The 143801-nt window shown below is 37.7% G+C and overlaps 10 protein-coding genes and 3 pseudogenes across 14 annotated transcripts; 4 read left to right on the top strand and 9 right to left on the bottom strand.

Moving 5' to 3' along the window:
* Window positions 1-1313: 1313 nt before the first annotated feature.
* LOC149383727 (AAA-ATPase At3g28580 pseudogene) lies at window positions 1314-4820 on the bottom strand (annotated as a pseudogene).
* Window positions 4821-7252: 2432 nt separating this feature from the next.
* On the top strand, window positions 7253-9462 carry LOC149383726 (AAA-ATPase ASD, mitochondrial-like). The gene is made up of 2 exons (XM_089629017.1): window positions 7253-7647; window positions 8322-9462. The coding sequence occupies exons 1-2, from the start codon at window positions 7289-7291 to the stop codon at window positions 9379-9381; spliced, it is 1419 nt and encodes a 472-aa protein (XP_089485143.1). The 5' UTR covers window positions 7253-7288; the 3' UTR covers window positions 9382-9462.
* A 3283-nt stretch (window positions 9463-12745) lies between these two features.
* On the bottom strand, window positions 12746-14338 carry LOC149383725 (uncharacterized). The gene is made up of 4 exons (XM_089627895.1): window positions 14245-14338; window positions 14068-14172; window positions 13738-14004; window positions 12746-12796 (listed from the first exon to the last, which is right to left on the bottom strand). Exons 1-4 carry the CDS (start codon window positions 14251-14253, stop codon window positions 12746-12748), a joined length of 432 nt encoding a protein of 143 aa, XP_089484021.1. The 5' UTR covers window positions 14254-14338.
* A 17877-nt stretch (window positions 14339-32215) lies between these two features.
* On the top strand, window positions 32216-38665 carry LOC149383724 (AAA-ATPase At3g28580-like). The gene is made up of 5 exons (XM_089627894.1): window positions 32216-32897; window positions 33400-33939; window positions 34028-34494; window positions 37743-38061; window positions 38150-38665. Exons 1-5 carry the CDS (start codon window positions 32394-32396, stop codon window positions 38618-38620), a joined length of 2301 nt encoding a protein of 766 aa, XP_089484020.1. The 5' UTR covers window positions 32216-32393; the 3' UTR covers window positions 38621-38665.
* Window positions 38666-43877: 5212 nt separating this feature from the next.
* LOC149383723 (uncharacterized) lies at window positions 43878-47313 on the bottom strand. The gene is made up of 4 exons (XM_089627893.1): window positions 46767-47313; window positions 44466-44584; window positions 44052-44292; window positions 43878-43984 (listed from the first exon to the last, which is right to left on the bottom strand). Exons 1-4 carry the CDS (start codon window positions 47311-47313, stop codon window positions 43878-43880), a joined length of 1014 nt encoding a protein of 337 aa, XP_089484019.1.
* Window positions 47314-55179: 7866 nt separating this feature from the next.
* LOC149383722 (putative F-box/kelch-repeat protein At1g15680) lies at window positions 55180-56947 on the bottom strand. Of its 2 annotated transcripts, XM_089629254.1 has the most exons (4): window positions 56857-56947; window positions 56173-56480; window positions 55585-56068; window positions 55180-55471 (listed from the first exon to the last, which is right to left on the bottom strand). In XM_089629254.1, exons 2-4 carry the CDS (start codon window positions 56472-56474, stop codon window positions 55433-55435), a joined length of 825 nt encoding a protein of 274 aa, XP_089485380.1. In that variant the 5' UTR covers window positions 56475-56480; window positions 56857-56947; the 3' UTR covers window positions 55180-55432. The 2 variants fall into 2 exon arrangements, with proteins under 2 accessions (XP_089485380.1, XP_089485379.1); XM_089629253.1 differs by having other exon boundaries at window positions 55180-56068.
* A 15220-nt stretch (window positions 56948-72167) lies between these two features.
* Window positions 72168-77614, bottom strand: LOC149383721 (DDT domain superfamily). Of its 2 annotated transcripts, none has more exons than XM_089628644.1 (12): window positions 76927-77614; window positions 76715-76825; window positions 76209-76295; window positions 76070-76107; window positions 75903-75984; window positions 75664-75770; window positions 75349-75505; window positions 75064-75156; window positions 74606-74729; window positions 73941-73983; window positions 73656-73847; window positions 72168-73550 (listed from the first exon to the last, which is right to left on the bottom strand). In XM_089628644.1, exons 1-12 carry the CDS (start codon window positions 77320-77322, stop codon window positions 72722-72724), a joined length of 2259 nt encoding a protein of 752 aa, XP_089484770.1. In that variant the 5' UTR covers window positions 77323-77614; the 3' UTR covers window positions 72168-72721. The 2 variants fall into 2 exon arrangements, with proteins under 2 accessions (XP_089484770.1, XP_089484771.1); XM_089628645.1 differs by having other exon boundaries at window positions 72168-73547.
* Window positions 77615-83930: 6316 nt separating this feature from the next.
* LOC149383720 (HIPL1 protein-like) lies at window positions 83931-87818 on the bottom strand. Its single transcript, XM_089629008.1, has 7 exons — window positions 87210-87818; window positions 86918-87075; window positions 86023-86820; window positions 85687-85903; window positions 85422-85600; window positions 85084-85325; window positions 83931-84536 (listed from the first exon to the last, which is right to left on the bottom strand). Exons 1-7 carry the CDS (start codon window positions 87301-87303, stop codon window positions 84128-84130), a joined length of 2097 nt encoding a protein of 698 aa, XP_089485134.1. The 5' UTR covers window positions 87304-87818; the 3' UTR covers window positions 83931-84127.
* A 2940-nt stretch (window positions 87819-90758) lies between these two features.
* Window positions 90759-95532, bottom strand: ELF5 (proline-rich family protein). Of its 2 annotated transcripts, XM_089629219.1 has the most exons (9): window positions 95248-95532; window positions 94695-94788; window positions 93714-93799; window positions 93359-93408; window positions 93182-93248; window positions 92997-93078; window positions 92514-92884; window positions 91408-91884; window positions 90759-91225 (listed from the first exon to the last, which is right to left on the bottom strand). In XM_089629219.1, the coding sequence occupies exons 1-9, from the start codon at window positions 95326-95328 to the stop codon at window positions 91001-91003; spliced, it is 1533 nt and encodes a 510-aa protein (XP_089485345.1). In that variant the 5' UTR covers window positions 95329-95532; the 3' UTR covers window positions 90759-91000. The 2 variants fall into 2 exon arrangements, with proteins under 2 accessions (XP_089485345.1, XP_089485346.1); XM_089629220.1 differs by lacking the exons at window positions 94695-94788; window positions 95248-95532 and adding an exon at window positions 94155-94415.
* A 2814-nt stretch (window positions 95533-98346) lies between these two features.
* LOC149383718 (pentatricopeptide repeat-containing protein At4g02820, mitochondrial pseudogene) lies at window positions 98347-101058 on the top strand (annotated as a pseudogene). The gene is made up of 4 exons (XR_016301577.1): window positions 98347-98619; window positions 98881-100200; window positions 100305-100339; window positions 100859-101058. The product of XR_016301577.1 is annotated as a pentatricopeptide repeat-containing protein At4g02820, mitochondrial pseudogene (transcript).
* Window positions 101059-101333: 275 nt separating this feature from the next.
* Window positions 101334-103536, top strand: LOC149383717 (pentatricopeptide repeat-containing protein At4g02820, mitochondrial-like). The gene is made up of 2 exons (XM_089629580.1): window positions 101334-101835; window positions 102138-103536. The coding sequence occupies exons 1-2, from the start codon at window positions 101545-101547 to the stop codon at window positions 103371-103373; spliced, it is 1527 nt and encodes a 508-aa protein (XP_089485706.1). The 5' UTR covers window positions 101334-101544; the 3' UTR covers window positions 103374-103536.
* A 15028-nt stretch (window positions 103537-118564) lies between these two features.
* On the bottom strand, window positions 118565-121679 carry LOC149383716 (protein NUCLEAR FUSION DEFECTIVE 4-like). Its single transcript, XM_089629285.1, has 3 exons — window positions 121245-121679; window positions 119888-120334; window positions 118565-119332 (listed from the first exon to the last, which is right to left on the bottom strand). The coding sequence occupies exons 1-3, from the start codon at window positions 121677-121679 to the stop codon at window positions 118682-118684; spliced, it is 1533 nt and encodes a 510-aa protein (XP_089485411.1). The 3' UTR covers window positions 118565-118681.
* A 6061-nt stretch (window positions 121680-127740) lies between these two features.
* On the bottom strand, window positions 127741-132473 carry LOC149383715 (protein NUCLEAR FUSION DEFECTIVE 4-like; annotated as a pseudogene).
* Window positions 132474-143801: the final 11328 nt, after the last annotated feature.

The following is a 143801-nucleotide window of genomic DNA, read 5'->3' as shown; positions in this document are numbered from 1 at the left end:
TTCTAGCCCGTGCCACGCTTTGGCACGTCCTTACGCCTTTGTCCTCACCAAGTCGTCACAACGAGACGTGCTGTGCTCCGCGCCCCAGCCTCGACCACTCGGCCAAGCGATCACTTGGCCTTGCCTCAAGACGTCATGCCATTTCAAGACCCTCGGTGTGCCGAGATCCCCTCAGCCAAGGGCAAGCTCTCGACCAGCTTACCTCTCGATACGTCCAGATGCCAGGCCTCAACTCTCGGCCGTACGTGCCGAGGAATCGGCTACGTGGTGACCCAACTTGGCCATTTGAGAGTTCTCGGCCAACCTCGCGACCTGAACCTCTCGGCAGTCATGGCCCTGCGCCCAGAACCCTCGGCCACCATGACCTCAAGCCCACTCCTGGCCAAGTGCTCGGGCAACTACTCGGTTGTGACTCTCAACCAAGCCACTTCTCGGCCCTTGGTAAGCTCTCGGCTAGAGACACCTCCTAGCCACCTAAGGCTCTCTGATCATGCGGCCAAAAATGGCATCCATGGCCCAAAATACCACTAAAGACTCGAGGGGAAAAAAATACATACACCCCTTCACTCAGAAGTGTAAGTTTCTCTGAACTCATGAAATTTTTGCCTCTCTATCACCTCACTTTCTTTCACTATAAACATTTTCTCTCTCGACACTCAAGGCGAGACTTAGACCACTACCTCAACTAATATTGAACGTCAAAACACTTGTTCAGGGAAAATCCTCCGCACGACGAACATGATGAGTGCGAAAAAAACGATGAACACGATGAGTGCGAAGAACAAGATTAACACAAAGACTTTTGTCGAGGTGAAGAGGAACCATAACCTCATTCCGGCGAGGTAAGGACAACGAGATTGGAAGCCTTCACACCCATTTAGCCCTCGTGGGGTCATATGATCCGAGCCTAAATTGAACTACATGTGATTTCAAATGTTGATCTAAAAACAATGTAAACAGGTTTTAATGTAAATACTTAATATAATAACAACATTTATTGATTGGAATTGTATTGCTTATACCATAAATAATATTAATAAAACTCAATAATAATGAGCTTAAATATTTCACATGGGATGGTCTTACAACTTACAATTCGGTTTATGCATGTATATCGAGTACATATCGGCAAACATAGCAAGTACATATTAAAGATATATATGGGAAGGAAGCCTTCACCAAGATAAGAAATTTAATACTCTTTTCCTAGTATGCATGAATACCATAAAATCTTTTATGCGTACGTACAACAAAATAATCAGTACCATAAATTATAGAATTATAGATAGCAGCTGATAGATAGGGGTGTACTTTCACACACACTCGCTTATTTCATCAGCCATCTTCTTCTTAGCCTTCTGAAGAATCCGAACCAGGTTCGAAAGGCACCTCTTGGCTCCGTCCCGGTGGGAGCGAGGCACAAGGCACTTGCCCAAATCCGCCGGGGTGATCTCGACCTCCTTGATCAGGCCCTCGATCTCGTCAAACATGGGATGAGACTCGACTCCAAGATAGTTCTTGGCGAGAACCTTGAAGCCCTCGAAAGTGCAATACGAAAGCTCGATGTGCTTGTCCATACGCTCACTCCGAATGAGAGCTGGGTCCAACTTCTCGACATGGTTGGTGGTGAACACGATGAGCACGACGACCAAATCCCGTCGATCACGTTCAGAAGCCCCGAGAGAGTCACCCGGCTCCCCGCCCCCTTATTGGATCTCGCCGCCCTCATCGGCTCGCTGATGTCATCACCATCGTCGTCGCTCAGAGACTCTTCGACGATCGTATTCTTCTTCTTGTTGGTGCCATCATTGTTGCATTGGCCGGTGAGGTCGAGAGAGCAATCGATGTCCTCGACAACGATGATGGACTTGCTCGAGGTGTCGAGTAGGAGTTGACGAAGCTCGGTGTTGTCCCAAACCGCGGTGAGCTCGAGGTCGTAGACGTCGTAGCTGAGGAGGTTGGCCATGGCGGCGACCATGGTGGACTTCCCGGTCCCGGGTGGCCCGTGGAGGAGATAACCCCTCTTCCAAGCCCTCCCGGCCCTCTCGTAGAACTCTCGGTTCCCGGCAAAGGCCATCAGATCCTCCCTGATGTCTTCGCGGACCGCCGGCTCCAAAGCCATGTTCTCGAGCTTCGCCGGGTGCTCGAAAGCCATGTGGCTCCAGAGAGATTTCTCGGACCCCCATCCTCCGTTTCCGCCGCCGACGTTGGTGTAGAGCCTCCGGCGGCGTTTCTCCGCCTTGGCATCCTTTCCTCCGCGAATCTCAGACGTTAATTCCTTAAAAAAAACTCAAATTTTTATATTATTTCATAACTAAACAATCTTTTTAATTATCAGTTGATTTTATCGTTATTTTTAATGAATCGGTAAACTACTAAGAACAATATTGGTAACAAATTCAAATAAAAACGTAAACAACAAAAAAATTAATTTAAAAAGAAATTTATTAGCAACTAAGCCACATAAAACTTATTATTTACTAAATAATCAATGTTTGGTTAATTATAGCTAATTAATCACTGATTTTATTAACAACAATTAATTGACAGTTTTTCAAAATAACTTCCTCCTATTAATTGTCAATGGGTTAGACTTATTTGGACAAAATTGTCAATTAATTGTTGTTAGTAAAATCGGTGACTAATTAATTATAACTAACCAAATATTAGCTATTAGGCAAACTTAAGTTTCAAAATGACTTATAACTATAGAACCCTTAAAAAAAATACTATAAGAAGGATAGACTCGGAATAAAAATGAGAAATAAGTTATTTCTGAATATATGTTGTAAACGTTGGGTAATTTCCACAATACAATAAGTAGTGCAGTTTCATTCTTCTAGCCTCATTTTTCATGGTTTTTCTTCTTCTCTCTTGTATCTAGTTCAACCTTACGAAATGGCCATAAGTACTACTACTTTTCATCATTTGGACCAAAATATGGAAATCCATGTTTTGGACAAGAATAATAGTTGATCAGCTGAGGAAGTACAATTTTGCCCTTTTATAAACATACCCACACCACACACACACGTGAAAACTAATAAATTGATAATAAAAAAAAACAAATTCTCCCCAGTCTCTCTCTACATTCCCGCTCTCTCTCTCTCCTAACTTTCTGGCGAAATCGACGCTATAACCACCGCCCGAGTTCCTGCAAGTCCGGCCAAAACTCGCTCCATCGCGAGCCGTCCTCTGCCTCCGACGCACGACTCCGAGCTCGATCAGCCCAGTCCGAGCCAATCTTCGCGTGAACTCCGACCGGAAAGAGGAGAATCGCGAGCTCCGAGCCTCTCTTTTCTTCGCCGCGTGACTCGGCTGAGACAAAAGAGACGTGAGCTCCACCGACTCTAGACCAAAGAAAAGCCATCAGAGAAGCTTTTGACGAAGCTCCGACGAGCATGAGAACATCCGCCGAGCCAGAGGAGACCGCCGAACCGAGAGATCGACCGAGAAAGGATTGGAGGAACTCTGAAATTGTTTTTTTGGTATTGTCGGAGCTGACATACAAGTCTACAATTTCATTTATTGTAGACATACAAGTCTACAATTTCATTTATTGTAGACTTCTATGTCTACAATAAATGAAGTTGTAGACTTGTATGTCTACAATTTCAGACGTTGTAAACTTGTATATCAGCTATATCAGCTCCAACAATACAAAAAAAAAAAAACCATTTTTTACCAAAACACACGAACAAACCCATGAATATGAAACCCAGAAACATGAAACCCATAATTAAACACGAACGAAACACGAAATCCGTACGTCAACAACGAAACACATACAAAAAAACAAACACGAACGAAACCCACCCAGAAATTCCCAGATTTCGTTCGCCAACATGAAGTCTACAACTTCATTTACTGTAGACATAGAAGTCTACAATAAATGAAATTGTAGACTTGTATGTCTACAATAAATGAAATTGTAGACTTGTATGTCAGCTCCGACAATACAAAAAAAAAAAAACCATTTTTTACCCAAACACACGAACGAACCCATAAATATGAAACTAAAAAACACGAATGAAACCCATAAACATGAAACCTAGAAATAAACACAAACGAAACACGAAACCCGTACGTCAACAACGAAACTCATACAAAAAAACAAACACGAACGAAACCCACCCAGAAATTCCTAGATTTCGTTCGCCGACATGAAGAGATAAAGTTTACCTCTTCGGCGACGACGACGGCGGACAAACCACTGGCGACGACAAACAGAAAAAGACAAGCTTTTTTTTTTACCTTAAATGAACGAGAGAAGAAAAAATAGGAGAAAGAGAGAGCTTTGAAACAATGAACAAGGAGAGAAAGAGAGAGAGAGCTAAGAGCACGTTTAATGGAAATGAACAAAATAAAAAACCAAAGGGCACTTAAGACTTTTCTTATATGGTTAGGTAGTATTTTTGTCCAAAAACAATGACCACAATATTTTGGTCAAAAGTATAAAAAAGACTACTTAGAAGGCCATTTCCCACCCTTTTAGTCATCCCTTTTTCTTATGTTGTGTCCTTTGTTCCAGTTCAACCCCTTTTCTTTGTTCTTTTTATGTTCATTTTGTCATCTCCCCTGATGTGTTCGAAGTAATCGTCTTGTCTTGATTTGTAAATATTTTTACACATGATACTAATTGCTCCTTCTTACCTAATGATAGGCTTTTAAACTCTTTTCATATTTTTCTCATAATAGTAACTCGCAGTTATATACAATTTAACACTAAAAAAAATGTCGATTTGAGAACGAACATGAAACTGGCCATTCTCGCTAAATTGGACAACTATATCCCAATCCCGTATGAATATTCTCGCCATCATTTTAACTCCAGGATAATTGTCGTTCACATTTTCCTCGCCATTTAGAAAATGGTGTGCGTTTCTGCATTCTACGATGGTCTTACTATATATATATATATAATATATTCCCCATTCTGTTTGGTCGAAAAATTAAAACAAAATCGGATTATATGTCCTTTGTTTTGTGTCTCCTTTGGTATCCAAATCAAAATATGTAATGTCATCATTTAAAGAAATATATAGTAATAGAATAAATCAGCTTAATTTTTCAAGAGAGTGTCTCTAATTTCTTTTAGTAAAGAATTTCTAATTTGCTAAATGGAAATTACCAATTGGATACTTGTCATCAATGTAAAAAGAAGATTCAGAAATGTTGTGACACTAACAATGAGGGTTTGAATATATGAAATGGAATGTACTTTTTGATTTGCTAATGGTCGTGGAATTCTGAGTCATAGAAACAGATTGCAGTTTTCGTGTTATATTTTGCTCTTTGATTCCCACTTTTTGGTGATTTGTCTTTCAGGGAAGCAATATACATTGGATGTCTAGTCACAAAAACTATAAGTGGTAAAAAAAGGTAGAAATACAATCAAAGCCTAAATACACTTAAAAAAACCCCTATGATTCTTTCATTCAAGGTTCATTTACTTTATTTGAAGCTTTTCTCCGAGAAGATGGACAATGACCTTAAAAGAAATTCATATGCCCTTTAACTCATATCTTAGAACTTAAAGGCAAGATACAAAGTACAACTAAAATAATATTATTAGATTTATATCTTGGAGCATCTTAAATTTAATAATAAATTTGCACCAAGTCTATAGCTAGTTACGTTTTTTTTCATAAGATGTTACTTTTTCTACTATGCATAAGTAATGAATTTTAGATTAAAAAAAGAATCATACTAAATAATCTCTCAGCACATCAACTCACCTAATTTTACGAAATATGAGTGTCGCTTAGAATAAAAATTGCAAAACTAAATATTACTAGAGAAATTGTCATATCTACCACCATTTCAATAACATTTTCCAATAATCCACTAAAACATAATTTTGGCCAAAAATACTACTTGAATTTGCGTGGAAAACTCAAAATATCATTCACTTTAATATTCCTTATATTTTGACCAAAATCCAAAACAATTAATATTTATCTTTATTTTGAAAAATCGGTGAGGGTGAGATTTTGAATAAACTCGGTTAGGGAGAGAGAAAAAGAAATAAAATCAATTAAATGAAAAAATAATTAATAAAGATAAATATTAATTGAGTTTTGGTTTTTGATCAAAATGTAAGGAATATTAAAGCGAAGGATATTTTGGGTTTTTCACACAAAGTCAAGCAGTATTTTTTGCCAAAATTAGTTTTTAGTGGATTATTCGAAAATGTTATTGAAATGGTAATAGATGTATAATGAATTAAACTGATAGTGCAGCCTTTAATTAGCTTCTATAACTAACAAAACTATCATAATTATTAGATATGAATATGATAGCCTCAATTGTCAACCCCACGTGTTTAGTAGATAGTGCTAATTATCTAGCCTTTAATTTGCTAGTATAAATTAACAAAACTTTCATAATTATTAAATATCCCTTTAATTTTTATAATTTATTATTTCATACGTAACTACTGATGAATCCTATATATTGGGATTATAATATCCAATTTTAGACTCTTTCATCAAACATAGTAGTTGTAATTGCTTGTTTAGGACCGTAATTTTCTTTAAAAGGAAAAAGAAGAAGACGAAACCGGGATTCTTCAATTTTTTGTGTTGGGATAGTCATGCTGAAACAATATGTCCAGGCAATTTCTTCTCATCTTAAATTATTTTGGCCCACTTTCACTTCCATTCAACCTGAAGAACAATAGTACATAATGCACACATATAGTATGTATATAAATATATGAAGTTTTTAATTCACTTTTGAAATGAAAAGTTGTCACTATAACTTATATATTACTCGTACTTTTAGATTAGTGGTTAATATTCTTTACTGAAAAATAAAATTATAAAAAATCTTTTGACGTGCTAAACCTCACAGGATAATTCCACCAGAAAGCTGTACGTGCAGGGGAAAAAAATAGCTCTATATTATTTAAGCTGTCGAATGCACAAGTGTTTCTTTTATTATTTTCCGTAATCGTGTGTTTCTGACCTAGCAAACAACAACGCATGCATGCCTGAAAAAGTATTATTCTCTAAACATGTAACATTAATATAATTATCATCTAGTTTTATCAGCAGCATTCACAATCAAACGCATCAAGCACTACATATATATGGAAAGAAAAAAAAAACGTATTAGCAAATGACTTTCTATCTAAATGTAAACCAAAAGTAATTATTCCAATCAAAATAATCTTCCATTCAATACCAACCTAATTAATATCTGCGTTTTCCCCCTATAAAGCTTCAAACTTTATAACCCACACACAAAAACAAAAACTGCTTTGATCTAAAACCAAACAATAATAATGGCGGATCTGTGGACAACAGTGGGTCCCACACTAGCAAGCCTGATGTTCATCTCCGCCGTGCTCCGGCAATACTTGCCGGACGAGCTCCGCCGCGTCATCGACTCCATCGTCCGCCGAATAGCCGCCGGGTTCAACCCTCAAGTCCACGTCACCGTCCACGAGTTCTCCGGCGATCGGCTCAGCCGCAGCGACGCCTTCCTCAACGTCGAGGCCTATCTCGCCTCCGCCGCTTCCTCTTCCTCCGCCGCCCGACTCCGCCTCTCCGATCTCAACAACAATCACGTCCTCACTGCCGATGAGTCTGAGCTCGTCTCCGACGAGTATCGCGATGCAGACCTCTCGTGGGTCCTCTCCAGGTCAAGGGGTGGAAACTTCACATTATGTATTCGCACTATTTTTTTTTTCTTTTCTTTTTTACATTTTAGATTTTAATTTTTATGTTTCTATGATTATAAATTTTTTATCACCTAGTAGTCTCTCTTATATTATTATTACATACTCTAATAGTCTTATTCTTTTATCTAATAAAATTACAAATTGAACCCTTTATATATCTTTAAAAATTAAAAATCAGACTAGAATTTTATATAAAAAAATAATATTTATTGATTTTTTTTTTCATGAATTGTTGATTCAATTAATTTCAGATAAGTCTCATTTCGTTCAAACCGATAATTAGTTATAGACATATAAGTCATAAATAGCTTAAAACAAAATTTCTTCTTTTTATACATATGTTTGGAAAGCCCTTGCTTAGATTTTTTTTTTTTTTTTTTTTTTCAAGGCCAGCCCTTGCTTAGATTTAGATTTTGAAAAGAAAAGATAAGAAGATAAATATTTTCATTTTTGTCATTATATTTACAGGGAGATTAATTCCTTTTTATCAATGAACTGACTTGAGTCCACCCCCCTCGGTTTTTAAAGATTTTAAGTACAGTTTCTTGCCATCTCTAATCATTATGTTTTTATTTCCTAAAATTTTACTCTTGACACGTGGCGCTTCCTAAATGTAGTTTCTGGCCCTGTCTAGGTCGCCGCCGCCGGCCTCATCCCGGGCTATGTCGCCGTACCTCCCGGAGCAAGACCGGCGATTTTTCCGGCTGAGTTTCCACAAGAAGCACCGCGACCTCGTCGCAGAGTCGTACCTAGGGTTCGTCCTCAACCAAGGGAAAGAAATCCGGGTTCGGAACAGACAGAGAAAGCTCTACACCAACAGCTCCGGCTACAGACACGCCACGTGGTCCCACGTGGCGTTCGAACACCCCGCCACGTTCGACACCATGGCTCTCGAGTCCGACAAGAAGCGGGACATCGTCGAGGATCTCCTGACTTTCAGCCGGAGCAGAGACTTCTACGGCAGGATCGGCAAGGCATGGAAAAGAGGGTATTTGCTGTTTGGTCCTCCCGGGACCGGAAAGTCAACTCTGGTCGCCGCGATGGCTAACCTGTTGGGGTACGACGTGTACGACCTAGAGTTGACCGCCGTGAAGGACAACACCGAGCTGAGGAAGCTCTTGATCGAGACCACGTGTAAGTCGGTGATCGTGATAGAGGATATTGACTGTTCTCTTGATTTGACCGGTCAACGGAAGGGCAACAAAAAGAGTGATCAGTGTACGGAAGAGCAAAAAGATCTGGAGATACATAATGACCATAATAATAGTAATAATAATAATGACAGTAATAGTAAGGTGACACTTTCTGGGCTATTGAATTTCATAGATGGGCTGTGGTCAGCTTGTGGTGGTGAGAGGTTGATAGTGTTCACAACAAACTACGTGGAGAAATTAGACCCTGCATTGATTAGAAGGGGTAGAATGGACAAATACATTGAGCTCTCGTATTGTAGTTTTGAAGGGTTCAAAGTGCTTGCCAATAACTACTTGGGGCTTGAGAGCCATGAGATTTTTGGTGAAATTGAGGACTTGATTGGGGAAGTTAAGATTACCCCAGCCGATGTGGCGGAGAATTTAATGCCAAAATCGTCCCTTGACGGCCCCGGGGAGTGTCTTTCGAACTTGGTCCGGGCTCTCAGAGAGGCCAAGGTTAAGATTGCAGAGCAGGTAGTAGTGTTAAAGGATGAGGAATAGAATGGCCATTTTTTTTTGGAGTTATAGTGATACATCTCTAAATGTTAATGTTGGGTGTGTTGATTTCTTTCCGTTTTGACCTCTAGTTTTCGAGCAATAAGTGCTCCGATTTGCATAACTCAAACCTTGATTCTTGATTAAGTAAATCACAGGAAATCAATCTATATATGGTCCATATATTGCTGATTAATATCCACGAATATTTGAGTGAATCAGCAATTAATTCACGTCCATCTACAGTCACGATTCAAGGGATTTTATGATGGGAAAAATTCCTATAAATTGAACGTCTTCAGTATTTTGGGTCACTAAGCCTTCTCCTCTATTTAGAAACATAGCACCATCGAGTTTGAGGGAGCCAATGCATAGAAAACCGAAATACTTGTCCTAAACACGCTCCCTGAAGCTTGAGTGTGGTTTTCTCCTTTTGCAATGGCTGGAGGTAATATTTATCTTTCACTTCCGTTTTTGTGGTTTAAATAACTAGGTTAAATGTTTAAATCACGTTTGAGTTTCTAACATTTGGTATCAGAGCACGTTTATGCCTCTGCCTTGCGTTTTGTCCATGCTCTGTTTTATGCTCAAATTTTGTATCTTTCAAACATACTTACATAGTCATATACGATTGGTTATATTGTTTGAAATAGTTTAGTTATTTATTCAGAGCATCTATATATTCTCAATAGCCTGTTTTGGTTGCCTTTTTTTTTTTTTTTTTTTTTTTTTTTTTTTTTCTGATTTCATTTATCTGGAAAATGTGGCGTTGTTCATACGGTTGAATATCCTGTTTTTGATATGGATTATAAAACCACCTTTGATATTGATAATGCTTTTTCGACTCATTGCGTGTTTTTCCAGAAATTTTAAAGAATTGAAATCTGCTATATAATTCCCTTTTGTTTTTATTTTTTATTTTTTTTTTAGGGTTATATGTATTACTTTTATTGTTTTACATGTATCATTTAGCATTATAATTGTTTACACGGTAAAATAAATGAATATTATTATATTGTTTACAACCTAAAAATATTTACTAGGTTAAGTGATCTATATGATCTTAAATTAATTAAAGAATAGCCACAGCATCTTTAGTTAATTAAGATTGTATATTTAGAATTAAGATCACATAAGACAATAGTTGTGGTTAATCATATGATATATTATGAAATCAAATCTACCCACATGAATTTTTTGTAATATTTGTCTGATTAATTAGGATAAAGTATCAAATTATATTTCCTAATCAACCCACAGGTATTAGGAAAAGGAACATAGTTTGATAGTTTTTTCATGATCGTGTGAATCTAATCGATTAGAACTTTAGTCCACGTGCAAGTTTTATGTCTCTAGATTCATTGAGTAACATGTTTTTACATTGGTAAAACATGATATAGTTATTTTATTCAAAATAAAATTTTAATAAGTATGTTTAATTCCTGTACATTACAGCTAGTCAAACTGAAGGTTACTCTGATGCTAAATGTGATGTTCCTGAACTCAAAGGGGATAATTTTAAGGTCGGGAAATAGAGAGTTCTAGGATGGATGGATATTGACTATGACATAAAGAAGCTTGAACCTCCCTCAATTACTGAGGATAGTACCCTAGATCAGGTTGATCTTTATGAAAAATGGGAGCGATCTAATAGCCTCTGCGTTATGTTCATAAAGACCAAAGTATCTGGTGGGATTATGGGTTCTATTGAGCAATATGACAATGTTCGTCACTTAATGAAAGCAATAGACGATCAATTTGTCACTTCGGATAAGGCTTTGGCAAGTACTCTTATCATGCAGTTCTCATCCATTAAGCTCACTGGAGTAGGAAGTATGCATAATTATATCATGCGCATGAGGGATATTGCGGCTCAGTTAAAGACATTGAAAGTTGACATGTTAGAAACCTTTCTGGTTCACTTCATTCTGTGCACTCTGCCCCAGCAATATGGCCCATTTAAGATTTCTTATAACACACATAAAGATAAATGGTCAATTAATGAATTTATGACCATGTGTGTTCAAGAAGAACATAGGCTGGCTATGGAAGAGGGTGAGAAAGTGAATCTGACTTTCTCTGAAAGGAAGAAGAAAGATCGTGTCAACGACAAAGGCAAGATCCGTGTCAAACCGGATATAAAGAAAGAGTCAAAGTGTTTCTTTTGCAAGAAGAAAGGACACATGAAGAAAGAATGCTTTAAGTTCAAAAATTGGCTTGACAAGAAAGGTGTTCAGCTTTCGTTTGTATGTTATGAATCACATCTAACTGATGTTGGTCATAATACTTAGTGGATTGACTCTGGTTCTTCAATCCATGTTTCAAATACCTTGCAGGGTATGCAAAACCTACGAAAGCCAGTGGGAAATGAGCACTACATCCTTTCAGGAAGCATGATGAGCTCGCATGTGGAGGCTGTCGGTTCTTGCGATTTGGTGTTAAGTAGTGGCTTTATTTTGCGTTTAGAAAAGACCGTTTATGTTCCTAGTTTTTCAAGGAATTTAATTTCAGTTTCAAGACTTGTGCCTCTTGGTTTTTACTTTAACTTTTCGGATAATGGTTTTACATTATTAAATAAATCCGAAATAGTTGGTTATGGTACACTGTCTGGTGGTCTTTATTCAATTACACTGTAAAATGATGTTGCTAATAGCTCTTTGAACGTTACTGTTGGGTTGAAGTGTTGTATTATGAATGAAAATTCTTCTCTATTGTGGCATCGGAGATTGAGACATATCTCCATTTTGAGAATTAAAAAGGTTAGTGAATGAGGGAGTACTTAGTGCTCTTGATTTTACCGACTTTGAGACCTGTGTGGATTGCATTAAGGGAAAGCAAACCAACAAGTCTAAAAATGGTGCAAAGAGAAGTACTGAATTGTTAGAAATCATACATACAGACATTTGTTGTCCTGACATGGATGCAAGTAGTCCAAAATAGTTTATCACTTTCATAGATGATTTCTCACGATATATGTATCCCTATTTACTTCGTTCTAAGGATGAAGCTTTAGATGCCTTTAAAGTTTTCAAGGTTGAAGTAGAGAAACAATGTGGTAAACAAATTAAGATTGTGAGATCAGATAGAGGTGGTGTGTATTAAGGTAGATACACTGAGAATGGACAAGCACTTGGGCCATTTGCGAAGATTCTTCAAGAACATGGGATTGTTGCCCAATACACTATGCTTGGTACTCCGAATCAGAATGGTGTTTCAGAAAGAAGAAACCGAACTTTAATGGACATGGTGAGAAGTATGAGGAGTAAAACAAAACTTCCTCAATTCTTGTGAACTGAAGCACTTAAGATGGCTGTGTATATATTAAACCGAGTTCCAACCAAGGCTATTTTTAAAACGCCATTTGAGTTTTTCAAAGGTTGAAAACCCAGTTTGCGACATATACGCGTTTGGAGATGCCCGTCTGAAGTGAGAATTTATAATCCACAAAAAAAGAAACTAGACCCTAGGACTATAAGTGGGTATTTCATTGGATATGCCGAGAAGTCTAAAGGTTATAGATTCACTACAACAAATACAACAATTACCAACGATTTTTTTCGTCGGTAATAACCCTATAATCGTCGCTAAATCTATTTAGCGACGATTATTATCGTCGCTAAATGTCCATGCCTAAATATATTTAGCGACGATTTATTCGTCGCTAAATAGTTACCGACGATATTAGCGACGATAATGTCGTCCCTAAATGTCGTGACGAGAAGTTTTTTTCCATTTTGAAACAGGTAATTAGCGACGACTTTGTCGTCGCTAATTCACGGGCGAAAATTTCCCGCGTGAATTAGCGACGACAGTCGTCGCTAATTACTTCTGTGTAATAATATTTAGCGACGACTTTGTCGTCGCTAATTATTATTATTATTTTTTTTTCGTCGTTAATTATTTATTTTTTATGGTTTTTTGTTTATGAAATTCTAAAATGAAAAATCAAATAAAAACTAAATTATATTATCCAAATCAAGAAATATATAAAATCCAGTTACGTACGTTTTCGGTTATCAAGAAATATGTAAATAATAATCTACTATACACAAAATATCTAATAAAACACTAGTCGCGACGTTTGCTTTGTCGTCCCGCCGCTCGTTTTCCCCCTCCTCGACGTGAAACGCTCTTTTGCTGGCGCTGAAGTTCTGCAGGCTGCGGCGTCGGAGTAGACTGACTTGGTCCGCCGGGCGTCGTCTGCTGGCTAGCGTCGGGAGTCCTCTGCTGGCCGCCCGTCGGAGTGTGGACGCTGGCCGTCGGAGTCTGCTGGCTGTGGGATGACGGAGCGTGCTGCGAACTTTGCGGAAATTGAGGCATAAACGAGCTCAGGTTGAGGCCGGGCACCTGACTCTGTATTGCCTCGGCGAACGCGGCGAGAGTCGATGTCAACACATCCTGCGAGATATATCCTGGTTGCGACGTCCCAGCCTCCGAACCGTAGACTTCGGCGACTTCAGCCGCCATCCGTGCTCCCTGTGGCACCAAACGTCCGACGCCGGTCAAGTGATCAGTCCGCGAACCCATAATATCGCGGATCGCCTGCTGCTCTAGGACGGAAATATCAACGTCCGCTCCTTGGTGCTCAGCCTCCGCTCGCAACGTGTTGAACCTATCGACCAGTCGATCCTGATATAATTAACTAGTTAGTATATATTAATCGAAAAATAAGAAAAATAAAAGTAAACTTACATAACGTGCGGAGGCTTCAGGAGTCAGCCATTCGGACTTGTCGGACTGATGTTGGCGCTTGTAGTTCGCAAACAAGCTCTCGAAAGCGCCTGTCTCGGCGCTCTTCTGCATGTAAACAAAACTTCAAGTGTTAGATAATTTTAACGATTTGATGTATCATATAAACATAAAACTTACGTTCTTCATGCGGTGGGTCGAGAACCCAATCGTCCCCTGTCGAGTCTTCGTCTTCTTCTTCGCGCGATTCGCCTTGTTCTTCGCTTGAATGGCCTGTAATATAAGTAAACGTACACGTAAATAACAAATCGTTTAATAAAAGGGTAAACACATATTTAACGTAAATGATTTGATTACCTTAAACTCATCCCTCGTATATCGTTGTATCAACGTCTCCCATTCGGTGTCGAGCTTAACGGTCCTCGGTTTCAGCGACCGCGCCACCTGTACGCTGCTCTTGCAGTCGATGTCGAACCATGACCGCAAGGTATGCCTCCAATCGCGAAGACGAGTCTTCGCGTCTCGAATGATTGCCGCATCGACAATCGCCTTCTTCTTCCCGGTTGCATCACCATCGACTCGAATGTCGTACTTGTCTCGAATTGCTGCTCGGATCTCGGCCTCCTTCGCCGGCCCCACGTTTGCATTCGTCCACCTTGGGACCGTAGGCGAGATCTTGTCTCGGACGACCAACCCGAGCGTGTTCGCGAACGTCGCGAGATCCGGATCCATCTCGCGCTCTGGCTGCAAGAACGACTGAAACTCCTCGTTATAAATAACGACTTCCTTCACCCCGGGGCGCCGTGCACGCTCAGATCGAAGCCCGACCGTCGGCCCACGCACGGCCTGTTCGATATCCTTGTCTTCTTCTTCGACGCCATCACGTACGGGCGCCGACTGGCAATAATTCGGGAGACGGGCTAAGAAGTCATCCCCACCTCCGTTGCCTCCAGCTCCTGTAGCCGCAGCCATCTGAAATTCAAAACAAAATTTATTTAGTTATGTATTCGTAATGATTTAAATCAGTTAATCAGTTAAGTAAATGAAAAACATTATATACTATCAATCATCGTCGTCTGACAAATCATCTTCTTCCATCAATTCTTCGTCCTCAGTTTCTTCGTCATCGATAAACTCTTCTTCTTCAATATTTTCCAACAAGTTCACTGCGTCGTTGCTCACGGGCTTTGGTATCGCAGACTGATGACGCGTCGACAGTGAATCTAAATCTGACGGTTCTACTGACAACTGAACTGAAGACGACGATTGACCAAGAATGAGGTCAATATCAGGAAGATCCCACACATTTCGATGATTACACTCTTCGACGATTCGCCAATCAGGACCATTCAAGTTATCTTCCAAGTAGAAAACTTGTTTCGCTTGAGTTGCCAAAATAAATGGCTCGTCTTTGTACCATTCTTTTGCCACATATACGCTTGTCAAGTTATTGTCGTTACGTGTCCTTTTCCTCGGATCTTGGTCACCGAACCAACGACATTGAAATAAGACGACACGACAATTGTTCTGATACGTCAAGACAATGACGTTTTCTACTTGACCGTAGAAGTCGTGACCTCCTTCACTTGGTACACATACCCCGCTATTCTGAGTCGTTCTTCTGCTATCACGTTGACGAGAGATAAATTTAACTCCGTTCACTACACAACACGGATACGTCTGTGGTGCGAAATGTGGTCCCAATGCCAATGCATATAATTCGGAGGATACGGATAATCCGTCTTTACTCATGCGAAATACCTACATACAACCATTAACGAGTCGGTTAGTGTCGAAGCGAGTTTAATCATATTCTTTGAGTTAATTAGTCAAATACCTTTTCCCAAAACCATTTTGGGTACTCAAGTCGATGCGCTTCTTCAACATCTGGCCGACCTTCTAATTCCATGAGATCTATGTGTTCACTGAAATAAAATTCATGTTCATTTAATACATCATTTCGTATAAATAATTCAAGTTCATTTATTTCACTCATTTACCTCATGAAATCGTCAATTTCGGGACAATTTCGTAAAATGTACCACTCAGCGAGCAAACGTATATTCTCATCTAAGCGTATCGTGGTCATCTTCCCGTAAGGCCGACAACTTGATGACTGAAACATCGATAACTCCCGTTCGACACCTTCAAAGTTAGACGCGACGTATGTTCGTTGGGGCATGTTGAAACGATTCTCAACGCCTTCTAGATACCTTGAGCAGAATGTCAATGCTTCGTCTACAACATAGGCTTCGGCAATTGAACCCTCTGGTCTAGCTCGATTATGCACAAAGTTCTTGAGCGTTCCGTTAATTGCCTCCTCCGGTAGATGCATTACCAAATGAACCATGATTGTGAAGAAATCAGGCGGGAAAATTCGTTCCAGCTTACACAATATAAGCTTCACATCCTCTTGCGCCTTCTCAATGTCTGAAATTACCAGCGTTCTAGAGCAAATAAGTCTGAAGAAGTTGCAGAGATCTATTATGGCATCTCGAATTGTTCGATCCAGAAAATGACGAATAGCAGGAGCCAATAGGCGCTGCATAATCACGTGACAATCGTGAGACTTCAAACCCGTCAACCTCCCATCCGCGGTAACATTCTTCTTCAAAACCATCGGGAAATCTGACAGATCTCAAGAACTCAGTAAACCGCTTCCATTCTGAAGGTGTCAGAGTGTATGATGAAGGCGGTTTCATCCATCTATCTCCTTCTTGGTACAAATGAAGCTCGTGCCTTATGTTCCAGTCCGCCAAAGTCAACCGCGCCTTATCTGTGTCTTTCGTCTTCCCCTCGATGTTCAGCAAGGTACCCAGAAGATTGTCACATACATTCTTTTCTATATGCATTACATCGAGGTTATGCTTCAGCGTAAGACTCGACCAATACGGCAACTCGAAGAAAATACTTTTCTTTGTCCAATTCAGCTCACTCGCATCGCGCTTTCGTTTCTTCCCGCCGAAGTCAGGGTGCTTCCCCGGGGTTGCATCTCCCACTAATCGCAATTGTCGAAGTATGTCGCTCGCTGATTTTCTCACTGGTGGTGGTCGTTTCTCATTTCGTACCTTGTACAGTTTGCTCTTCCTCATCGGGTGTAACAACGGCAAGAATCGACGATGATCGCAGTAAACAATCTTGTTTCGAGCCTTGAAAGATGGTGTGTCGTTGTTACAGGTCAGACAAGCAAGGTACCCTTGACCACTCCATCCCGACAAACTGCTTCTCGCTGGAAAATCATTCACCGTCCATAGAAGTACGGAAAACAACCTGAATAGCTCACCGGTCGAACCATCTCTCAACACAACACCGGTTTCCCACAATTCCTTCAGCTCATCAATCAGCGGTCGTAAGAAAACATCCATGTCTTTTCCCGGCGCACTACGACCTGGTATAAGCAATGTTAACATCAAGTACGATGTTTTCATGCACAACCACGGCGGTAAATTGTACGCAGTCAAGACTACCGGCCACATACTGTACGATAAACTCATGTCACCAAATGGGTTGAAACCATCGGCGGCAAGTCCAAGCCGGACCTCCTCGGTTCTGCCGCAAACATGGGATATTTTTGGTCGATCTCCTTTCACGTTGCTCCGTCTGCAGGATGTCGCAGTACACCATCCTCCTTAATGTGTTCATTCTCGTGCCACTGCATCTCTAGAGCTGTGTGCCGACTCGCGTACAGTCGCGTAAGTCGATCTTTCAGTGGAAAGTAGCGCAACACTTTATGCGCTACTTTTTTTCCACCGTCTTTCTTCAGCCACCGGCTCTCATTACAAACTGGACACTCGTCTAGATTGGCGTTGTCCTTCCAAAACAACGCGCAATCGTGTTTGCAGACGTGAATCGACTCGTAACCCATACCAAATCGACGCAATTTCGCCTTTGCTTCATAGTGTGACTCTGGAATGGTGTTGCCGATCGGATGAGACTTTTTCAGTACTTTCAGTAGCTGATTAAACGACTTATTCGTCCACTTGTTCATCACTTTCAAATGCATCAACGTGACAACAAATGAGAATGACGAATACTCCTTACAACCCGGCCATAATTCTGTGTTCAGGTCGCTGAAAAGGTCATCGAACTGTCCACTCTGGTATTCTGCATTCGGGTCAATACTGTCATCGTCACCGTCTACGTCGTTGTGATCTAAGATATCGTGTACAGCATCAAACATCCCTCCTCCTCTGTAATCCGTCTGATACTGCATTACGTCATCTTCTTCCTCCCCGTGAAAGTTCTACCTTGTGTAATTCCTCTTAAATCCTCTGATAAAGAGATGATTCTCTATATCAGGAATTTTTTGCATCAACACGTTGTTACACCTCTTGCATGGACACTTAACTCGTCCTTCGACATTTACATGAACTCTGTCATGCCAGCCGCAAACTCAACGCTTAAACGTTGGTCCTCTATTATCCAATTCCTATTTGGATAACTCATTTTACCTATAGATTGAACATTTCAAAATTTAGTAGTTTTCGGATTTTATTTTATAATTTCACGATCCTACCGAAATTTCGGCAGAACCTCCCCTATAAACTTAACAACCCGACATCAAGCCTTTAACTTTAAAACCTGCATAGAAACATCCTAAAACTAACAATAAATCCAACCTCAGTGGTTCGATTATTAAAATTCATAATCCAAATCAACTAATTAATTTCACATTTTTAATCATTTCTAACAAGAATTAAATACAATTCCATTTAATTTACATAAACTAACTAATTGTTTTTACATGTTTTTACATAATTTTACCTAATATAATTACTTATAACTAATTTTAATATTTATACCTAATATTAAAATTTATAACGAATTTAAATATTTGTGTAAACAAAACTAATTTAAATATTTATAAAATTTATAACAAATATATAACTCATTTATAACTAATTAATTCATTTATAATTTATAAAATTTATAACAAATATATAATTCAATAAATATAAATTATGTAAATATAACTAATTAAATCATTTACATTTATAACTAATTAATTCATTACCATTTATAACTAATATATAAATAAAGTTATATATATATATATATATATAAATAACTAATATATATAACTAATATATTAATTCTATAAATAATTAATATATATAAAGTTATAAAAAAAAACTTACCGATGTCTGTGGGGAGCGGGGAAGCGGGGAGCGCGCGAGAAGGCGTCGGCGGGGAAGCAGCTACGGCGTCGGCGGCGGAGCGGCGGATTAGTGGCGGAGCGGCGGAGGAGCTGCAACGGGAGCGAGATAGAGGTAAGGAGAGAGATGTGAGAGAGAGAGAGAGAAGTGAGGAGAGAGAGACTTACCGGGGAGGTAGAGATCGGCGTCGACTGCGTTGGCGGCACACGGCGGAGGAGGCGCACGGCGGAGGAGAGGAGAAACCAGAGAAAAATGGGGATTTTAGGGTTTGGGAGCGAATGAGGGAACCAGGTCACGATATGATATTTAAAGACATTTAGCGACGATAACATCGTCGCTAATTGATTAATAATCGTCGCTAAATGAACTTAATTGAACCAGGCATTTAGCGACGACTTATTCGTCGCTAATAGTAAATTTCACATCTTTAGCGACGACCAAATCGTCGCTAAATTATTTCATTTTAATTAAATGGGAGGGATTTTTCCCTCTTTAAAATTCGTCAAAATTCGAAAACATTTAGCGACGATTATTTCGTCGCTAATTGTATAGCGACGATAAAAAAAATAATTAGCGACGATAAAATCGTCGCTAAAGGTTTTCGTCTTAATTAAATTTGAGGGATTTTTCTCTCTTTAAAATTTGAAATTAATTCAACATTATTAGTGACGATATTATCGTCGCGAAATGAATTCAAAAATCATTAGCGACGAATTTATCGTCGCTAATTATTTTCCCGCGAACTTAGCGACGACAAAAAAGAATTAGCGACGATAAAGTCGTCGCTAATTATCTATGCCGCCAAACTTTAATATTTTTCGCCCCAAAAAATTAGCGACGATAATATCGTCGCTAAAAGGGTGATTAGCGACGATTAAGTCGTCGCTAATAGTTTCGTCGCTAAATGTGGTATTTCTTGTAGTGATTCTACTGTCCATCTCACAATACCAGGATTGTGTAATCAAGAAACGCAAAATTTCTTGAGAATGACATGATTAGTGGAAGTGACAAATTAAATGACTCAGTGTCTGCATTAGATCACAATGAAGCTGAACCTTCTAGTTCAAGTGATAGACTGATTATCGGACACACTTCTCAAGCTCAATCGTGTGTAAGACAACCAGCTATTGAAATTCCACAAGTTAATAATGCTGATCCTTTAGATCAAGTTGATGATCAAGATCATGTTGAAAAATCAATCGAACAACTGATTGAACAACAAGATCCTCAAGAGAATACTGAAGCAATATTAAGAAGATCTGCTAGAGTTAGAAGATCATCAATGCCTAGTGATTATGAAGTGTATCTGCAAGAGATGGACTGCAACATTGGAGCCGAGAATAATCCTAAAATGTTTTCACAAGCTGTAAGTTCTAAAGAATCTAACTTATGGCACAAAGCTATGATTAAGGAGATGAACTCTATGTCAATTAATCAAGTCTGGGATCTCGTCGAACTGCCTGATGGTTTAAAAGCCATTGGATGCAAATGAGTCTTTAAAACAAAGAAAGACTCACAAGACAACATCGAGAGACATAAAGCAAGACTTGTAGCCAAAGGGTTCACTCAAAGAGAAGGAATCGATTACACGGATACATTTTCTCCTGTTTCAAAGAAAGATTCCCTTCGGACAATTATGGTATTAGTAGCCTATTTTGATTTTGAGTTACATCAAATGGATGTGAAAACAGCATTCCTTAACGGAGATCTAGAGGAAAAGGTTTACATGAAACAACCTGAAAGATTCTCTTCTAGTGATGGTGAACATTTAGTCTGCAAGCTTAATAAATCCATTTATGGTTTGAAACAAGCCTCCCGCCAATGGTATTTAAAGTTTCATGATGTCATCACTTCATTCGGCTTTGAAGAGAACGTCATGGATCAATGTATATACCAAAAGGTTAGTAGGAGTAAGATATGTTTTCTTGTTTAAATGTGGATGATATTCTGCTAGCGACTAATGATAATGGAATGTTGTATGAGGTGAAACAATTTCTTTCAAAGAACTTTGAAATGAAAGATATGGGTGAGGCATCTTATGTTATTGGCATTAAGATCCATAGGGAAAGATCACGAGGTATTTTGGGTTTGTCTCAAGAGACCTATATCAACAAAGTTCTTGAGAGATTTCGGATGAAAGATTGTTAACCAAGTGTAGCACCCATTGTAAAGGGTGATAAATTCAGTTTGGACCTGTTGTCAATGGTGCCCACAAGAAGAGTTGTAGTGTGTATTTATGTACATATGATGTCATATAGTCTTACGAAGACTCTTGTTTGTAACTGCTTATTTATTAATAAAAGTTGAAACGTTCATTCAATCTTCCTTGTCTGAAGCTTTATGATAAAACATTAGTCTTTAGTCCATAAACAAACTAAACAACTTACGAAGAGACAAATGTAGATTTGCATGAACAAACTCTTCGTAGTTTGCTTAAAACGATATATTCGCAATCTAAGGGTCAAATGACTATTGACCTCAGTATGATTGTTAGGAGAATCTATGATGTCTGGTTATGAGGCATTGAGAGTTGGAGACTCTATAGTTCTTCTAGGTATCTTCCGAAGGTACTGAATTGACCAGTGCACTTCTAGAGACAAGATAAGAACAAACCATTTAACCTCTTATGTCTCGAAGTCACTACGTATGAATTGCATCGTGCTTACCTTAATCCTGAAATGAGACATGCCATTTCACACCTTACGTATTCTCATTTGAGAAAGTCAGAGTTCGGACTCACTATGTGATTCCGAACAAGGGCTATTGGTGAAGTACTAAGTTGTGAGAATGTCATGAGTAACTTTGTGAAGTTCTCATAGATATGGAATTCATGTACAAGATTGCTGAAATGCAATGTATATCACCTCATGCTTTGTTCCTTGGAGTGTGAATAAATGAACTGGCCAGTGTCCAAATTGAGTCTTGACTCTTTTGGATGAAACAATGTGACTTGTTAGCTCCTCGTCAATACATTGTTTCTAACTTATTCACAAGCGACAAAGGAGTTGAGGAAATAACAGCTAGACGGGTAAAATGGTAATTTTGTAAATCCCGACTAGCTGATGATATTCATGAAGGGTAAACACTGATAATATTCTGTGGATCCACTCATTACAATTAGGTTAAATTCTTGAGTAGAAAATAAATTCATTTGAACCGAGAGATTTTCAGTGTCAACTCTTTAGTGGAGTCAGTTGACATTAAGCTAAATTTGGAAAAGGTTTGTGAACTTTTGAGTCCAAGTATTTTAGCTCAAGCTTTGTTCATTTGGATCCATGAGGTCACTGTCACGAATCACATCGATTAGGAATAGTTAAACTGGAAGCTAAGTCAAAACAAAAACGAAAATTGTCAAAAGGGTATTTTTGTCTTTTGAGACATAGCATGAAATGAATGTCAATAAATTTTTTGACATTGTCATATGATGACAAATGAAGTTAAAACCTCACGGCCAAGTTAAAGAATTTGGGCCTTGAAGATTAATTTCATTTCATGGAATTTTATGTGAAAAATTCTTAATGGGTTTTTCTTATTTTGTCATGAACAAATAAAGAAACAACTAGAAGCATGTTCTAGACTCAAAATTTCGTGCATACCATAGAGAGAAAGAGGAAATTATTTTGTGCATTGATGTATGAAGATACTTGCCAAAAGAAAAAGAGGAAACAAATTTCATATGCATGGTAATGGGAATTTCGGCCAAGTAAGGAAGGGAACAAAAGCGGAAACAAATCCAAGGGCTTCTAGAAGCCTATTTGGCCGAGTGACTCTAAGGGAAGGAGAGCAATATTTGCTCATGAATATGTGATATTCAATGAAAGAGGAAACTACCTTATTGAAGGTAAAACCTCCCCTATAAATAGAGGCATCATTCCCTTTATTTCATTCATTCCACATAAGTTAGAGATTCAGAGCCTCTCTCTCTAGAACTTGTGGTTGCCGATCCTCTCTCTCTCTCTCTCTCTCTCTCTCTCTCTCTCTCTCTCTCTTCAATTTCGTTTTATTGTTTTGGCACCTAGGTCATCATTTGACCTAGAGTTTAGCTCTGCGACTTTAAGACTCGTTCTTAAGTCGTAGTGTTTAAAAGTGCCCACTCACTGATTCCTTTTATTTCGAGTGATTTAGTGATAGAAACCATCGTGGTTGCTCGAGTTGCCGAGGAAAGAAAGAGAGACGTGCTGCGAGGAGACGAGCGTTGCAAACTTTCCAAAAGCTTCTCAAAGTTCAAGCTTCAAGAAAGGTTAGTAAACTTCTATGCTCATTTTAGTTTTTATTTATATGTACTTGCTCTTTGTCTAGGTTAGTAAAAACCGTTTTTACTTGAAAATAAAATTTTTAAAATTTCGCCGCTTAACGAAGCGTTAAACTTTTTCTTAAACCCTAGATCAATTCCAACAGGACCAACGTCCGAAAAATGACCTTGAGAGGGAACAAATGAAGAATATTCCATACGCTTCCGCTGTAGGAAGCCTTATGTATGCTCAGGTTTATACCAGACCTGACATTGCTATGTTGTTGGAGTATTGGGTAAATATCAGAGTAATCCAGGTCTTGACCATTGGAAAGCTACAAAGAAGGTTATGAGATACCTTCAAGGAACAAAGGACTACACGCTTATGTTCAGACGGACCGATGAATTGGAGGTGGTTGACTACTCTAACGCTGACTACGCTGGCTGCATGGATTCGAGAAAATCCACTTCAGAATACGTTTTTATGCTAGTTGGCGGAGCCGTGTCTTGGAGAAGCAAAAAGCAGACATTGACTGCTACTTTCACTATGGAGGCTGAGTCGTATCTTTTTTTGAAGCTACATCACACGGTGTTTGGTTGAAGAGTTTCATATCTGGGCTTAAAGTTGTCAACTCTATTTCTAGGCCACTAAAGTTATACTGTGACAATTCAGCTGCTGTTTTTATGGCTAAGAATAAAAAAAGTGGAAGTCGAAGCAAACACATCGACATTAAGTATCTAGTCATTAGAGAACGTGTTAAAGATGATAAAGTGGTCATCCAACACATTAGCACTGATTTGATGATTGGCGATCCTTTAACTAAAGGCATGCCACCAAAGAAATTTAAGGATCATGTTGAAAGCATGGGACTTGGTTCCATGATATAATTTTTATTTTGTAAGGTACTTTTATTTCTAATAAACTCTTATTCAGTTTGATATTTCTCATATAGTTGTGCACATTCATTTAATTTAATGAGAAATATCATTTGCATGGACCCAAAGTAAACATATGGTTTATTCACTAAAGAATAAAGGGCTATTAAGTTGAGAGATTCGATATATCGTAATACATGGAAGAAAATACTTGCTCATAGAGGACCTTTCGCCATGATTCATATATTTTGTTTCTTGATTCGGGTGGATATTAAATGTATAGACCAAGTGGGAGAATGTTGATTTCTTTCCGTTTTGACCTCTGATTTTCAAGCAATAAGTGCTCCGATTTGCACAAGTCAAACCTTGATTCTTGATTAAGTAAACCACGGGAAATCAATCTATATATGATCCATATATTATTGATTAATATCCACGAATATTTGAGTGAATCAGCAATTAATTCACGTCCATCTACAACCACGATTCAAGGGATTTTGTAATGGGAAAAATTCTTATAAATTGCACGTCTTCAGTATTTTGGGTCACTAAGCCTTCTCCTCTATTTAGAAACACAGCACCATCGAGTTTGAGGGAGACAAGGCATAGAAAACCAAAATACTTGTCCTAAACACGCTCCTCCCTAAAGCTTGAGTGTGGTTTTCTCCTTTTGCAATGGCTGGAGGTAACATTTATCTTTCACTTCCATTTTTGTAGTTTAAATAACTAGGTTAAATGTTTAAATCACGTTTGAGTTTCTAACAGGGTATGTTATTTTGCATATAATCTTTGTGTCAATCATTCATTACATACTAGCTATCCAAGCAAGGCTCTCTATATAAATCAAGGAACTAAATGCCGGAGAAATTCCCGGAAATTCGGCTGGAATTTCCATTTCCACGGGTCAACGGCCGACGAAGAGCAAGTATTTCGTTTCGTCGTCGTTTTTCGCCGAATTTCGTCGTTTTTCGTTTTGTGTCGTTTTTCGCCGAATATCGTCGTTTGCTGCTTATGTCGTTTTTAACTTAAAAATTAAAGCTGGACCTGAGATTCGAACTCCAGTCACACGCCTGGGACGGTTTGGATATACCAATGTGCTGAGCATCGACTTGGTTATATTATGGACATGTTTAATATAAGATTTGTACATAAAAACCATCAACTTAATATAAAACATAATTAAAATATAAATTAATTATTGATAAATTTATATAACATTGTAAATTAAATTATAAAAAATATATCACATAAAAACTTAAAAATCTCATCTTGATTTAAGAAATAATATTTATATATATAAATAATACATAGATATATCCATATATATGTGTGTGTATAAATTTGTGTATTGGGTATAAATATGTTATGTGAGATTCAAATTAACAAGTTGTGCGTATTGAAATATTATATATTAGATTGGTGTATAAATAATTACGTATTAAGATTATAAAATATAGTTTCCAATGGATTGGTGAAATTAACGAGTTGTTGGTATTATATATTATATTGGTGCAAAAACAATTAGTTATTGAAGATTATAAAATGTAGTCGACATAAATTTCAAGTTTAAAAATTGAAAGATATATATAACATATTATGTCACATTATTTCCGTTCGGTTTTCCGTCGGCACGTCGAATTTCCATGGAAATCGGCATTTGAAAACGGCATTTTACTTGCCCATTTCCACAATTTTTCCGTTCGAAATTCCATCGGCATGACGAATTTCCGTAAATCAGGAGGCTCGAAACGGCAACGAAATCGGCATTTTTTTTCCTTGATATAAATAAGCTATAATGCTTGAAGTCTAATGTCTTTTTTCTAGGATAAGTATTAACCTTAAACTCGTCACCAGCTTTGAAATTTTTTTGAATTAATATCTCTAGTTATACAATTGAGTCAACTTGATTTTATCATCTAACTTAAGTAATTAAATTAGGGCAATTGGCGGCATAAATAACTTAACTTTACGAGTTGATACACTTTAATACCACATCTTTTTTTTTCGCGGCTAAAATACCAGACGTTGGTTATTAGCACCATCATTAAACTGAAAACGTTAACTGCCGACGTGGACTCTGAAAAATGAATTTAAAGTTGAAAATGATGTAAACTCCTTGAAGGCGTCGAGCAGAGCCGTCTCGAAGAACTCATGGTCCTCGAAGCGTTTCTCAACGTACACCTTGTACCGCTTCTGAATCTCGATCAGCCTCGCGATCGTCGCCGTCGACGAATCTCCCCGGATGGCCTCCGCGCCTTCCTCCTCCACGAGCCGCCGGAAAAGCTCCGCCAACCGCCGGAGCTCCTCCGGAATCTCCATGTATACACAGCCCGTAAGGCGTCGACGAATCTCCCCGGACGGCCTCCGCGCCTTCCTCCTCCACGAGCCGCCGGAAAAGCTCCGCCAACCGCCGGAGCTCCTCCGGAATCTCCATGTAAAGGCCGTACCCAGCCCGTAAGGCGTCGACGAATCTCCCCGAACGGCCTCCGCGCCTTCCTCCTCCACGAGCCGCCGGAAAAGCTCCGCCAACCGCCGGACTCCTCCGGAATCTCCACGTAAAGGCCGTACACAGCCCGTAAGGCGTCCACGTCATCGGCGCGGACGAGAGCCGAGAACCCGAACCGCTCGTCGTGGAATATCCTCTCGACCGGAGCTACCAGGAGCTCTCGGCGGACGACCTCGACGATCTTAGGCCGGGTGGCCGGGTGAAGATACCTCGCCACCCTGGCGGCCTCCGCCTCGAGAGCCTGGGCGGCCATAGCCAGGTAGGCGGGGACGGGAATCTCGGCCTTGTCGGAGGTCCAGCTGGCGGCCACGCGGGAGTAGAAGGCGGCGGCGGAGTCGAGGAGAGGGGCCTCGAGGTCGGACTCGTAGACGGAGAAGAAACAATTTGAAGTTTTTAATTTATGGGTTTTATTTTATTTTGATTTATTTTACATCATTTTCAACTGTAAATTCATTTTTCAGAGTCCACGTCGGCAGTTAACGTTTTCAGCTTAACGATGGTGCTAATAAGCAACGTCTGGTATTTTAGCCGCGAAAAAAAAAAGATGTGGTATTAAAGTGTATCAATTCGTAAAGTTAAGGTATTTATGCCGCCAATTGCCCATTAAATTATATTAAGACCCTGAGTCCACTAGATATGTATACAAAAACAAAAAGTACACAATTTTGTATATTGAAATTTAGCTTTCTATAATGATATTTTTCAAAACTAAATTGTTTATTGAATTTTGTAAATATATTTTAAGTTGTTTAGGTATTGAATTCGTTTTTTTTTTTTTTTTTTTTTTTTTAAATAACACAAATGGTTCAAAATCAATAGTTTGATGATTGTGTTACTCCAAAAAATAGTTTAGAGATCAAAATATGCCACTCCATTAATAGCGAGACTTTTACGCGAAAAAGTATATTCTTTTACTAATTCTGGTTGTGGTGCACCTTTTTTTTTTTAAATAATAAATAAAGTGGTGTACTTCCTAGTGTAAAAAAGTAACATCATTATTACCCTATATCGTAAATCAATTCAAAATGGCAATAATTTCGTAATTAGTGTTCCGTATCTGAAATGAAGGGAAAAAATTTCAGAGGGGACTTGATTGTAAAAAATTTATAAAAATTGGGCCAAAAATATAAATTTTCTAGGGAAAAAATGTAAAATGAGCAAAAAATACAAAAAAAAAAAAAAAAAAAATTTGAGGGGGGGCTTAAGCCCCTGACTCCGTCACTGGAAGCACCCATGGATATAATTATAAAATGACATTTTTTTTCTGGCTTTGTTCGACTCGTTGATGCCAACCAGAGGCGGTCAGATGATATAATTATAAAATGGAAGCATAAAGGATGGTCAGATGATATTACTAATTCATGGTCCTAGTTTATGGTAATGTTGCCGACCAGAGGCTTTTTTGCACAAAAGATTTTTGAGCTTGTATGGGGGGAGGGGTAAGGCATCCTCAGCCCACCACCCGGGTCCGTCACTATTGCCGACAATAGCAGCCCCAATGCCGAGGAGGATATTTTGTTAACCTTGGGCTGCCGCTCGTCGCTTGACATACGGTCTCTGAATCCGCATCTCTCTCTTTGTCTCTGTGTTTATCTCTCCCCACACCCACATCTCTTCTTCTTCCAATGATCCCATCTCTACTCCTGATTTTGATGTTTTAAAGAAGAACACCGTTGGGGAGAAAAAGAGAACGTGTGTGGAATATCCATACGATATGCCTCCAGAAGGTCGCAGTGTAATTTATTTCATTGCGACGACGAAAAATATGTCTTCACGTCGCGGAATGTCCATACTATTTTACTACAATTCGTCGCGACGAAACTATTTACATCACGATCAAATAACACTTTCTATGACAAAAAAATAACCGTTGTTTGTACTTTCATCGCGACGACAATTAGTTCTGTTACGACGTAACAGGTTCTCGTTGCAACTAAATTCGATCTCGTCGCGGAGAAAATACCATTTTTTTTATCATTTTTCATGATGGAACACATTATGTCATAGAGAGTATTAGCATAGTATATTTGTAATTATTATATTTATGTATGGTTATTTAAGTCTTTTATTTACTTGGTTGTATTAGGGTTATATATACCTATATTATTGTATTTTCTTTTACGCAATTCATTATACAGATTATCTCTTTTCTCTGAATCCATAAATCTCCAGAGAGTTCATTAGCGCAACATTTCAAGATGATTTTGGGGATGTCAATTTTAGATTTCCACGATGGAACAAAACCGCCATGAAAAAACCTAACCATGATTGTCTTCTTTCCGTCGTAGAAACTTACCACAACTGAACAAGACCGTCATGGAAACGTATCACGACAGTTATTACCCGTCGTGGAATCCACTTTATGTATTAGTGACATATCCTCTTCTTCCAATGATCACATATCTCTACGTACCCACCTTTTTGACGTTTTGAAGAAGAAGAATAGGATTGGGAAAAGAAGAGAATGTACGTAGACACACACACACACACACACACACACACACACACACACACACACACACACACACACACACACACACACACACACACACAGAGAGAGAGAGAGAGAGAGAGAGAAATTAGATGTGTTTATCAAAATGTTAAATAAAATGCTAAAAATTCTCGAATTTATTAAAAAAATTTAACTTCCAATTATTAACAAAGGATAAATTTGGAGTTTTCTAAAAAAAAAGCCACATATTTGAAAATTAGTTATAAATTTATGATCCCTGAAATAAGTGATAGTATCGAAAAATGGATCAACACTTATAACCAAGCGTGAATTGATCTATGGTCGGACATATGATCTCACGAGGGTCAAACGGTGTTGAATTTTTCAAATTGCCACCTTAGTTTCGTTGAAAACAAAGCAAACACGTGTACATGATCTAATAGATGGAGAGCTTGGAAGCCGACCAATGTGGCCTGGCTTCACCAGAGAAATCGTGTGCCGGCCTCCTCTCTGGCAGCACGGAGGCCGGAGGAGGCCGGATTTTCTCATTTTGTTGAGTGTCTTTTCGTGAGATCTTTTGTATATCGGTCCATTAATTTATTTTGGGCCGGACTCTTACATTTTTTTTTTAATATTTGAGGATTTTCATTGGCAATGTCAAGTATCTTGTCATCTAAAAATCTAATATGGCTTCATTTGTTTATTTTTCTAATACAAATGGAATTCCAATATATAGGATAAGACCATAGACATTTGTGATAGCATAAAGACTAAAGTCAGATTCCTTAAAAGACTCGTGGTTTCTTTCACCTACCATATTTTAAAGAAATTACTTGGTGGGTTTCTGACGGCCATACAAAGAGACAAACATGTTTCAAAAACACCTTGACTTTCAATTAAGTATATAGCATCATGAACAAGCTAAAAGGAAAAAAAAAATAGTCTTTAAAATATTGAATATCTCTTACAAAAAGTTTACTTTCTAGATGACTCGGCTAGGTAATTACCTATCAAAATTCATGTATTTGCTTTTTTATTTATTTAAAACCCAATTTATGCAATTAATTAAGAGCTGACACAATGTAATTTTCTATCGATAATTTGGATCGATTATTTTTGTCTCTAGTCTCTACTCTCTAGCAACATTCTTCCTCCTACAGATCAAAGACAGAAGCCAAGTGTTACTAGTGTGATTTGCAGAGTCAGAAAAAGTATTCGAACGGTCCGACATCAGAAGATATCCAGCACCGAGTTCAAGTCAAATAGGTCCGAAAACTTTTGAAGGTTAAGAAACGATCCATTCATAAGTCAATAACGAACCCTATCAAGCAAAATTTCGAAAAGAACAGAAGATAGTAAGTTATACATATACATAATCTAAAATTATAGCAAAACACTCACTTCGACGGTTATGTCGAGCACACGAGGAACAACTACCCAGTACACACGTTCTGGGAGCGGTTGTTTGATAAATGTCAAGGATGTGGGACTAATCACCTCATGTACTAAACTCAAAACGTCTATAAATAGAAGATGAGCTCGTTGGAGAAAAACTTCACTTTTCACACACAAAGCAGAGGCCAAAAGCTTCACATATCGTTCAACACTCTCGTGTTTTTACTCTCTTCTAGTAGATTAATCTGTACTTAGAGAAAGTCTTGCCTAGTTACTTGGAGTTCTCGGGACTGCATTCTCAGTACCAAGTTGTACGTCGTGAGAATTGTTGTACTCATTTTACTTGTCAACAACAAGTATATTAAAAATGTAGTTTGAAAAGAATGCATTTTATAATATTCAATTCGGAGGGTATTCTAATTATTGTGGCATGGAATTTCCTTATTCATATACATATGCGTATCCACGTATCCCTAATCTATTTTATTTTTTTAATTAATTGCGTACCTTCCGCAATCTATTGTCTAATGAATCAAATTTAGTTAATAATCATAATTATATATATATCGCAACCATCTTATAATTATATGACATATATTTCATAGATTTTAAAAAATTAACATTTAACATCGCAGAATTTAGGGTGGTGTATTGAGAGAGAGAGACCGTTGCGTTTCGAAACTTGTTCTTACAAACCATTTTATTACTTGAGCGATATATACACTTCCACCTACGAAAAAAAGTGCAACAAAGTTTTTGACTCCCTTATCGATAACTAATTTTTGTTACTCACGATTGAAATAGTTGGTTTCAATTCACTCTTTGTAATTTTATTTTTTTTTCTTTATAAAAGTGCAAGGAGACGGAGAAAATTCTAATGGAGGCAATTGGCTACGTAATGGCCGGAGGATACGTACCAATCGGTTATTAAAAATCAAGTGGTTATGGAGAATCAATGTTTTGAGATCAAAACGGATACCAATTCAAATTCTACAATGTTTGTACCAACGTCACCCATCTCAGGCTATTTTCGTTCTCGTTGTGAGACCGTGGACTTCAATCCCTCTCCCACTGACTCCATCACCTCAATATGCTCACCCCATTATGATTAACCTATGAAATTATTGATATATATTTTTGGTTAATTTCTGTTCAAGCTAAAATTAACCGGACTGCTTAAAATAAAATCAACATGGTTTTTCAAACAGAAATTTTCATCTGGTAATGTTAAAAAGGCCGTACACTAGTAGGATAGACACCTACTGCTACTAGTGTGGTGTGTTTCTGGCTCAGTGAAATACACGCAATATATTTATGAATTTAGTTTTCAATTATTTGCAGGTTCAGAAGCTGTTTCGAAAGAGCATGAATGACCTTTCCAAAATTGAAAAAAGTGAAGACCCGAATGACGTGTTTCTTCAGCTAATACATACAAAAAGTCTGAGTCAGTAACTTCATGGAAAATTGCTTTCCAAGCCAAAATAAAAAATAAAAAATAAATCCAAAGACATAGTCATTTTCCAACTATCACTTTTCCTCACCAAGCATTTTTAGCCTCCACCGACTCCATGATCACCAATACAATACTTTACAAAAATAACCCCAAAAAATTATTAAAAAAAAATAAGGGAACCCACCACAGCACAATATAAATACAGAGAAACTAAACACGTTCATTTCCGGATTAAAAAAAGAAAAAGAAAAAAAAGCACCATGGACTTTTCATCGCTCTCTCTTTTCCAAGCCTTTCAAAGCCGTCTCAAAGACAGAAAACCCACCACTGGTAGTGGTAACACTCAAGAGATCAGCAATCTGGTCTCGTCGGAGACATGGGCGACGATGAGCTCCACGGTGGCGAGCCTGATGTTTGCGTGGGCGATAGTGTGTCAGTACAGCCCGTACGAGGTCCGAGGCCTCGTGGACAAGCTCAAGCTCGCCCTCAGGGACTACCTGGACCGCCACGTCACCATCAGGTTCCACGAGTCCTCCGGCGAGCGGATGAAGCGCGGCGGGGCTTACTTGCTCGTCGAGGCCTACCTCGCCTCGAAAGCCACCCACGACTCGAAGCGGCTCGTAGCCGAGATCGAGTCCGACGGCTCGGGGCTACTCCTGAGCATGGACGACTACCAGGAAGTCACCGACGTCTTTCGCGGCGCCAAGTTCGTCTGGAGCCTCCGGAGAGTCCCGGAGTCCCGGCGAGCTCCGTACTACGAGCAGGCAATTGATCAACCCTAAATTCATTTTCTTAACCCCTTGAAAAAAAAAAAATCAGTCATTGACTTTGACTCCGCGCGCAATTGATGAATTATATTATTTTCTCATTAAAAAAAATATCGTAAAGTATTTAGTTGAACTTTAAACTAACTAATTAGTGAAATAATCAATGCTTTAAATTTTTACCAAAAGAGAGAGAGAGAGAGAAAAAAAAAATAGCATTTAAGCAAAATATGTACACTTTGATATCATCCAAATTTTTCTGACTGTTAATTTAAAAAAAAAATGTTGGTAAGGTATCTATTCTTTTGTGTTTTAAATTTTTACTGATTGGGTTAAAAAAAAAATTGTTGATACTTAATAATCATGTAAATTTTAGCTGCCCAACTAATTTAGACAATCCTCAGTCATTTTGCAAATTTATTAGCTTCCAAACTAATTAGCTAGATGAAACTTTCTCATGTGACCCTAACTGTCTTATCTTGGGCGATTGGCAATCATACAGGGAAGGAGATACTACGAGGTGGTCTTCAACCGCCGCCACCGAGCCATGGCGACCGGAGAGTATCTGGAGCACGTGATGCGCGGAGGGAGGGACGCCAAGGCTGAGAAGCGCCGCCGGAGGCTCTACACCAACATCGGCGGCAGAAGGGTATCCGAGGGCGCGATGTGGAGCCACGTGGCTTTTGAGCACCCGGCGAAGCTCGAGAACATGGCTCTGGAGCCGGCGGTCCGCGAAGACATCAGGGAGGATCTGATGGCCTTTGCCGGGAACCGAGAGTTCTACGAGAGGGCCGGGAGGGCTTGGAAGAGGGGTTACCTCCTCCACGGGCCCCCCGGGACCGGGAAATCAACCATGGTCGCCGCCATGGCCAACCTCTTGAACTATGACGTCTATGATCTCGAGCTCACCGCGGTCCGAGACAACACCGAGCTCCGGCGGCTCCTCATCGACACCTCGAGCAAGTCGATCATCGTTGTCGAGGATATTGATTGCTCTCTTGATCTCACCGGCCAACGCAACAACGGCAAGCAGGAGATAAAGGTGGGCATTTTAACCGTTCTAAAAAATCACGGTTAAATGTCAAAAATTGTTAAAAGTTTGACCGGTTAACCGTTTTGGCCATCTTTAGCAGAGGATCGACGAAGAAGAGTCTCAGAGGGATGGTGGAAAACCGAATAAAGTGAGGGAGGGCTCGGAGGAGGCGAGCCGGGTGACTCTCTCGGGGCTTCTGAACGTGATCGACGGGATTTGGTCGTCGTGCGGGAGTGAGAGGCTCATCGTGTTCACCACCAACCATGTCGAGAAGTTGGACCCGGCTCTCATTCGGAGCGGGCGTATGGACAAGCACGTCGAGCTTTCATATTGCACTTTCGAGGGCTTCAAGGTTCTCGCAAAGAACTACCTCGGTGTAGAATCTCACCCTATGTTCGATGAGATCGAGGGGCTGATTGGAGAGGTCGAGATCACTCCCGCGGATTTGGCCGAGAGCCTCGTGCCTCGCTCCCACCGGGACGGGGCCGAGAGGTGTCTTTCGAACTTGGTCCGGGTTCTTCAGAAGGCTAAGAAGAAGAGGGCTGATGAAACAGGGGAGAGCGTGTGAAAACTGCTTAACGATATTGATGCTATAATCAAGAGCGAGTAGTGTTGAGTTGCTTGTTTTGTTTGCCGATATGTACTTCAAACTTTAAAAGTAGTAAACATAATTTTGGGTTTGATGTTGTAACACAACCAAAATGAGCTTAAGGGACTTCCGATGATCAATTAGCAGAATAGTGACAATCAAATCATCAATAACAAAGGAAATCATAACATCAGGGCTTTTGTTAAAGCAGGAAAATCTTATAACTCATTCTAGCTATAGACCACCTTGTCCTCAAGGTGGCACGGTGGTGCTAAATAAAAATTAATACCATATCTTGAAAGTACGGGATGGTAAGACCAAGGATTCAAATATCGTTATCAAAATTTTGATTTTTTTTTTTATATATCGACTATCGATGGATATATCGATGAGTATTATATAGCAATTTTAATACCAACTACAGATGATATATCGACTACCGACGGAAATTCTATAACAAAATATAATTAGAAAAACCCAAAATATATGTCTCCAAATCTTATAATTAATTTATGATATAATTAACAAAAATATTTTAGAAATTGTTACAAATTAAAATTATGGTATACAAAAAGATTTGTTTTTTTTTTTTACAAATATATATGATATAATTGTAATAAATATGTACATATAAATAGATATAGGTATTGTCATATATATCTAAGTTCTAGTATAAATAAGAAAATATTGATAATAAATAAAAATAAGTAATAGAAAAAAAAATGAAAAGTACAACATACATGAGACATCATACTTTTAGAATGAGTTTATCATGATCTAAAAGTGTTTTGAGGGTAATAGAGAAACTTTGAGATAATTTGAAGATTTTTCGGACGAGTTAGAGTTAATTAAGAAACATGGCGTCTTCTTCTGCATGATTTGAGATTCTGAAAAAACGATTTTGGATAAATTCTTTCTACCATTGGATAGAGCTCTCTCTTAGCTTTCCGACGCATATTTTTATTTTCGAAAATCGGACAAGAAAATACGGCCGATACAAAAACAGTGCGCACGTCCAGAAGCATCCACACGCCACGCGGAAAATGTGCGTGCCGCACTGCTCTCCAGACCACCAGCGTGCGCCATGAGTCCTTGACATGCGCGCAGCGCGTTTCTTCGGGTTTTGACGAACTTTCTTTCCGTTTTTTATGTTTTGGGGCCTTTTGAACCCTTCCAAAGGCCTAGTATGCTCTTAAAATCACTCATTGACCTATATATTCGACTTTAAGCTGTCAAAAACACATATTTCCTTTTGTTTGAGTTTTTCTTTTATTGTTCTGTTGTTTTTTAGAGCTTTTGAAAGAGGAAAAAACGTTTTTCGACGAAATTGACAATCCGACGAGTTCTCATTCTCCGAATTCATTCGTTCTTCTTTCTTCTCTTTTTTTTGTTTATTATTGCTCTAAATTATTGTTGAACATCAATTTTATTTAATACGAATTCTCTTTTGCTTTTAATATTGTTTTAGCTACTCAAGAGAGAGTAAATGATCGTGCTTTTGTTCATGTCTGAAAATAGATTAATAGAAAATCTAGGCAATTTATGTAATCGTTTGAACTCTTGTCGTATTGTGTGTAGTTTTTTTAATAGGATTAGAGGCCGAGAGGATAAAAATATGTCAACTACATAGGTTTGCTAGAACACTCGAGAGAGGCTAATGAATAATTTTGATAGAGTGAGATTAGCATCCATAGGAGTAGATTTTGTTGTTCAAAACCAAAACCCCCGACCTAGTTAGTTCTGGTAAAATCGTGACCCCTACTTTCTTTTATTCGAAAAGCTCATTTTAAAATTATTTGCTCTTTCCATGTCTCATTCACATTGAAATCAATTCGCGTCAAGCTAAGGAAGTCACTAAAATAACTAGTTCTCGCGGGATCGATACTCGTACTTCATGTACACTATATTACTTGGGTGACACGTACGCTTGTGTGCGCGGAGTATTCACAACAGTGATGCTAAAAAAATTATTACCTTATCTTGACAGTCCGGGGGTTTGTAAGACCAATGATCCAAATATCGATATCGATACCAAAATTTTGATTTTCCTGATATATCGACTATCGATGGATATATCGACGAGTACTATATAGCGATTTTAATACCAACTACCGATGATATATCGACTACCGACGGATATATCGACGAAAATTCTATAACAAAGTATAATTAAAAAAACCCAAAATGTATATGTCTCCAAATCTTATAATTAATGGAAAAATTGTACAAAAATAGCCATTTGAAACTTATTTATTAGCAAAATAGCCAAGGTTTCAACTTTTCAGCAAAGTAGTCAATTTTATGTTTTCAAATTTTTTTTTACAGAAAAGATTTAATTTTTTTGACGATTATTATAAGCAATTTATTACTTTCAACAAAATTAATCTTGGGTTCAATTTTTTTTTAAACCAACTTACTGGACATTTTGGCAATTTCACTAAATTAAAACAAACCTTAACTATTTTACGAATTCATAATTTTAAATTGGCTATTTAGCTACATCACCTTTAATTTATGATATAATTTACAAAAATATTTTAGATATTATTACAATTTAAAATTATGATATATAAAAAGATTTGTTGTTTTTACAAATATATATGATATAATTGTAATAAATATGTACATATAAAATATAGGTATTGTCATATATGTGTGTGTGCGTGTGTGTGTTTTCTAAGTTCTAATTATGAATAAGAAAATATTGATAATAAATAAAATAAGTAAAAGAAATATAAAAAAGGAATGAAAAGTACAACATACATGATACATCATACTTTTAGGAATGTACAACAAGGGATGGCAAGAAAGTTAATGTACAGCTTTGCAATTTCAACTCTTGCAAAAAGTCCCACATCCCATATGGATGAAAAAAATACATGATAAACACATATAAAACTACGAAACCAATGTTCAAGTTATCAAAGCGTTAAAGCCATATACAATAACCTTCGTTGCAATTAGGGCCAGTTTTCTTATAGGTCGAATCCAATTTTGGATGATATTTATCCGATTTTGGTCGATATTTAGTTTTTATGTAGCAAAATATCGTCGATATATCATCTATATATTGGGTAAGACCGACCGAGTTCAACGATACTTCCACGTATTAGCCAAACACAATTCTTCAATTCGATACCTAAACACTGGACGTAAAAAAACGCTCACCGGAGCCTAACATTTAACTTTTATTTACGAGACTACCCTAAGATCATATTAGTAGATCAGTCCATCTCAAATCTGCTGCTCAGCAGCTCTCATCCTCATCTCAACGAGAGTTCTACGAGAGGGCTGGGCGGGCTTGGAAGAGGGGTTACCTCCTCCGCGGGCCCCCCGGGACCGGGAAATCAACCATGGTCGCCGCTATGGCCAACCTCTTGAACTACGACGTCTATGATCTCGAGCTCACCGCGGTCCGAGACAACACCGAGCTCCGGCGGCTCCTCATCGACACCTCGAGCAAGTCGATCATCGTTGTCGAGGACATTGATTGCTCTCTTGATCTCACCGGCCAACGCAACAACGGCAAGCAGGAGATAAAGGTGGGCATTTTAACCGTTCTAAAAAATCACGGTTAAATGTCTAAAATTGTTAAAAGTTTGACCGGTTAACCGTTTTGGCCATCTTTAGCAGAGGATCGATGAAGAAGAGTCTCAGAGGGATGGCGGAAAACCGAATAAAGTGAGGGAGGGCTCGGAGGAGGCAAGCCGGGTGACTCTCTCGGGGCTTCTGAACGTGATCGACGGGATTTGGTCGTCGTGCGGGAGTGAGAGGCTCATCGTGTTCACCACCAACCATGTCGAGAAGTTGGACCCGGCTTTCATTCGGAGCGGGCGTATGGACAAGCACGTCGATCTTTCGTATTGCACTTTCGAGGGCTTCAAGGTTCTCGCAAAGAACTACCTTGATGTAGAGTCTCACCCTATGTTCGATGAGATCGAGGGGCTGATTGGAGAGGTCGAGATCACTCCCGCGGATTTGGCCGAGAGCCTCGTGCCTCGCTCCCACCGGGACGGGGCCGAGAGGTGTCTTTCGAACTTGGTTCGTGTTCTTCAGAAGGCTAAGAAGAAGAGAGCTGATGAAACAGGGGAGAGCGTGTGAAAACTGCTTAACGATATTGATGCTATAATCAAGAGTGAGTAGTGTTGAGTTGCTTGTACTGTTTGCCGATAACTACTTCAAATTTTTAAAGTAGTAAACATAATATTGGGTTTTATGTTGTAACACAACCAAAATGAGCTTAAGGGACTTCCGATGAATTAACAGAATAGTGACAATCAGATCATCAATAACAAAGGATATCATAACATCAGGGCTTTTGCTAAAGCAGGAAAATCTTATAACTCATTCTTGCTATAGACCACCTTGTCCTCAAGGTGGCACGGTGGTGCTAAATAAAAATTATTACATTATCTTGAAAGTCAGGGGGTTTGTAAGACCAATGATCCAAAAATCGATATCGATACCAAAATTTTGATTTTTTTTTTTATATATCGAGTATCGATAGATATATCGATGGGTATTATATAGCAATTTCAATACCAACTACCGATGATATCGATGATATATCGACTACCGACGGAAATTCTGTAACAAAATATAATTAGAAAAACCCAAAATATGTCTCCAAATCTTATAATTAATTTAAGATATAATTAACAACAATATTTTAGAAATTGTTACAAATTAAAATTATGATATATAAAAAGATTTTTTTTTTACAAATATATATGATATAATTGTAATAAATATGTACATATAAATATATATATGTACATATAAATATATATATATATATATAGGTATTGTCATATATATCGAAGTTCTAAGTATAAATAAGAAAATATTGATAATAAATAAAAATAAGTAATAGAAAAAAATTAAAAGTACAACATACATGATACATCATACTTTTAGAACGAGTTTATCATGATCTAATAGTGTTTTGAGGGCAATAGAGTAACTTTGAGATGATTTAAAGATTTTTCGGACGAGTTAGAGTTAATTAAGAAACATGGCGTCTTCTTCTGCATGATTTGAGATTCTGAAAAAACAATTCCGGATAAATTCGTTCTACTATTGGATAGAGCTCTCTCTTAGCTTTCCGACGCATATTTTTATTTTTGAAAATCGGACAACAGAGCAAGAAAATACGACCGATACACAAACAGTGCGTGCGTCCAGAAGCATCCACGCGCCACTCGGAAAAATGTGCGTGCCGCGCTGCTCTCTAGACCACCAGCGCGCGCCAAGAGTCCTTGACATGCGCGCCGCGCGTTTCTTCGGGTTTTGACGAACTTTCTTTCCGTTTTTGATGTTTTGGGGCCTTTTGAACCCTTCCAAAGGCCTAGTATGCTCTTAAAATCACTCATTGACCTATATATTCGACTTTAAGCTGTCAAAAACACATATTTCCTTTTGTTTGAGTTTTTCTTTTATTGTTCTGTTGTTTTTTAGAGCTTTTGAAAGAGGAAAAAACGTTTTTCGACGAAATTGACAATCCGACGAGTTCTCATTCTCCGAATTCATTCGCTCTTCTTTCTTCTCTTTTTTTGTTTATTATTGCTCTAAATTATTGTTGAACATCAATTTTATTTAATACGAATTCTCTTTTGCTTCAATATTTGTTTTAGCTACTCGAGAGAGTGTAAATAATAGTGATTTTGTTCATGTCTTCATAGTTGATCCTAGGTTAGTAGAAAATCTAGGCAATTTATGTAATCGTTTGAACTCTTGTCGTATTGCGTGTAGTTGTTTTAATAGGATTAGAGGCCGAGATGATAATAATCCGTCAACTACATAGGTTTGCTAGAACACTCGAGAGAGGCTAATGAATAATTTTGATAGAGTGAGATTAGCATCCACAGGAGTAGATTTTGTTATTCAAACCCGAAACCCTCGACATAGTTAGTTCCGATAAAATCGTGACCCCTATTTTCTTTTATTCGAAAAGATCGTTTTAAAATTCTTTTCTCTTTATTTTATTTGTTTTAATTAATGCTTCATTAGTTGTTTAAATCCATGTCTCATTCACATTGAAATCAATTCGCGTCAAGCTAAGAAAGTCGCTAAAATAACTAGTCCTCGTGAGATCGATACTCGTACTTCATGTACACTATACTACTTGGGTGACACGTACGCTTGCGTGCGCGGATTCTTCGCAACAGTGCTGCTGAAAAAATTATTACCTTATCTTGAAGGTATGGGGGGTTTGTAAGACCAATGATCCAAATATCGATATCGATACCAAAATTTTGATTTTCCTGATATATCGACTATCGATGCATATATCGACGAATATTATTTGGCAATTTCGACTATCGATGGATATATCGACGAGTATTATATAGCAATTTTAATACCAACTACCGATGATATATCGACTACCAATGTACATATCGACAAAAATTCTATAACAAAATATTTAAAAAAACCCAAAATATATACAAATCTCCAAATCTTATAATTAATGGAAAAACTGTACAAAAATATCCATTTGAAACTTATTAATTAACAAAATTGCCAAGGTTTCAACTTTTCAGCAAAGTAGCCAACTTTATGTTTTCAAAAAAATTTTGACAGTCAAGATTAAGTTTTTTGACGATTATTATAAGCAATTTATCACTTTCAAAAAAATTAATCTTTGGTTCAAAAAGTTTTTTTGAAACCAACTTACTGGACATTTTGGCAATTTCACTAAATTAAAACAAACTTTATCTATTTTGCAAATTTATAACTTTAAATTGGCTATTTAACTACATCACCCTTAGTTTATGATATAATTTACAAAAATATTTTAGAAATTATTACAAATTAAAATTATGATATATAAAAAGATTTGTTTTTTTTTTTACAAATATATATGATATAATTGTAATAAATATGTACATATAAAATATAGGTATTGTCATATGTGTGTGTGTGTGTGTGTGTGTGTGTGTTTTCTAAGTTCTAATTATGAATAAGAAAATATTGATAATAAATAAAATAAGTAAAAGAAATATAAAAAAAGTAATGAAAAGTACAACATACATGATACACCATACTTTTAGGAATGTACAACAAGGGATGGCAAGAAAGTTAATGTACAGCTTTGCAATTTCAACTCTTGCAAAAGTCCCACATCACTTATGGATGAAAAAAATACATGTTAAACACATATAAATCAAAGCGTTAAAGCCCTATACAATAACCTGCGTTGCATTTAGGTCCAATTTTCTTATAGGTCCAATCAAATTTTGGATGATATTTATCCGATTTTTGTCGATATTTAGTTGTTATGTAGCGAAATATCGTTGATATATCATCTATATATTGGGTAAGACCGACCGAGTTCAACGATACTTCCACGTATTAGCCAACATTTCGATACCTAAGCAATGAATGTAAAAAAACGCTCATCGGAGCCTAACATTTAACTATTATTTACGAGACTACCCTAAGATCGTATCAGTAGCTCAATCTCAAATCTGCTGGTCAGCAGCTCTCATCCTCATCTCAACGAGATTTCCAAAGATCGAGCGCGAGCAGCCACGGGAAGATTGGTGAATATTTGTCATTAAATCTCCAAACAAAATAAGAGTTGGTTTGAAAATTTAATGACAAATTCTATTATTTTTTTTCTTCAAAGAAATCCAAATAGTGTCTAAAGATTAAGTGACACGTTCACTAAATCAAAAATAGGCCGAATTAGCGACAAACTTATCACTAAATCTACAAAATAAGGGACAAACATATATATTCAACGACTTGCATACTACATTATCAAGTTCTTGAAGGTCAACCATAAAGTTATGCTTCAATTCATGATAACTAATAATCATCAATATTGTTGGATCCTCTGTGACATAAGATTTAGTTTGACAAAAAAATTATAACAATTGTTCAAGTTTAATCTTCAAAAAGTTGTTGAAGAGAGTTAAAGATTCGGAGTACTTAAGTCTTTTTCCTCCCGTGCGAAAAAAGAAGCTACACAACCTGTTTAGTTTCGATTTTATGGACGAATAAGATCGGATTTGTTAAGAGAATCTGACTTACTAGCTTTTGCGAGATATTGGGTAGTGAATCATATAAAACCCTCAGAGGGTTGGTTTTGATCACTGACTTTTCTGTGTGATTAATTCATGCAACCATATCTTTGTGTTGGTCTCTCTACTCGATCGATCATCATCGACAATGAACTCAAAGAACCTTGCGACTTTTGTACCATTGTAAAAAGTGTGCGAGAGTGTGTTTTTGCATTAACCGCTTGTCAATCTTTGAGATAGAATTGGGTGAAAGGGAGAGGGAGTCTCAAATCTAAGGGTAGCTTAGATTGCAGAATCCATTGAAATAGGCCAAAGATGAAGGTTTTGCAAAAGGGAGTCGTCAAACTTAATATTCATGTACATTTGACTATTTGAGTTAGTGGATTGCTTTTCACCCCGGACATATCAATCCCCCTGAGTAGGTGCTTTATCACCGAACGGCTACCAATGTGTCTTTTACTGCTTTTAGTTTATAGTTTGATTAAGCGTGGATTTAATTAATCTTGCTAAAATCAATCCGTTGTTCAACAAATATTAGTCACAGCAACATAGTTCAACAACTATCTCACATCACGTTAAGTAATTTCAAGTATAAATTTCATCAATACAAATATCACCTTCTAGTATTTAAGACTCATTTCAACAAGATTTATGGTATTTAGTTACAAATTTGTAACTAAACACTATACACTTAGTTGACAACAAGATGTTACTAAACTCGTAAACTTTTGCAGTCAACTTTTGTCGTATTTAAGACTCATTTCTATAATAATTATGGTACTTAGTTACAAATTTGTCACAATATCAAAGAATTAGTTATTGCATTGTCAATACGTTACTCAATTTAGTGACATTCAAAAAGTTGAATATACATTGTCCTCATAATCTAGAGTAGAAAGATGAATACGATTATTTATGTACATTCAATAGATTAGGAACAACTTTGTCACTAAAACAAGTTAAGTAGTGATCACAATGTCACATATTTAAGTGAATTAGTGACGATTTGTCAGATAAACTAGCTAAGTAGTGACAACTTTGTCATACCAGTTTGTAACGGGAATTTATTACAAATTTGTAACTAATATTTTTGAAATTAGTTTAAATTTTGTCACTAAAATCAGTGAAGTTGTAACTAATTTTTTGAAATTAGTTTCAATTTTGTCACTAAAATCAGTGAAGTAGTGACAACTTTATCATTAGTATAGTGGTTTAGTGACAATATTATCATTAACTTCAGTAATTTTGTGACAACACTATCACTAATTTAAGTGATTTAGTGACAATATTATCACTATTTTTTTTTCTTTTTTTAAAGAAACTCTAATCTTTTATTGATAAAATCGGCTTAGTCGAAAGAAAACCATTACAGACCTGAAAAACTCGGAAAGAAAAGACTGACCCCTGCGCATAGCGTTATAGTACACAAGCCCAGTCCCTAACAAGATCAGAGAGGGAAAAATACTTAAAATTTTTACATTTCGAAAAAAGCCATAAGGCTATACAATGATTAATATTGTCAATCAATCCCTCTGTGTTCCTTGCTTCCTCATTGAAAATCCGATTATTCCTCATGGTCCATAGGCACCACAAAGACGAAAGGACTCCGACCTTAGCAGCTACAACCCATTTAGAGTTAAACCCTTGTGACTCGTGGATGCGAAGCAGCCTTTCAATGGTGTCGGGTACAAAGAACATGCCCAGCTTGTGAAAGAGCCACTTCCAAGCCGCCTCCACCACAGGACACTTGGGGAAGAGATGATCAGTGTCCTCACACGCTTTTACATGGAGGGGACATAGGCTAGCATCAAAGAGATGTGAGGGTTGATTTTTTGAATGCGATCTGTCGTATTAACTCTCTTAAGCGCCAGTTTCCATGCAAAAACTTGGACCTTGTTCGGGACCGAGGACTTCCATACCTTGTCGAAGAAAAGGACAGGATCCGGGGCCGCCTCGGTGGAGAGATCTGTCACCAACGGCTTCATTGAGAAGCCTTTCTCGTCGCCTAGCCACAACTGGTGATCTTGTTGGAATCGATCTAGGGTTTGAGAAAAAGTTTAACGCTTCGTTAAGCGGCGGAATTTTAAAAATTTTCTTTTAAAGTAAAACTAGTTTTTACTAACCTAGACAAGAGCATGTACATGTAAATAAAAACTAATATGAGCTATTAAAGTTACTAACCTTTCTTGAAGCTTGAACCTTGTAGAAGCTTTTGGAAAGTTGCAACGCTCGTCTCCCCTTGCAGCACGTCTCTCTTTCTTTCCTCGGCACCTCGAGCAACCACGAAAGTTTCTATCACTAAATCACTCGAAAAGAAGGAATTAGTGAGTGGGCACTTTTAAACACTACGACTTAAGAACGAGTCTCGAAGTCGCAGAGCTAAACACTAGGTCGAGTGAGGACCTAGGTGCCAAGACAAGAAAAAATCGAAAATAAACTAGAGAGAGAGAGAGAGGATTTTCGGCCACCACAAGGTCTAGAGAGAGAAGCTCTCAATCTCTAACTTAGATGAATGAATTGTGAGGAAATGAGGCTCCTATTTATAGGAGAGGTCTCACCTTCAATAAGGTAGTTTCCTCTTCTATAGAATATCACATATTCATGAGCAAAATAACCCTTATTTCCCATTCCTCTTAGGCACCCAAGGCAGCCTTCTAGAAGGCTAGGATTTGTTTCCTTTTTTGTTCCTTGGCTTGCCTATTAGTCTCTTGGCCGAAATTCCCCATGCTTGTGTGGGAAATTTGTTTCCTCTTTTTCTTTTGGCAAGTATCTAAATACATTTATGCACAAAATAAACTCTCTTTCCTTAGGTATGTTGGGCGCCCAACATGTCTCTAGAAGGAGCTTCTAGAAGCTTCTTCATTTATTCATGAGAACATGAAAAAGGCCCATTAATAATTTTCAATAAAATTCTTATGAAATGAAATTAATTCACAAGGCCCAATGATCAAGTCATGGCCGAGTGAAACATGTCACAAAATGACCTTGTCAAAAAATTTATTGACATTCATTTCATCCTTTGTCTCAAAAGACAAAAATACCCTTTTAACTATTTTCGTTCTTGTTTTGGCTTAGCTTCCAGTTTAACTATTCCTATCGATGTGATTCGTGACAGTGACCTCATGGACCCAAATGAACAAAGCTTTAGCTAAACACTTGGACTCAAAAGTTCACAAACCTTTTCCAAGTTTAGCTTAATGCCAACTGACTCCACTAAAGAGCTGACACTGAAAATCTCTCGGTTCAAATGAATTTATTTTCTACTCAAGAATTCGACCTAATTATGATGAGCGGATCCACTGAATATTATCTATGTTTACCCTTCATGAATGTCATCAGCTAGTCGGGATTTACTAAAATTACCATTTTACCCTTCTAGCTGTTATTTCCCCAACTCCTTTGTCGCTTGTGAATAAGTTAGAAACAATGTATTGACGAGGAGCTAACAAGTCACATTGTTTCATCCAAAAGAGTCAGGACTCAATTTGGACACTGGCCAGTTCATTTATTCACACTCCAAGGAACAAAGCATGAGGTGACATACATTGCATTTCAGCAATCTTGTACATGAATTCCATATCTATGAGAACTTCACAAAGTTACTCATGACAGACTCACAACTTAGTACTTCACCAATAGGCCTTGTTCGGAATCACATAGTGAGTCCGAACTTTGACTTTCTCAAATGAGAATACTAAGGTGTGAAATGGCATGTCTCATTTCAGGATTAAGGTAAGCATGATGCAATTCATACATAGTGACTTCGAGACATAAGAGGTTAAATGGTTTGTTCTTATCTTGTCTCTAGAAGTGCACTGGTCAATTCAGTACCTTCGGAAGATACCTAGAAGAACTATAGAGTTCCTAACTCTCAATGCCTCATAACCAGACATCATAGATTCTTCTAACAATCATACTGAGGTCAATAGTCCTTTGACCCTAAGATTGCGAATATATCGTTTTAAGCAAACTACGAAGAGTTTGTTCATGCAAATCTACATTTGTCTCTTCGTAAGTTGTTAAGTTTGTTTATGGACTAAAAGACTATGGTTTTATCATAAAGCTTCAGACAAGGAAGATTGAATGAACGTTTCAACTTTATTAATGAATGAATAGGCAATTACAAGCAAGAGTCTTCGTAAGACTATATGACATCAAATGTACATAAATAGACACTACTACTCTTCTTGTGGGCACCATTGACAACAGATCTTCAATACCTTCCCAAAGCGTGAAATATTCCAAACTCTCCATCATTTTGATTGTTTCGAAGGTTTCCCAGCTTGTTAAGTTTCTTGGAAAGCTGGAGTCCCAAATAAGAGACTCTTGGATCTCTGAAGAAAGTGACGCGAAGCTTTGAATGGGTGCGTTCTTGATCGGACACAGCCTGGCTAGACCCATGAATCGCTCTTTGAAGCACCTTTCTCCATACCACACGTCTTCCCAGAAGCGAATCACCGATCCGTCGAAAGCTCTCCAAGAAACACGACTAAAGAAAGCATCCCGAGCCGCCGATAATGATCGCCAAGGGTTACAAAACGTACGATCTACAGCCTCCCTTGGGTCCCAGCCGTTAGGAAGAAGACCGTAGATAGCTCTAACGACCTTATGCCAAAGAGCCTCTTCTTCAAGGGGAAAATGCCATAGCCATTTTCCGAGAAGCGCAGTGTTCTTATCCACGATGCTCCCGAAACCCAAACCCCCTTTGTCTTTAGGCAGCGAACATGTGTCCCAGGCAAGGTTCAAAATATCGATACCGATACCCATACCGAGGTTCTGATTTTACGGATATATCGAGTATCGACGGATATATCGACGGATATTCTATAACAATTTAAATACCGACTACCGATTATATCGGTGATATATCGATGATATATCGGTTACCAACGGATATATCGGCAAAAATCCTATAACAAATACATATTATGTATATATCATTTAATGATATATATATAACAACTATATTTTAAATAGTAAATATTAAAATTAAAGTTAATAATATATAATATGTTAGTGTAGAATAGATATAATTGTGTTGGTGTAGAATATATATAATTCATTGTGGTTTATTAAAATTGCACTGATAGGGATGTTGCATTATTGTTTTATTATTATTATTTTATCAAAATGCACTATTGCTTACATGCATGGATATTAATGTATTATTTAAGACTTAAGAGTATTAAATTACAAAAAAAAAAAAAAAAAAAAAAAAAAAAAAAAAAAGAAGCTGCCTAAAAGAAATAGTGTGGTGTTGGGAAACAATTGTCCCACATCGTTTGTGAAACAAAGCATTTAACAAAGAAAACTCTATATAAACCCAAAAAACGTAAGTTTATTCAACAAGCTGTTGCTCATTTGGTCTTTACAGGCTATGGGCTGGTATATTTTGGACCATTTCGGCCCGAAATAAGTTAAAAAAATTTAAAAAATTATTTTGACCGATATTTTACGTATCTAGCGATATTTAGGCTGTTATAGCCATTTTAATATCGCTCCTCTCAGTTTTCCGATATATCGCCGATATATCGCGAGATATCGGCGATATTTTAAACATTGGTCCCAGGTCACAGCCGCACGGGATTGACTTGATTCAAACCCTTCCAAAAAGAAACTTTTCGTAATCTTTTCAACATCTTCAGCCACTCCCTTTGGCATTTTGAAGACGGAGATAGAATAGGTGGGAAGCGCTGAAAGAACCGCTTTGATAAGAGTCATTTTGCCTCCCTTCGACAGAAAACCTCACTTCCAACCGGCCAACCTTTTAGTTACTTTGGCCAACACCGGATCCCAAAAACCTTTCCGCCTAGGGCTGTCCCCTAGAGGCATACCCAAATAACATATCGGCCAATAGTCAACTTGACATCCCACAGCCCTGGCGATCGCCGAGATCTCCCCCTCCGAGCAATTAATTCCCACGATGTTACTTTTGTCGATGTCGATGGACAAACCAGAGGCCTCACAAAATTCCTTAACAATCGAAAAAAGGACTTCCCAGTTCGACTGTTCTACCTCACCAAAAATCAGCGTGTCGTCTGCAATTTCTCCATCGTTAATCAAAGCCTTTCTTCTCCAAAACGAAATCCAAGAAAACCCAGTTAACTTTGTCGTAGGCTTTCTCAAAGTCCAGTTTGAGAACCTCTCCCTTCCTTCGGCCTTGCCTCGTTTCTTCCACGACCTCGTTGGCAACAAGGATCAGACCCGTAATTTGACGCCCCTTAACAAAAGCCCTCTGATTTTCGATGATCGTGTCTTCCATAATCGATGAGATTCTATTAGAGAGAACCTTCGTGATGACTTTATATAATCTCGTTACTGGGCTGATTGGTCTTAAGTCCTTCACTTTACACGAGTTGATCTTTTTAGGGATCAGGCAAAGGAGGGTTTCGTTGGTGATGTTGTTGACAACCCCGCTGTTCCAAAATTCGGTGAAGACATTCACCAAATCATCCTTGATCACTTCCCAAAATTCTTCAAAAAACTCGATAGAAAAACCATCAGGTCCCGGTGATTTACCTCGCGCGCATCCTAAGACACCTGTCTTAATCTCTTCCTCATCAAAAGGTCTAGACAACTCCGACGCACACTCTGAGGTAATCGGATGCCATTCCACCTTATCCCATTCTAACAAAGCCATCGGATTGACCGTGAATAACTTAGAAAAGAACCTGTTTATCTCCTCTACTATAAGATTTTCGTCGTCAATGACTAAACCATCCTGTCTTTCAAGACTCTTTATTTCATTCTTCGCTTTTCTTACCGACATGAGAGAGTGAAAGAACCTGGAGTTGATGTCTCCATCTTTGGCCCAGGTAACCTTCCCTTTATTTCTAGGAGCCTGGCAAGTTTGATTTTAAGGAGGGATCTTTCGTTTCGCAATTCGGTCGGCCAAAAAACCTTCTTCTTCCGCTTTGTCGAGCCTCTGGAAGGAAGCATGACTTAAGGCCACCCACCTTGGTCCTTTCTTCTACGGCCCAAACTTTTATTTTAGCTTTGAGGTTTTTGAGTTTTCGCATGAAACGAAAACCCTCCCATCCTGGCTGAACTTCTTTACCTCATTCTTCCTTTACTAAACTGCAGAATTCCTTGTTGGCCAACCAAGAGTTGTCGAGTCTAAAAGGACAGGGACCCCACTTTATCGGGCAAGAATTCAACGTGATGGGAAAATGGTCCGAGACTCCACGGAACCGAACTTCTTGCACACAAAAAGGAAATGAAGCCCTCCATCCTTCTGTATACAGGAAACTATCGATGCAACAGCAAATCGGAACATCTCTTAACGCAGACCACGTGAATCTCCCATTCTCCAGAGGGGAGCTCAAGGTCGGAAATAATCTCATTAAACATATTCATCGATCGCCTGGCCCTGACATGCGATGTGCGCTCATGGGCGAAGCAGACCACATTGAAGTCTCCCCCGACACACTAATCTGCTCCATAGATCTCCCCGAGCCCGGCCAGGTCGTCCCAAAAGACTCCACGCTCACCCTGTCAACATGGCCCGTAAACTCCCGAGAACCACCAAGACGACTCCCCTCCAGCTATCTCGATGAAGTTCGAGAAAGATCCCATAAGGTTGCTCAAGATGTTAACTTTTTTAGAGTCCCAAACTACAAGAATGCCTCATGCCGAACCGAGCGCGGGAAGATAAATCTATTCTTTGAACCTGGAGCTCCAAATACTACCCACAAAACTTCTGTCCACTTTAGATCTACGAACCTCCTGAAGCACCATGATGTCCGGTCTCACGATACAGATCAAGGTTCAATGCTCCTCCTCTTCTCGTGACTCCTCGAACCCCTAACGTTCCATGAGAGGATCATCATTGGTAACTTGACTTAGGCCAAGACTCATTTTCTTTACCAAAAGACATCTCGATTTCTAGATTTTGGAGTTCCCGATCTCGTCCCTTTATTCTGTTTTGTTTACTGGACATCTTGATATTCTTCTCGGGAGAATTTGAGCCTTGTTGAGATAAGATTGCACACTCAGGCATTAATCGAATATCGAGCGGGACTAGGTTCTTCGGAGACAGACTCGCATCGGCATCAATAGGACGGGAGTTACTTCTTCACCAGACGAAGAGCAAGAATACTCAGACGATCCTCCATCCAGGTCAGAATCTTTGTCGCTGTCTTCCAAGCCGATTTCTTCTTCCCATGCGATCTCGACACAACCGGCAACTGGATCACAGTCCAACACTAAGCGGTAGACTGACGTAGCCTCTTGGTCCTCTCGGCGGCGTCTAGTAAAGAACCTTCCATGGATTCGGTCTCTCATTAAATCCGAGTCACTATCATAATCGAAAACTATCTTCCGGGGTCTTGGGACGATCTTCTTCTGAGCCAAAAAGTCTTCTCATCTCGAGATCACAGATGTTTTAAACTCAAACTTCTCTTTGGGTCTCCATCTTCTTTTATCGTTACGTTAGGTTTGGGTAGGCTGTGGCCCGTAGGGGCTGAGAAGGCTTTTTTTGGTCTTCAGCATGAAAAGCAAGCCCAGCAGACTCACTTAAAAAGCCCATAGGAGAAACATTAGTTTTACCATTTGGGCCATGAAGAGAATTTAGGCCAACAAAATAGCAACAGCCGAACTCATTTACATCTGGAATACTTGAAGAAATATAAGAGTTGTCGCCTATTATCGTTCCAGAGGAAAGGCGTGCGCGATTCTCCAGGAAACAATTATTAGAGATAAATTTTCCTTTGTTTCTAGCATCCAAACCTGGGAAAACGTCACAGACATTATGAGCGCCGGATTTTTTTCTTTCACCGAGAGAGAGATTGTTCTTGTCAATTTCCGAGGAGATTGGGTTATTCTCCTTCTCTGTCACAGGGTCAACCCTAGGCGCACGAAACGAGACTGGCGCCAGCGATTCCTCCTCTGGTGTCTTTGAAGAAGAAGCCGATGACTCCACCACCGATGGCTCCTAGAGAAAACCTGTTGGCGCACCTAGATTAAAAAAAAACCAGGCGCAAGGATTTTCCAAGGAACATCACCGTGTCAACAAACCCGGAAGCGCTACCTCTGCATCTAATTTTGGCGTATTCGAAACACGAGAGGTTGAGAGTTTCATTAGCGATCTCTAATAAACCTCCTAGCCTGTCTCCGATTTCTTTCAAAGTAGCTAGTTCCATCGATCGAGTGGAAGACCTTCTATCCTGATCCACCAACTGTTTTTTAGGAACACCTTTTGATTCCTGCGCAATTCTTCGGGTGACCAAGGACTGAAACAGACAACTTTGTTGCCTACTATCGGAGACCATAGAAGGCTATTTCCCAAGCTCTTCTGAATGACATGGAAAATGTTTTTCCCAAGAGAGTCGCTTTCATGTCTGGTGACGAGCACGGTAGCGCTCCAATCTCGACCTTGGGAGTTCGCGTCCATCAGCTCTTCTCTCGAACCACATGCATCCCTGGACATTGCAACACAAGGATCAAGGACATCTTTTCCTCTCGGGACCGAAAACGAGGAGAGAACAGAGGAAACATTGTCGACTGTGACCTCTTTAAAGCTCATGCCATTCACTACCGAGACCGAGGAGGTATTTAGGGGAAGCGACTTCTCTGTTCCAACGATCGGGTTGCGCTGAGCAATCTTCATATCTTCAAGAATCCTGAAAAACGAATGCGCGAAGAGCTGCCAACCTTTCAGATTCCTTCCTTCAGGGACGAGAATGATTTTCCTATCTCCATTGGCCACCTTCAAAATTCTGATATACCTTCCTCTCTGGTTTTCTAACACATGAATAATGAGTGAAACGTTGTTGATTGAGAGACGACGGCGGAAAAAGGCAGGCTGAAACGCTTCTGATATCTCCACTGTCCTATCTCGTATCCAACGTGCTGCTTTTTTCTGGACGAAAATGCTGAAAAGCTTTCCTTTACAGTCCTCTTGAATTCTCACTAAGTTACCACCCTTCCCTATAGAACATCTAAATTCCTTGTTTTCAAGTTTGAACTTGTCGACAAAGCGATTGACAATACTTCCGACCATGTTTTCGTGAGAAAAGGATGGTTAGATAGAGAGAGGCGTGATATAAGCGAGAGGAGATAGGAGGGAGGAGAGAGAAGAGAGCATTTTAACCATACTAGTAGTAGTTATATTAATAAATTGTTTTTCAGTGACATTTTTGTCACTAAATCATTACATTTTGTGAAAGCATTGTCAGTAATATATTAAAGAATCCCGAGCAACGCACATACAAACTATACCGTTCATTCTATGGTCAATATCAGTTAAAAAAACATGAAGAAAACACTGGGGGAAGAAAATGACCGAGAAAAAAAAAATGAAGAAAAAGCCTCGTCCGAAGCTGGATTGTCTTCACTCAGCACCCTTCAGAACTATCGTTCCTTGAGTGTTGGCACTATGCTAAATAGAACTATATGACACCTATTTTATGCTAAATACATCAAATTCATCAAACAAGATTTTGGCCAAGAAAAGCCACATATGAGTTGAATTCCTTGATCTGAATGTAAAATAGAGCAATTTTAACGTTCTTCAAACAAATCAAGCTATATTAATCTGGATAAAACAAACGATCAACAAATTACTTTTTCTCATTAAGCATTCTGCTTGTAGAAAGATTATTATACTTTCGACATCCTTGACTTCTCTGCCAAACTGTTTAAAAAGCCTGTTTAGACAACACACAACGATATTATTATGGAGAACCACACACAAAACAAAAAAAAAAAAAACAAAAAAAAAAAAAAAAAAAAAAAAAAAAAAACCCACTCCTTGGTCAATGCCTTCTGCAATATGGAAAAGCAAAGCATAGACTTCAAATGAGCAAACAAACTACCCAAGATATCGTTTATAACTACGACAAATCTAATTTAACGATCGTATAAGTTTTATTTACCAAAATTGTCGACTTTAAAATGAACGAAGCATTTAATGAAATATATTTTTCTGGTTTTCACATACTTAAGTAAAATTGTATTTTTTTTTTTCCGTCTTTTCAATTTCGAATACAAACCGTTTCAGTTTAAAAAAAAATATATTTACCTCGGCTGAATAAGGTTTAGGCTTCCTAATAGCTCTCCGAAGAAAGCCCCTTCACCGAACAGCTTGACCGCATCTTTTACGAACTGGAACGGCGCTCGAGTGTCGATCTCTCCGAACTCGGCCTGCGAATCTCGAGCACCCGAACAGTCCTTCGCAACCATGGCGATTCCTCAAAGTTTTTTCTAATCCTCTTCCTCCAGAAACACTCATTTCTTTTCAGAGTTTAGCAAAGATGTGTTTTGAAATGTGGCCCGTAAGTGCAAGAAGAAACTGCTCACCACTTGGTTGAGCTGAGAAGAATCTCACAAAGCGGTTCATATTAATAAGCATGAAACTTTTTCAAACATGTCCATTCACTCAACACAAGGCCAAACTTGTATCACAGATTAACATGGTTGTTGGTAAATTGCTTTGAATAACAACAATTGGGTTTGAGATATCATCGAAACAGCCCCTTACTGAACAATCACTGATTTAATGAATGAAGCACGGCCTGGTATTGCTTCTGTAACTTTAGATTGACTTTGCAGCTGCAACAATGTCTCATATTAAGGACATAGATTCAAGAAATTTGTAACTAACTAAGTCATCTTAATTTTAACGTTTGATATTTAGCCAACGCTTAGAAACTTATGAGAAAATAGCCAAATGTATGAGGTATCAGTTAGAGTAATGGGTTAAAATTTCAAAAGTGTCTTTAAATCAATTTAGCGGATTTTTTTCCTAGATTCGTCACTTTCTCTCTCTTTTGATTTTGAATTCGTCACTTTTTCTCTTCTACTTTTTTTTCAAACATTTTTATTTATCCAATCTTTAAAAATCAATATCTATCTCATATGAACTCAAAATTGAGTGATTCCAAATCCTACGGATTTGTGACACCGAGATCTTCAAAAATAGACTCATTGTGTTGGTTGAAAAATAATTTTTAATGCCATAGATGTAGAAAAATCACGTTACTGCTTTAGATATGAAAATAGCTGAAAATTTTCGAAAATTATCTTGAAATAAATAAAAATTTATAGAATATTTCTGAAAAAGTCATTACAAACACACGTAAACATGACGTATTAAACATGATTTTTTTTATCAAACATAATGAATCATTTTTTAAGATCTCGGCACCACGAATCCGTAGGATTTGAAATCACTTAATTTCGAATTCATATGAGATATATATGGATTTTTGAAGTTTTTATGAGAAAAAAAATGTAAGAAAAAAAATATGAGAGATAAAGTGACGAATTTAAAACTAGGAGAGAGAACGTGACGAATTCAAAAAGCTAAGGTCATAAAATTAATTTTTATTAACAGTCACTTATGTCACATAGACTGTTTGACTATTTTTTTTCAAAAGTTTGCAAACGTTGACTATTTTCAAAACATAAATATTTTTTTTTATTATTAAACTACAGTGCCCGAGATTCAATGACGAGTGTGAAGCAGAATCATTTTATATCTTTTACATCGTTTTGGTAACATCAAAACAAATAAATTTTTATAATAATTTAAAAATTAGTATAAATTTATACAAAAATTTCACATTTTTATTTATAAAAAAAAAAAGACGGAAAATCACTAATCGGACAACATTTTAGTTGATACCCGAGAGAGAGAGAGAGAGAGAGAGAGAGAGAGAGAGAGAGAGAGATAGAGATGTAGATAGTGAACTCATGATCAGAGAGAGATAAGATAAATTAAGTAGATGGGAGATTAGGAAGCAGAGTTGGCACGGCAAGACGCGGGAGCAAGAACATGGAAGGAATGAAAGTGAGATCGGGAATGTTGTAAGGATCAAGTGAAATCATCTCATCATCATTATCACCTTCTTCCTTGGCATCCGAACTAGTTATTTTCGGATTAAACTCACGAATTGACCCAGTCACTATGTTGTGCCGGAAACAACTACCATCGACAAAGGAATAGGAGAAGATCACGTCGCTGTTACTCGGATGGAGAACGAAAGAAAAAGTATAAGCGACTCGCCCTACAAGGCAAGCAAGATCACCACATTTTACCTCGCTCTTATCGTGCACCAAGCGCCATTTAGACGCTGCGTCATCATCGATTATTAGTTCCCAAGTTTTGAAGTAATAATTGGGATGTCGCCCAGACTTGATCAGCCACGGCCGGCCCTGGAACATTTTCATGGAAAAGTAACCACGTCTGGGAACAGCCATATCTTGAGGGGGGTCGATGAAACGCCACCCTTGTGTAGTGATTGGATCCGCAAATGGATTCAATGCGACAACGCCACGTTTATCTTCTCGTTCTATCCAGTAAACTATTCCATTGGAGTCCACGTTTGTATAGGGAAATCGATCGAAATGAGGAGTAACGATTGTCGACGGCCAAGGAGGTGTGACTGGCGATTTGCTCCACTCTCCACTCTCAGATGAGAAGATCAACGCTGATGTCAAACGAAGGTCCTTGGAATAGTAGATAACCGAAACCCGGTACTCGTAACACTCCTTTTCGGACTTCCGAGCGGACAATGCATACCTAAAACACAAGAGAATGAAATAATTCAGCTGACAATGAGATGAGTAACTCATGAACTTATATGCACACAATTTGTAGATTTTTACAATGCTAATAATATGTACCTAAGTTTGCGGTTCCCATCATCAATAGGTGGGGCCTCAGGAAGAAGGATCCACTGCTTTGTCACGGGATTGCATAAGTAGAAAGTTTTGTTGCCACGAGAGACGAGCAATATGTCATTAAATGATGAGCAAATGATGGTTAAACTGTTGGGTTGATCATCGACTGGAAGAAAATCGAGATATTTGAGTGCGTAGGTTTTGAATATCCGGTCGCGGGTACATGGGCCTCTGCAGTTTATTACCATATTGCCATAGCTAGAACTCTCTTGAATCACAAGCGAGTATGGCTTTGCTGACTCCATGATAGCCTAGCACAAAGAACCATGTATATACACACACTCAATTTAAGCTCTATAATGATCTTCCTTACCAGTTGTTTTTATTTTCTTATTGAATTTTCTTGCACCACACTGCGAAAATATCTTCTAATTTTTCTATTTTACAAAATCAGTTACAAAGATACCAACTTTACTAATAATTTTACAATTTAAACAGCTAAATTCCACGCATACCAATTATCAATGCAAGATTATAATTTATCTGTTAAATAAAGAAAACGGGATTGTCAAGCATACTGAAAAATTCAGAACGCACATACAAAGCCTTACTCTCCTTGACAATAATCATTATAAAAAAAAACAGTAAAAGTATCTCTTAGAAATACAGTTCAGAGCGATCGAATACCTTGTTCGTAGATCTCTCGGCCGAGGGGCTGACCAGCGACGCACGGGTTTGGGCTCAGAGAGAGGGGTAATGAAACACACAGCAATTCAGCGCGGAAGATAAATCTTATAGATTTATATGTTAGTAAAATAATAGTTCGAAATACCAAAAAGACCCAACTCTACGCTCAATTTATTTTCTTTTTAAATATTTGCTCAAATAGTCCCTGACTTTTTATAATAGTGGCATTTTAATCCATAAACTCTTTTTTTCGAAGTATTTTGGTCCTTTTCGAAAAAATATATTTTATTTCATGAAATTATATACCTTATAAACTTAAAAATGCTGATATACTAAAATACATGGTTAATTTTACAAAATATATTTATTAAATCATACTTTGATCTTTAAATTACTAAAAATATATATATATACACAAAATTAGATTTTTAAAGCATTATGTTACATTTTTTTATACTTTTAAAATCACAAACAGCTTGTTTTAGTTTGTAATTACGTTTTAAGTTGATTAGGTGTTGAATATTAAAAAAAAAAAGATAATATTTTTTTTAAAAAAAGGATCAAAATGCTACAAAATCAATAGGTTAAAGACCAAAATGCTTCAAAAAAAAGTTTGGAGGTCAAAATGCCATTACCATAAAAAGTTGGGTACTATTTGTGCCAAAAATCCTTTCTTTTTTAATTTTTTTTTTCTCTTTTGTAAAAATATAGCGTGGTTTCAGACTTTCAGTAACTATTTTTTTTTTTATATCAGCAACTACTTAAATAAACCACTAAAGCAATCGGGAAAGGGGAATTTGATAAGAAGAAACACTTGAGGAAAAAAAAAAAAAAAACAAAACTGTTTTGGCTAGATTATTTATTTGAATATATGTTATAAAAATAGGGTCTTTTTAACAATATAGCCATTTGACTTATAATGTTTTGTATAATAGTCAACTTTTTGTTAATTTTCTGTAAATACTCACTTTTACTTATTTATGACACTCAAAAAGACCAAAAAAAAAAAAAAAAACCTCAAAATAGGTGGGAATTTTTTTAGTATTTTTATTTTTTTTAGTGCCGTAAATAAGTTGAGTGATTATTTACAAAAAATTTAAAAAAGGTTGGTTATCTAATAATTCTTAGACTTTCGGTGTTTTATTTGACTAATTTTTTTGATAAAAATAAGGCTTACAAACACTGTTTCGGCAATCCGTCCTTCGAACCCCTAGAATCTGGGCACACCGCTCCTCCTCCTCTGTCTCAACATCTCTCCCGAAGCAGACATCTGATTTCTGAAGGTTAACCAAGTGACCCGACGCCTCTGAGTAAATACGTAAAATCTCAGCCACATGCTCACATTCCTCGGGGCACAAACGCTACTTGGGCCTCCCTGTGTTCACAGGTCGTAAGAAGAAAGATCTCTTTGAGTATGTGAGAGAGCGTATTTGGGACAAGATTAAGAGTTGGAACGGTCTCTCTTTCTCGCAAGCTGGCAGAGAGGTACTCATCAAGTCTATCATTCACGCCATCCCGAGTTATGTGGCCTCTTGCCTGAAGCTTCCGAAGGCTCTGATTTCCGAGATCCACTCGGCTATTGCTAAATTCTGGTGGGGCAACTGTAATGGGGCCAGAAAGACTCACTGGTGCGCTTGGGAGGTTCTCGTGAAGAATAAGGCGGAGGGGGATATGGGCTTCAGAGATTTGGAGACCAAGCCTTGATTGCGAAGAATGTTTGGAGATTTCTTAGACGGCCAGACAGTTTGGTTGGCCAGATCTTTCGAGAGAGCTACTACCCACATGGGGACATTTTGTCGGGCCACTGTGGTTCGAATAGCTCTTTTATATGGCGCAGTCTGGTTTGGGGTCGGGAGATTGTTCTTGCCGGCACGAGGTGGAAGATTGGCGATGGGGAGTCTGTTATGGTTATGGGAGATAAATGGATGCCCAGACCTAGTCCCTCATTGTGGATTGACCCCCCTCTGATTCCCCCTGATATAAGAGTAGCGGAGCTGATGTTGTTGAATGGCGATTGGGATGAGAATCTGATACGTGCCATGTTTGGAGAGGAATATGCTAAGGATATTCTTAGCATCCCGAGTGGCGGTGAGGGGGTCCCCGATAGACGACGGTGGCATTACACAGAGGATGGAGAGTACACAGTCAAGAGTGGGTATCGGGTGGCGATGGCCTCTATCTATGACGCCAGCTCCTCAGATCAGTCCTGGTTGGAGGAATGGTGGAAAAATCTCTGGAAACTGAAGGTCCCCCTAAAGTGAAGCTCTTTGTCTGGAGAGTTTGCAAGGGACGGATCCCGACCCTCACCACACTGATCAAGAGGAAGGTCATCACTGACGACTGCTGCCCTATCTGCTCGGGGAAGGCTGAGACTGATTATCATGCTCTCTGGGGTTGTAAGTGGAGCAGGAAGGTCTGGAAGGAGGCTGGCCTTGGTAGGCTCATTCCGACCCACGGAGAGGGGGATGCCTTTGATATCATTCTCAAAGCGGCTTGAGGTTAGTGATTTTGAATTTTATAGCACTATCATTTGGGAATTGTGGAATCACAGGAACAATGTCGTCTCTGGGAAGAAAGCGTGGAATCAGTCTGAGCTTGTTCAGTGGACGGGGAGCTTCCTTGAAGAGTATAGAGGCACAAACAAGGATACCGCGCGGGAAAAGAACGAGAGGTCGACAAAGCCTAGGTGGACTCCTCCGACGCAAGGCACAATCTCGGTCACTGTGGATGCTGCCCTAGCTCGAGACCAGGGCAGGTTCGGTGTGGGCTGTATTGCTCGGGACCACACCGGTAGGGTGCTTGCCTCGCAAATGCTTTCCCAAGCTAGGGGATTCTCCCCCCAGCTTGCGGAGGCGTTTGCGGTTCTCCAAGGTATAGATCTAGTTATTAGCATCGGCGGGATGAGAGTGGAGCTTCATTCGGATTGCGCAGAGGTGGTGAAGGTGGTGGCAGGGGGGAAGATCCCCACGACTGAGCTCGGCACGATCTTGCATCATATCAAGAGAGAGGTAAGTAATCTGGTTGAGTTTCAAATTCTGTTTATTCCTCGTCTCTGAAACATTGCAGCTCACAACTTAGCCCGTTTTGTTGTTGCTCATAATTCTAACTCGAGATGGATGGGGCTTGTCCCTCCATGCTCGGAGGAGGCCATTAGGGCCGATGATAAAGAGATTCAATCCCGTGCGTCGAGTTAGGACCTTTCTTGGGTGTTTTGTTTCTTTTCGTGTCTGCGTGGGTTCTGCTTTTGGCTTTTTCCATCTCTTGTAACCACGGTTTTCCTCCGCCATACGTGAGGGATTTTTATGTTATTTTCGTGGTTCCGCCCACGTTTAAAAAAAACACTATTTCGGTACCATTATATACATATATATATATATATATATATATATATATATATTAGAAATGCGGTACAAAAAAAAATTCAATATTTACCTTCTCAAATCGTTGGCACACCACATGAAAGTTTCATGATGAAATTGCTACAAGTAAAAGGCTTCTCCAAATCTAAAACAGATTCAAACAAGGGACATTGCCAAAAGGCTAACAAGAGTTTGACGTTTCCTTTAAATACCTTTTTTCTTTTTATTTTATTTTTAAATGCCTCATCTTCTTCTACTTCTGTCTCTTTCTCCCGCTCTCCATCATGGATCAGGCTCTGCTCAAATTTGAGACCTCCGTCTTCAAGAAGAAGAAGGGTAACCACGCTAGCCACGAAGTGTTGAATTTTTTTTCGGTCGAGTCTGAAATCTGTGATTTGAGTATTCTTTGAAATCAAGAGCCAAAGGAGAGAGACTTTCTTCTACAGTGGGGAAACCGAAAGCGGCTTCATTGTGTTGAGCTCAAGAAAGACTCCAACTTTAACAATAACAACAATGTCAAATCTTCACCAGAGTGTTTGGATAAGAAGAAATTGAGTTGCTCTAAAAAAATCCTTGCTCGTTGCAGCAATAAGTGTACAATGAGTGATGCTAAACTGGTTGATAGTTGTAAAAAATAGTTAAAGCTTGATATTTCATCTACAAGGAGCAATGGTGAATATCTTAATCATATAGAGGTGTGAAGTGATATTGAATTATGTAGAATTCCGGGTATTAGGAGTTGACGTGTTATTCAAGCTTCCTGGTATTTAGGAGTTGTTAGAGGAGTTAGCTTAGGAGTTAAGTTATAATCGTTTCCTTCTTTATAGCTAATAGGTTGTTGTTAGTTTAGCTATTTTATCTCTTCTAGTTTATGTATTTAATGATGATTATGAAGAATAATGAGATTATCGAGTATTCTCACAAACACTAGCCTATTTCTTCATGGTATCAGAGAAGTGTTAATCTCGATCCAAAAATGACTAAATACGGCCAATCACACGCACTAGCATCCTCATCCGAAATCCCTTCCCTAAACACTTCCATAGCCGATCAAAACCCTCACACCATCACTAGCCACAAGCTCAATGGCCAAAACTATCTTCAATGGTCTCAGTCAGTCCAAATGTTCATCTGTGGTCGCAGCAAAGACGATCACCTCACCAAAGAAGCCAAAGCTCCGAAGACAGATGATCCAAAATTCAGAATTTGGAAGGCTGAGAATAACATGGTCATGTCATGGCTAGTTAACTCTATGATGCCGGAAATAGGTGAGAATTTCCTACTCTACTCCACTGCATCGGAAATCTGGGAAGCCGCACGTGTCACCTTCTCAGATTCAGAGAACACTTCAGAGCTCTTTGAGACATAAAATCTTCTTCATGACTCGAAGCAAGGAGATGCCTTTGTCACTCAATACTACAGTACACTAACAAGATTATGGCAAAGAATTGATGTCTATGATCAACACAGGTGGAACTGCCCTGAAGACTCTCTTCTCTATGCTAAAATCTTGGAAACCAAACGTGTGTTCAAGCTCTTGTCAGGTCTCAACAAGGAACTAGATGAAGTCAGAGGGAGAATCTTGAGCATCAAGCCACTTCCAACACTCCGCGAGGCATTCTCAATGGTCAGACATGAAGAAAGCCGTAGAAAGCTCATGATGACAACACAATTCACCTCAGCCTCGCCAAGTTCTCATGATGCCTCTGCTTTAATAGCACACGAAGAATCACAGGCCTTTGCTGCCAAGGCACCCTACAACAAGGCCAAGAAGGGAAGACCCTACTGTGATCACTGCAAGAAGCCAGGGCACACACGTGAGACGTGCTGGGAAATTCATGGGAAGCCAGCAAACTGGAAGCCATCAAGATACTCAAAAGATCCGGAGACACAAGCCAACTCAGCATCTTCAAGCCCCTTCAGTCCTGAGCAGCTTGAGATGCTCACATGCATCATCAGAAAAGACAACATACCAAGTGACTCGCCTATAACTAATTCATCTGGGTTGGTGGCTCAAAGAGGTACAATACTGAGGGCTATTCAAGCCGTAACAGCATACCATGTGACTACTAATCTCTCAATTGTGTGGATCATGGATTCTGAGGCATCAGATCACATGTCAAGAAGTTTCCATCTATTCACCAATTATACACCAAGTAATGAGAATTTGTATGTCACAATAGCCGATGGTTCAAAGGCTTTGGTAGTTAGGATTGGTTCAGTAAAAATCACCAATCAACTCACATTGAGATCTGTACTACATGTGCCTAAATTACACTGCAATTTGTTGTCTGTTTATAAGGTAAATAAGGACTCATGTTGCCTAACAATTTTTGATGATGTGTCTTGTGAAATTCAGGAAAAGAAATCAGGGATGACGATTGGCAGTGCTGAAATGTATGGTGGACTTTACCTCATCAAGACAAACACTGATTCCAGCAAAATTGCCTCAGCTTCAATTCTCCAAAATTAGTCAGCCTTCTCTCAAGCAGATAGAGATATTATGTGGCATCACTATCGTTTAGGCCACCCTAATTTTGCGTATCTCAAGAAAATGTTTCCCAAATTATTCATTAATAAAGATACAAATTTGTTTCAGTGTGATGTGTGTCAATTATCAAAGCATACTCGTAGTACTTATACCCCTAAGCAATATTTCCCATCAAAACCCTTCTCTGTTTTACATAGTGACATTTGGGGCCCCTCACGAGTGAAAAATCTAAATGGTTCTAGATGGTTCTTAACTCTCATTGATGATCACACTAGAATAAGTTGGGTATACCTTATGAAAGACAAATCTGAGGCTAGCTCAATCATCATCCAATTTCACAAAATGATCAAAAATCAGTTCACCTCAGACATACAGATTATACATTCAGATAATGCCGATGATTATTTCAATTCACAACTCAACTCTTATTGTCAGTCTCAAGGTATTATCCACCTCAGCTCATGTGTCCAAACACCTCAACAGAATGGCATAGCTGAAAGAAAGAATAGACAGCTATTAGAAGTTGCTAGGTCTCTCATGTTTACGTCACAAGTACCTAAATACCTCTGGGGAGAAGCCATCCTAATCGCCACATACCTCATCAATAGAATGCCCTCAAGAGTCCTAAAATTCAAGAGCCCATGTGAGAAACTGAGAGAATTTTTTCCAACAACTAGGCTCATATCCACCATGTCACCCAAGGTATTTGGATGCTCAGTTTTTGTACACACATATGATCACAGCAAATTGGATCCTACGTCCATCAAATGTATCTTTATTGGTTACTCTTCCACTCAAAAGGGATACAAGTGCTACTCACCTCAGAATAAGAAAACCTATATTTCCTATGATGTCACATTCCATGAGACCACACCATATTTTGCCTCCTCTGAAGGACTTATAGAAACCTTAAACACACCAATCCAACACCCTCAGCCCATACCTACTCCTGTAAGCCTCATAGACACCATACCAGATCCATAACAAGATCTCACATCACAGAAGAGTCCCACCAAGATCAAATGCCACAAGAGACACACACACTTCAGCACTTCTATGAAACATCTCCTGCTCAATCCTCAATCAACAACACAGATGAATCAGATCAACGTAATATTAGTCCTGACATACCTGTAATCAGTACAATTGACAGTGAAACAGATCTTGATCTCCTTATTGCATTGAGAAAGCCATCACGAGCATGTGGTCCATACCAGATCCAAAACTTCATCTACTATGGGAATCTCTCCACCAAATATCAAGCCTTCCTGACTCAAATGGATCAAGTCACCACACCAGCTACAATTCAGGAAGCAATGTCAAGCCCTAAATGGAGAAAAGCTGCAATGGAAGAGATAGAAGCCCTAGAGAAAAACAAGACTTGGAGCATTGAGGAACTGCCAAGAGGGAAGAGAACAGTTGGGTGTCGATGGCTATTCACTGTCAAATACAAGTCAGATGGCTCAATTGAAAGGTACAAAGCTCGACTTATAGCCAAGGGATATACTCAGTGATAGGGTGTTAATTAAATCTATAAATATTTTATATTGGATTCATATGCATTTTAATTATAAAATTATATTTATGAATCTAAATGATGTGTTTATGATGTTATAGATTTATTTGGAGATAAAGACTTAAAAGGGTGTGAAAGTCCAGCAAATAGAGACAAAAATAAAGATGGACAAGTTCGGAGAGAATTATTCATGGAAAAGTGGTATATTGGGCATTAATATTTAAAAGACCACATAAATGACCAAAAGCTGGAATTTCTTTGATGTTCTTTAGTGGCTGACGTGGGTATAATAAAGATGATGGGCTCATTACGTGAGATAGGGAGAAAAGCCCATTACGTGGTTGTTGAAGAGAATAGGCATGTACATCGGGTTGGGTTATTCGGGTTTGTACATTTCATGAACCCGACCCGAAATCTTCGGTTTATCATTTTTATAACCCAACCCACCGTTTATGGTACTGAAACCAAACCAACCCGAACCGATATTAATCGGGTTGGTTTGGTTTGATTTATTTGGGGTGGTTTAAGTCGGGTTGTTCGGATTAATTTGTCACAACAAATGTACAAAATATAATCGTTGAATCAAATTCATAAAAAAAAATTAAAAAAAAAATCATGCAAATACTAAGAATAAATAAATTATGTCTCATCTCAAATTTCATACTCCATAAAAATCTAGACCTCGTGAAAAATCTGTAAAGTAACAAAAAAAAAAACGAGTTGTTGAAACTAATATAAGTAAGTCTTTATGATCATATTGAGTCTACTTATATTATCTATTTATCAACTGTCGTGAGCATAAAAATACACCTATAAAATAATTAATTAATTTAAAAATGCATTTATATTCTTATTTTAAAACCATAAAGCATATGGTGTATTTTTTTTATTTTACCTTGATAATATTTTTCATTTTTTTAGAGAATTTTTTTTATTTTAACGGGATCGGGTTGGTTTGGTTCAACTCAATCTCATGACGATCAAAAACCAAACCAACCCGAAACACTTGCGGGTTGGGTTGATTTCAACCCAAATTTTTTCGGGTTGTAATGGGGTGGGTTAGAAAAGAGTGCGGTTTGATTTGGATGATCGGGTTGTTTGGTTTGTCGGTTCTCATGAACACCCCTAGAAGAGAATTCCACATCAGTAAAAGGATATAAGGGATATCAGGGAAGGCTGAGATAGATAACAGACGAAGGAACAAGGCGAAGGAAAAAAAGAAGAGAGCGGCATCAGTGGAGAGGAGCGGCGACTGCTACTGGACGGCCACAACACTTCAAAACAGTTTTATTCCTTTCTCTTCAATGAATCATTATTTATCTGATTCAATAATGTGTGACTAAATTCCTTAATGGTTTGGGGAAATTTCAAAACCCTAGTTCTATGACTTGAATTGAAAATTGCAAAGTTTCTTGAGTAATCTATGAAATTGTGTTTCTTTCTCTTTGATATTTTTTCTATGAATTGTGTTTAAATTGTTTAGGAAGCTTACTAAATTATTTATACATGCTTTGATAGCTAGTTTGAATATCGGGATTGTCTATGATCAACGGTTTGAATTGTGGCAAAAATATGGGATTATGCATTTATGAACATATTGTGAGAAAGACCTTGTTTAATTAATACGCTTGATTAGTTAAACTCGATTAGCCGGTTTTTAGAGAGTATTGTCAATTCTAGGTTAGTTCAATAACTCGTGTTAGGAATTAATTAGGATTGAGTGTGAGAATTCGTGCATTCGGGTTCGAGTAAATCTTATGAAAAACTGAACTTTGGTGTTTAACGACTGGTAATTGAGTAGACATATTAGGAGGAATGGCGCAATAGAAAATTCATGTTAGGCTAGTGGTGGCGAGAAATCCCTTGACCATATTCATCTCATTCGTGAAAGTTCTCGTTATTTTTATTTGTTGATTGTTCTAGTTAATTTTCTCTCGTGTTTTTATTATTATTGTTATAAGAAAAATCCCTCGGTTAATTTAATTGAGAAAATAAAAGAATCGTAACTATTCGTGTCTCTGTGGGATCGACCCTTATTTTCCCTATACTATTGTTACGGAGTGAGGTTCTAAATTTGACGTATTCACGACACCGTCACTCAGTCCTATGGAATCGACTACCAAGAGACATTTGCACCTGTGGCTAAGCTGAATACAATCAGGGTCATCATGTCCATAGCATCGAATTTGGATTGGCCATTATTCCAATTAGATGTCAAAAATGCCTTCCTCAATGGCACACTTGAGGAAGAGGTATTTATGGACTTGCCCTCGTGATTTGAAGATGATCATGAACACAAGGTATGTCACCTCCACAAGTCCATCTATGGACTCAAACAAAGTCCACGGACCTGGTTTGGACGCTTCACAAAAGTCCTCAAGAATTGCCAGTACAGCCAAAGCCATGCAGATCATACCTTGTTCACCAAGCATTCAAAGCAGGGAAAATGTACCACCCTCAGTGTATATGTGGATGATATAATTCTCACCGGTGATGATGAAGAAGAGATCATGAAGCTCAAAAAGGTCCTAGCTACTGAGTTTGAAGTCAAAGACCTTGGTGAGTTGAGATATTTCCTAGGCATGGAAGTAGCAAGGTCCAAGATTGGAATTTCAGTGTCTCAGAGGAAGTACACACTGGATCTACTCAAAGACACAGGTATGTTGGGATGTAAACCTGCTGATACACCGATGGATCCAAGTGTGAAGCTAATGAAGAGAAGCACTGAGAAATGAGTAGATAAGGGCCAATACCAAAGACTTGTTGGGAAGCTTGTCTATCTAGCTCACACTAGATCAGATATAAGTTTCTCAGTGAGCATGGTGAGTCGCTTCATGAATGATCCTTCAGAACTCCACATGGAAGCTGTAATGAGAATCCTCAGATACCTCAAGTCCACACCAGGAATGAGATTCATGTTCAAGAAACAATAATGCCGTGAGATTCAAGTCTTCACCGATGCAGACTGGGCAGGTTCTAAGACTGACTCTAGATCAACCTCAGGCATGTGTTCTTTCATCTGGGGAAACCTAGTTACTTGGCGGAGCAAGAAGCAATCAGTTGTGTCTAGGAGCAGTGCTGAGTCAGAGCTAAGATCATTAGCTCATGGAGTGTGTGAAGGGATATGGCTGAAGAAATTACTCGAGGACTTGAAGGTCAAGATAGATAGTCCAGTGAAGATGTTGTGCGACAATAAATCAGCAATAAGCATTGCTAGAGACCCTGTTCAGCATGATAGAACTAAACATGTCGAGATTATTCGCCATTTTCTGAGTGAGAAAATTGAAGAAAAAGTAATATCAATGCTATGTTTTAATTCTACAAATCAAGCTGCTGACGTGTTTACCAAGCCACTACCACGTCAACCCTTCATTGACAATTATTCCAAGCTCGCCTTAATCGACATCCACCAGCGAGCTTGAGGGGAGTGTAGAATTCCGGGTATTAGGAGTTGACGTGTTAGTCAAGCTTCCTGGTATTTAGGAGTTGTTAGAGGAGTTAGCTTAGGAGTTAAGTTATAATCGTTTCCTTCTTTATAGCTAATAGGTTGTTGTTAGTTTAGCTATTTTATCTCTTCTGGATTATGTATTTAACACTAGCCTATTTCTTCAAATTAAAATTTTGTGTGTTGCTTTTGTCATAATAAAGTAAAATGAGTTCGAGCTTGGCAATGAAGCCGGTGTCGCCGATTGGCTGTAGAACAAATGAGGTGTCATCACTCATCAGTTTTTAATTAGTTTTTTTTTTTTAGTTTATGCTATAGTTTCTTGCCCTGGGAATCGCTCGAAGCATTTTGCTTCCAATTTTTGTTTTTTTTTTAATGAGGATTTTTGTCAAGTTATTATTTCACATTAGATACCTCAATTTAGTTTTCGTGTACCTTTTTGACAAGTCACGGAAGAGCATAATAGTAATTTTCATGCTTGACATTTGTGTCTTTTATTTTCTAATTCCACAAATTTAATGTCACTAATTCCAGTGTTTTAGTATCAACGTTGTCACTAATTCCAGTATTTTAGTGACAAATGATATCACTAAATCATTCATATTAGTGACAACGTTGTCACTAAATAACAAAATCACTAATTCTAGTGACGCACGATATTGCTTTATTCACTAATTCGTGTAAATTAGTGATAACTTTTCACTAATTTGAGCATTCTATCTTCACCGTTTTCATCACTATTTTTTTTTGTAAGGACATTTAAATTGTTATCTATTATTCGGTGTGATAAATTTATGGAAGAAATTGTCATCTATAACTCTATGTTTTACAAATGTTGCATTTATATCATCCGTTTTCAAGTCGACTTCGATTAAACCATCATGTGTTTATTGTTTAATTAATCTTTTTTCATATTAGAAAAATCACTTAATCAATATTTAGTTGATTTTTCGCATGTTAATTTTTACATTATGGGCATATTAAAAGTTGACGTCATCGTATTATGAGGTATACTAGAACCATCCTCCAACCCCATTATTCGAGGTTGTTATTATAGACCCCATTATTCGAGGTTGTTATTATAGGGATAGAGGGCTTGTTATACTCTTCTTATTCATATATTTTTCTTCTTGTTCATGGGTAAAACGACACTTAACTTGATGAATATAGCTAACACCTTTGTTTTGATAACATGACACCTTAACAATTCCATATCATGAGGGAAGAACATTATAGAGTCGACTTTTTGAAGAACAAATAGCTGAGACATATATGTTCTTGGCAGATCCGGCTAGACCCACATGTGTCGTAAAGTTTTTGCTTTACGCCTACATTCGAAGAAAAAGCTCAAAAGTTTTGAGATGGACCTACGACCGATCAGAACCATGATATATGTTTCATATTTGTTACAAATTCCTCAAAAGTGTTTTCTAATCCTCTTCCTCCAAAAACACTTTTTTATTTTTATTTTTAGAGCTTAGCATAAACATGTTTTGACAGGCGTCCCGTAAGTGCGAAAAGAAACTACTCGCCACTTTATTGAATTGAGACTTCTACCAAGCCCGTTCAAACGAGAAGGCGATGTGGTAGTAGACGAGATAATGAAGGACGAAGTCACCAGCACGTGTCTCCAAGGATATCGCATCTCGACTTAGTATAAATCCTCTCCTTTCGAGAAGATTTGCACGTGACCTTAACCTATTATCGCATACTCTCTCTCTCTCTCTCTCTCTCTCTCTCTCTCTCTCTCTCTCTCTCTCTCTATCTATCTTTGTATTCTCGAGCTTGTTGATTGTCCTCATAGTGAATCGAGCTTGCCCAGTGTATTGAGATCGTAACTTAATAAAATCGTTCAAATTATATTAATTTTTTGCAATTATTATTATCTATATTTGGTATTAGTTTCTTATACGAAGTCTCTCTGGGCTCCACATAGTTAAACTAAATCAAAATAAACACCTAATATCCATATTGTTTTCTTCGTGGTTGTTGAGACTCGGAAACGACATCAACAAAGACCACATACCACTCGGCTCGTGTTCATCCAACTACCGATTATCAAAGTTTTTCCGCATCAAGTGGTGATCGACCAAGATGGATTCATGCATTTTTTTTAATCCTTAATAATCTAAAAAACATGTTGATTATGGAAAATATTAGTAGTATAATTTTTCCTTCAAGTGGTATCAGAGCAAACATTATTTGTTAGATTATTAGGATGGTTAATTTTCAATATGTATATTTCTTACCGTTATCCTAAGTGATGTCGTGAGGTACGATCAAGCCGACTATGACAGATATGTTCAAAACTTCCAACAATCATACAAGGGGCATTTCATATGGTGCCAATATTGCGAGCTTCAAGAAAATCAACCGAGTTTTATCCAACCGGACTGTCCATCAAGATTCAATTGATGCATTTCATTTTCTATTTTATCTATATGTGTGTGGAACATCTATATTTGACGGTGGTTTGCAATGTTTAGACTTAATATTTCCGTCTTTGATACATTTTGCGGTGTGACTTTAAGTGTAGAATATCTGTGTTTGATATATATGATTTTTAGTGTTTTAAATTTGGACTATATTTACAAATATTTATGTATTAGTTTATTTTACTAACATTATCTCCGTTCGATTTTCTATCGAAAACGGCATTTGAAAACGGCAAATCAGTTGTCCTTTTCCACAATTTTTCCGTTCGATTTTCCGTCGACGTGTCGATTTTTCGTAAATCAAGAGACTCAAAACGGCATCGAAAACGACATTTCGAACCTTGATTTAGGACATAGTTGTTGACCATGTAGAACTTTTTTACAAGGACATTTATGTTAGGTAGGGATTGAATCACGATCTCCACTTTGAAGATGGTGTAAAACCCGTAAAAATTGTATTGTGTCTGTATAAACTAATCGAAAATATAACATTTCTAAATTTTATATTGCGAGAAGTTATTTTAAAGTTAGTAAATAATTCTTTTACTCGAACTTCACATCTTTTTTAAAATACATTTAACTTTATTAACTTCTTAAAATTTAATTTATAAGAAAAAAAAAACTACACAATTTTTTATGTAAAAAAAAAAAAAAATTAAAACATCTACACACTACTTTTGAAACAATACTAATTTTTTCCACAAGCCATTAGGCTCGAAATTCCAATCCTATCACGGGATTGGAATTAGATCATTTGGCTCGCAATAAAGCCCAACACTTCTTCCATTAAATTTGCTTGTCGACGAGATCTACACACACGCACGTGGATCTATGTAGACTCTAGATGGTAGTTTCTGTCATTTTTTTATCAGAGATAATTTTTGTCATTTGCTTACGGAAAATAACACCCATATTTCCACTGAGAAATTTCATTTTCTAGACCCAAAAGTTATGGAAATATCTCAATTAGACCCGCTAGTTAAAAAATATCTAAAATTGGACTTTTGTACTAATTTTGGACGAAAATACCCTTAATTCAAAATAACTCATATTCTTCTCTCATTTTCAAATCATCTTCATCACAATTCTTGTCATTTTCGAATTGGTTGCGCTAGGATTAGAACTCTCGGTGGTCGAGCTCACCGCTGAGCTCGTGGGGTTCGGGGCAACGCCCCGATTTTTTTTTTTTTTTAGGAATTTGGGTATATGTTTAGCTTCGATTTTGAGGGTTTCGCATCGTTTTTGAAAAAAATTCCATAGTTTTTGAGGGTTTCGGAAACTCGTCAGAACGTGTCGGAATCCATCGGAACTCGTCGGAACGTGTCGGAATCCATCTTTGGAGGTGAATTTTTTTTTTTTTTTAAAAACTGGGAATTTCCGATGAAGATCATCGGAATCCATCGGATTCCGACCGAATCCGATGGATTCCGATGGTCTTCGTCGGAATCCATCGGAAATTTCCGATGAAGACCATCGGAATCCATCGGATTTGGTCGGATCCGACCGAATCCGATGGATTCCGATGATCTTCATCGGAAATTCCCAGTTTTTAAAAAAAAAAAAAAAATTCACCTCTAAATCTCATTCAAATCAACCTTAAAAAAAAATAAAAAAAAATTAACCTCCAATTCGGTCGAATTTGGTGTGGTGGGCGTTGGAACTCGTCGGATTTGGTGTGGTTGGGCGTCGGAATGGGGCTCACGTCGGATTTGGTGTTCTTTGGTGTGGAGAGAAAATGAGAATGAGAATGAAAGAGATGGAAAGAGATGGAGAGAGGGTTTAATTTTTGAATTAAGGGTATTTTCGTCCAAAATTAGTACAAAAGTCCAATTTTAGATATTTTTTAACTAGCGGGTCTAATTGAGATATTTCCATAACTTTTGAGTCTAGAAAATGAAATTTCTCTTTCCACTCTCGGGACTTAATTGTCACGCGTATAATCTAAGAAATTGGCCAGCACACTAATCACAAGCTCTCCAAGATGTTCAAGATAGTGAAACTAACCATCAAACAATATTTCACCATGTTTCTGTCCTAGATTGCGAAAAGAGTTACGAAATGAAAGGGGCTAAAAAGTAACAAACTAATTACAAGCATCGAAGCCGAAACCCGAAACGCATGCAGAGAAAATTAGTTACCTTTTCATGGGAGGAAAGGTCGCTTTTTTTCACTGATCGGACAAATAAATTATAAACCCAAGTGCACAAAGATGATCATCGTCACAACTATACGAGTAGAGACGACGCCGGCGATACTACAAAGGCTTGAACATATTCTAAAGCCAAGCTTTTCAGTTACAATAATTAGTTGGAAGGTTATTGTACAATGACCTGATGAACTAAAAGAGCTTCCAACAAACCCCCCATTTAACTTTTTTTTTTTTTTTTTTTTATCTTGAATGACTATCTAACTCTAACTTACTCTCGTCCGCATGATTTCGCTTCACACCCTCGTTGCGTTTCAGATCGTGCACCGAGGAAGGCTGCTTATAAATTATGCCACAGCCCTTTTTAACAAAATTTAATGGTCTTACATATCGTACATTTTTTTGGCTTCCGTGGTCAAAAGTCAAAACAAACCTTTTTCCGTTCCACGAGACCAGACTATATAGGAAGCTCTTCAGAATTCATCTGTATCGTCGTCCTTCATCACTGCATTGTTCTGAGCATCGTCGAAGCTAGAACCTGGGACGGCCTCATTCAGATCGCCCGGAGCGATCTCGTTCAGATCAAGAAAACGCCGTTCCCGTACTCCGTCGATCTCTTCCTGCCCCGGACTGTTTGACTTTTCAGGGGGAGGCATTGACTCTTCTTTCTCGACTGTCTCGGGATATTCCCCAACGCTCTGACCGACTGGGATTTCTTGGGTATCGTCTTCGTTCGCGTCAGACACTGGACTTTCCATCGAAAACCCCCCATTCTCGTTCTCGTTCCCGTCCTCGTGCTCATCTTCAATTCCGTTCTCGCTCTCATCCGAGTGCTCTTCTAATGAATTTGATTTTTTGAGCTTTTTAGCCTCCCCTTCCGAATCCGAAATCTCGTACTGCTGATAGTTGATTCGGTTTCTCGTGGACCTCTTGCTCCGTCTCAGACCCGACTGAAGATCACCAACCGACCTCAGCTTCGTTCCCCTCCTCGTACTACTACCCCGCAATTTCTTGAACTTCGGGGACTCGTCGCTGTCATCGCTGCCGCTCAAGAACTCATCCTCTTCATCCTCCTCCTCTTCTTCCTCTTCGGCGTTCTCATCGTCCCAATGATATTCCTCGTCTCCTTCAGAGCTACTAGACAGTTTTCTCCTCTGCTTTCGTTTCCTCAGATACTCTTCGTCGTATATAGCCTCTCCGACTATGTCATCGTCGCTATCGAAATCTGCATCGTTATCTGAAATCGCTTCCACGAAATCCTTCTCGGAATATCGCTGAGGCCTCTGTCTACGACGGTTGCTACTACAGGTCAACACATATAATATATTGCAGTTAGTACAGGTAGAGTAGAGCACTAAAGAAATTAAGCATCAAGGAACAAGTCTGTAGAAAGGGAAACGATCATACCCTCTATCCAACGACTCATCATCGTCATCATCAACATCCTCATCATCAGCCTCGTTGTAATCAGGGGATTTGGGAGACAAAGCACTAAAGTTGTTCTCAGCATATGACGGACTCCATTTACCATTAGAAGAAGCTTCAGGTTTCCCAAGGCCGTCCCTTCTGTATAATGACTCCGGAGATGGTGGTTTCTTTCTGAAACAGTGAAAAAAAAAATATCAGTACTGTGATCAGTACATATGAAATCCTGCTCAAGAGGGAAACATAAAGATGGGAACCGTTCCGTACTTTGTTATCTTGATTGCCTCGTTAATGGATCGATCGTAGTCATCTGCAGTCATTTCGACAATAAGATAATGCATCCATTACCCAAATATATCGTGCATCATAAATCATATAATACCTTGCCATCCAATCCAGCAATCCAAAACTAATTACCAGAAATCGAACAATAAACTTCTGCCCTATTTTCTAAGAGAATTTATGCATTTCATTTAAATTCCCATGCTCATCTTAATCATCCCTCAGATGGTTTAATTTAGTCCCCAAAAAACATGCCTAATAAAAATTCATCCTTTAAACCCCAGCAAGTTTCAGTTATATCAACAAAATGAAGCGTTAACAGCTTGAACATATTGGGGTAAACGCATGTTGGCCATCACATGTTTCGTTGCAGTTTTTTTTTTTTTAATTAAAAAAACACTATATAACCCCAAGGGGTTGGTCTAGTGGTAAGGGCGATTCTTGGGATCTTGCACATCCCCGGTTCGATTCCCCCTGGACGCAACAATTGGGGCCACTGGGGTAGTCTCCTGGTCGATAATGCCAGGGCCTCGTGGATATTAGTCGGGTCTCACCCGGACACCACGGTTATCAAAAAAAAAATTAAAAAAACACTATATGAATCCACCTTATGGAAACTATGTACATGGGAACAGAAATAAGTGTCTTACCAAAGGTATAGGTGACAGGTTTTCTATCTCGAAGTGAGCGACCAGGACCAATCCCATCAACAGGGTAAAAGTTGTCAAGAAGAAGGGCTTGTCTGTGCTGCTTCTTCAGCAACTTCTCTTTCCTCTGCTCAAACAAAACAAAACAAAAACAAAAAAAACAAACAAAACAAAAAAAACGGTTTTATCACCTCAACCACTGATGGAATAACTTGAGAATCCTCGGAAGAGTAAATTTTTGTTCTTTAAAGAAGAAACTGATGGTGAATAGACTAAAAAAGTACATGCCAGTTGTTACAAAACAGTGCACTAAGGACGAATGGGGAAAAAGATCGGCCACATAATGGGCTGATTCAAATACCGGCCTAAAACAGCCAAAATATTGAAAAGCACTGGGGAAGAGTAATCAAGCAATGATAATATATTTTCCCCTTATAGTAAAAAATCACATGCATATGTACCTTATGAACCTTCTCAATCTCTGGAAGCATGTCATTCTTCAACTTTTTCCCAAGTGACGCCTCTGTTCTATTTTTACTCGTGAAAAGCTTCTCCTGTACATGAAAATAGATTACTAGGGTGAAACTAGTTTCTAACAAGTCTTGTTATAAAATCTGCATCACCATTAATTGCAAACTAAAATCTCCGAATCCAATTATAAATGGTAACTATGACCATTCATACGATATGCAAGATTAATTCTAACTTTTTTTTACAATATGAATCCATCACTATTAGAAACTTACAGAAACATCTTCAAATTCGTCAAAATTGGTTGCCACCGTTTCCCACTGATATGTCGCCGCAAGAGCGACATTAGAGCCCTTAGTTTTCGCTCTCTTCATCTCAAATTTCCGTATTTCCCGGTAAAGGCGATGACCAACTAAGGAGTCATCTTCGTACCTGAGTATGGAAAATAAACAAGACTTAACAAACACACTATTCTCTACAATAACCTATCACAATCAACTGCAGTTTTCTAGTAAAAACCAAGAAACATAAGCCATCTCTAAGTAGCATTTTAATTAAAGATTTGATTTGGTACTAGGTTTTTGCTATACCAGTAAGAAATTCCATGAGAATCACCCCCAACACGCTCTTTACGAAATGTTGAAAGACGAACGCCGTGTTTTAGCGAGTTGTCAATGTAGTTTCTGATGTCCTCTTGCTGCAAAACACCACAGAACTTCAATGTTTCCCATGATATACAGCAATCTTCTTCTTTTCTTCTTCTTTTTTTTCATTTGTGGCAAGTAACATGAACTTAAGATAACCATATATTAGAATAGGTATAAAATACCTCCACTCGAATGTCACAAAGTGCTTTCAAAATGACCACGCGTACTCCAGGATCAAGTGTTTTGTATGCTTCAATCTCCGCCCTGGTAAAATGTCAAGACTCACAACACATTAGAAACATGTAAGTTCATACGGATGAAAAAAGACTAAAATTTTATGATTCCTCACCCATGGGCTGCAACAATCGGTAGATCTCCATCTGCGACCTGTGCAATGACGGCAGTCCAAATAAGTTTTCCACAACCAGAAAAAGTGACTGAATTTAACCATAAAACAATTTTCGCAATAAATTACATGTGTGACTCACCCAATGCCACCAATCTCTCAACTTCCTGCATAAAACGGTGACCCAAGTATCACGCGTAAGTGCCATTCGTGTAACAGGAGGTATTGCCTGAAGAAAGAAAGAATCAAAATTATGCGAAAACACACGTTTCGGACCACATGTTAATGCTGTAATAAAGCAATAAAATCTAGGAAAGCATGATAAATTGAATTGGCTACACTTTGAGGTATACACAAGAACAGACACTATCTTGCTTAGGTTATCAAGATTCATATCCAGACAGAAGACCCGGACACTCGATGTGTAAGCACAACATACTAAACCGACAGCTTTGAAATAAAAAAATTTACAAGGAAAGGAAATAAACGAAGCTTTCTTTGCAACTTCAATCACTCCAAAAAACCAAAATTTACACCATTGAAACTTCAAAGTCTTGAACTTTTCCGTTTCCTGAACATATAATGAAATACATGCTGCATAAAAAGAACTTCAAGAACTAATGAACGAAAGAGCTAAAAAGCACAAACCTTTAGCAGTGGGATGTGAATATCACTAAGATTGTCATTGGGTGTGATCAACGCTGTCTCGAACTCCTCCGCCGAGAACTCTGCCGAAATGTTCAACAGAGGCCTGAAAACCTAAATTCCCCAAAAAAAAAAAAAAAAAAGAACACAGCTTTTAACCCTAACACAGAGAGATCGATGAGCTCAGAGACTTAAAAAGGTCTTCGCTTTCTCACATGCAAAAAATTGAGCACCGAAGCCAACTCCCACATCGACCGGAGATTCCACCGTGGCAACTGTGCCTCCGGCGGAGGCGCCACCAGCGACGTCACGATCTTGCCGCATTGCTGCGCCGACGAATCTTCGCCGTCACAATCTCCGACGTCCTCTTCCTGCTCCTCATCTTCCTCCTCATCGTCATCGCCTCTGTCTCCGTTCTCGCTCGCTCGGTTCCTCCGACGCTTCGAAGACGACGATTTCGCTCGCCGAGGCTCGCTTGCGGCGGCGGCGGCCGCCGCGGCCTTGAGCCTCTCGGCAGCGCGTAGAGTACACGCGCGCGAGGGACGGTTGCTCCGGGAGAGCGTGGTGCTCGGAACGGCTTCGATCGGAGCCGGCGAGGGTTCGCGCGACATGGTAATGGTTAGAGAGAGACAGGCAAAGAAAGAAAGAGATCGAGATTATAGAGAGACAGAGAGAGAGAGAGAAGGGTTTATGCAGAGTTATGGTGCGATTAGGCTTAGTGGATCATCGCCGTAGGTTTGCATTGGGCTCCCTTCTTTTCGTTATATGTTCTTCTTCTTCGTCTTTTATTTTTCCTTTTTTCTGATTTTATTTTTCCTTTTGCAATGTTGAGAAAGAAAAAGGAAAGAAGGTTTTTTAATTTCAATTTTTCAAGCAAAAAAAAAAGGATAAAAAAAGAGAGAAGGGCTAAAGAAGGGTTGAGAGAGAGAGAGAGAGAGAGACCTGGGTTTGATTAGCAATTTCCCTACTTTTGTTAGTTTCTTGGGGTAAATTCTCTTGTTTTATGATAAATTTGTTCACGAGATTGATATAATCAATATATAAGTTAACCTAAAAAGTATCGATACTAATTCATCTTAGTGCTAAACTGCTAATAAAGGTTTGCGAAATCTGATAGTAGATTTTTCTACGCTTTGACTAGGTTTTTTTACTGATATATTTTCTCATTGTCATTGCTTTGGTTGATCTCTATGACTTGTAGATATATTGAAGACAAATATAAAGTGGGATTTGTACAGTCCACTAATTTGTCTTGTCCCTTGTACAAATAGCTATAAAGAGTACGTTTCATAGTTTACACAATCATGGGCTATGAAAACCTAAACCCACGAATAAATATCATCACATGTTTTAAAACGAAACAGATAATAAGGTCTTAGAAAAATATATGGAAGAAAACTCAAGAGATCACTATTTGAAAGCTTGGAATTTTATATGAAAAAAAAAAAAAAAGATTCAAAAGTGAATAGTTATGAGAAATCCAATGCATGAAAATTAGAATATTGTTGAAGGATGAACATGTAGTCCAAAGGTAAACTTCTACTACCAAGATTTGCTTCCGTGGTTGATTTTATGCTCTCTAATCTCACAAAAGGTGTGCACTTTTTTTCTTTCTTGTTGTGAGTGTACAAAAAAAAATATATATATATATATATATATATATATATATATATATATATATATGTAAACAATGGAGTGAGGATATCAACAATTGTTAGATTTTTTTTTTGGGAGTTTTATCAACAACCGGTCTTCAACCACGCCAAAGATTTGTTCGGTGTTCTCTTCTTTGAAGTTTTTTCCATCACTTGAGGTCGAGAAAATATTTCATGTTCTTTTTAAAGAAAGTAGTTATTTTTTCTTTTAATTTTAGTTTCGGTTTCCAAATGCGTTCAAATAGTAATTTTTTTTAACGCGTGAGTATTATCATCTTGATGATGATAAAATGTTTCATGTTCTTCATTAGGAAAGTAGTTTTTTTCTTATATATTTTTTGGCGATTTCCAAATGCGCTCGGGTGATAGTTTGCTCTTTTGTTTCTTAATTTGGTTGATGAATAATGTAATTGTAAATAGTATTAATTGTGTTTATTTCATCAACTCGCAAAGTACTATTGCACTAAATGTGTATTGCTTTTTGCTATTGAAACCTAGTACATGTACATATACTATATTATAATCGAGCTTAAATTACGATGTATCAATTATAAGATGGAAAATATTATTCATATACTACAATTATTGTCATAATCATCCATCCATTTAACATTCATTATAGATCTCCCTTCAGCTAGACACGGTTTATGATATATAAAGTACGTATTTGCCCCCCTAAAGTGTTGCACGCTAACAACTCACCCATCGTTCATTCATTTCTTTCATCGGTCTCTTTGATCATTTAAATATTTGCAACAATCTCTCTTCCGTCAGTTTTTTTCCTAACGGTATTAATTTTGTTGTACATGTGTTAAGCTCTTCATGTGTTACTGTAAATTTTACCAAAATAAATAAATATTATGTTCAAATAGTAATCCAACAAAATAAAATAAAATAAAACATATTAAATTAATCGAGAGAGGGATGTTTTATTAAATTCTATTCTACGTAATCTTTTAATTTATATTTTTTAATATTAAACAAAGGAAGAATACTATTTTAGCCTTAATTTGTTAGCACTATTAGGAAAAAATTGACATAATGAGTATTGTTACAAACATTTGAATGATCAGGGAGACGGATGAAAGAAACGAATGAACAATGGGTGAGTTGTTAAATGTGCAACAGTTCAGGTTGCTAAAATGTAATTTATCCTAATTTTTTTTATATTTACCAATTCTTACAAAATCATTTCCAATCATTTTTTTGGCTTTTTGTTTCGATGTTTTTATATACCAATAAAGTCTCTCACTGGGAAAACATAATATAGTAAAACTGATTAAAGTATCTATTTTACTATATGAAAATAACTTAAATTATATACTATTTTGTAATATTATTCCAAGTTCAGGGTAATGTGATTTTCTAGATGAACACTTGAGACATGTGTGGCTATATAAGAGGTGGACTTGAGATGCCAAGTGCATCCTTAAAGTCGTTAACGTTGCTTCTCCGGTGGTCTCAAAAGGATTTTGACTACTTCGGGAGGACTCAAAATTTCACGATCTCTAGAAGGTCCTCAGAATCGCGATGAGAAAAGACGGTCGTTTTATGTCGGTCACAAGAAGACTGGGCAGATTTGGTTTAGACCCGAATGCCACAATCTTCAAGGAGATTTATGAAAGACAATCGAGGTGGTAGTGGTATTTATCGTCTTGATCTTTTCTTCATCGGAAGTTGATTTTTCGGTCTTCGCCATCTAAGCGAGACAAGCAAATTGAGCTATGAAGGCGTAGATGGATTACCTTTGACACGCGCTTACATTAGTTCGAGGAGCTAAATATAATGTGGGAGTCTCATCTCGTCTCTAGATGGTAGAGAGAGGAAGTGAGAAGTGAGAGAGTAAGTTTTGCCACGTGTTTGTCTTGGGTTCTTTGGCACGGGGCAAGGCTCCCAGCACATGGCGAGGCGCGCCCGGGGAGTGTGCGTTGCCTTGCCTCGACACAGGGCAAGGTACCCGCGGGGCGCGCTGCTCGCTTAGGCATGGGAAGAGGTGTGGGGCACTACCTTGCCTTGCCGTTGGACAAGGCACTCGCGAGGCTCACTGGCTCGGCTCGGGATCTTGAGGACTTGGTGCGAGGTCTTGAGACATTGGCACCGGATCTTCGTTTTTGTGTCTGAGCCTTGATTTTGTGGTCCCGGTGAATTTGTTTCGGATTTTTTTTTTCATTTTTCGAGTCTCATTGTTCCTTTTTCAACTGGAATATCATTTTTCCTATACATACAATTTTGTCCATTATATCTTTGGTCGTTGAAAGCATGTAACATGAGTTTTCTTATCCTTAGATGCCACAAGAATTCCGACAAACAAATGCTAGCAGGAAAAAAAAATGTTTCTCTCTAAACTAATTAATTCTTGTTCAGTTATTTCGGAAAGCATGAAATCAATTTCAAACAAAACATGTGACATTAAGCGTTGACTTTGGACTCTCCAAGTCAATCTTCATGAGATTACTTTATTTATAGTGACCACATTTCCAAACTAGTTACTGTTCGTATTTCTATTGCTCTTTTTATATATGTTCTTTTAAAACAACAAATAGATGAATGTTGAAGTGTAGGGTTGCAAAAGTTTTCTATGATTATGTATCCGACTTTGACTTTCTGTAGTATATTTGAAAGCTAATACTATAATAGGGATTTCTTAACCTCACTTGAAGTGAAAATCAATGACTTATTTCATTTTCAATATTTTGGGATCCCACATAAATTAATGGTAACGATAAATAAGAATGCACTTGATTATTTGTTTTGAAAACTTATTAAATAATCTCATTTTCCTATCAATTCAATGACAAACTCAGCTGATTTCCTTACTCATGGCTTGTCAATACATTTGATTTATTTTTATTCACAACGAAGGGGTTTGAAAATTTCAAAGATCATTTTGTTCATCTTTTTTCGGGTAATGGGGTTCAGGTGATTTTGTAGTTGCTTGCCATGTATATTTGGATAAAGAAAGATTTGATATGGGCTCGTTTGGCAAAGCTTATTAATCTCTGTTTTTGTTTTTAGAAAAAACTAAACCGCTTGTTTGCGTTTGATAAAACAGTTTTCAGAAAAAACTTCAAAAGCGATTTTAGAAATTGTACATGAAACGAAAAAGCTAGAAATCCTAACTTTTGGAAAAAGCGTTTATGTATCTTGATATACAATTACTTTAATATCTTCATTTTTTTTTGTGAAATCTCGAAATTATCTCCTAATAAAACTTTATCTAATTTATATTAAAAATACAAATATTATCTAATTTATATTAAAAAACTTTATTAAAATTATTTTTGTTAATAATTAAAAAACTTTATATTAAAAATATAATAAGTTTTTGTTGTCCATATATATCTAATTTATTATTATAATTCATATATATGCATATAAATCATCATATTAATAATTATTATTTAATTTTTAAAAATATGTCTATTTTAGTCTTTTTACTATAATATATTTATTTTGTCAAACACAAAATCAGCTTTTATTACCAGCTGCAACTGTTTTATAAACACTTTATCAAATACCTGTCAGTTTTTTTAAAAAAAAGTTTTTGGAAAAAACTGAATCTAAAAACACTTTTTTTTAAAACAAAGTTATGCCAAATGGGGCCATGATTTCTTAAAAGGAAAAAAATAATTTTTTTTTATCTACTTCTAAAATAGTGACGGTTTCAAATAGCTTTAAAAATATTTTTTTTAAAAAAACTATAAATAGTCATTTAGTGGTGAAAATGATTATCTTTTAAATAAAAAGATATTACAAACAATATAAATAAAGTTAAGTAAAGCTCAAAAAGTATATAATTTTGTTTTTAAAAAAAACTTTAAATATTAATTGTTATGTTGTCACTTTTCACAAGTGAAAAACGACACTCTTAACCAACAAATGACAAGTAAAAGAACCCAAGCTTGCTTGGGCCAAGTGGTAACACCACTCTCCTCCCAAGGGAAGGCCGCGGGATCGAATCCCGGCGGGCGCAATGCCCACATTTAATTATTTATGGGGTGTGTTTGTGTGGTTCTAGAAATAGATACTTATATTTGTCCAACCCCCATTTTTGATATATCCGATCTTGTATCATTGGCTACTTATAAAGCCCTCCCTCAGGAAAAAAAAATGACAAGTAAAAGACTCAAGGAAAACGACTCAAACAACCCTGAAGGTTGACCCCCAAACGGCTTTGAAGGTTAAGCTCCAAACAGCTCTGAATACTGAGCCATAAAATGGTTCTAAAGGCGGAACTCCAAACGGCTTTGGAGGCCGAGCCATAAAACGGTTCTGAAGTTTGAGCCTCAAACGGCTCTGAGCCCCAAACGTCCCGAATAGTGTGAAACCACTTTTTGGCAACTTAAGGTCCAAGTCTCCCTATAAATACCACACATGTCTTAGTTAGAAGAAAAACACACAATCCTTAGAGAAGCAAAATACTACAACTTCTCTTTCTCTTCCTCTCTCTCTTTCTCTCTCCAAAATTCCCTCAACACCCGCAAAATAATGTTATTACTCCACTTTGATTCTAGAAAAACACACACAAAAAAAAGAACAATCTTCTTTCTTTCTCTCTATAATTAAAGGAAAAACACTTAAACTCTTATAATCAAGATAAACTCTCACACCTCAAAACACAAAGAGGAATGATTTACTTCCTTTATCTTTAGAATTGACGAATAAATATCCTCTCTCCCTCATATTTCTTTTCACAAACAAAGGTTAAAATAATGTCAAATTACATCCACTATAAAAAAGTGTCAAAGAACTTGAATAATCCAATTATCATGTTCTTCACTTAATAAGAGGTACATTTCATTGTATATCACTCTTTGTATATTTTCTTTCGGCTAAGAAAATGAAGAGACGTCGCTCAAGAGGATCAAATCACGATGACGAAGAGGGTAGAAACGAGGAAAGGACATCTAATTAAAGAGAAAAAAAAGAACTACAAAAGCTCTCAAAGCATTCAAAAGACTGAAAAATATCAAGAAAAAGACAAAGACGAAGACGGAGAGAAGAGAAGAGAAGAAGGAACCAAGACCAAGAGAAGAGAACAAATAGAAGACGAGGAATTCGACGAGAACAACAAAGAAAACGAGAAGAACATATTCACTAATCCGAAAGACTCTCAAGAGTATATCAAGCATTCACCATCCTTTCAAGACTCGAGGAAACGTGACTCCGACAACACAAAATTGAGACACGTCGCAAACTCGCACTCCGACGCGTGTCTTGTGAGAAATCGAATTAACATTAATTATTAATTTCCCACTATCACATCAATTTTCACATTTGTGGAACAGAATATTCCTAAAGCCCAACTGGATAGTCAAGAGCAACCTTCAACCGAAACACAGCGAGCCCAAGGCAAAAGCTGGAGAAAATATCACACATGAATCCAACAAGGAAAGAGCGCACGTGGCTAAAGTACTATACACGCGCAGCACAAGCGCGTGAGAAACAACAGGAAGCAAGCCGTTTGCCTTTGTCGTTTCCCAATCGTGACTTTAAAGTTTGAACAGAATAGTAGTTCATTATTAAGAGTTGATGAAATTCAACAGTTCAAGGGACCTGAGATATCAAAAGGTTCAAGCTTTCACAACTCTATTCCAATTATTTCTATCGCACAACAACAATACAACAATCTCGTGGCATTCAAATGATCAAACCATAATACAATAACACAAGGGACAGCAAAAAAAAAAAAAAAAAAAAAAAAAATTACAAGAAAAAAAAGAAAAGGAAGAGCTTCTATGTTACAACAATCTCATTGTCACTAAGACAAAACAAAGAGCGACAAGAGCAAAACGACGAGCATAGCCGCGACCCAAGAAGTGTTCCTCGGTCGGACCGCGTGGTTTGAGCCCGGCGAGGAAGTGGGCCCGGGCCCGGCACCGGGGCCGGCGGTGGCGCTCTCCTTGGAGCAAGAGTAGTTGCAGCGGCCGGGACGGACCACTCTATAGACGCCGGTGCTGGCGAGGATAAAAACGTCTTTTCTATTGTCCTCGCCAAACGAGAAGACGTAGTTCAAGACCGGAAGCTTGCTTCCCGGGACGGTCCCACATTTGATGGGAGAGTCGGCCGCGCAGCTGAACGCGATTTTGTCGGCTCTGTACTTCCCGCTGCTCAACGGGGTTTCCACGCCCGCCCATATCGCTCCGCCGTACAAATCTGCATACAAGTACCTAAACAAAGACACCCCGAAAAAGAAAAAAGAAAAAAACAGGATTCTCAATCTTGATACGTAGAGAGAGGGAAAATATACGAAATGGTATTTTTTCGCCAATGTGACGAAGAAGACCTTATGTAGAGATTCGGTGCTAATTTTATTTGTGCGTGGATATTTTCTCATGGGGATACTTCCGGGTTAAGCCCAACATTATCGACCGAAAGACTACCCAGTGGCCTTAAGTGGGGGATCAAACCAGGGACTAATAAGGTCCCGAGAATCGATCTCTAGACCAACTTGTAGGGGACAAATTATTTTTTATTTGCGAGGTGAAATCGAACTTTTCCTCACTTTTTGAGCATAGTGAAACAAAGTGGACGTAGCTCTCTCACATTGACATTTGACCATTATATATACGTGTCCATTTTGGTTTGTCCCATGGTTACTAATATTTTTTTACCGGTCGGATTAGGTTCTCTAATATTAAAGAGACGAGATGGAGATGTGTAGGCGTATGACTGGCGAGTCTGTGCGCATAGTCGACACAAGAAAGAGCAATTTACCTTCCGTACATACACGGATCGGCCTGGGAGCGATAGACATAGCCCCCGATTATCGACGCAGAGTTGGTCAAATTGTTGACTTCGGAGTGGTTGTAGCCCAGGACCGGGTAAATCGTGTCGATGAGATTTAAAGACGTGTTTCCGCCGAGTGATTGGGAAGGCACAAACGGGTACAGACCCTCCAACATACGCCACCCGTAGTTCCCACCTTTTGTGATCAGATCAACCTCCTCATACAAGTCCTGCGGACAAAACCCGAATTCCATTTAGCTGTCTATGCACATTGGAACAAAGCAACAATAGGTAAGCTTGTGAGTTATATTTCAAGTTCTATTGACCTCTCCGGTATCGGCGCATATGAAGTACGAAGGCCTTTCCGCGTCGAAACTGCAACGCCAGGGGTTTCTTAGCCCCAGAGCCCAGATCTCCGGAAGCAACTTCGAGTCTTCCTTGAACGGGTTGTCCTTGGGGATCGAATAGTTACCCCAGAGACCAAGCTTATCGATATCCCCCGAGCCTGGGAAAAAAAAAAGATAACTTCTTGTCAGTTGTGATTCATACAGAAACGAGAAATTGAATACCATACACATACTTTGAACTTACTCGGTACGTTATCGACGTCGAGTCTAATGATCTTTCCGAGCAACGAATTTTTGTTCTGCGAGAAGTTGTAAGGGTCGCCCGTGCCGCCGCCGTCTCCCATCATGGCGTACAAATATCCGTCGGTCGGCCCGAAGAGAATTTGACCTCCGTGATGAGACGTGAACGGAAGACCCATTGTGAAAATCCTTCTCACTTCCACCGGTTTAGCACTTGTCGCCTTGATAAACAAGTCACACAAATTGTTATTCAAGTGTATTTTGAATATTTGAATAGTAGGGCTATTTCATAGAGTTTATTCGTCAATTCATCCTTTCGGTTCTAACAAGCTATTAGTACCTTGGAAGGGTCGGCCTCGGTGCCGTTCGTGGTGTACTCCGCGATGACTGTCTGAAACTGGCACGGCTGAGCGCCGTTATCCGGGCTCAGCTTCGAAGGATCGCAATTGGCGTCGGAATTGCAAGCGCACCTTCCGGCGCAGCCCGGCCACTTGACCTTGTCGCAGTTGAAAGACGCGAAGAACCGTCCGTTCTTCGCGAAGCCCGGGTGGAACGCCATGCCCATCATCCCGAACTGAGTGTCGAAGTGGACCTCGTCCGTGAGGTCCACGAACGGGCTCGACTTGTCGAACCCGAGCGTCTCGCCGGACCCCACCTCGGGCACCGTGGCGAGCCAGATCTTGCCCTCCTGGCTCGAGAAGAACGCTCGGTTCGACCCGTCCGGGTGAGCCACCATGTTGAGGTACGACTCGTTCCCGATCTTCTCGAGGCAAATCCCGCTTGGCGAGGTTTGGGTCTCCGTGTCGTTAAGGGCCACGGGTTCGCCGCCGAAGCACACGGATTCGGCCGAGGAGACTCCGCCGAATGCGTCGCAGAAGTCGCTCTTCGACTGCCAAACGTCGGTGAGTTTCGTGGAGTTGGATTTCAGCGGGATTCCCGACTGGACCAGCGGGGGCGAGAACGGGGAGTTCAGGACCGAGACGTTCTGACAGGTGTCCCATAAGTCGGAGCAGAAGTTGCTCGCGGCTTGGTCGGAGGACTGAGGAGAGTCCGGCGAGGCCGTGGAGTTGCACAGAATCGGGACGGGTTTGGTCACGGACTTGACTACGAACAGCTCGCCCGAGAACGGGTCGCACTTCTACGAAAATCGAAACGAAAAGGGAGAATTGTTTCTGAGTTGTTCAACACAATGCTCAAACTTGTAATTTGTCAATTGAAAAGCCAGCGAGTCTTACCGAGCATAGCACTGATTTGACGAAAGAAGCACAGCCGGGATCAGAAATGTCCATGGCCTTGTATTGCTTCTCTAATTGTTGATCGTCTTTCGAGTTGCAACATGATGTCTCGTTGTACGGACAGAAACTCAATGGCTTTTCCAAAGTAGCGGGTGTTCCTAAATTTTTGACCCCACACAAAAAAAAAAAAAAAAGCAAAATCAAAATCAAAATAGCAACTTAACAAAGCATACAAATTCAAAACAATGACTTAATATGAATAGAAAAAGGAGGTAATAGAAGACAAACCCACTTGAGTTTATGCACAGAGGAAGCGAATTTCCAACACCAAAGAGCAATAGTAGCGAGTGAAATAGAAGAACAGTACTGAGAAAAAATCTCCCCATATCGCCAATAGAGAGAGAGAGACAGAGAGAGAGAGAGAACTAGAACATCCTTTGTCGTCTTAATCTGCAATGTGAAGAAATATAAATAAATATAGGAAGAGGGAAAAAATAAACCTTTGGTGGGTTCAATTCAACTCCAAACTACTAAAAAAAAATATTAGAATATGTCTCCACTACTTGCCCATCCCTCTTTTCATTTTCTGTCTCTATATATATGTATATAAATATTAAAAGTTCTAATTTCTCTTCCAGAAGGAGATCACTTTCCAAATCTCCTTTGTCCTCATCACGTATGTAATCAAGTCCCGCTTTGAAAAGTCTACGTTGACTTTATCCAAAGAAAAATGTTCCGCTTTTAATTCTCTCACTCTCACACTATAGCTCTTCTTCCCTTTCACAACAACAGGCCATAATTCGAGAGTCAGAGAGGCTCGGATTATTCATATCAACGTCAACTTGAGCTTTGAAGACTTGTATGGTAATCGATTTGCATATCAGACGCAGTTGACTTTTGGACGAATTATTTATCTCAAAAACAGCTGAGGTGGTTGAGAGAAAGAGGAAAAAAAAAGGCACTTGCTTTATTTGGTTTCTTGAGAAAATTCAAGTGTTTAGACCTTGGTTGGTCTAAAATGTCTCGTGTTACCATTTAATGTAGATTTCAGAATGTTCAACTTCAAACTAAACCATAAATTAAAAGTCAAAAAACACATCCTCTTATACATCAAATTAATATATTATAGTTCACTATATTTTCAAAAATATTTTTATTTTTTTATTTTCTTTGAGGAAAGTGTTCAACGGTAATGAATGACGAAATTTTGTCTTGTGATTGAGGCCATCTTGGATGAATAACCTATAAAAAGGGTTATATATCTTACTTCACATGCTCATCATTAATGTATGATAATGTTTTTCTCCGGCATTATTATGACAATATAATAGAAAACAATAATTTAGTAAAGGTCTACTTACATTATTATATATCCTAAAGGAGAGTAGATGCAAATTGCAATTTTGTGACCATCCTATAATTGACTCACTAGGGCACAAAATTAACACACTAAGCTTCTCGGGGTCGACGTGTTTCCACGTCTAACAATTACTTCTTATTATATCATATTATAAATAAAATTGCGACAAAAAAAAATCATGTTGTTATCACCTATTCTAGCGCATAACCGGCCTATATAAGTTTTTAATTGCTATATCAAATCACGTGTGAATGTAAAGTTTCATCCTAGTGTCAACTTATAATGAGTAAATTTTTGACATATCGAAATTTTATGCTCTTAAGAATATCGATTTCTAAAAAAAAAAATCCACTGATTTAAAACTAAACGGTAAACAATAAAATATAAAAAAAATCAAATATAAATATTACAAAAACTATCTACCAAATAAATATGTCAGGTAATTTCTTCACCTATAATTGTTTTACCATAAACAACAAGTATACTTTTAGTGAATCTATTCCACTCAAAATTTATTACTAATGTTTACGTTCTTTATGTCAATTGAGATGAGAACAAAAAAAAAAAAAAAAAAAAAATCAGGGAAGTGGGTCACCACCTAACTAATAGAGATATTTACTTTACCTTATTTTCCGTTGACCGGCGTGTTCAATTGTCCGATGCAGATAATAAAATGAGACCACATGATTACAAAAATCGTTTTTCCTTTGTTCTTTACTCAAAAGAAGAACGAAAAGCTTGCTGTAGTGGAAAGAGTGCGTTTATAGATTGGGACCACAAAAAAAATTAGGCTTTCTTCTTCTTGTTTTATTGTGAAGCTTATCTCAATAGTACTCTAGCTCGAAATAGAAAGTTCACAAAACTCTTAAGACAATGATAAGCATGACACAGAAATACAGCACGGAACATTTTTGACCGTGTGATAAAAAAAATATATTAAGAGATTTTTTTTTTTTATTTCTCAATACACAAACAAAAGAGCATTGTAGATAATTAAGCTCTATCAAAAATGTCAAAAGCTAGGTAGAATTATGTGATTTCTATAGGTGGGTAAGTGAGAAAATAAAATAGCCTTGATAACACTGCATTTGAATATTGAAGAATAGCTAAGAACTTATCCCTAATTGTGTTTGTCAACTATAATGAATGAAAAAAAGACAGTAGACATGGACATTATTGTCCACGCATTAGGTAGTGAAATTTCTAGTTTCTCAGAAGAAACAAAGTGAGAGACATTAGAAATAATGAACGACTAAAATGTATATGTACACTCTAAATTTATTTACTCTAGGCTTCCTATAGTGCACTCTAAAAACTTCTCTCCTTTATTTTCCCAACAATGCAAGGCTTTTATATCATCCAAGTTTTCTTGCATGGGAAATCTGTCCAAATGCCCAAAAATTTCTCATCTGTCGATAGACTTATTCTTTTATAGACAGCGTACGTGAACGTGTACCAAAAATCATATAAATCTCCTCCTAAAAAACTTTCAAGATCTTGTTCCTTGTTTATTGAGCATATCAGCATTTTGACACCTTGCATGCTTTTATCATTGACCAAATCTGCCTGTGATTTGCTGTATTTTTTTTAATCTACACTTGTTCACTTTTCCAACCCATCACAAGGGGTCGTGGATGGCGTGTAATACCAAAAGGAAAAGCGTTTGAGAAAAAGTCTTACAATTGACGATAACAATGGGAAGATAAATATAAAACCGTTCGAAAAAAAGACATACCACCAAAGAATTGTCTGAACTAAGTTGATTATGAAAATTCAAAGAAAGAAAAAGAGCATAGAATAAAATTACCCTAAAACTAATATGCTTGAACTTTGAACAACAATATTCTAGAGGTAGAGTAAAATAAAATATTTTTTATTTTTTTTGCTCTAGATAATGTTGTACTTGTATGCGAGTCAGAGAAGTGCCACCAATATATTTAACACGTACAAGTTATACGATCTAGGGCAAAAGTAAGTTTGTTGTTTTTTTTACTTTCAGGATTTTCTCAGCAAACCAAAAAAAAATGTATCAGAATATATATTTAGGAGATGGCAATAATGTTTATGCGGTTCATACGTTTGTCACCCCACAACTTACAACTGAAATTTACAAATTTTGCATAATTTTGAAGTTTTGTATAAAAGTGAACAAAGAGCTCTCTATATGGATCAGGGGATCTCAATCTTGCCTTATATATATATATATATATATATATATATATATATATATATATATCAGATTCAGTAAACGATTTAGGTTGGGTTTTTAAGAAATGGCACATCATAAACTAACAAATTTTAAAATTATTTATCAGAAATGTATTATTACTCTACCTCTAAAAGATTATATATAAACGTTTTCAAATAATCGGCAGCTTGTTATTGGGTTAAGACGAATTCTTCACACAGTTGCTGACTTGTTCACTTTTTGTACCAAACACAAAGATTAAGTCAGAAGATAGAAGAAAAAAAACATAGAGATGAAAAAAAAACCCTAGAAATTCTTCATATCTAAGTGCAATATCCAGTTTGGCTAAAATATATCTAGTGAAGCTCAAGAGCATTAGCCCAACTTACACACTCTTATTTTGAAGAGTTCATAAAGTATGGAAAATTTAATTAATGGATTTCTTGTATGGATTACGTTTTCGAACTGAATACCGAAGGAAAAAAACCAGGGTACAAACCACTGAGTATCTCCAGGTCCAAAGTAATCAATGCCCTCAACTCTCGAGAGCGCCAAGGGCTTTCATGTCCTCAAGAAAAGCGGTATAAGAGTCGTCAATGCTCGGCGGCTTCGGCGCCGATGACGGGTTAGTCGTAGCTTCTGCCTTCAAAGGAAGTGACGGTGGCTTCGGGGCTGCCACCACGGCAGTGGTGGAGAGCAACGGTCTGGGTTTCGATTTCGGGGCGGCCATCTCTCTTCTCACCCGAACAGACGCTGGAACCTAAATCCAAGAATCCAGACAAGTTGCGGGTTGAGTCACAAAAAAAAAAAGGTCTATTAAAAAGAAAACACAAATAGCGACAATTGCATATTTTAAGTACACCCGATTAAACCTTCACATGGGGTTTCCATTGGAACCACCGAAATGCGAAATCAAAGGGCATGCAAAGGAAGCAAACTCACCATGGACGTAAGCTCTGGCGTGTGCTGAGCGAGCGGCCTCTTGATGACAGTCGGTGCCGCGGATTTGACATAAGACGGCTTCGGAGGAACAAAAGGCACGCTCACAGAGAAATCTACGTGCAAAGAAGGAGGAGGACCGGGCGGGAGTGGCGGCCTCATCATCATCATTTGAGGAGGGCCGTACGGTGGCCTGGGGAGCATCGGGACCATCATTCCCGGCGGGGGCCCGGGCGGGGGCGGAGGAAAACGTGATATTCCCGGGGGTAATACATCGGCCTGTGAATTCGTGATCGTGTTCGGTCCAGGCACCGGCGCATGTTGCCTCGGCGGCGGAGGCGGCGGCGGCAGGATTCTCTGGTGGTCGTTGGCCGACGGAAGGTTATTATTTTCGGGTAAAGACGCGATACCTTCGTAATGATTTCCCGCCGGCTTGGGAGGCAACCCGGGCGGGGGAGGCGGTGGAGGAAGCATATTGACCTACAAAGGGTAGACATGTCATTTTCCATCTCTGCATATATATATATATACACACACACACACACACACACTAGAGAATTGAACACGTTATTTGCACGTGAAGAAAAATTGTCAACATATGAAAAATTGTAAGAGAATAATATTTTCCTAAAAATAACACTTCTTAAAGAAACTTCCGTGAGTATCATCAGATTCCCTTAATTTGATGATATTTACGGAATTTTCTCTAAGAAACGTTATTTTTAGAAAATTTCAATTGGTTTATGAGTTTTGAACTTATCAACATATACTTCAAAAATGGTATTTTTGAAATTTTCTTTTTACAAAAAGCTGTTTTTGGAATTTTTCAATTGGTCCATGAGCAAGTTGGTTATCCCCGCATATACGTATACGTTATATATATATATATATATATATATATATATATATATATATATATATATATAGTGTCCCGGTTAAACCCGACTAAATCCACGAGGCACTGGCATTATCGATCGGGAGACTAACCCCAGTGACTCAAATTGTTGCGTCCAAGGTCGAACAGGGGACTAATAAGGTCCCAAGAATCACCCTTACTACTACACCAACCTCTTAGGTATGATCAACAGTTGTGGGAAAAGAAAACTTACGTGCATAGCCTCCTTCGATGGTTCATCGGACGAGGAATCTCTATCCCTTTCGCCACTAACAGGCGGAGGAGGAGGCAACGGAGGGTGGCTTGCAACTTGGTCTTTCGGCGGGAGCCCCGGAGGCGGAGGCGGAGGGGGTAGAGGCGGCGGAGGAGGCAATGACATGGTGGAGCTCGTTGTGGCGCGATTGGTCGGCAATGGAGGCGGTGGAGGTAAAGGCAAGGACGCCGGTAGAACAGAGCCGTCGCCGCCGCCAGTATCTGGAAGCGGCGGAGGAGGCGGTGGGAGCGGAAAAGCACCATCCTCTAACTCAGTAAACGATGACGATGCACCGTCACTCGTTGAGGCATTGGATGAGGGAATTCCCGGCCCTACATTTCACATCAAACAAAATTAAAAAATAAAAATAAAAAACCGTGAGAATAAGAGCAGCGAGCCATCAACAAGACACTTAAGTGGGTCGAGGTAAATAAAGAGACTAACCTATCGTTGACTTATACATCGGCGGTTTTCCAGGTGGAGGAGCCCCGGTGGGATTCAGGGTCGGGTGGTAGTATACGGAATCCTGCACAAATATAAGAAATGGAAGAACGTATTAGTTTCAAACAGTTACAACAACAACAACAAATTGATCCAAAATAGCTTTGAAACAACCGTTATAATCTTACTTCGGGCATAGGATGTTTCCCCCGTTCTTCCTCTTCTGCTGTCCGTCTTCGCGGAGGTCCCAGATGACTGAGCAGGAAAAAATAAACAAGCTATTATGTTTGAGACTCGAACAAGAAAAAAGTATATTAAAGATGTTCAACACTTGAACTAAACGGATTAAGAAACTGAAAATTCACCTGAACATAACAGGCGCCTCACCCTTCTCCTTCATTTTTTCTTCATATTCCTATCCATAAAAAGAGTGAACAAGATGATAATTAGTCACAACATGATAGTCGGTCACAGAAAACTTCTATAAATCTAGATATAAAACATATTCTTAAATTACACTTGATAAATAAGACTATTAACAGTTAATCGGGAAATATAAACAGTCTCTATGAACAACATCAAGCTCAAGCCACCCCACTAACAATCTGAAGAAAATCTAGTTCTTCAGATTATGGTGTCATTAATTCTGCCATTCTCTTGTCACCGGTACAAACTGCATAAAAAATTAAGAGTGAAATTACAAGTTCATCTGAGAATTACCTTCCTCTTCTTCAGAACAAGGTTCAGTGTGTCTTCCAACTGTCTTTTCTTGTGCTTTCTTGCTTTGTCAAGAGCACCATCAGCCTCTTTACCAACAAACATGCATCAGAAAATTTACTTTCAGCGACATATTAAGAATTATAAGCCTAACAAAGCAAAGTACATAAAAAGCCAAACACAAAAGAAGAAAAAAACCACAATATGTTAATTCTTTTTCCTAGTTTAACTGGATACAGTGGAATCCCAGCTAACTTAAAGAAAAAGGATTGTTGATCATTCTAGATGTAAGATGCTATTTCAATAAATTTAGAGAAAATTATTAAAAAAAAAATGTGTTCATAATAACCAGCAATATATACGGACTAACATTAAATGGCTTGAGGTTAGAGAATATCACTCCACTACATCCATTTTAGAAACAGGTCGGGATCGATTGCTCACATAATAATAGGATGCAAACTTTAGTGAGCTACCAAAATCTTCTGTTTTCGAGTAACATGTAAAGCAAGTCTCCTTCAACCTGCTTTCTAGATAACAACACATCATGATCTAAAACACAGAACATCCGTATTTCGACCTCCAACAAACTGATATTTTTTTGGTTCTCCATACAAAAACAAAACAACAATATGGGAGGACAATTGAGTAAGAGATCCTATATAGATGCATCAAGGAGAAACCCTGTTCGGAATTAACTTAAAAATAGAGAAGTAGAAGTACAATCTGCATTTTATTTACATGTTCTATATCTAACCCTGTTGTAGTAGGGTTTATGGCCAAGAAACGAATGAATAAGGTGCACGGGAAACACTAATTCTTTCTTAGACAGAGATTCCGGTTCTCTGGACTATGTAATTGGCTTATTGAAATTCTTCACAACCCCGCTTAGTAATAGTGGCTCTAACTAACTTGTTGGTTGATATAAGAAGAAAAAAAAACACATCTATAGTCGCGAATAAGATCCTTCAAATAATTACTTACTCATAACATTCAGCTTGTCAATCTGATCCTTTAGCGTATCAGGGTCCTTCTTCAAAATCCCCACCTCTCTAACCTTCTTTCTCTCTTTCTTATTCTGTTAAACACAGATAAAACAATTCAGAGAAGGCACGTAGATCACATATTCCCTTTCAAGCTTCCAAAAAAAAAAAAAAAGGAAAAGTTTTACTCTTCATGTAAAATAACGTAAGTAACAGAAGCAGCCCAAAACTCGAAGATTACTCTGCACAAATTACTATTTCAAATCGATTTGGAAACGCTGACAATCAGCAACTAAACTCTGTAACCAAAATTTAAAATTTTCCAAAATCTGGTTTGCTATAGCTAAGAAAATCAGTTAAATAAGTAAGAACTAAAGCACTAACGCTAAAACATTTCCGCTCTAAAACCGAACTCAATCACGAAAACCTAGAAACGGAAATTAACATGAAATTCAAAGTATCATCCTCTGAAAAGAGGACAAAGCCATTAAAATTGAACGCGATGTATTAATTCTTGTACTAAAAACTAAAAATTCGTAGGAAGAACGAATTACCCTCTTCAATTCCTTCTTCCGAAGCTCTTTCCGATAGGCGTCTGTGGGATTCATCGCCTTCCCTCCCTTCGTTGTCTTCATTGTCGCTTCTCTTACTCAAGAAACTCTCTGACGACCAAGAAATTTCAAAAGCCCTAGATTGCGAAGAAGAAGATGATGATAACAGTTTTTTTTTTTAAATTTTTTTGTTGAACCTTTTTTATTCACTACGAGCTTCGCAATAGATTTCTCGCACCAATCCAACGCCAAGCCAATAGCTATTCCATCTCCGTATTCATAAACATAAGAAAGCGCGAGTTGAAATTACATGTTTCTCCTCTGGCGAGCCAAAGTTGATGAAATTGCCTAAGTTACCTCATTTTTATAAACAATTCAGATAATATCTCATTCATTCTTATTCTATGTCTACGTGTATTTTTATTACCGCTACTTAAAAACCTTGGTCTTTGTCAAAGAAATGAGTTTTTTTTTTTTTTTTATTTATTTATTTACAGACTTATCAGTGCGGTGATGATAGACGAAAGATTTGTGAAACAAAGCAAAATATAAACATATAATACAAATATGATAAACATTACGAAAATGATAAACATCAGCGGTCAGCAAACCGTTGATGTGAGAGAGCATGAGAGCATGTGAGTCCTCTATGATATTAAATCTTACAACTCTTATACTTTACTTGTTCGTTGATCGCTGATGTATCAACTCTCTATATAATAAGTACATAATATAGTCTCAACTCTCAAGCATATTTTTGTCTAAAATTTTAGCTTGCAAGGCTCTTCAAGGCGGGCTAAGCCAAAAATATCGTTGCTCACCGTACTCTTTGCAACGGGCTAAGCAAAACATGGCTTAGCTCGTAGTATCCTCTCATGACGAGTTGGGCCAAAAAAAGCTTAGCTCATCGTAAAAAGTTATGGCCCGGTGGTCATCGAGTGAGCCAGCTAGATGATAAACAGTAGTCATTCTCAATCAAATTGCAGCGGATCAGGCTTCAAGATCAATTTATGGGTCTGGACTCATACCAACAAAATTCATTGGGCCCTGAGTATAATTTTAATATTCTCTCATAGTCCACTTACATTTTAGTGATTATTTGTTACTTAACATTTGATAATTTTTTTGTCAAAACTTCTTACAAATCGAAAACGTGTAGCATTCTCATTATGAAAACGAGAATGTGATTAATCAATTAGGTATTATCAAGTAGTATTCCAGTCTACCTTTTCAAGTCCGACTCGCGAACTATATATAAACCTAATAATTCAAGCTTAAATAAATACGAATAAGAGCGACTCGATGCTCCTCTTTCTTCTGTTTTATTCAATCTCGTGATTGTTCCACTAGAAACTTGTATTTTACCTGCTATGTTTGGTTTCGTTTCCAATAAGTTGGTTTCAACTTTTTGCTTGTTTCCCAACTTAAACCTTAATTGCCAGATGTTAGAAATGAAGAGATTGGGTTCTCAACCAACATCAAGTTCAAAAACATATTTTTTTACGGACTTGAGTATGTAGCCTCTTTTTGGAGGTGAAAGTCATCTACAATATGGTGTTTTCTTGGATGATAAGGTTCGATGTCATTCTCAAATTTATGGAAAATTTATTCCGTCCTCAAATTCATAGGATTTTTATTCCGTTATGGAGATAGAGAGATATTTTGGCATATTCCAGGTATTGATGATTTTATGGTGGCACTACTCGGTTGAACTAGTTGGTTTAAATTCTATTAATAGTTTTTTAAAAAAATATATCGTTGGTCAGTATTTTATATAAAAAAAAACATCGTAATTATTTAGTCAATTTCAAACTTGATCTTAACAAATTAGTCAAATGTTTTGTTTATTGTGTACATTAGTCATTCACAGGGACGGATCTAGGTGGGGGCCAGTGGGGGCACGGGCCCCCACTCAAAAAATCGGGTAAATAATTATTATATAATTTTTAAAAATTAATTATGATTAATTAAGTATAACTTGATCAATATATATTTTTAGAATTTTCACTTGACAAAGAGAGTACGTCATGGTTAGATGGTTATCGCGGGTGGTTTCCATCCTCGCGCGCACTGTTCGATCCCCAGCTGCCCCCATTTTCCTTTTAGAATGTTATTGACCTTTTTTATACGTTTTTTTTTTAATTCAATTAAACTTTTAACCAATGCAAGCGTGAAATATACAAATATATGTAAATAATAAAAACAAAAATTAATACATCCTGTAATCCTCATAGTTTCTAAAAATGAATATATTAAACTATTTTTTTTTTTTCACTTTATGCATTAAATATACTTTAGAAAAAAACGAAAAAAAATATAGTGGTACATGACAATGTTACTGAATATAAGAAACTAATGCTCCATGTCGCCATTTTAAATTTATTTTAAAATATTATTTATATATGAAATATTTTACGGCTTGAAATTTGAATCTATTTTAACAAATAAATTCAATACAAAATTAATTGATTTTTTAAAATTTTAAAAATAATTCGTATAAATTTATTTATTTTACACTTAAATATGTTCAGTTATAATTTTACACAATAAATATGAAAATCTTATTAATTTTCATTTGAATTGTATTGTCTTTCTTAGTTTGAAAAATGGGTAATTAGAGCAGTAGCTCAATAACTAACTCTTTTTTAATAGATAATCAAAGTTTAATTTTATTAAAAAATAGTCCACTAGGTTGAAGTATATTAAATTTAACTGGTTTAATTAATTTAATTTACTTCGGTATGATGTGCTATTTTCTTAATAAAATGAAACTTTGGCTAAAATCGTACAAGAAGTTAAAAAATTGACTAGTTGTAATCATTTTTTCTTAAAAAAATGGTGATTGGTAATTCTCACACAATTCTTTTAAACAAAAATTAATCATCTTTGCGCCCCCACTGAGTCAAATCTCTGGATCCGTCACTGGTCATTCACCAAACTTACCGTATGCAAATACTAGAGGAAAAAAAAATTGTTAGAAAATAGTATCTAACTAATAAAGGTATGTGGTCTAATCGTGAAATTCTTATATCAGAATTGAGGAGCGTTTAAGTAAACATACTATTCCTATACTTCAACACAAAAAAGAAATTTCGGTACAAAATGTTGCCCCGCGTCGTCCGTACCTCCGCCGCCGCCAACCGCCGATTTTCCGATGTCGCCGCCGCCACTAACTCACCACCGACGACCAAAAAGGACGGCTTTTCTGTGAGAGATACTCTGAGGAGCACGTTGCTGAGTCTCTTCTACCCGAAGTTCAGCGCCGAAGAGGCGCTCAGGAAATGGAAAGAGGAGGGCCGTAAGATCGAAACCTCCGACCTCAATCTAGCCGTTCGTGACCTTCGCAAGCGTAAGCGATTCAAACACGCTCTTGAGGTCAGCTCTCTTCTTCGTTTGAGAAGCTCGGAATTTCGTTTATGCTTTTGTTGTCGGAGATGAATAGTCTAAGCAAATATGTGTTTTCTAGTTGCTTACAGTCTCTTTAATGTTGAAGCAAGTTCAATTAGGGCTTTAGGATTCCATGGAGATATGTCATTGGTCTTTTGATTCGAGGTTTTAACCATCACTTCTATATAGCTTTTTATGATTATTTGAGCCTGGTTCCGGATTTTTCTGAGCTCTGTCACTGAAAACCAGATATACGAATGGATGGCGAAACAGAAAGACATCAAATTGCGAGCCAAAGATTACGCCACTCACTTGGAATTGCTCGTGAAAGCTCGCGGCATATCGACCGCGGAGAAGTTCTTCAGAAACATCCCGGCTCCGATGCTGGACCACAATGCCTATTCCACCCTTATCCAGAGCTATATCCGGCTCAATTTCCGCGGCAGAGCCGAGTCTCTCGTGGCGAAGATGTTGGAATCCGGTCTCGTGAAGAACCCGAGCCCGTACAACCACATGCTCTCTTTCTACGCGGCGAAAGGGGAGCCAGAAAAAGTTCCCGAACTTATTCGGGAGATGAAGAGAACCGCTCCGCCGGATATCGTGACTTACAACGTATGGCTGACGTGTTGCGCTCGAAAAAACGACGTCGAAGCCGCTGAGAAAGTGTTTTCCGAGCTGAAGGAGGCGAGGCTGAGCCCCGACTGGTTGACTTACAGCACTCTGGCGAACTTGTACGTGAAACACGGGCTCGACAAAAAGGCCATGGAAGCCTTGGAAAAGGTCGAGGGAATGGCGTCAGAGAGAGACAGAGCAACGTACTCGTCGCTCTTGAGTCTCCGAATGAGGCTCGGGGACGGGGTCGGCGTTCGGAGAGTGTGGGAGAGAATGAAGACTTTGTTTCCGAGGATGAGCGACGCAGAGTACACATGCACGATATCCTCTCTTCTGAAGTTCGGGGAGTTGGAGAAAGCCGAGGAACTCTACACGGAATGGGAGTCGGTTTCGAAGAACAAAGACCCTCGGATCCCGAACGCACTCCTCGCTGCTTACGTCAACAGGGGCGAAATGGGAAAAGCGAAAGAGTTTCACGAGCGGATGTCTCGGAATGGGATCGAGGAATCTTACACCACCTTGGAGCTCCTCGCTCGGGTCTACTCGAAGGAGAGGGAAGCCGAGAAAGCGTTTCGTTATTTCGAGGCCGCTTTGAAGAGCGTTGCGAAATGGAAACCCTCCGAGACGTTGGCCGGCGAAGTTTTGAGCCTGGTCGAGGAAGAAGGGAACATCGAATGGGCCGAGAGAACGTTGGAGGCTCTTCGACGTGCTGGTTATTCGAATACCGGGATTTACAATTCGGTGCTGAGGACTTACGAAAAAGCCGGGAAAATGCCGATTTTGATTAAAGAGAGGATGAGGACCGACGGCGTTGAGATGGACGAAGAGACTCGTGAGTTGATCACGGCCACTCGCCATTTGTGTGTTTGTGATGTGTCGAAAATTTTTCTCAGACCGTGATTCGAGACTATTATTGTGAGAATCTTCCTCTCGTCGATGTAAATATGCACTAAAAAGGTATTTGAGCGTTTCTCACTTTGGCCAATTTGATACCAAAAGAATTTGCGTCATTATCGCAAATAAATATACTGATCCGCCTGGGCTTTTGGCAATCTTTGCAGACAACTATTCAGGCCACGATTCTTGTCAGAATGACGTAAGTAACCGATTTTTTTTTTTTTTGGTTGAATCAAAGAAATCAATGCGTTTTTTATGTGTTGTTTTTGGTTTACGGGGCTAATTAACATGCATAAGAAAGTTTGTTAATACTTCGAATTATCATGATGGATTGTCTTTTGGTTAATAAAATTCTATATTACTGTTGTTAATGAAACTTGTTATATTACTGTTAACGTTAGTAACAGTTTGTTTTTAGTTAATACGGATGACTCTGTTATTTAGATATTTCTGTGAATAAGCGTAGTTTGTATTATGTTTAGTAAGTTTTTTTTTTTGTGTACATTGTTAATCAAGTTTGTTTTTATAAGGACCGTGTAGCCTCTGGTTTTATAATATTTACTACTGTTCCTAATAACTCTTGTTATATTTATGTTAATAGGATCGTTTATAAAGTTTGAATTTTAGTTTACAAGAACATAATTATTTGTAATATTTTTATGTTAATAAGCATATAGTTTGCCTTTTTTTAATCAGATTTTTGTATGTATATTGTCAGATTTTAGTATCGTGCTCTTTCGCCTGAAAGCTTGTACACCCACGAGCGTACCTTTGATCTATCCTAGCCCAGTGTCCGATCTGACTCGGGGTTTTGTTGTTCTTTTTATACTACGAAAACCAAAATTTTTATTAGTTGTATAATCATATCACTGATGAACACTGACAATGTAAATCTAAACCAATTCTTTCTCAGGTTAGCCGGCTTAATTATTGATTGAGATTTAATAATCTTTATAATCATTAATGTCCTCTGAATTTTTTATTTTTATTTTTTATTAACATAAATATCTACTGTTGGTGTCGCTCCTTTGATAATACTAAGCATACAGATGAAGTTATGTTAAATATGCACAAGCTCTTGGAAATAAAACAATTAATATATTAATATAAAAATTCTAAAATATTAATCCCATAATTTTTTTTTCCTTATCAATAAAGTAATTAGTGAGTGATTAGTTTAGAATTGAGGTAAAATATAGACTTGCCTATATGATGAACATGAAACATACAAGCATTTCTCAATGTCTTTTAGTTGAGGGGTCTTCTGCAATAAAAGTAAAGTTACATGGGATGTTTCTGCTATTTTTAACGGAAATCAGGGGATGTTTAAGTAAAAGATATAAATGATATGTATATAAGTCGAACGTCCCGTTTTTACCAACGAAGAGGGAATTCGAGAGAAGAATGTTGTTACGACGAGTCGTCCGTTCGTACGCCTCCGCCTCTAACCGCCGATTCTTCGCCGTTACTGCGGCGAACTCCGCTCCGGCGGATATTTCTCCGGCGAGTTTAAAAGATGGCGTTTCTACGAGAGAGAATCTTGGGAGCAGATTGCTGACACTGGTCAATACGAAACTCAGCGCTGATTTCGTTCTGAGGAAATGGAAATTCGAGGGCCGTCCGATCGTGCCCTTCGAGCTCAATCTAGCCGTTCGTGAGCTCCGCAAGCTTAAGCGATACCAACACGCTCTCGAGGTTTGCTCTCTCTTCCTTAGGGTTTAGGGTTTAGGGGCCGATCTAGCAGCTCGTTTATCTTGTTTGATTAGATATCTATATTCATATAAAATAAGGTGAAATTTACGTACTTTTAGTTTTATTCAGTGATCTTTCGATTTTCGTTAAAAACTGAAGAAATTTCAATTAGTTGGCTATTTTTTTATTCACTATTTCCAAGGGAGCTCAAAGATGAGACATTTCCAACAAACAAGTTGTATTTCTATGATTGTATATAGAGCTCTCTCATATATTGCCTTTGGTTTTTGGCTCTGAAAAACCAGATATGCGAATGGAGGACGAAACAGAGAGACTCCAAATTGCACTCCGGCGATTACGCTCTTCACTTGGACTTGGTCGCAAAAATTTACGGCATAGAAAAAGCGGAAAGATTCTTCAAGGCCATCCCGGCTCCAATGCTAGACCACTCCACCCACTCCGCTCTTCTTCACAGCTACGTCCAGAACAACCTTCAAGAAAAAGCCGAGGCTCTCATGGCAGAGATGTTGGAATCAGGTCTGGTAAAGAACCCTCTCCCTTACAACCACATGCTCTCTCTCTACATGGCGAACGGGCAGCTAGAGAAAGTACCCAAACTCATCGACGAAATGAAGAAAACCACTTCGCCGAACGTCGTCACTTACAACATGTGGCTGACTTACTGCGTGAGGCAAAACGACGTCGAGACCGCCGAGCGAGTCTTCTCCGAGCTGAAGGAGTCGAAACGGGACCCCGACTGGTTGACCCACAGCGCTATGGCCAACTTGTACACGAAGAACGGGCTCGGGAAAAAGGCCATGGATGCTCTGGTAGAGGTCGAGAAATTGGCGTCGAGGCGAAACCGAGGCACGTACTCGTCGCTCCTGAGTCTCCGCACGAACATCGGAGACAAGGAAGGCGTTCGAGGGGTGTGGAATAAAATGAAAGTGATGTTTCCGAAGAGGAGCGACGACGAGTACAAGTGCATGATGTCTTCTCTTCTGAAGCTCGGGGAGTTGAAAGAAGCCGAGGAGATCTACGCCGAGTGGGAAACTGAGTCCGGGTCTAAAGACTCCCGGGTATCGAACATCCTTCTCGCGGCTTACATCAACGGGGGCAAAATGGGAATGGCCGTAGAGTTCTTCGAGCGGATGACTAAGAGCCGGATCAAGCGCTCTTACACCACCTTGGAGCTCCTCACTTGGGGCTTTACGAAGCAGAGGGACGCCGAAAAGGCGTTGCTGTATTTCGAGGCCGCCGTGAAGAGCGTGGCGAAATGGCAGCCCGAGGAGAAGCTGGTGAGCGGGCTGTTGAGTTTGGTCGAGGAAGGAGGGAATGTCGAAGGGGCTGAGAAGATGTTGGAGGTTCTTCGAGTCGCTTTTTACGTGACAACCGAGATTTACAATTCGGTCCTGAGGACTTACGCGAAAGCCGGTAAATGGCCGCTATTGGTTGAAGAGAGGATGAAGGAGGATCGTGTTCGGATGGATAAAGAGACTCGCGAGTTGATCAAGACCGCTCAGAAAACGCGTAAACTGTGAAGTGTCAAGCACTTTTCTCAGACCCAAAACCAAAAGTTTGGACTGAGATTTTGCCGGAGATTTTTTTCATGTACTCGAGAGTCAAAATATGCACTTACTGTATTTTTTCTTCAAAGAGTTAAAAGAAAAAGAAAAAAAAAGTTTCTTACTTCCAACTGAACCATGCTCTTTACAAATTCTCTTCTTTATTGTCAGTGTTAGAACGAATAAAAAAATCTTCAAGACTTGTCTCAGCAAGAAGACAAAAAAAAAAAAACTATCCTCCGAGAGTCTTCTCGAAGAACCCCTTTTCAATCTTCTAATCAAAACTACCCGATAAAACCTTCTAGTCCAAAAGAACAAAGCGACCAGACACACCCGGGGCAACCCACACCAGCCATGACGAAGAACGACAACATGGAGCAATGCTTCCCAAAGCACGTGTTTCCGACGGCTTTGTGGTCGTAGATATAACCGATCACCCTCACGGAGAACATGTAAGAGCTGACAGGGCCCGCCAAGGCGATGGTGTTGAAAATGGTTCCCATGTGTCTGACCCCAAATATCTCCGAGGTGATCGTGGGCATTAGAGACCACTGCGACCCGTAACAAACCCCGACCAAGGCCAAGCCGACGTAGAGGTTGCCCGAGAACCCTAACGCGACGACGACGTGTCCGAGGCTTGTCGCACCCAATGCCTCGGCCAGCCCCGGGACCACATCAGGATGTCCGAAAGATACCCGGCCCCAAACCGGCCTAGAAAGTTCCACACGATCCATAGAGAGAGGAGAGAGGTTATCTCTTTCAGAGTGTAGTTTTGATAATCACGGATAGCTCTGAAGTCACTTCGTTTAGTTTTGGTAATCACCAAAATTTGGAAGCATTTTTTATGTAACGAAATTTCTGTCAAATACTGGCAAAATTTTGAAATTCCCAGCATAAAATGGAAATCAGCATCAGAAAACTCTCGTGGACATTCCCATAAACAAAGAAACATTGGCTGATCATTGCCAAAATTCATTTTAATGGCTTCTTTGAAGGCTTTCTTAAAAAAAGTTGTGCAGCCTTGGGACATGGAATTGCGAATCGATAAAAAAGTGAAACCGGAATTTTATCCGGTTCCATTTTAAACTAGAACATTCTGATTTTTTGAGCTGTGGTCGACCGAAATTTCCGCTCCGCCATATTGCTCTATTTTTTATTTATTTATTAGTATTACTAGAAATAGATTTATGTTCCGATTTTGACCGGAATTTTGTCCATTTTCTGGATCATAACATTCCGCTCCATTAAGAACCGAAATTATTGATTTTGTCAGAAAATAAATTCATTTCCATCCACAAGCCCAAGTTTAGGCAAAGGCTAATGGAGAGGCTTTGTCCCATACCTGCATGATGTCCATATCTCGTTCGTCACTCTTTACCTCGTACTGTCATTGCATCCGACGACTTTTCCGGTGGCAAAAGAAGAGCACTCTTGTCAACAAAATCTCCTTGTCAGAAAAACCACCGCTAGAGGCAGGGCAACGAGAAGTAGGAGGAGCAGAAAGAGAGCGTGATGGCCCTGACAGTCAGTGCCGAGGCATTCCTGAGGAGTGCCAGAGCCGCGAGGAAGACGAAGGCGGCGACGGCCATGACAGAGAACACGTTGAGGCTTCTCTTCTCATCTTCGGAAGAGTGTTGATAGTGGACTTTGACTAAGAACATGGGGGAGAGTGATACAACGGTGAGAGTGAAGGCCAGCATGAGAAGGAAGGCTCTTGGATTGCCTTAAAATAGAGTGTTGTTCACTTGGGCTAGAATTCACTGCTATATGTCTGTAAATTCACCGCTAAACATAATTTCCGCTCTATGGCAGGAAATATTTAGACGCGAGAAGTCGCGTCTGTCGAAATTCATCGATCTTTACAGACACGACTTATCGCGTCTAAACATGTTCCCACTACAAGGCGGGAATTATTTTAGACGCAAAAACTCGCGTCTAAGCCCCTGTTTTTATTTTAAATTAATTTTAATATATTATTTTTGAATTAATTAAAATTATTTAAAAATACATATAATTAAAATAAATATAATATCATAAAAGTTGTCATAATAACTAATATAAATGTCATACATATGTCGTACAATATTATGATGGTGGTTCAGGAGTTGTCTTAGTTGGCTGTGTCGCTGATGGTGGCTCAGGAATCATTTGGGAAGATGTATGCGGTGAATGCATTCTCGCTTGTGTAGGTGTCTGTTGTGAGGCAATGCTAGTCCCTGGCTGAGTCGATGCTGAGAACTGTGATACCATCTGCGTTATGTCGGGAGGCAAGACTGGAATCCGTATACCAGAAATGCTTACAGCTTGAAGGTTTTCGAGGAGCTCTCCTAAGAAAATAAACATCGAGATCAATACTCCTGGCGGTCCTTGTGAAGGAGAAGAAGAAGCCTCAGTATCGTCGATTTGCTGCGCATTGATAGCCAATCCTCTCGGGACTAGCGAGCCAATCCCTTCAAGATGATCAGACCTGGTCCCGAGAACCTCATGCACGGCATACTTCTCCCACGCCTACAAGTCTTCTGGTAAACCTTGGTCAGTGGCCTTCCGCTTTTGCTCGTCGATGAGCGCTTTCATCCTACCATGTACATGTTAAAGATTTAAATTTAAATTTAAATTTCTTACATAAATTTTAGTTATTTGAAAACTTACATATGTTCTCTTGCTCTCCGCCGAGGTTCACGCACCCTTCTTGGTGTAGACCTTCCAATAGTTTCCAAGCAAGGTGTCTGGAGTGACGTGCTTGTCTTTCTGAAAATTTACAAAGAAACAAATCAAATATTGAAAATGATTTCAAAGTAAAGCAAAACAATTTACGTTCTTATGACGAAGGGCATTGAAAGTCACCGTCCCTTGTAGGCTAACACTTTTCTTCTTTGCTCGATTCGCAGAGTTTCGAGCACTCTTTGCCTGCATAAACACACACACACACACACACACATATATATATATATATATATATATATAAAATAAAAATTAAAAAGCGTTTCAAACATATAAGTTAGGAAACAAACCTTGTACTCTGCAGTCTAAAAAAGATCCAACACCTTTACCCAAGCATTGCGCATCGGCATTCAAAGGAGGGTTGTTCAATGCGTACTCTCGATCTTTGCCACATTTTCCCTAGAGTGAATTCGGCATTTTGTCTTCACACTCTGTAGGCGTTTCTTTGCTTCGGCAAAGATAGCATGATCAATTCTTGCTCATCCCGCTCCTGCTCGTCCAATGACTCTCGTCTCAGGATCTATGCACCTGATGCCTGGGGTAACATTTTTTTTTGCCAAGTTTGAGGCATATCCGTCAGGAAACTTGACGGACTTAAAGAAAGTTGTAAAATGCTTTCTCTCGACTTGACTTCTGTTAGCATGGATGATGACATTTAACTTGATGAGTATGTATAACTTTGTTTTGATAACATTACACCTTAACAATTTCATTACATAAGGGAAGAACATTATAGAGTCGACTTTTCGAAGAACAAAAGGCTGAGACGTATATGTTCTAGGAAAATCCGGCTAGACCATACAGGTCGTAAGGTTTTTGCTTTAGCCCACATCCAAAGAAAAAACTCAAATTTTTTTAGATTGACCCAAGACCAAACAAAACCAAGATATGTATTTCAGATTTGTTAGAGATTCCTCAAAAATGTTTTCTAATACAATTTTTGTAGAGCTTAGCACAGACGTATTTTGACATGTGTCTCGCAAGTACTGGGAAAAGAAACTATTCACCACTTTGTTGTATTGAGAAGATTTTGACGAAGCGTGATAGTTGTTATTTTATTGGTTATCCAGAGAGATCCAAAGGTTTTAGAGTTTTTTGCCCATCACATACCACAAGAATAGTTGAGACAAGACATGCTGCATTTTTTGAAAATGGCAATGTCTGTGGGAGTAATGTAAATTTCTTGTAGATCTTGAGGAAAATCGGATTTATGTTCGAATTTCGATAATTCAAGAGGTGACAAATTATGTACCTCGTCAACAAGAGAATAATCATAAAGTCAATATTCCCGATATCCCGAATGTTGATGAAGCTCTTATTTTGCCAGAAGAACCCTTACGTAAATCGCAAAGACAGAGAATATCAGCCATACCTGACGATTGTATTGTTTATCTTACCGAGGAAGGGTGCGATATAAGTCATGGAGAAGATCCTAACTCATTTAAGTATGCTATCATGAGCGATAAATCCTCTTAATGGTTAGAAGCCATGAATGACGAGAAGAAATCAATGCAAGTTAATGAAGTTTAGGATCTTGTTGAGTTAGCTGCCGGAGTTAAGCTCGTAGGCTGTAAATGTATCTATAAAACAAAAACAGACTCTAAAGGTAACATAAACAAATTTAAAAGCAAGATTAGTAACTAAAAGGTTTACGCAACAAGATGTACATTTTTAGAATATATTTTCTCCGGTCTCAAAGAAAGATTCAATAAGAATTATTTAGCTCTTGTGGCCTATTATGATTTGGAGCTACATCAAATGGACGTGAAAGCTGCATTTCTGAATGGTAACTTGCATGAAGAGATTTTATAAAACAAGCCGAAGGGCTTATAGTTAAAGGCAAGGAACATATGGCTTGTCGGTTAAAGCGTTCAATATATGAGTTAAAACAAGCTTCACGACAATGATATCTCAAGTTTGATGAGGTCATAACCGAATTTGGATTTAAAGAAAACACAATAGATCAATGCATATAGCTCAAGAATAGTGGGAGTAAATTTATATTTCTCGTTTTTGTACGTGGACGATATTTTATTAGCAAGCAATGATTTAGAGATGTTGTATGAGACAAAACGTTTTCTTTCAACTACGTTTGAAATGAAGGATCTCGGTGAAGCCTTTAATGTTATAGGTATTCAAATTTAATGTGATCGGTCTTGTGGGATCTTAGGCTTCCAAAAAGCATTTAATGAGAAAGTGTTAAAAAGATATAACATGCACAAATGCTCCCCTAATGTCACTCCTATTGTAAAGGGTGGCAAATTTTGTAAATTTGACTTGCTCAAATGCAAAAAAAAATTATGCTCCGGTATACACGTCTTAATATTTCATTTGCAGTTGGCATGCTTGGCTAATTGGCAGGCTTGTCCGATATCAAACTAATCCAAGAATGGAACTTTGGAAAGCTGCCAAGAAATTTTTGTTTTTATTGACATCGATGTCAAAAAATCTTCAAAGGATTTTCCCATAATCGTTTGAAGATTTATTGACATCAATGTCAATAAAAAGACAATGATGTCAATAAATCTTCAATGATTTCCCAGCTTTTTCAAAAAAAAAAAAAAAATCACAGACTTTTCGAAATGCTAAGAATCGTTCTTAAGCATGAAACCACAGAAAAATGTAAAATCCTTCTTAGTTAAGCGAGAGAGAGAGAGAGAGAGAGAGAGAGAGAGAGAGAGAGAGAGAGAGAGAGAGAGAGAGAGAGAGAGAGAGAGAGAAAGAAGAAGAAGAAAATAATATTTTATTGAGGGTATTTTTGTACCAAAAAAATACAAGGTAGTCATAGTTTTGGATTAAATTAGACGTATTGGATTATGTATACTCAATCTTAAACTCTCAGTTTTTATTTTTTATTTTCTTACTGAATTTTCTTGCACCAAATATCTTCTAATTTTTCTATTTTACAAAATAATGTTACAAAGATACCAACTTTACTGGTAACTTAACAATTTAACCAACTAAATTCCACTCAAACCAATTATCCATGCAAGATTATGATTATAATTTATCTGTTAAATAAAGAAAACGGGATTGTCAAGCTTATTGAAAAATTCAGAACGCACGTACACAAAAATCATTATAAAAAGGGTTATTAAGTTATATAGCCACACGGATATAGTTGATTGAGATATAGCCCACCTTTGGTTAATTTCTTGTAAATAGCCAGTAAACTTATTAACAGATTAATAAAAGCCTTATTTAACACAACCAAACATATATTTTAGGTAGTTAATAGGCTGCCACGTATACAAGTTGGCTATTTACAAAGTATTTACCAAAAATTGACTAATTTACAATTCCTATAGTTTAGGTGGCTTACGTAGCCAATTTTTTGTTATAAAAAACATGAAAAGTATCTCTTAGAAGAGAAAGTTTAGACCTGGTCTCGGCCGTGGAGAGATCTGGAATTCTGGATAATGAAATGAAACACGCGGCGATACAATGCGATTGATGTAAATCTTATACTAGCAAAAGACCCAACTTTGCGCTCAAATATATATATATTTTATTTTCTTCTCCTAAATATATATAGTAATTACTTAATTAAAAAATAATATAAATAAATTGGAAGAAATTAAGAATCATTGTATAAAATAGTCCTTAGATTCGATACTTAAAAGTAATACATTCTAAGGGAAGACAAATATATAGATTTGGGTAAGAAAATCAATCTGGAGGGGAATTTGATACAAACACATTGATTGATATGTGTATTTAATTAGAAAAATACTCGAACAGAGAAACGCTACAAAGGCAAAATAAGAAAAGTTTTGGGGTTTTTTTAAAAAAATGAAAAAGAAGAAACGAAACGAAAACTAACGAGTCACACGCAATTTTGTGTTTTTTCAAAACTTAAGACACAGACACACACACACAAAGTACACTACATACGTATAAATACGCTACTATCAAATGTTTCACATTACCCGCCCAAAATACAAACTCTCTCTCTCTCTCTCTCTCTCTCTCAGAACATACAGAATCTCTCTCTCTCTCTCTCTCTCTCTCTCTCTCTCTCTCTCTCAAAACAACGAAGAACGCAGATATGAACCAAGGGTTAAAATCTCGCGCGAGATCTCGCAAAAATGAAAGCTGCGAGAAGGGTATGAGTTTATCTCGCGAGTTGTTGAATTTCTCGCGAAATCTCGCGCTATTTCTCGCATCTCTCTCAATCTCGCGAGATATCTTCATTTTTCGTCCTTCATATATTTATTTTTGCTCAAATCTCACCGTTTTCTGCCATTTTCTGTGGGATAAGTGTTCGGGTGTTATTTTAATGTTTTTTAATTGATTTTTGAATGGATTTTCCGCCCGATTTAGACTTTAGATGTTGATTTTTGAATGGTTTTTAATGAAATTATGATGTACGAAGAAGAAGACATAGATATTGTTAATGTTGATGTTGTTTATATGGATTTTTTATAATCCGAATTTAGGTAGTTATTTGAATAATTACATGATATTGTTAATATTGATGTTGTTTTAAAATGAGTTTTTTTATCCGAATTTAATTATTTATTTTGTTGATTTATATGTAATTTGTAATTAATTTGATCTAAATGTGTATTGATTTGTAGTCTATTAGAATTCTATGTGTGAAATGTTGAAAATTTTATTTTAAAATTTAATTTTTGGTGTTTCCTAAATTTAAATAAAATTTAATTAAAAAATTGTTTAAATACCCTGCGGAATACTCTTTTTTAGACGGTATATCCCGCGGAATGTAGTTTACCACACGGTACGAGATAACCCGAACGTTCATCAAATACCACGGAATACCACGGTACGAGACTTTATATACCCCCAAAATTAAAAGTGCGGTACGACCGCGAGATGCGAGATTTTAATCCTTGATATGAACATCAATCGCGAGCAGCTGATCAAGAATTACAAGCCTGCTGAGCTGATGGTGAAGCTTCATGGTTGCTACAAGAAACACTATGAGATAGTCATGGATGAGCTGGAGGAGAAGAACTTGGTGGACGAACGTGCCAGTATGCTCAATAAGCGTCTTCGTGTCTTCGTCGAGGTGATGAATGAGTTCGGAGCAGAGCTCGAGGTTCCAAACGGTGCTGGTGTAACAATCACGATAAGCAACGATTAGATTATAGATTAGTAGGTTGAAGAAAAAAAACCTAAATCGAAATGTTTGTTTGTTTCTTTTTCAAATAGATGGAGCAGAGCAAGGCTCGGTTGAGTGAGATCTGTGTGTTGGAAGGAAGTTTTGGGTATATGGAGAAATTGTTTAAGTATTTTGGTTGTTTAGGGAAGAGGTTTGAGTAAAAACTAGAGAGGTAGGAAGTTTCTTTGTAGAAATGAGAACTTTTTATTTGGTTTGATGGAAACTCAAGTGCATCATCCCTATTTATACTAGTGGCATTCCTAAATCAGTGGATAGGATTTTGCCACCACAAACTTAATCTAATGGCTAGAAATAATTCTCTAGAGTTTTCTCCACATTTCCTATCTTATCCTTATCTTCTAGAATAGTCTATGGATTTCTCTAGAATAGGCTTCTAGAATATGGACCTACTACAACACATATTTGGGCTTAAAACTCCTAAGGCCCAAAACTAATAAACTCAAAATCAATTTATTATTTCAACACCCCCTTGATTTTGCTACTCCAAGCATACTTCTCAACTTCACAAAGTCTTCGCGCTTGAGAGGTTTGGTGAAGATATCCGCTGCTTGATCATGTGTCTTCACATACTCCAACTACACCTCGTTGTTGGCAACACACTCTCTAATGTAGTGATAGCGTGTGTCAAAGAGTGATATTTTTAGACAAAATAACATCACCATAATGATAAACAGGGATAACAGTGTGATTAGGTAAGGTAACACTTGAATTCACCAAAGACTTGAGATTCACAAACATGTCAGCATGTGCACATATATGTTTAGAGGCTCCTGAATTAGCAATCCAAGAAAATCTAGTATATAGAGTATTATTTGCATAAAACACTGAGTTAGAAAGACCTGTAGTGAATGAGGCAATATTGGCATCACTTGAGACCCCGTGGACATTGGTGGAAGAGAGCTGATTGGACAAGTGCTGAATCATCTGGTGGATTTGTTGATCAGTGAAAGTAGAAGAGGATGAAGACTGAGATCCTCCATTCTGATCAAGATTCCCTCCCTCAGAGGCATTAGCTTGGCCTTTCACTTTTGGTTTGTAACCAGGTGGATATCCGTGTAGCTTAAAACACTTGTCCACGGTGTGACCTAACATCTTGCAGTGTGTGCATAGAGGACGATCTTTCTTGGCTGGGCGTTTCTGATCCTCTTTCACGGCCATGATCATGGAGTTTGTCTGATCTAATCCTCCAAGAACATCAATTCCCACCGATCTTTGCTTTTCTTCTTGGGAGACCATGGCAAAGATTTTGTTAATCGGTGGTATGGGATCCATGAGTAGAACTTGACCACGAGTGTGAGTGAAACTCTCATTAAGTCCCATCAAAAACTGCATGACATATTCATTATGCAAGAATGAATTCAGATGTTTAACTCCTCCACATGATGATGCTCTCCATGATTTAATGGATCACGAGGACTTCGACGATTTTACGGATCCGACTCCAAGTGAAGTGCGTGCAGAGGACCAAGTGGAAGACTTATTCGTCGAGTTGGAAGCAGAATTGTACCCTGGATGCAAAGAATTTTCGTCTTTTGTCGTTCCTGATTTCGTTGATGCACATCAAAGTCACGAACCATTGGACGAACAAGTCGTTTACAGAATTGTTGCAGCTCTTGAGGAAGTCTCATCCAATTGGTAACCGAATTCCGGAAAAACACTACGAGGCCAAGGTGAAGCTGAAGCGTTTCGGCATGGGATACGATATAGATTTCTTGCGAGACCAGGTTCAGCAGACGTCAGGTTCCACGCCGGGTTCTACTCCTGGTTCTATGGATTTTTTTCGAGACCGTCCTAACGGAAGCGGCGGAACGAGCGGCAGCGCGTCAGGCAGCGGTGGACGAGGACGAGGAAGCGGTTCCCGAAGTTCTGGCAACTTATTCGATAGAGGAAATTCTACTATCGATAAGTTGTATAGGAAAAAAAATTAGGAATTAACTTTTTCGTTTTTGTTAGACTGGATTTGTATTTTTAATTAAGAATTCTATTTTCAGAATATTATTTCTAGTTTAGAATTTTGATAATTAATTTTTATTTAATTATAGATGAATTTTGTTTCAATTTTCTAATTTTTAATTTTTTTAATTTTTATTTATTAAAATAACCTATTTGTACCTGGATTTAAATTCAATTTGATTTTAGTTAGTGCAACCACAGATGACTCTAGGGTGATATTGGTATTCTCACATAGTTGATTTGATATTCAGGATCACAGGACCTTGAAGATGATTGGGAAGGGTGAGAGACGTGGTGATCTTTACATGCTATCCGACTCAGCTATCAATGTGACTGTCAATAAAGTAGATACAAGGATAGGCATGCTCGATTAGGACATCTCTCATTCAAGAAACTTGAGACTCTGAAAGACAAATTGGCTTATCATCATTGTTCAGATAAGAAGCCATGTTTCATTTGTCCCTCAGCTAAACAAAAACGCTTACTTTTTTCTTCTAAGAATCATATGTCTGAGAATGCTTTTGATTTGTTACATTGTGATATCTGGGGACCATATTCAGTGGTCTCTAGGACAGGTCATAGGTATTTCTTGAATTTGGTTGATGATTGTACCCTTTATTGTTGGAATTTTCTGATGAAACATAAATCTGAAATTCATAATCTCATTCCTACTTTTGCTTCTCTTGTTACCAACCAGTTTGGGACTACTATTAAACAATTTCGGTCTGATAATGCAAAAGAGCTCTAACCAACCATCACTCTCAATAAAAACACCAAAGAAGGAAACAATTTTATTCAGTTGAAGCATAATTTGTAGATATTTCCAATGCTAATAAAATGTACCTAAGTTGGAGGTTCCCATCAGCAATAGGCGGAGCCTCGGGAAGAAGAATCCACTGCTTTGTCATGGGATTGCATAGGTAGAAAGTTGTGCGGCCGCGAGAGACGAGCAATATGTCATTGAATGATGAGCAAATGATGGTTAAATTAACGGTCTGGTTGATCATCGACCGGAAGAAAATAGAGATATTTGAGTGCGTAGGTTTTGAATATTCGGTCGCGGGTACATGGGCCATAGCTAGTACGCTCTTGAATCACAAGCGAGTATGGCTTTGCTGAGTCCATGATAGCCTAGCACAAGAACCATGTATGTATACTCAATCTTAAGCTCTCAGTTTATTTTATTTTCTTACTGAATTTTCTTGCACCAAATATCTTCTAATTTTTCTATTTTACAAAATAATGTTACAAAGATACCAACTTTACTGATAACTTAACAATTTAATCAACTAAATTCCACTCAAACCAATTATCAATGCAAGATTATGATTATAATTTATCTGTTGAATAAAAAACATGAAAAGTATATATCTCTTAGAAGAGAAAGTTCAGACCTGGTCTCGGCCGTGGGTTTGGGGCTCAGAGAGATCTGGATATAAATCTTATACTAGCAAAAAGACTCAACTCTGCGCTCAAAATATATTTTTTATTTTCTTCTCCTAAATATAGTAACTACTTAATTAAAAGATACTATAAATAAATTTGAAGAGATTATGATCATTATATAAAATAGTCCTAAGATTCAATACTTAAAAGTAATACATTCTAAGGGAAGACAAATATATAGATTTGGTAAGAAAATCAATCTGGAGGGGATTTGATACGAACATATTGATTGATATGTGTATTTAATTAGAAAAATACTCGACTCTTACTTTATTTGTATGATCTCTAACCAATTTATAAAGTTTATTTCAATATATACTGTTATAAAAAAGGAAGGAATTTTTCTTCTTTTATTCTTTTTATCTTTTATCATTGGTTCGGAAATTAAATTCTACAAATCAAAAGAAATTTAATCTTTTTGAATTAAGAAGTTAAATAGTTTTCCGCTCTTACTTTCTTTTCAATTTTAATAACTAGTTTTCAATCATTAATTGAATAGTAATATTATCATAGAATGCGTTTTTAGATAACTCATATCAAAAGTCAAAACGCGCTTGTTTGAATTTTTTTTTTTCAAATTCTTCTAAAAGGCCCGAATAAGGACGATAATGCCCCTTGATTTAACGTCACTCAAAATTAGTCTATTCTCGCAAGCGTGTGGTTTGCAAATTTCGCATCTCGCGGTCGTATCGCACCTTTGATTTTGAGGGTATCTCATCTCGTACTAGGATATTCCACGGTATTTGATGAACATTTGGGTATCTCGTACAGCTTGGTAAATCGCTTTTCGCGAGATATACCGCATAAAAAAGAGTATTCCGCGGGATATTTATACAACAATAATTTTTAAAATTATATATATATATATATATATATATATATTAAAATGCAATAAATTTTGTAGAAGTTATTACAAATTAATACATATGATTAATATTCAGCCGAAAAAATAAAATTAATAATAGGTTTCATTTTTAATAAAACTTAAATATGTCAATAAGTATATTTTGTTTTAAATGTTAATACAATTAAAATTGATAAGCTATTTATATACATTATGTATGAGAATGCATATGTATATGTATATATAGTGTATCTACTTTTTAACTATACTACTTAGCTATATATATATATATATATATATATATATATATATATATATATATATATATATATATATATATATATATATAGTATTACACGTAGCAACTCTACTACGTAATATAAAAAAAAACATTAGAATTAAAAAAAAATCAAAATAAAATGGAGAAAAGAGTTTAATTACAAGTTTGCCGATTGATAGAAGAAAAAGTCCCACATAAGTTATGTACAAAAGTTTTGTAATACGAAAAAAAACTATATAAAGGATCTATGTACATGCCTCTCTTATTAGTGGGCCTGATCAATTATATAGTTTAATATATGAATTTTAGTCCAATTTTTTGGTATTTGCAGTATATGGTTAATTCCGCGCGGTATTTGCGAAATTTATACCAAAATGCGAGTTAAGTAACGTCTCGAGTAAAACATTCAGTACCATTGCACATTGCTCACCTCGTACAATATAAAAAATAATATTTGTAAGGAAATATTATTTTTTATATTATTATTGGTACAACTCTCGAACAACAATAAGAGCTGTTTTATACTTATTAGGCATGTTTTCTTTATTGGTTTTATTTTAAATAAAAATATTAAGACGCTCTAACAAAGTAGTCAAATTAAAATGTTGGAATATCAATTTAGCTACTATTTCATAAGTTTTAGTCAAATAGTCATTTGTTGTGTGGCTAAATTTTTAGCCCGTAAAAAAATCGATTTTGTGGTTACCTGAAAAAATGCCCATTTTAATTTATTATTTTTCATAAATTGAGTAAGCGTGTGTTTAGAATCTCGAAAATTATGTAATTGCCTCCTTACATCAAATTTTAATTTTTGGAAAAAATGTATTGAAAAACAAGCTAGTTCGAAAAAAAAATCATGATGAAGAAGACAACCTATTTACAGTGATTAACGATTATTAACTGCAAGAAAAACCATGTAGTCGAAGATGAGCACGCGTGAATGTTAATATTAATTCACTAGTATTTACAAAAATTTATAAACATTTACATTAAACTATATAAGATTCAGAAGTAAGAGGTGAAAAACATGAAACACGATAATAATTAACGTTAATTAACAAAACTTAACTTATGATTCAAATAAAATATTTGAACCCATACAAAATCAGCGTCGATTAGTTAACAAATATGGACCTTCCTTTGACGCGGTGATCCTTTCCTCCTTGATCGATGCATGGCGCTTTCGCGCCTCAGCCAGCCGATGAAGAGCTCCGCCGCTCTTGGAGCCCATATCATCTGGTCGTGTATGAGAGAGAGAGAGAGAGAGAGAGAGAGAGAGAGAGAGAGAGAGACTAAGTGTAATGAAGATAGAAACTGAAGGATGCGATCATACTGGCACTAATGCATCAGATCTCATCAGAACTACGAAGCTAAGCGTGTTTATAGTACTAAGATAGATGACCTCCTGGAAAGTCATCGTTTTGCATCCATCTTTAAAAATTATTTTAAAAAAACTATGAAAACTATCGGAATCATACACACGACGAATATAGAAACTCTATATCGAAATCATCTTTCTCTCATAAACCAATTAAATACGACTCAAATCTCTCTACCGATCGAGCTTAACGGATTTCAATTGGCCACAAATTGGCAAGATCTAGTGCAGAGAATCGAACGAACAATGAACATATATAGCAAGAGAAAGAAAGATAAAATTTATATCTTTGGAGCAAAATAGCGTTTGGATGTGATATGTGAATATGAGAGATGAGAAATCAAGAGAGAGAAAGATAAAATAAAGGCAATATATTTGTGTCAGAGAGTAACTAACTCTTATTAATAAGGAAATAAATTGAAAAAAAATCATTAATTATCAAAATAAAAATGCTAACTATAAAATAACGGGAAGCATAAGTAATCCAAAATGCCATCTCATCATTTTGACTATTTGCTTAACGATTTGTAAAAGCGAGCTATAGTGAAATTTCTTAGTTTGAAGTAACTTAGTTAGTGCTAAATTTAAAAAGAGTACCGTGTTCGGATGGATAGAGAGAGTTGCGAGTTGATCAAGACCGCTCACAAAACGTGTAATGTGTGAAGTAATGAAACTGTGCACTGAGATTTTGCCGGAGATTTTTTCATGTACTCAAAGAGTCAAAATATGCACTTACGGTATTGTCTCAAGGAAATGGTGGCAATAATACACAATGTTTTCTCAAAATACGACTTATATACTCAACACCTCTTCACCATCCTCATCGTCACTGCACAGACTATTGAGAACGCTATATGATCTCACACCTTCAGAATCTTCATCATCGACCTCTCCAACGTTGCAGACATCATTCAAGACGTCACGCCAATCTCTAGCGTTCGTGTTCTGAGCCTCCTCGCGTTCAGAATCATTATTGTACTCAACTTCCTCAAGCCGAAATCGTTCGTCATCCTCCATCACCTTGATCAAACATCGTCACCTTAAGCCGCCGAAATTGATGATTTTTGAATTTAGGGTTTCACGAATTTGGGGGGTTTTTTTTTTCTGAAATAAATTGCTAACGTTGTTTCCCTTATTTATTTAAACCTTTAATTTACAAATACTTGAAAACAAAATACAAAAACAAACAATTAATATTACTTCTTCAATCTTGGCCGTTCATTTACCACTTAACGGTCTTAGTAGTAATGGAACTTTTATATAGTAACATGTGGTATTTTTGCCAAAGAAAAGAAATATTGATTATAGAAGTCATATTTTGAGAAAACATTGAATATTATTGTCACCATTTCCCCTGATTTATTCGTAGAATTAAAAAAAAAATATATCTTACTTTCAACTTATTCCCTGCTCTTTACAAATTCTCTTCTTTATTGTCACTATTAAAACAAATAAAAAATCTTCAAGACTAGTCTCCGCAAGGGAAAAAAAAAAAAAAAAACTTCTCTGAGAGACTTCACGAAGAACCCCCTTTCAATCTTCTGATCAAAACCACCCGATAAAACCTTCTAGTCCGAACAAACAAAGTGACCGCGACCAGACACCCGAGGCAAGCCACGCCGGCCATGACGAAGAACGACAACATGAAGCAACGCTTCCCAAAGCACGTGTTTCCAATGGCTTCGCGGTCGTATATATAACCGATCACCCTCACCGAGAACATGTAAGAGCCGACAGGGCTCGCCACAGCGATGGTGTTGAAAATGGTTCCCATGTGTCTGACCCCAAATATCTCCGAAGTGATCGTGGGCATTAGAGACCACTGAGACCCGTAACAAACCCCGACCAAGACCGAGCCGACGTAGAGGTTTCCCGAGAACCCTGACGCGATGACGACGTGTCCAAGGCTCATCGCACCCAACGCGATCGCGCTCAGAGCCGGCCTCGGCCAGCCCCGGGACCGCATCAGGACGTCTGATAGATAGCCCGCCCCAAACCGGCCTAGAAAGTTCCACACGCTCCACAGAGAGACGAGAGAGGTTATCTCTTTCGGAGTGTAGCCGAGAGACTGTCCCAGCTGGCTCATGTTGTTTGTCAATGCCATCCCCGAGCCTAATGCGCAGATCATCGCCACGAAGAGCAGCCAAAAGTCGAAGCTGCGCATAGCCTGCATGATTACAGCCAAAGACGGGGTCAGAAATTTAGATACATAAATATTTTCGAAGGATTTAAATTTTGGGAATGCCGTCTTTTTTCGAAATTTGTATATTTTTTTTAAATTACTGACAGCCCCGAAAGTCAATTCGTTTTAGTTTTGAAAATCACCAAAATTCTGGAAACCTTTTTATGTAACGAAATTTTTGTCGAAAAACTGGCAATTTTGTGAAATTCCCAGCAAAAAATGGAAATCAGCATTAGAAAACTCCCGTGGACATTCCCGTAAAAGAAACATGGGCTGATCATTGGTAACATGCATTTTAATGGCTTCTTTGAAGACATGGAACTGATCATCGAAAAAAAAAAAAAATGAAACCGAAATTTTTCCGGTTTCATTTCAAATTAGAAAATTCCAATTTTTTAAACTGCGGTGGAACAGAATTTTCACTCCGTCCATATCGCTCTATTTTTGTCGGAATTCCAATGTTGTCAGAACATAAACTCATTTCCATCCACTAGCCCAAATTTAGGCAAGGGGTATTAGGAGGACAGCTTTGTCCCATACCTGCATAAGGTCCATATCTCGCTCTTCTCTCTCTTCCTCGCACTCCGTCGTCGCATCAGACGACTTTTCCGACGGCAAAAGAAGAGCGCTGTCGTCACCCATCTCTCCTCCTCCGCCTCCTCTGAACGCCACCGCCAGAGGCGGGGCGACGAGAAGTAGGAGGAGCAGAGAGAGCGCGACGGCCCTGACACTCAGAGCCGAGGCGTTCTCGAGGAGCGTCAGAGCCGCGAGGAAGGCGGCGGCGGCGACGGCCACGACAGAGAACACGTCGAGGCTTCTCTTGTCGTCTTCGGAGGAGTGTTGAGAGTGGACTTTGACTAAGAACATGAGAGAGAGTGATACAATGGTGGGAGTGAAGGCCAGCATGAGAAGGAAGGCTCTGGGATTGCCTTCAAATAGTGTGTTGTTCACTTGGACTAGAATCGCCCCACTTAGACCAAGAAATCCCTGCTCAAACAAAAAAAAAAAATTGATATATTATGGACACAGTAATTAATTGAATATGCAGAAGAGAAAACAGCAAACAATTGTGTAATCATATCTCAACAAATAATTTGTCATATTACTTTTAGCCACTTTATTCTGATTAAAAAGAATTTAGAAGCCAAATTATTCCAAAAAGTTTCGTGATGATGTGATTCAAGTGTCTACAATTTATTTATTATGGACTGGGTATTTTTTCACCTATTTAATCTGTGGTCTGTGGTATCATAAAAATTGGGGTATTTTATTTCTTGTCAAAATATAAAAGATTTTAATTTAATAGTGAGAATCGGGCTACATGCCATATCAGTTCCACAGACTTGTACAGGTGAGACTCTAAAAAAGCAGATAAATTAGAAGAATAAAAAAAAAAATGCTTATGAAGTAAAACTGGAAAATTTGTATGTTGTGATGTGAAACGTAAACGTAATGCTTAATGCAGCTCAAATAAAAATGAAAAATCTGCCTTTTATTTTATCCTTATAAATTGTAATGTAAGTTTAATATTTCCATAATTCCATCAAGTTGATTAACTTATATTCGTAAGCAAAAGCTTATTATTATTATTATTATTATTATTCTAAACTTCATACGAATATAGTAGCTAGCTTAAATAAAGATTCAAGAAAAGTCTTATTTTATAGCCTAGATTGTTTTAACATTAAGATGACTTGTTCTCTAAAACTAATCTAGAATAATAAAAGATAATTTAATAATTAAGACAGCTTCTCTTTTTATATCTGACGTAAAACATGTATATCAGATATTTTTATTAATTAAAAAAATAATTTATGTTACACGATAAGTAGGATTTACCGTTCAAGAATCAACTATTACCTTTATAAAAAAAAAAAGAAAAAGAATCAACTATCACCTTCAAAATTCCAACAATGGTTCCACCGTAGCCGGAGAAATTCCTAACTCCGACCACAACGTTGGCTGTATTATAAAACGTCTGAGCGTGCGCCGCCAAGAACATGGCCGCGTACACGGCGGTCACCGGCGGCCGGGAAATAACTCCGGCCACCGCGGCCCACAGGAATAAGTATCCGGCGAAGCCCTGCGCCGCTCCGGCCACCATCACCGGCCACGTCCTACCTTCCCCGGCCACGGCGGCATAGAGGAGCCCCGAGAGAACTCCGGCGTTGGCTCCGATGTCCTTGAAGACAGAGACAGTGTCGAGCGTTGACTGGTCGTAGCCCTGCGTTGACTTCAGCGCCGCCGAGTAGATCCCGAAAGTGTACGACGCTCCCACGGCGCACTGAATCCACACGCTCGCCGCCGTGGCGACCCATTTGCTGTTTCTCATCGTCAAACTACGTATCGCCATTTTTTTTAATGTGCGAATACTACTTTTGGCTTTGTACTAATTATTAAGCTGTGACTATGTGTTGATTTCTATATGCTAAAACTTCTTATAATGATTATTTATCCGCTTATATAATATTGGAATGATTGTGTGTGGCCAAAGCCAACTCATTGTCACGTTAACTGCCAGAGGCAAATATATATATATATATATATATATATATGGGTCAAGCGGCTAAATGGCCAAATAGAACTTAAGGATTTGCAAAATAGCCAAAGTTTATCAAGTATAAGCAAAATAGCCAAGCTGCGATTATTAATCCAGGCAGGATTAAATTTAATCCACACAAAATATCGGGATTAAATTTAATACAGGCAGGATTAATTTAGTCCAGGGATGAGAGTAATGGCTATTTTGGTTAACCTAATGAAACTATGGCTATTTTGCAAAAGCCATAGTTTGAATTGGCTAGTTCATGCTATTTTTCCTATATATATATATATATATATATATATATATATATATTATTTTAATGAGATATTATTTATTTATTTTTTTTTTATAACTTAATGAGATTATTTCAAGTTTGTATATTGATACTGATGTAGTGGGAGGGATTATTGATTAAACTACATTTTGTGCTGTGTGAATCTGAAATTCAGATATAATATAGTAATGTTCGACATAACAATGTTTTTAAAATAATCACGTGTATTAAACTACTAGCAAACAAGTATCAAGTTTTAAGAGTCACTAGCTAAAAATACATATGCTTTATTAAGAGTAATTTATTAATTTAAGTTTATTTTTTTTATTACTTCTGAGCTCTAAGCTTCTGACCAAGTTTTCTACCCGATTTGTGAACTGTTCATGATCTTCTAATGCGAAATTGCAGTGTCGTTATCAGCACTAATATTGATTTCTTATATGTTATTAATACGGAAGTACAAGACAAGCCAGCTTATGTCCAACCAGGCCTATTTCATGGATTGGTCATATTTTTATGAATATCAGTGCATAATTAGGTAGTGACATAATAATATACACATTTAAATTCAACGATAGTAAACGAACATTATTTAATTAAATGCACGCCACGTTTTTGGTTCATAGCATTAATAATAGAGGAGGGAAATTCCTTCTTCTAAGTTCTAACAAACAATACGCCTCAACAAGAACATAGTTGTTGGAGCACCTCGTTGGGGTGTCAAACATTATGTTAAAAACTTAATTTAGTACAAGTTTCTTATAAAATCGGAAGCTAATAGAATGTTATTTATTGGTTGACACAAAATTTCGGGACCATTCGAATTCTGGGCTACATGACCTTATCGTTCTCTAGGAAATTACAGGAATAGTACAACATTTCTAGAATAGTGATTGTAGTAAATCCTTTCAAAAACAAAATATGTTTTTCAAACAATAGCTCTTTGAGATTATTTTGCTTATCAATGAGAAGTAAAAAAAGTCAAATAGAATCCAAACAATAACTAGTATTTTGTTTAAAATTGTAAAAACATCGACAAAATAAGTGTTACAACTTGAAAACAACTATTTTCTCAATAAAAACTTTAGACACGCTATTCTGCGATTAACTTTTTAAAACAATTATTATCACATGCAGTAATTGTCACTGTGTGCCTCTCTTTGGTGGTGTGTTTTAGGCTTTGATATGCACCAACAATGGACAGTGATAAAGCGGGCTTGGGCTCCAATTGGGCCAGGTTGCAGTTTCATGTCATTGGTTTAATAGAAGCCACAACTAGGAGTAAATTATGGTGTTTTGACACATTACTATTTTTTTTGAAAAATGGAACATCTAGGAGTAGTCATTTGAATCTGATGTGTACATTTACAAATATGCTCTTGTCCCTAATTATTTCATTCTTTTCATATAAACGCTCCTTATATACGAACTTCTCCCGCGACTGTTCATTTCCTTCTCCACCTCTTCAACGTAACCAACGACCGGGTGAAACCGCCGCTGATTCCTTCACCGTCATCCTCTCTTTCCTTCACAATCATCGTCACCTCCCTCTCTGGTTTCATGTTTCTCCCACGATCTCTGGTTTTGTGGGTGCATTGATACCTAACCCTAAATAATTTACCCCCAAATCGCGAACCCCAAATCCCAAATCGCAAACACGAGTTCCCTCCATTCAAGTTCAACCACCATTATCATTGTCCGAACCCGTACCATTTACAGATTACCCAAAAATGACGAAAAGAAAGCTTGTAAAAGGCCATGCAAACTCCAAAAAAAAAACCAAAAATCCAAACTTCTCGATCAAACTCCACCGCGGCGGAGTGTTAGGGTTGGTTCGTCGCCGATGAAGAAAAATGAGCAGAAGAAAACTGAGGCCGGGTCGTCTAGGTCAAAGAAAAAAAGTCTGGCAAATAGAACCCCAAATTCAAAGCGTCGGAGAGCGAGCGACGGCGAGTCCGATTCCTACTATGACGTGAATCAAAGGCAGGAAAACCTAATTTCGGTGAGTTTAGGTCATTTTTTCAAAACTTTTTTGGGTGCATGTTTGGATCGGTTGTAATGATGTTGAAATTTGTTGGTATAGGCTAATTTACTCCTAATTTTTCATGACTAACCAATTTGTTTGTGACTAGAAGTTTGATTTCGAAGACCCATGGTTGAAGACCATTGTTTGTGACTAATTTTGTGATGTTACTGTTTTTTTTATTGTTTAGGGTTGAATTGATTTGTTATATATGCTGGTGTTGAAAATGATTTGGTATATATGAACAAACTCTACCCATGGTTGAATCTAATACACAAAATTTAGATACCAATATGTAAATGATATGTGTATTAGTTACAAACATGTAACTAGAATTCATAATTTAGTTACCAATATGTAACTTATATGTCTTTAGTATTGAGAAGTTTTTGACAAAGTATGTAACCACTAGAATCTGTTAAATGTAACTAATTTAGTTATGTTACAGTTTTTTTTAATGTATAGGGTTGGACCAGATACGTGGCAGATGATTCTATGGGGCAGTTCAACTTCAACTTCCACGGGAACGTCATGTCGTTCATTGAAGAGGTTGCCATGTCGAAACAGGAATCAGACCTGTTTAGAGAGTCCCGCTTTGGCCATTTTTTGGAGATGCCCTTGATAACCCGCTCCTCTAAGATCCTCAGTAATCGTATGCTGAGGACGGGTTACTTTGACGGACTTCCCAAAGCATAGGACAGATTACATATAGAGATTGGCGGCGTCCCTAGGGATTTCACCAGGGAAGATTTCAGTCTTATCACAGGCTTGCGAGTAGATGACTCCTGCAAGGCGACAGCCAACGACTACGACAAGATTACACCCGGGGGTCTATATGTTGAAACCTTCAAGCAAGGGGCACTTGCCACATGGGCAACATTGCAGCACTCATCAAGGACAACAAGGATTGGAATGACGTTGAGAAGCGAGTCCGGTTTCTTCTTCTCCACTTCCTCTACAATGTGCTTCTCCCGATCCAGCGGACTGTTGCCATGAAGAACAAATCATACATAAAGATGGTTGATGATCCGGCCACTTTCAACGGATTCCCCTGGGGAAATGTTGTATGGGATCACTTCATGTTGATCGTGAGGAGTTTTGTGAAGAAAGCTGTCAGCCCAAGTAGCCCATCCAAAACCAAGAAGGTCCATTTGAAAGCGCCTTTCTACTACCTTTGTAGGTATGGACGTACGAGTGTATACCAAAATTGGAGTCTTTGGGTTTATGCACGGTACTGAAAGACGATGCTAGACCGTTGATTCTGCGATGGTCTTCTTCTTCCAGAGTATCCGAATCTGCATTGCAGTCTATTTGGTTATAAGAGGTACCATAATTTACATTTCAAAATAATTTGTTTGACACATAGATCTTAAGAACTTTTTTTTAATGTTTCTCAGGTTGATTTTAGAGCCATTGGGAGTGACATCGTACAGCCCCCCTCTCAGCTCGACTCAACCATTGGTCGCACTCGAAAGAAATTGCAAACAGTTGCCAAGAAGGAAAACTCCTCTGCTGATCATGAGGTAAAAGTCATGTTGTAACTAATTTAGAGACTTTAGTTACGTGTATGTAACTAATTTATTGATTTAGTTACGTGTATGTAACTAATTTATTGGTTTTAGTTTCGTGTATGTAACTAATTTATACATTTTAGTGACGTGTATGTAACTAATTTATTGATTTTAGTGACGTGTATGTAACTAATTCAGATAGTTGTGTTCCTTTATTTTAGGATAGATTAGCCAATCTGGAGAAAGAGTTCAGGTAACATGCATACTGATTTCATTGATCTTCATCGATAGATCAAAAGGATTTCAGAGGACATGAAGTATCTTGGATACGTTGAACACCTTCTCGGCACAAAAGGTTGCGAAGAAAAAGCTTATGGAGGACCAGGCAGAGAAGCTGTCGGAGGAGAGAAGAAAACGTGACCAGGAGGAATAGAAAGAGAAAGAAGAGCAACAACAACAACAAGAGGAAGAAGAGAGAGAAGAGAAAGACGAGCAAGAAGAAAAGGAACAAGAGAAAGTGAAAGATGGGAAATAAGAGATAGCAGTAGAGAAAGAGAAAGAAGAAGAAGAAACAAAGGAAAACGGGAAAGTGGATTGTAACAGGTGAAGAGGAAGTAGAAAAAATTGAGGAAGAGAAGAAAAAGGGAAAGAAAGAAGAAGATGAAGGAGAATAAAAAAAGAAAGAAGAAATAACAGAGGAAGAGGCTAAAGAGGAGGAGTTGGTTACGAAGTGCAAAGACGATTCTGTAAAAAAAAAGATGACGACGAAGAGGACAAAAAAAAAAAGGGAACCACCAAGACGCCTGCAAGACACACACCGATGAGGGACTGTGCAAGACAGAAGAAGATAAAAACAACTGATAATGAGTGTCCCGGTGGTGGTGGTGAAGGTAAAGATAAAGGTCTGGTTGAAGCGTCGGACTCAGACGACAACGACAGTGATGGCATATCGGCCACACTAGGACCTCTTCGCTTGCCTCAGCCATATTCTTATGGAGGGGTTGACTCTTATGGCATGTCGGGATCTGAATGTAATTTCATTGTACCCGAAAGATCTCAAACAGTGGATGGAGCGGCGTCTGAGGTGACCTCTGACCGGCTGATTTCCCTTTATGAATCCCCGGAAAGACAATCACGTGTAAGGTGGGCGCCAATACTCTTTACGTCAACAGTAGAGCCTAAGATCTACTCAAAGTTCACAAGAAGGCGTCCCAAACCTTTAAAGCATCCACTGGCGGACCCTTTCGTGCCCCCGAACGATGGCGATGTGGCAGTAATGCAGGATTGGCTTTTGAAGGGATTAAGGAAGTTAGTCCATTTTTTTAATTTTCTGTTTGAGTGATGATTGAATGGTGGTTATTAATTTTTGTTATCATTAATTATATTTGATAAACATGGTTGTTGATGTTGACGATGACCTTATGTACACCAAATTCGAAGAAGAACTAGGGCCAGTGGCGTTTGATTTTCATGTAGAGGTCATTTCATAGAAGACTTGGTTCTACAAGATTTGGACACCGACAGCCTTGCTCAGTGGTTCCGTAAGTTTCCTATTTTGTACTAATTAAATGATTTTAGTTACTTGAGAATAACTAATTTAATTGATTTAGTTACATGTGAATAACTAATTACTCTAATTTAGTTACCTGTGAATAACTAATTACTCTAATTTAGTTACCTATGAATAACTAATTACTCTAAATTAGTTACCTATTAATAACTAATTACTCTAATTTAGTTACCTATTAATAACTAATGACATTGTTTTTGTTACTTATGTTCTTTTGCAGCACTTGAATGTGACTTTTTACTACCTGAAGAAAAAAACAATACTGATGAAGCACAGATACACAACTACGGACAATCACTTTTGTAAGCTAGTAAAAAAAACATACAAAGAGTGGGATGAACTGCAAGAAAAAGATGATTACGACTGGAATAGGCGACATGCCTTGGTTGAGCAAATCCTGGCTGAGAGACCCCGTAATAGTGCAGAAAGGCCGCGGGTGAAAGCCGGGACTATATATGTTCCCGTCCATGTCAAAGGCAATAATTGGGTCCTTTTGATGATTTCCATCCCCGAGAGGTCTGTAATAGTGTACGACTCGTTGCTGACCGGGAGATATGCTGTTAACGATCACATGGCAGAGCTAATTCCAATCATACTCTGTAAACGGGTTTGAGATGTTCGCACAGATGAATATCATAGCTCATTGCCTTTCCACGTAGTGTACGCGTCTTTCATGCCACAACAACGTAACGGGTAATGAAAACCTATTATACCATTTCAATTTATGTGATCATGAGTTACTTGAATCTAACAAAACTACTTTTGCGACCTTTTTGTAGTGGGGATTGCGGCATGTTCACCATCAAAGTTGTAGAATTTGTTGTGCATTACTCTCCATTGGCCAATCTGAAACAAGACGACATGGAAATGTTTAGACCGAAGCTGTGTATTGAACTCTACAAGAACGGGGCACTTAAAAACGCAAGTCCAAATGTTAATCCAAACTCAGAAAATTATATATAGTGTTACTATTTCGGGACAAGTATGTGTTATTAACCATTATACTTTGTATTTTGGGACAAGTATTTGTAATTAGGTAACTACGACAAGTATGTGTTACTATAGTTCTTATTTTGTAATTAGTATTTGTAATTATTTCTAGAAAAATATATTAACTAAAAAAATATGTGTAACTATGTAGTGGATAAATATATTAAGTCTCAACAACCTTGTGTAACTATTTGTAGGATAATATATTAATTCTCAACAACCTTGTGTAACTATTGCCAGTATTTGTAACTAATTCATAACATTAGTTATATATACGTAACTAACATCTATAAATTAGTTACACAGACGTATCTATACATTAGTTATTGATATGTAACTAATTCATAACATTAGTTATATATACGTAACTACAATCTATAAATTAGTTACACATATGTAACTAAAATCTATACATTAGTTACTCATTTGTAACTAATTCATAACAGTAGTTATATATACGTAACTAAAATCTATACAGTAGTTAGTCATATGTAACTATTTCATAACATGGCCTCTCCCAGCCCAGTTACAACAACATTAAGTATATTATCAAGACTTGTCATAAATATTGATGATCAGCCAAAAAAAATGTACTCTTGTTCATTCACATATCACTTCACGAAAGAACCCTCCTTCAATCTTCACATCACCACCGACTGATAACACCTCCGAGTCCGAAACGACAACACAACCGCGACGACACACCCAAGGCAACCCACGCCGGCCATGACAAAGAACGACAACTCGAAACACCGCGTGCCGAAACACAAATTTTCGACGGCCTCGCGGTCGTAGATATACCCGACAAGCCTCACCGAGAACACGTAAGAGCCGACAGGGCTAGCCACGGCGATGGCGTTGTAAATAGTTCCCATGTGCGTGACCCTAAACACCTCCGAAGTGATCGTCGGCATGAGCGACCACTGCGCTCCGTATCAAACCCCTATTAACATCAAGCTCGGGTAAAGGTTTCCGGAGAACCCCAAAGCGGTCACGACGTGTCCGAGGCTCATGAGACCGAGGGCTATCGCGCTCAGGATCGGCCTAGGCCAGCCTCGGGTCTGCAACAACACGTCTAAGAGAAACCCTGCCGCGATTCGGCCCAACGCTCCAGAGAGAGACCAAGGAGGTTATCTGGGCCGGAGAGTAGCCGAGAAACTGTCCCAATTGGCTCATGTTGTTTATCGTCGCCATTCCCGTGCCGAGTGCGCAGAGCATCGCTACGAAGAGCAGCCAAAAGTCGAAGTTGATCATAGCCTGTATGCACAAAGGCAAACTCAGAAATTTTTAAACTTCAAATTGTTGATTTTGTATGATTTTTAGTTATTTTTAGTATAAAAATAAATTCGTTATAAAGATCATTCTAACACGGAAACAATTTAGAATGTATTTGCAAACATAATTAATAATTTGTTTATCGTTAAAAAGAAATCATTAAAATACTCTTAGAATCCAAAATCATGTAACTTTGATTTAGTATTTTATGGTTGGATTATAATTAATTTAATTTTTATTTATAAAATTAACAATTTATTTAAGTTAAAAAACTTTTTTAAGTTGCTTGTACGTGCTGGATTTCATTTTAAACAAATATGTTAATTGTTTTGAAAAAAAAAAGTTAATTAAATACTGTCTAAAAAATATTTATTTCAATCTTGTCTAAATAAGTAATTCAATTCTGTTTTAAAAAATATATATATTTTAATTTAAAAAAAATAATATATCTTTTTAAATGATTAACATCTCCTACAAAATCAACGGTTTGAGGACTATTTTGTTCGAAAAATTAGACGACTAGGACCAAAATATCCCTCCTCCAATAGTTTATAAATTGTTTATGCTAAAGATCTATAATTTTGTTTTCTTTTGAAGTTAAAAGAAAAATGATATTGATCAGTGCAACGCAGACTTATCAATCAACCAAGGATTTATTAGTGCGCGAAACTTGGGTTTCACGCACTACCCTATCTTTCTCTATGTTGATTGATTAGCGTCGAATCAATATCGTTTCTCAAGATAAAAATATCAATTTTTTAAGACCTAAAAATAAATAACAAAAATTTGTTTCGACTAGTTAATCTCCAAATTTTTTTTAATATTTTAGTCAAAATTTTATTTTATTGAAAAGTTAATTCCTCAGGCAAGTAAAAAATTAATTAAATGAAGAGTATATTAAAATATTAAATTAATTAAATAATAAATTTAATTTACTCTTTAGTTAATTGATTTACTTCGACATTGATGAACTATTTTTTTAATACAATGAAACTTTGACTATTTTTTTAAAAAGTAGGTGGACTATTAAGCGACTGACCTAATTGGCCAAATAAATAATGGCGCGCCCCTTGGGCTCTGTCCCTACCTGCATTATGCTCATATCTCGTCTTTCTACGTTTTCCTCGTATTTTCTCGACATGTCAGAAGTCTTGTCCGACTTCAAAAGAAGGGCACGCCCGTCATCCAGCTCTCCTCCTCCTCCAGACATCGCCGCCGTCACCAGTGGCGGGGCGACGAGGAGAATAAGGAGGAGCACGAGCGCGGCAGCCCGAGCAGTGGTGGACGATAAGGCCGAGGTGTTTCCAATGAGTATTAGGGATGCCACATAGGCGGCGGTCACGAGGGTGGCGATAGAGAGGGCGTTGAGGTTCCTCTTGTCGTGAGCGGTGGCTTGTTGGGGATGGTCTTTGACTAAGAACATGAGGGAGAGTGATATCACAGTTGGAGCCAAGGTTAGCATGAGAAGGAAAGCTCTTGGACTGCCTTCAAATAGAGTGTTGTTCACTTGGACTAGGATTGCCCCACTTAGACCAAGAAATCCCTGCCCAACTCAAATAAATTAGTCAATATATAACACAACAATCAAATTGATTCATCTACACACGTTGTTCTTATGGGCTCATTTATCTTTTAACATAAAAAGAATTATATACATATAAGAATAAATAAAATTGATTATACCACATTATTACTTTTTTTTAAAATAAGACAGATCTAAAAGTGTTTAATTACAAACATTTAACTAATAGTGTCAATTTTGTCACTATTAGTTACATGTTTATAACTAAATACTCTTAAATTTGTCTAATTTGAAGAAGAAAGAAAGTACTAATGTGAATCAGTCACTTATTATTCCTATCGGTGTCCAAAACCCTTTAACAATTGGGTAATTATTAATTTATATCGATGAATGCATTTAGATTGAACGAGACTTTTTAAACAGTTTGAGGCATTGGAGATCACCAGATCGAACCAAATAAGATAAAACAATTGGACTAACCATTTTAGTTTTACTTTTAGTGATCCGGTTTTATACCATCTTTTATTATCGTTGTTATGAATTTTAATGACTCCAAAAAGTTCGTTTTTTTAATCTTTCAGAAAATATGCTAAAAATAAACAAGTTTAGTTTAAATAAAAGAAAAAATTAAACATCCTAAAAATTAAAAAATAAAACGGTACCATCTAATTCAAGCCCTAGTATTTTAATACTCGAAGCCCAACCGGACCATAGCTGATCTATTTTATTTAGACTCGACCACCACAAGTCTAATCCAGGTTTACGATTGTCCAATATTTTATTTCAACTTTTTTTTTCCTAGCACATTTACGGTTTTATTATATATTGGATAATCCAATAAATAATGATAGTAAAAATCATGCTACAAATTATTACAGCCTGTATTGTAAGTTGAGTTTCTAACACCTGGGAAGAAGAAAAAAATATAACTCAAAAGTATCATTAATTTCTTAGGTTCAAAACTGAAAGATTATTCCTGACTTAACAATAATAATGAAAAAAAAAAAAAAAAATACTCACCTTCAAGATTCCAATAATAGTACCACCGTGGCCAGGGAAATTCTTGACTCCGACAACGATATTGGTGGTGTTGTAGAACGTCTGAGAGTGCGCGGCCATGAACATGGACACACACCGCCAAAACCGGCGGCTGAACAACGACCCCGGCCACCGCGGCCCACAGGAACAAGTATGCGCCGAAGCCCAGCGCCGACCCGACCACCATCACCGGCCACGTGTCCCCTCCGCCGCGTGGGCCCCGATGTCCTTGAAGACGGACACCGTGTCGAGCGTTGACTGGTCGTAGCCTTGGGTGGACTTCAGCGCCTCCGAGTAGATTCCGAACGTGTACGTTTCTCCGGCGGCGCACTGGATCCACGTGCTCGCCGCCGTGGTGACCCATTTGCTGTTTTTCATGATCAAATTACTACTATTAGAACTACGTCTACGTATAGGGTATAGCCCTATTTATTATTTTGCTGAACTAAAATGCTTTGTGATTATTGTCGTGATTTGTATGATACTTTATTATTTCGCCGCCGTTGTGTACTAATACTTATCAAAAACGTTTGTTACGTTGTGAATGATAATTGTCTCCACAACTTTTTTTTATATGGAGTTCCTATTATATTTATTTATTTATTTTGATACTTTTGAATATTAATTTTTTTTATTAAAAAAAATCTAGCAGGTGTAAAATTATATAAATTTATTTAAACTCTAGTTAAATTTAATTTTAGACCCTCTTAAATTTTTATATATTTTAACACTTGAAATCGTATCATATATCATAAAATCGGCTTGGAGCAAGGTCTATGACAAGAAATGTCATGGAATGAGATAGCAAACAATAACAAACCGTAAAAATATTATAAATATATTAACCTATGTATATTGTTTGTCTGGTCGAAAAGAAATTCATTAATCAATCATACAAAATAGTACACGTCGATCTTCTATAAATGAATAACTTTTTAGTACTTTTTTCTGTAACTATTCGTGCATTTCATCTCAAACTCTCCTCAAATTTGAGTTTCTCTCACTTTTTTAGAAACACTCTTTCAAGTATTTGGCCTTACATAACTGTTTCGTGAAAAATAAGTCACAATTACAAACTCAATTGAGTCAAATAAGCGAAACAACACAATATATATAAGCTCACGCACAAACAACCAAGTAGCATTTCTACTCTCACTCGACACTCAAGATCAGAAAATCTCTATCTGTGAAAAAAAAAGACCTCCCAAGAACATAACTACATCTTTGACCTGGATGACGCATCTAGGATTCCCCAGAATATATCAGTCTAAGATATTCAATGCGAATCATACGATAAACAAGTCTTCAAGATATATGAAAACCTCCACAAAATTCAGACCAATTTGTGAAGAAGCTCAGAGAGCTTGGGACACAGATCTCAGATCTAGAAGATGAGAGAGAGAGAGAGAATCGAAGAGTGATTGGTTGAATCTGTTACTTTCTCATTCAATTGTCTCAACTGATTGGTTGAGTTTATATTTAAATACAAGACTAAGATTGAGTCTGAACTGTTGATTATACAGCTACCTTACTCTAATCTAATGGTTCAGGCTCACTCTGATATATACTCTAATACACCACCCTCAAGTTTAAATGGACGCAGCAAGATTAAGCTTGGAACAAAGTTTGACAAACTAGGGAATTGGGAGTGCCTTGGTGAATACGTCAGCGATTTGTTCAGTTGTGGGAACATAGCGGACTTCAACGAGACCAGTTGCCACTTTTTCTCTGATGAAATGAGCGTCCACTTCAATGTGTTTAGTTCGGGCACGGAAAACATGGTTGCTATCTAGCGAGCCAGCACCGCACCCAAGTTGTCACACCATATGACTACAAGATCAGAGTTGACGGCTGTGCCTAGCTATGTGAACAGCGATCTGAGCCAAATAATTTCTGCAGCAGGGATGGAAATAGCTCAATATTCAGACTCCGTTGAGCTTCGCGAGACCACGTCCTGTTTCTTTGACATCCACGTAAGGAGATTGTCACCAAGAAAAACACACAGTCCAGTGGTTGATCGTCGATCATCAAGATTTCCAACGGAATCAGCGTCAGTGAACGCTGTCAGAGTCAAATTTGGAGCAGCTGTGAACTTCAAACCTTGACAGGGTGTGCCAGCTAAGTACCTAAGTAATCTTTTGCAGGCATTCCAGTGATTCACTGTTGGTGCTTGTAGAAACTGGCTAAGTCTATTCACGGCAAATGCGATGTCCGGGCGAGTCGTGGTGAGGTATTGGAGTGACCCAACCACACTTTTGTACTGAGATGGGTCGTCATAGGGCTCACTATCACCTATGTGAAGCTTCTGATTCTGACACATAGGTGTCAGACTAGGCTTTGAATCCGTCATGTTGGTCTTTGACAAAATTTCTCGTACATACTTCTGCTGCGTGAGACACAAGCTATGTGAGTCTCTGGAAGCTTCAAACCCCAAGAAGAAATTTATAGATCCAAGAGACCGTAGTGTGAAGGACTTGTCGAGGTCGGCGATGGCTTTGTGAATCATGGTAGTGTCATTACCTGTGACTAAGATATCGTCTACATAGACTAGCAGGAGAATGCATATCTCGTCTCGTCGGTATATGAAAAACGATGAATATGAGGTTGAGTTTTTGAAGCCCCATGCTAGTAATGCCTGACTTAGTTGTTCATACCACGCTCTCGGTGCCTGTGAGAGACCATAAAGGGCCTTGTGTAGATGACAAACATGATTTGGTGCGGATTGACTGACAAAACCTTCAGGCTGGGACATGTACACTGTTTCCTTTAATGTACCGTTTAGAAACGCATTATTTACGTCAACCTATTGTATATCCCAATTGTTGGTGACTGCCAGCGTAAAGATGACCTTGAGGGTAATTGGCTTGATAACAGGACTGAAAGCTTCAAAATAATCCACTCCTGCAGTTTGTTGAAATCCATTTGCCACCAGTCTTGCTTTGAGCTTATCCAGGGATCCATTTGCATTGTGTTTGACTCTGAAGATCCAATAGTTGTGGATGACTTTCATGGATGGATCATAGGGAACTAAGCTCCAAGTGCCATTCCGCTGCAAAGCTGAAAATTCAGAGTCCATGGCTTGTTTCCAACCCGGATTAGATAAAGCCTCTTTCACCGTGTCAGGTTCACTTTCAAAATTACATAGAGGTGACATTACATTGAACAAGCGTGGCTTACTAATACCATTTTTGGCTCTGGTTATCATATGGTGGCTATTGGTTGTTTCAGGAGGAATTTCAGGAAAGGTGTTGTGTTGATTGGGACTGGTGATAGGAGGATGATACATGTCAGTGTTTGGTAACATGTACTAGACATTTGACGAGTCTGAGGAATCAAAAAACTGAGACTGAGGGCTATGGTGAGAGTGTTGGTCACTGTAGGTATTTTGAGTCCCTGTGTTTGACAGCTGTGTATATGGAGAGTCTTGGCTTTGGTCTGACGGGTTATGGGGCTGTGGAAGTGGTCTAAGAATAGATTTGCTAGGGTGTGACACGTGTATGGTGGTTATTTGGGGTTGTTGTTGTGTTTGAGGTTTTGAAAACATGGATGTGTAAGGAAAAGTGGCTTCATCGAAAAGGACGGACCTGGCAATGTAAACACGCCCAACATTGTTTAAGCATCTATAGCCTTTGTGTGAAGGGCTGTAACCAATGAACACACACTAAGAGGACTTGAACCGAAATTTGTGGTTGTTATAGGGCTTAAGGAAGGGATAACAAGCACAACCAAACACCTTGAAAAATTTATAGTCCGGTTTACAATGGAAGAGCAACTCAAAGGGGGATTTGAAGTTTAAAACAGTGGAAGGAATTCTATTGATAATGAACACGGCAGAGACAAAAGCATCCCACCAATAAGAGTAAGGTAGGTTTGATTGGGATAGTAAAGTGAGGCCAAGTTCAGTTATGTAGCGGTGTTTTCTTTCGGCTTTTCCATTTTCTTGGTGAGTGTGAGGACAAGAGTGTCTAAAAACAATGCCAAGTTCAGACAGGATGTTGGTTAAAGGTCGAAATTCCCCACCCTAATCGGATTGTAGAGATTTAATTTTTGTGTTGAACTGTCTTTCAATGTAAGCCATAAATTTTAGAAAAATGGTTTTGGTTTCGGATTTGGCTTTTAGAGGAAAAATCCATGTGTATCGGGTAAAATCGTCAACAAAGTGAATGTAATATTTGAAACCAAAAATGGAAGTGTTTGGTGATGGACCCCAAATATCTGAGTGAATAAGCTAAAAAGGTTCAGTGGTTTTGGTCTCAGTTTTGTGAAATTGAACTGATGCATTTTTTCCAATGGCACAGGACTTGCGAAATTGCAGATTTTTGGTAGAAAAGTTTGTGCTCAGAGTTTTTAGAATACAATCAAGAACATGTTTTGAGGGGTGGCCAAGTCTTTGATGCCATATATTCACATCGTTGGTATCTGAATTGTTTGAATTTGTGTTACAAGTAAGCACTTTGCACTCTTTATTTGACACCAATTTTTGAGAAGCAGGTACACATTTTGACAACAACAAATGAGCATGACAGGACTCAATACAATCTTGATTTTGAAAAGAAAACATGGGACTATGAAGAGAAGAGACAAAGGTTGCAGTTTGGGCTTCAAGTGCTTTGAAATCTTGGACAAGTCCAGTTGATAAAGACCTCCTTTAAGAGCTGCAACCAGCAGTATTTTCATCGTGGCCTTGTCCTTGATTAAGCATTTGTCATGGTAAAACTCGATTAGAAAGTTATTGTCTTTGGTAAATTGAGAAATGCTAACAAGGTTTTTGGTTATGAAAGGAACATGAAGGATGTTTTTGAGTAATAGCGAGCCATTGTTTGTATGTAAATTCGTATCACCAATATGTAAGATTGGAAGTTTAGAACCATTACCGACGGTGAGTTTGTCTTTTCCCTTGTAATCCTGGTGGATGTTGAGATTGTTCAGGTCCGCCGTGACGTGGTTTTTGGCTCCGCTATCGAGATATTAGTCTGAATCGTGACTCTGATTCTGATTGGCTGAGACATAGGCTTGAGCTCCACCTCCATTTCCTTGACTGTTGTTGCTGGTGTTGGTTCCTTGGTTCGTGCTCGGTTGAAAATACGGATCAAACCGATTGAAGCACTTGATAGCAAGGTGTCCAACGCGGCCACAGATTTGGCAGGCCGGTCGAGTGCTGTTGTTGCGTCCTCCTCCTCGACCTCCACGTCCGCGTCCTCGTGATTGAGAGTTTCTTCCACCATTGCTTTGATTTCCACGACCACCTCTTTGAGAGAAGTGAGCCATCGGAGACGAGAAGGAGTCATTGAGATTCACCGAGTTTTGGCTTTCAATTCTCATTTCTTGAGACTGAAGTGCAAACTGGACTTCTTGTAGAGACGGATTGTCAGGTCTGCTTGTCAGATTCACAACGACGGACTCGTACTCGGAACCGAGTCCTCCAAGAACGTAGAGCACCAGATCGTCATCGGACACCGGCGATCCAGCGGAGCTGAGTGAATCAACGACATTCTTCATCTTGAGAATGTATTCGTCCACGCTCTGATTTCCTTTCTTCAGCGTTTGGAGAGAGAATCTGAGTTGCAGAGTTCGCGCTTTTGAGGCAGTTCCGAAGATCTGCTTAAGCGTTGACCATACTTCGGACGATGTTTCACACTGATTGACATGTCCTAGCATCGATTCGGAGATCGATTGGAACAACCAGCTCAGGATGAATTGATCGTGCCTCATCCACAGGACGTGCTCTGAGTTCGATCTTCGAGTGATTTCACCATTCGCGGCGACAAATTCCAGAAATTGAGGAGGACAAGTGATTGTACCTAGCAGGAAACCGTCCAGGCCATGAGTTCTGGTGGTGGAGAGAACTTGCGAGGTCCAAAATTGGAAGTTATTGCGATCCAATTTCAGATTGAGTGGATTTACGTGAGGAACGTAATTCTGGTACATTCGTTCCCTGTTTTCCGGCGAGCTTGATTGAGTAGCTTGAGATGCCGGAGGATACGCCATTGACAAGGACTTAGGGCTTGATTTGGACGAGCTCTGATACCATGAAGAAGCTCAGAGAGCTTGGGACAGAGATCTCAGATCTAGAAGATGAGAGAGAGAAAGAGAGAGAGAGAGAGAGAGAGAGAGAGAGAGAGAGAGAGAATCGAAGAATGATTGGTTGAATCTGTTACTTTCTCATTCAACTATCTCAACTGATTGGTTGAGTTTATATTTAAATACAAAACTAAGATTGAGTCTGAACCATTGATTATACAACTACCTTACTATAATCTAATGGTTCAGGCTCACTCTGATATATACTCTAATAATTTGAATCTCACGATAATACGGTTTTATGTATACGTTGTCCTTTTGTATATATTTTTAAATGGTTTCGCCTTTAACTCTTGCACAATTATTTTTTTTACGATTTCTTTTAATACAATTCATAATATGAGGTAATGTATTTTTTTTCGTTTTTGTTTGAAATCTGTATAATATATTGCCCTATAAATTTTATTTAGAAATCGGCTCCCTCTCATTATTCTAGCTTTGCCTTTTTATTTCTCTCTCTGTATACACATATACATCATATTATATATATATATATATATATATATATATATATATATATATACAGGCCAGGCCCACCTTCAAGGGAGGTAAAGCTTTGGCTTTAGGCCCCCCAATTGAAGAAGGCCAAAAAAAAATCGGTCGAATATGTGGAACCTCGTTTTCAATGTTTGCTTCAATGGAGTTTTTCTTTATTTCATATTTTCATTCAACCAAGCGAAGAAGAAGATAGAAGAATAAGGGGGAAGAGAGAGAAATTGTGGTCCCACCAAATTTATTAACCCTATCTCTCTATTTTTTTTTAAACACCCTATCTCCTACGGTCACTTGATTAAAAGTCTAAAACAATAAAAATAATAATAATAATATATACAATCCACTCTCTCTTCCATTGTTGTATTTTACCTTTAGGCCCCACTATATATATTAGTGTTATTTGTTGTTCTTTACATATAAGTCTACATCCATTATTAATATTTAAATTCATTGGAACATTTTTATTACAAGTTTAAAGAGTATGATTATTGCTATATATCAGAATTTTTTTTATAGTTGGAATATTGAGCAAATAGTGGTCGACTATTTAATTGCTTGGAATAACTATTTTACTTAGGTAAAAAAATAACAATGAATTTTCAATATATTATAACATTATTCTACAAATAACAAAATACACTATATATAAATAAATAAAATTAAAATTGTAAAATACGCATATGTATATATGTATATATTTTTAATATATTCTACAACATTATTTCCGTTCGGTTTTCCGTCGGCACGTCGATTTTCTATCGAAAACGGCATTTGAAAACGACATTTCACTTGCCCTTTTCCACAATTTTTCCGTTCGGTTTTCCATCGGCTTGACGACTTTCCGTAAATCAGGAGGCTCAAAACGGCAACGAAAACGAAATTTTTTTCCTTGATTAATACTAAGGCCTTTATTAAAAGCTCATATGGTATGTATTGGTTTGAGAGAGGGAGAATTAAAAGAGTCAGCACTAAACCCTAATAACAAGCTCATTACTCATTACGAATAAAAAATAAATAAATAAGAGAGAGAGAGAGAGAGAGAGAGAGAGAGAGAGAGAGAATTCATCTTCCCAGACTTAAAAAATCAACTACCTCACGATGGACCCCAGCAATAAAAAAAATTTACCCATTTGAAGAAGTAAAATTTTTATTAAATTCTACATTTTATCCATCATAACTTTTTTTTTTTTCATTTTTATGTGTGTATTGCTTTGATTTTTTTTTTTTATAGATTTAAGTTCGTTTTTGTAAACGTAGTGTGCATTTTTTTCTTGGAATATAAGGATCAATTATCAATTTTTTTTAATTTGGTTTAAATATGTTTGGAAAAATAATATCAATCGGGATATGATAGAATTTGCAAAATAGATATATATTATTAAATATGAAAAAAAACGCACTTTAAAAATTTATAACAAAGAAAATGTAGAAGCAAAAATAAGAATTTTTTTTTTACATAATTCAAAAAGTGACAAAGTGGTGGTATAAAAAAGGCTAAAGACATATACTAATATTAATGAAATATGTGATAATGTAATATTATAAGAGCATGTATGACATATTAAAAACGATGAGATTAATAATCATTACTTGAGATATGGAGTTCAAAATGACTTCATACAAATATCACATATGTCATTTACTTTGCGTGTATTTGACAAAGGCCTTATTTTTTACTCTCGTTTTAGGCTTCCAATTCCGTTTAGCCGGCCCTGTATATATATATATATATCTATATATATATATATATATATATATATATATATATATATATATATATATATTATTGGAATGATTGTGTGGCCAACTCACATTTACAGCTTGAAGAGGCAAATACTTGATTTTTTTTTTCTTTCTTTCAAATGAAGTAGAAGCCGGTACACAAAATGATTGTGTGGCCAACTCACATTTGCATGCAGATGCAGTAAACTTTTAGGGAGGATTAATTTGAAGAAAAAAACATCTCAAATGAGGCTAATTTGTAAACTTGTGTAATTTTTTAATAAAAAAGTAAAAATAGCAAAAAATATAACTAAAAAAGATTGAGGAGGATCACGTGGCCCTTGGACTTCATATAATTCGTCGCTATCTGCGTGCATTGTTATTTACTGTCGTTGTTATTTAATTAACAGTTTTAATTTATTAATTTCCTTCTCGAGAAAAAAATAACTTGATATGAAAATTTTATATTTATGCAGAAGTACAGCACAAGCTAGCTTATTGTCAACTATCAACAATCACGTGGAAGCATTTATCTATTTATTATGTCTATTTTTGGTCAAGTCACAGATCGCCACAGAAGCATTTGATTGATCGTATAACTTTTGCAAGATTATCTCTGTTTTATTTATATAAAAACCTGCATATGCTCCTTCTTGATTTTATTTATATAAAAACAAAAACAAAGAATCTTTATGGATAAGCCTGTCGATTGATGAGAGCCGGCTCATCCCTTTGGTCATTTAAGCCATGACCTAAGACCTCAAATTTTTAATTAAAAAATAGACTTAAAAAAAGCCCTAAATTTTTTAAAAGAGACTTCAAAAATAAAATTATTATGTATAAGACCTAATTTTTTATAATATATTTTTAAAATGAAAACCTCAAATTTATTCTTGCCTAAGGTCATGCAGTATCTTGGGCCGGCCCTAGGTTGATCGCTCAATTCTCAATATCGGTATATATTGATCATAAAAACTCGTTTTTTTAGGTTAATAAAAGAGCTGGAATGATACTTAGTTGATAATTGTTAATAATTAATAATTAATAATTAATAATTATTAACTTGGTGTGAAAAAAATAATAAAGAAATTAAGTCAAATATTGATCAAGTTAAAATATTGGTTTTAATTGATTTATTTTATTTTAATTTAAAATTAGTTAAAGCGTGTTTTTTTCCATTTTAGTCCGTTATCAATTCAAGTGATTAATTTTAAATATTAATTAAACAGTTTAAATTAAATTTTGACATTTTTAAATACTATTTAGTTAGAACTCTGTAATTAATTAGATAATGACAAAATTCAATTTACTATCTTAATGAATAAGTAATGATCATGCACACCGTAGAAACGACCTTTTTGTAGTCAACAAAATGAGATTTTCATCGATGGTTCGTCGGCTTTCAGATTTTCGTTGGGAATTGTTAATAGCAATGGCAACTGCTACTGATAAGGTACCATACACCTATTCGATTACTCTTTCAATTGATTTAATTTCCTGAAAAGTTAATTTGATTTAATATGTAGTTAATTTAATTTTACTCTTCAAATTAATTAAACTTATTAAGAAGTTAATTTTAATTTTTCTATCCAGTTAGTTTAATCTAGTGCCGGTCCGAGTCTTCACCATCACCAATTCTAAATAGCCTCTGCCGATTCCAAACAGCAAAAATACGAACATTATTTACTCTTCTAGTAAATTAATCAACTAAAAAACAAGAAAAAAAATTTTACAAGCCTACTTTATGCAATCTAGATCAATCAGAATGAGTCACACGAAACTAAATCCATAGTTCTCGCAAATCAGCAGCGGAGATTCGATGTCCGCCGTGCTTATTCTCTCCATGAAGTTCGACAGGTCGTCCACTGAGAACTTCCATCATGCGAAATCAACAAAAACAAACAATTCAATTTTCATTCTATGACATGAAAATCACAATCACTAACAACAACATAGACAAATCAACAGCTAATCAAACAAGTAAATCATTTACCATTTTGAGACTAGGGCATTATTTCAGCTAACCGACAAGTGAATAATTAACCACTCTGAGAAGAACTAATGCATATGTGAATCAATCAACCACTCTGAGAAGAATTAACACAAATAAACAGTAAATCAATTAACAAAATCAGTAAATTAAATTGACAAATCAATAGTAAATCAAACAAGTAAATCAATTAACAAGAGTTCATGAACAATCTCAAATCATAAAAAGGAACATAACACATTCTGATGAACATTTCAAATATTTGATCTAATTAACTAGGTCGTTAATTCTATTGACTAACAAACAATTTACTATTGACTAACAATCAATTTACAAATTAATCAAATACCCACTCTGAGAAACCAAAGGATGATACCAGTAAATTAATTTAAGTAAACACAGGAATCGATAATAGTATATTAACTAACTTATACAAAACTCATGGTTTGGTATTAACCTATATAGTGAATCGTTCGAGTTAATTAATTAACTGATCTTAGGAGAAGAATTGTACATGTCTTAGCGTTGGATCATAAGCAACGTCGGAGAAGAGTTGCGTCGGAATTGAGGTGTCGTCGAAAAGTTGGAATCGAAGAATTAAGTTCCTCGCGGCAGTTTTGTCAATGTGGACCTTAGAGTCGTCGGATATGAAGACGAGCGGGATGGCAGAGAATTAACCTAACAAGCAATTCAATCAGTTAATTAATTAAATTAACAAGCAATTCAATCAGTTAATTAATTAACTTAATAAGCAATTCACTGAAAAATGATAACCTAACTTAATTCTTAATTCAATCAGTTAATTAATTAATTAACTTAGCATCACCAATAAGTTAATTAATTAACTTATACATATAAATAGCTATACAGAGAAAGCTATAGCGAATCGGCACGCGAATATCAGATGCAATGAATCGCTCGAGTTAATTAATTAACTAATCTTGCCTGAGTTTACAAATTTACATGTCGGAACGGTGGAACAGAAGCTGCATCGACAGATTGACATTGGAGACGAAGACGAATGTGTTGGCGGAAACGGCTTCAAGTAGCGACGAGGCGACGGCGTGAATCGACGCGACGAAACGAGAGATTTTAGGGTTTTTTTTCGTGTTTTTGGGTCTGAGTAATTTTGGGCATTTGAACGTTTGAGCGTGTTTTTGGAGTAAATATATTAGGGTAATTTCAGAAGTGCGGTTCTAAATTAGATATTTCAGGCTATTTTTTTAAATAAACCAAACTTTGGCCATTCTCAAAAGGAGGTGAGCTCCTTGGCTACTAAGCCACCCTTTTTTCAATATGTTATTTCAAATAACTTAATTTGTTTTAGTGAATAAATTTCTAAAAGTTCTTAAAAAATGTTAACGGCCGGACTAGGTACACATACGAAATCATAATTCCGTCAACCATACCTGGACTCT

This window comes from Urtica dioica, chromosome 10 (assembly GCF_054948205.1).
Source record: "Urtica dioica subsp. dioica isolate 48M chromosome 10, U.dioica_male_clone48M_v1_H2, whole genome shotgun sequence".
NCBI classification, from domain to species: Eukaryota; Viridiplantae; Streptophyta; class Magnoliopsida; order Rosales; family Urticaceae; genus Urtica; species Urtica dioica.
The sequence above is the reverse complement of the archived record's forward strand: the minus strand, read 5'-3'. Positions and strand labels throughout refer to the sequence as shown.

Excerpts from the sequence above, each read along its gene's own strand:
- ELF5 (XM_089629219.1), bottom strand. The coding sequence starts at position 95,328 with ATGAAGACAACGAAGGGAGGGAAGGCGATGAATCCCACAGACGCCTAT. Across the intron at positions 93,249-93,358 it reads GAGGCGCCTGTTATGTTCAG|TCATCTGGGACCTCCGCGAA; the intron begins GTGAATTTTCAG and ends TTTCCTGCTCAG. Across the intron at positions 91,885-92,513 it reads CATCGAAGGAGGCTATGCAC|GTCAATATGCTTCCTCCACC; the intron begins GTAAGTTTTCTT and ends TACCCTTTGTAG.
- LOC149383722 (XM_089629253.1), bottom strand. The coding sequence starts at position 56,474 with ATGGAGTCAGCAAAGCCATACTCGCTTGTGATTCAAGAGAGTTCTAGC. Across the intron at positions 56,069-56,172 it reads GATGGGAACCGCAAACTTAG|GTATGCATTGTCCGCTCGGA; the intron begins GTACATATTATT and ends CTTGTGTTTTAG.
- LOC149383716 (XM_089629285.1), bottom strand. The coding sequence starts at position 121,679 with ATGAGAAACAGCAAATGGGTCGCCACGGCGGCGAGCGTGTGGATTCAG. Across the intron at positions 120,335-121,244 it reads CCATTGTTGGAATTTTGAAG|GGATTTCTTGGTCTAAGTGG; the intron begins GTGATAGTTGAT and ends TTGTTTGAGCAG. Across the intron at positions 119,333-119,887 it reads GAGATATGGACCTTATGCAG|GCTATGCGCAGCTTCGACTT; the intron begins GTATGGGACAAA and ends GTAATCATGCAG.
- LOC149383726 (XM_089629017.1), top strand. The coding sequence starts at position 7,289 with ATGGCGGATCTGTGGACAACAGTGGGTCCCACACTAGCAAGCCTGATG. Across the intron at positions 7,648-8,321 it reads CTCTCGTGGGTCCTCTCCAG|GTCGCCGCCGCCGGCCTCAT; the intron begins GTCAAGGGGTGG and ends GGCCCTGTCTAG.
- LOC149383723 (XM_089627893.1), bottom strand. The coding sequence starts at position 47,313 with ATGGGTATCGGTATCGATATTTTGAACCTTGCCTGGGACACATGTTCG. Across the intron at positions 44,585-46,766 it reads ATATTTCACGCTTTGGGAAG|ATCGATTCCAACAAGATCAC; the intron begins GTATTGAAGATC and ends CTCAAACCCTAG. Across the intron at positions 44,293-44,465 it reads CTGTCCTTTTCTTCGACAAG|TGTCCTGTGGTGGAGGCGGC; the intron begins GTATGGAAGTCC and ends CTCTTCCCCAAG.
- LOC149383725 (XM_089627895.1), bottom strand. Across the intron at positions 14,005-14,067 it reads CTGAAGCCTCCGCACGTTAT|GATCGACTGGTCGATAGGTT; the intron begins GTAAGTTTACTT and ends TAATTATATCAG. Across the intron at positions 12,797-13,737 it reads CTCTCGCCGCGTTCGCCGAG|ACGGGCATCTCCAAACGCGT; the intron begins GCAATACAGAGT and ends TTCTCACTTCAG.
- LOC149383724 (XM_089627894.1), top strand. The coding sequence starts at position 32,394 with ATGGACTTTTCATCGCTCTCTCTTTTCCAAGCCTTTCAAAGCCGTCTC. Across the intron at positions 33,940-34,027 it reads ACGGCAAGCAGGAGATAAAG|CAGAGGATCGACGAAGAAGA; the intron begins GTGGGCATTTTA and ends GGCCATCTTTAG. Across the intron at positions 34,495-37,742 it reads GATGAAACAGGGGAGAGCGT|ATCAGTCCATCTCAAATCTG; the intron begins GTGAAAACTGCT and ends TCATATTAGTAG.
- LOC149383717 (XM_089629580.1), top strand. The coding sequence starts at position 101,545 with ATGTTGTTACGACGAGTCGTCCGTTCGTACGCCTCCGCCTCTAACCGC. Across the intron at positions 101,836-102,137 it reads GATACCAACACGCTCTCGAG|ATATGCGAATGGAGGACGAA; the intron begins GTTTGCTCTCTC and ends CTGAAAAACCAG.
- LOC149383721 (XM_089628644.1), bottom strand. The coding sequence starts at position 77,322 with ATGTCGCGCGAACCCTCGCCGGCTCCGATCGAAGCCGTTCCGAGCACC. Across the intron at positions 76,296-76,714 it reads TTCACATCCCACTGCTAAAG|GCAATACCTCCTGTTACACG; the intron begins GTTTGTGCTTTT and ends TTCTTTCTTCAG. Across the intron at positions 73,984-74,605 it reads ACCTGTCACCTATACCTTTG|ATGACTACGATCGATCCATT; the intron begins GTAAGACACTTA and ends AAATGACTGCAG.
- LOC149383720 (XM_089629008.1), bottom strand. The coding sequence starts at position 87,303 with ATGGGGAGATTTTTTCTCAGTACTGTTCTTCTATTTCACTCGCTACTA. Across the intron at positions 85,904-86,022 it reads CCGAGGCCGACCCTTCCAAG|GCGACAAGTGCTAAACCGGT; the intron begins GTACTAATAGCT and ends TTGTTTATCAAG. Across the intron at positions 85,601-85,686 it reads CGACGTCGATAACGTACCGA|GCTCGGGGGATATCGATAAG; the intron begins GTAAGTTCAAAG and ends TTTTTTTCCCAG.